At 40.9% G+C, this 120,279-nt stretch overlaps 15 protein-coding genes and 6 non-coding genes across 21 annotated transcripts; 13 read left to right on the top strand and 8 right to left on the bottom strand.

Moving 5' to 3' along the window:
* Nucleotides 1-14,708: 14,708 nt before the first annotated feature.
* LOC130831686 (olfactory receptor 2B2) lies at nucleotides 14,709-15,650 on the top strand. The gene has a single exon (XM_057700035.1). It carries the CDS (start codon nucleotides 14,709-14,711, stop codon nucleotides 15,648-15,650), a length of 942 nt encoding a protein of 313 aa, XP_057556018.1.
* An 18,151-nt stretch (nucleotides 15,651-33,801) lies between these two features.
* On the top strand, nucleotides 33,802-33,872 carry TRNAG-GCC (transfer RNA glycine (anticodon GCC)). Its single transcript has one exon. It is a non-coding gene; the product is annotated as a tRNA-Gly (tRNA).
* A 368-nt stretch (nucleotides 33,873-34,240) lies between these two features.
* On the top strand, nucleotides 34,241-34,312 carry TRNAM-CAU (transfer RNA methionine (anticodon CAU)). The gene has a single exon. It is a non-coding gene; the product is annotated as a tRNA-Met (tRNA).
* An 8,565-nt stretch (nucleotides 34,313-42,877) lies between these two features.
* Nucleotides 42,878-43,258, bottom strand: LOC130831742 (histone H2B type 2-E). Its single transcript, XM_057700097.1, has one exon. It carries the CDS (start codon nucleotides 43,256-43,258, stop codon nucleotides 42,878-42,880), a length of 381 nt encoding a protein of 126 aa, XP_057556080.1.
* A 317-nt stretch (nucleotides 43,259-43,575) lies between these two features.
* LOC130831715 (histone H2A type 1) lies at nucleotides 43,576-44,044 on the top strand. Its single transcript, XM_057700067.1, has one exon. The coding sequence runs from the start codon at nucleotides 43,576-43,578 to the stop codon at nucleotides 43,966-43,968; it is 393 nt and encodes a 130-aa protein (XP_057556050.1). The 3' UTR covers nucleotides 43,969-44,044.
* Nucleotides 44,045-45,027: 983 nt separating this feature from the next.
* Nucleotides 45,028-45,439, top strand: LOC130831712 (histone H3.1). Its single transcript, XM_057700064.1, has one exon. It carries the CDS (start codon nucleotides 45,028-45,030, stop codon nucleotides 45,436-45,438), a length of 411 nt encoding a protein of 136 aa, XP_057556047.1. The 3' UTR covers nucleotide 45,439.
* A 6,426-nt stretch (nucleotides 45,440-51,865) lies between these two features.
* Nucleotides 51,866-78,986, top strand: LOC130831675 (uncharacterized). The gene is made up of 3 exons (XM_057700025.1): nucleotides 51,866-52,151; nucleotides 52,953-53,382; nucleotides 78,659-78,986. The coding sequence occupies exons 1-3, from the start codon at nucleotides 51,866-51,868 to the stop codon at nucleotides 78,984-78,986; spliced, it is 1,044 nt and encodes a 347-aa protein (XP_057556008.1).
* On the top strand, nucleotides 55,807-56,541 carry H1-5 (H1.5 linker histone, cluster member). The gene has a single exon (XM_057700051.1). The coding sequence runs from the start codon at nucleotides 55,861-55,863 to the stop codon at nucleotides 56,539-56,541; it is 681 nt and encodes a 226-aa protein (XP_057556034.1). The 5' UTR covers nucleotides 55,807-55,860.
* On the bottom strand, nucleotides 57,126-57,628 carry LOC130831724 (histone H2A type 1). Its single transcript, XM_057700078.1, has one exon. It carries the CDS (start codon nucleotides 57,516-57,518, stop codon nucleotides 57,126-57,128), a length of 393 nt encoding a protein of 130 aa, XP_057556061.1. The 5' UTR covers nucleotides 57,519-57,628.
* On the top strand, nucleotides 57,811-58,336 carry LOC130831736 (histone H2B type 1-C/E/F/G/I). Its single transcript, XM_057700091.1, has one exon. The coding sequence runs from the start codon at nucleotides 57,836-57,838 to the stop codon at nucleotides 58,214-58,216; it is 381 nt and encodes a 126-aa protein (XP_057556074.1). The 5' UTR covers nucleotides 57,811-57,835; the 3' UTR covers nucleotides 58,217-58,336.
* Nucleotides 65,747-72,722, bottom strand: LOC130831728 (histone H2B type 1-N). The gene is made up of 2 exons (XM_057700084.1): nucleotides 72,253-72,722; nucleotides 65,747-66,398 (listed from the first exon to the last, which is right to left on the bottom strand). The coding sequence occupies exon 1, from the start codon at nucleotides 72,654-72,656 to the stop codon at nucleotides 72,276-72,278; it is 381 nt and encodes a 126-aa protein (XP_057556067.1). The 5' UTR covers nucleotides 72,657-72,722; the 3' UTR covers nucleotides 65,747-66,398; nucleotides 72,253-72,275.
* Nucleotides 72,959-73,368, top strand: LOC130831722 (histone H2A type 1-D). Its single transcript, XM_057700076.1, has one exon. It carries the CDS (start codon nucleotides 72,976-72,978, stop codon nucleotides 73,366-73,368), a length of 393 nt encoding a protein of 130 aa, XP_057556059.1. The 5' UTR covers nucleotides 72,959-72,975.
* A 9,343-nt stretch (nucleotides 78,987-88,329) lies between the features above and the next one.
* LOC130831705 (histone H3.1-like) lies at nucleotides 88,330-93,904 on the bottom strand. Its single transcript, XM_057700055.1, has 2 exons — nucleotides 93,576-93,904; nucleotides 88,330-88,709 (listed from the first exon to the last, which is right to left on the bottom strand). Exons 1-2 carry the CDS (start codon nucleotides 93,902-93,904, stop codon nucleotides 88,382-88,384), a joined length of 657 nt encoding a protein of 218 aa, XP_057556038.1. The 3' UTR covers nucleotides 88,330-88,381.
* Nucleotides 90,522-90,953, bottom strand: LOC130831729 (histone H2B type 1-C/E/F/G/I). Its single transcript, XM_057700085.1, has one exon. It carries the CDS (start codon nucleotides 90,930-90,932, stop codon nucleotides 90,552-90,554), a length of 381 nt encoding a protein of 126 aa, XP_057556068.1. The 5' UTR covers nucleotides 90,933-90,953; the 3' UTR covers nucleotides 90,522-90,551.
* On the top strand, nucleotides 91,242-91,628 carry LOC130831726 (histone H2A type 1-H). The gene has a single exon (XM_057700081.1). The coding sequence runs from the start codon at nucleotides 91,242-91,244 to the stop codon at nucleotides 91,626-91,628; it is 387 nt and encodes a 128-aa protein (XP_057556064.1).
* Nucleotides 93,905-95,574: 1,670 nt separating the features above from the next.
* LOC130831718 (histone H2A type 1) lies at nucleotides 95,575-95,997 on the bottom strand. Its single transcript, XM_057700072.1, has one exon. The coding sequence runs from the start codon at nucleotides 95,995-95,997 to the stop codon at nucleotides 95,605-95,607; it is 393 nt and encodes a 130-aa protein (XP_057556055.1). The 3' UTR covers nucleotides 95,575-95,604.
* A 292-nt stretch (nucleotides 95,998-96,289) lies between these two features.
* On the top strand, nucleotides 96,290-97,490 carry LOC130831730 (histone H2B type 1-C/E/F/G/I-like). Its single transcript, XM_057700086.1, has one exon. It carries the CDS (start codon nucleotides 96,296-96,298, stop codon nucleotides 96,674-96,676), a length of 381 nt encoding a protein of 126 aa, XP_057556069.1. The 5' UTR covers nucleotides 96,290-96,295; the 3' UTR covers nucleotides 96,677-97,490.
* Nucleotides 97,491-103,271: 5,781 nt separating this feature from the next.
* Nucleotides 103,272-103,343, top strand: TRNAQ-UUG (transfer RNA glutamine (anticodon UUG)). Its single transcript has one exon. It is a non-coding gene; the product is annotated as a tRNA-Gln (tRNA).
* A 3,637-nt stretch (nucleotides 103,344-106,980) lies between these two features.
* Nucleotides 106,981-107,052, top strand: TRNAQ-CUG (transfer RNA glutamine (anticodon CUG)). Its single transcript has one exon. It is a non-coding gene; the product is annotated as a tRNA-Gln (tRNA).
* A 5,232-nt stretch (nucleotides 107,053-112,284) lies between these two features.
* TRNAM-CAU (transfer RNA methionine (anticodon CAU)) lies at nucleotides 112,285-112,356 on the bottom strand. The gene has a single exon. It is a non-coding gene; the product is annotated as a tRNA-Met (tRNA).
* A 5,345-nt stretch (nucleotides 112,357-117,701) lies between these two features.
* TRNAV-AAC (transfer RNA valine (anticodon AAC)) lies at nucleotides 117,702-117,774 on the bottom strand. Its single transcript has one exon. It is a non-coding gene; the product is annotated as a tRNA-Val (tRNA).
* Nucleotides 117,775-120,279: the final 2,505 nt, after the last annotated feature.

The following is a 120,279-nucleotide window of genomic DNA, read 5'->3' as shown; positions in this document are numbered from 1 at the left end:
AGCTATGATTAGTTTGTTAAAGGAAAATAGGGTCAAAAAAGATAAACTCATGAGAGTTTCATCAGAGACTTTAAACATAAAAAAGACTAGAATGTACATTCTAGAAATAAAAAGTAAAAAAAAAATTAAAAATTCAGTCTGAGTTTAACAACATAACATAGAAATAGTGACTGGAAGTAGAAAAAAAAAGTAACACCAAGAAAGAAAAAAAGTTGTGAACATAATGACACGCAGGTCATACATAAATGGTTTAAGATGTAAATAAATAGGGTATCAGGAAAAGTGAGAAAGAATGAGGTAGAAACAAAATATGAACAATAATGGCTAAGAATTTTCCAAAACTAATTAAAAACACCATCTAATATATTAAAAAATTTCAGTAAACTCTAAGATAAACTGAAAAATAAGACTATATAAAAGTTTATTCTTAGACATGACACCAAAAGCATGATTCATAAAAGAAAAAATCAATAAATTGGAGTTCATCAAAATGAAAAACATTTGTTTTGTGAGAGACCCTGTTAAGAGCATAGAAGACTAGCTATAGACTAGAAGAAAATATTTGCAAACCATATATCTGACAGAAGACTCATAACTAGGATGTATAAAGAACTCTCAATCAACAATACAAACACAAATAATACAATTAGAAAATGAGGAAAAGACATAATTGACACTTCACTACAAAAGAAATATTGATGCAAACAAGCACATGAAAATGTGTTCAACATCTTTAGCCATTAAGGAAATGCAAACTAAATTACAATGAGATATCACCATACACTTAAAGAGCTAGAATTAAAAATATAGCGATAACACCAAATGCTGACAAGAATGAAGAGAAACTGGACATCTCATATATTGTTGGTACTAATGTAAATAGTACAACCACTCTAGAAAATAGCTTCTTAAGAAATTAAACTTATACTTACCATATGATCCAGCTATCATATCTCTGGACATTTATCCAGAAAAGTGAAACGTATGCTCACACAAAAGTCCAGATATTATGGTTTATAGCAGTTGTATTTGTAACAGCCAAAATGTAGAAATAACCTAAATGTTTTTTGGTAGGTGAATGGTTAATCAAACCATGCTGTGTGTATACCATGAATACTATTTGACAATAAAAAGAATGAATTATTGATACATGCAATAACTTGGATGAATGTCAAGGGAATTAAGCTGAGTGGGAAAAAAAATCTCAAAGATGGCATACTGTATGATTCCATTCATAAAACATACTCAAAATGACAAAATTATAGAGATAGTGAACAGATTAGTGGTTGCCAGGAATCAGAGATGGGGATTTAGGGGGGAAAGAGATGGGTATGATTATAAAGGGATAATATAAGGGATATTTGTGGTGGTGGAACAACTGTGTATCTTGATTGTGGAGATGATTACACAAATGCATAGAACAATACACACATACACAAATGAGTACATGTGACACTGGTGAAATCTGAAAAAGATCTATGAATTGTACCAATGTCGGTTTCCTGTTTTTGACATTGTACTATAGTTACATGAAATGTTCCCATTAGAACATTTGGTACACAGGACCTCTCTTTATTATTATTTTTGCGACCTCCTGTAAATTTATAATTTTTTCAAAATAAAAACTTTTTAAGTAAGTAAGGAAGATCTATATGAACTAATATTGAGTGTTCCAGGTTGTATCATTAAGTGAAAAAAGCAAAATGCAAGGAGTATCTATTATATGTTACCTTTCATGTAAGAAAAAAGGGGATGAGGGAGGAGTGACCCTTTTCTTAAAAACAGTGTTCTACATAGTTCTCACTCTTATAACCATGATACTGTTTCACATATTCAAAATTTGAATAAATAATTAAAAGTCAACCAGAATGGGAGGCACACAAAGAGGTACAAACAGTAAGAAATGAACATACCTATATTATGAATAAGCAACATAATCATGCTAAAGAAGGTAAAGAAGAAAAGAATTAACCTAAATTAACTTTCTGAAAGAGCATTTGGCTACCACGCCCAGAGTAGACAGCTCTAAGGCAAAGACAAAAAGAACTGCACAAATATTGTTCTCTAGTTAATGAAGTTAAATATTATTAGCAGGAGTACGAGTTAGCAATTCTGAACGTGTTTGTATATTAGGACTGATCAGATAAGGAAGTATACTATGGGTCATGAGAGCCAGCTTTCCACTGTCAGAGAAAAAGTACAAATAAGGAAAGGATGGAGGCTAGCACAAACTGTGATATTTTATTGGAATTGGAGACATCAGCACAGACTTGTAGTTATGACACATACAAACATACACACAGATGAATAGATAAAGAAATAAAAATATATTGTGAATGTATATCTGAATATACATATATATATTTCTAAGCTCTGTTAGCTGAGAGAGCCTAGAAGAAATGAGCAGACTTCCCTGGTGGTCCAGTGGTTAAGACTCCACGCTTCCAATGCAGGGGACAGGAATTCCTTTGGGGAAGTTCCGCATGTGGCTGCGCGGCCAAAAAAAAAAAAAGCAGTGCGCACACTTAGTGCCCAGATCTTGATTTTATGTATACATTCTCAAATAAGTGGTGCCACAAAGTAGGGAGTTGCTCAGCAACACTGGAGGCACATTAAAAGAACACAGGAGTCAACCAGAAGGAGTTCCCAAAGTCCAAAGCTGGGACAATTTGAACAGCAATGTAAATAATGATATTAATTAATTATAACACATAGGATAAAACACAAAGTGAATGTGGGGATGTCTTGTAGTACCAAGAAAATTCTTGTAAAGTTACAGGGCATGTTGAATGGATGAGCCAACTCGAAGGAGGTCTCAAAGGCCAAATGTAAGACAATTTCAGCAGCAAAATAACAATAGTATTAGACTATAACCAATTAAAATAAATATTCACAAGTCTATATTGATTAAATAAATGATTGAATAAATGAATAAACAAGCAGAGGAAGAAGTAACAGCTCTTCTTTACAATAGAATTCCAGTTAATAAGTGGAGAGGGACTTCACTGGTGGAGCAGTGGTTAAGAATCTTCCTGCCAATGCAGGGGACGTGGGTTCGAGCCCTGGGCAGGGAAGATCCCGCATGCCATGGAGCAACTAAGCCTGTGTACCACAACTACTGAGGCTGCATGGCACATGCTCTGCAACAAGAGAAGCCACCACAATGAGAAGCCTGCACACCCCAACAAAGGGTAGCCCCCACTCTCCGCAACTAGAGAAAGCCAGTGCACAGCAACAAGACCCAACGCAGCCAAAAAATAAATTAATTAATTAATTTAAAAAAATAAGTGAGAAAGAGTGATGGAACTAGAAAATAGATGCCACAGAAATAATTGTTGCAGGCACGAATCATTGATGAATGCCAAGATAAGTGGCGAAAGTGTGATCAGAAACAGAATCTTTGCATAATCTCAAAATACTCCACCACAAGATGATCACTGATTACAAAAGGAAAATGGTAACATTACAGTGGAGAAATCTGGTAGAAGTTACTTTAACCAAATGATCAAAGTTAACATTGTCGTCATTTTATTACTCTTCATAAGTGTCCAGGTCATGAAAGACCAAGAAAGAATAAGCAACTGCCCCAAGTTAGAGGAGACTAAGGAGATGTGGCAACTAATGTAATGTGGGATCCTGGGTTGATCCTAGAGCGATGAAAGGACTTTAGTAGGACAATTTGCAAAATTCTAATAGTCTCTTATCAATGTTAATTTCTTGTGTTTTTGATAATTGTACTGTGATTATGCAAGATTCAACATTAGGGGAAGATAGTTGAAGGGTATACAGGAATCCTCTGAACTATTTTTACAACTTTGTTGTAAGTCTAAGATTATTTCAAAATAAAAAGCTAAAAACATCAAGAAAATGTATTACTGGGGTTTTTTAATGCAAAGAAAATATATGTGCATATCAATATACATATATCTATTATGAATATTTCTTAAGAAAATTAAGAGTGTAAGACTATATACTAGGTACCCTTTTTTTTTAAGCTCTTTATTGGAATATAATTGCTTTACACACTTGTACCAGCTTTTGAGGTACACCAAAGTGAATCAGCTGTATTTATACACATATCCCCATATCCCCTCCCTCCCACCCTCCCTGTCCTGGCTCTCTAAGGCATCACCCATCATTGAGTTGATCTCCCTTTGTTATACAGCAACTTCCCACTAGCTATCTATTTTACAGTTGGTAGTGTATATATGTCTATGCTACTCTCTCACTTCGTCCCAGCTTCCCCTTCAACCCCAACCCCCCAATCCCGTGTCCTCCAGTCCGTTCTCTGCATCTGCATCCTTATTCGTGCCCTGTCACTGGGTTCATCAGTATATTAGGTACCCTTTTAAAGAAATAATTTCAGGTGCTCTACCTTCCTATTTTCCTCAGTTGGTCATTCCTTCCCCAGAATGATATAGCGAGGTTGAGCATGGCTTGTGGGGTGAGGGTGAAGGGTTGAGGAGGGATGAAAGGTAAGGCTGAGTTCAAGGCTGCAACTCCCTCTAGAGACTGCACTGTACTGGCTGTGCACCAAGTCTGTGGGGAGGGCAGCTTTGTGCCATGAGGGCTGCCAGGGAAAGGCTTTGTGATTACCTTTGGTCAGGCCTGAAAAATCATGCATAGATAGGATTTTGGCCTGGAACCTGACTGCTCAGTCATCAGAGCTGCATTCTTTCTGGAGGCTCCAGGGCAGAACCCGTTTCCTTGCCTTTTCTAGCTTCTAGAAGCCACCTGCATTCCCTGGCTCATGGTTTCACCTTCCATCTTCAAAGCCAGTAGCATAGTAATTTCCAATCTCTTTTTCTGACTCTGACCTTTTTGCCTTCCTCTTACAAGGACCCTGGTGATTATACTGGGCCCGACCGTGTAATCCGGGATGGTCTCCCCATCTCAGGACCCTTACTTAATCACATCTGCAAAGTCCCTTTTACCATGTAAGGTAACATATTCTGAGGATTAGGGTGTTGACACCTTTGGGGGCCGTTATTCTCACTACCACACTTATTACCTTTTTGTCTTTAGTGGAAGACGATATTTAAGGTGAGGGTTTCAGCCATTTTGGCGAGTTACCTGGTTTTCCTGGGACTGTCCCATATATACATGTTATTAAAATTTTGTTTGATTTTCTTCTGTTAATCTGTCTCATGTCAATTTAATTCTTAAAACAGCCAGAAGAGCCTAGAAGGTAGAGGAAAATTTCTTCCTCCCTGACACTATTCAGATTTTATCTGTTCCACTTAATGAATTACTGTTTCTTATAAGATACAAAAGAAAATACAATTTGAATAATTTCGGCACTCATTCTTCTCTTTTCATATTTTATTAGTTTGCCTAAAAGTTTTTCCTGAGTTGTTTTTTAGAAAACAAATTCAAAAATGATAATGAAAGATGTTCTCTGTATATGCAAATCAAGAGTCTGTAATTTCTCACTTGCTTTTTTTGAACACTGTGAAACAATCTTTCAGATTTCACATGAGCTTTACCGACTTTTTGAAAAAATTGTATTCATTTGTGTTCGGATTATCTTTTAATTCTCTGAAAATTCACTCCATTAATTGGAGTCGTTATAATGATTGTGTATCCGTTCTAAGGCTTGAGCAGCTGTATAGTAACTATCCAATCCACACACTTCAGGAGATTGGCATCATCAGACACCCCCACATTCTGGCCCTGTACCTTATGGCATGATGCTGGTAAGTCAGCAGAGCCAGAAATCAGAGTATTCCTAGAAGCCATTCCTATACCAGGAAGGCTAAGAGCAACTAACCTATATATAGAAAACGACTGTGAATTTCATAACTTATCCCTAAAACAACCTTCTCTTAGTCAGATGAGAAAAATTCTTACAGCTACTTCATTACCAATTGACATGAGAATTATGACAGAGGGAAGTTGGAGTGGAAAAGAGAGTGATTTTAAGTAATTATGAATTTTGTTTTGTTTTTTGTTTTTTACAAATTTTGCAAAAATGTGTGTTTATGAGAAAATATTGCTAGGATCATTTCTTCCTAGAGTCTTGGAAGGGGCCCATGCAAGTGAGAGTCTATGAAGATCAAGTGAGAGTCTATGAAGATCAAGCGAGAGTCTATGAAGATGAAGCTCGATCAGTTTCCTGGTAAATCCACCTCTGACATTGCCCATGAAGCGACCAACAAAATCTATGCTCTTAACTACAAACTTAGCTCAAATCTGCATCAAGAATTTTGCTTCCAGGCAAGATAGAATAGCTTTCAGAAGCCTTCAAGAATTAGAAAAGCCACAATAAATACCCAAAAAAAAAAAAAATCATTTGTGTTAATATGAGAGCCCCTGAAACAACAAAAATAAAAATGTTAATATTAAATTAATATTCCACATAGTGAAGAACTGTGAAAAAGTGAGCTAAAGTTGCTTTTTCCCTGAAGTTGCTGTTTCCATATGCAAGAAGCTGGTATCATTAGCTGCTAAAAGGACTATTAGTAGGGAATAGAAAGGAAAAAACCCAGAAATTTGTCATTCTTATACAGCTAAAGTGACAAAAATGAATTGAGGACCTGAAATACAAGGCAATTTTCCCCTAAAGGTATTGACAAGCCTTTAAGTAGGGAGGGAAAATTAAAAACGATGTCAAAACCTCTCAAAAACACAGCTGAATTTTCAACAGTCTTATGGTACTGAGGAGTTAAACTTTAGAGTTTATGACTAACCCACGAACATAATACTCTCTAGGTCCATTGACATTGTTGTAAATAACAGAATTTCATTCTTTTTTATGCTGTTATATATATATGTAATAATATATACATTACTGAGTAATATATTATATATGTTTATATCTGAAGAAAATGAAAATGCTAATTCGAAAAGATACATGCACCCCAGTGTTCATAGCAGCATTATTTACAATAGCCAAGATATGGAAGCAACCTTCATCAACTGATAAATGGATAAAGAAGTGTTCATAAACTGATAAATGGATAAAGAAGATGTGTACTATATATGTGTTTCTTTTGGCAGAATGCAATGAGATGAGGAAATCACTGTGATGACTGTCTTTATTTGGAGCAAGCTTCAACATTCCCTTTTAGTTCTTAGAATACTACCACTCTCTTGTGACTCTAGTACTAAAAGTTCATTTTAAACTTTAGTAGAATTTCAATATGTCCCTACCCCCATTTCCTCCTAGATAAGCCATCATCTCCAGCCTTTAATAACAATTCTCTTACAGAAAACACAGCTGATTTGCTTACCTTGCTTCTGCAGGCTTTGGTTCCTAGCCTGCCTTACTATTACAGACTTTCATTCCAATATTCAATACATTTTCCATATTAAAAAAAGTCAGATAGTCAGAGAATAACATACCAAATAAGCTTCTTCTAGAAGTTCTTTCCAAGCAAAAGAAGAGAGCTATGCTACTTAAATAGATTTCTGAAAAATGAGTCTTAGTGGTAAGAAGGGAGGCATGTGACTCTTCGGTAGCAGTGCCAAAAGGAAAAAAAATGAACAAAAATGGGACTTCCAAATTACATACCCAGTTTCCAAACACATTCTATTTTAACCTCTCTAAGCCTCTGTTTCTACATCTATGTATCTTTGGAGATTATGAATGGTGGTCTCACAGGGGACTTATGAGGACTGAGCGAAACAGTCCTTTCAAAGGACTCAACACTGGTGTCTGGATAATAATAATAAACTCAGTAGATCCTTCCCTAGTTCCAAGACCTGGATAAGTGTGCATTACTTGGTAATTTCTAAATTTAAGGAATTCTGAAACTATTTCAATTTGTATATACTTGGTCTATTCTGCAGAATAAATATTTACCTTTATTCATATTTTCCTTACTCCTTTGTTTACTTTCTTTTTAAACTGTGATTTTTGTTCATTTAAATTACAACCTGTTCAAAACATATAAAAAATTCATAGTTCAATTTGTTCTTTGACCATCCCCAACCTTACTCTTACTCCTGTATTGAGAAGTAACCACTGCCATTAATTTTAAAAACTTTTAAATATACACAGTCTCAATTTGTTTTCTTTTCCAGTTTTTCTTCATGCTCCATCCTCCTCTAGATCTTGCCCTCTGCCCCTTTCCAGATTATTCATGTTATTGTTAACTAGATAATGTTAATTATCTAAGAACCAGTTTTCCTTATTATTCTTTAAAAAAAAAAGAAATTTTCTTATATAATCTCATACACACAATACATAACAAAATCAGATTTAGGTGTCTTAAATTATTGTTTTATAAAAGTAGGACCATGTTATGTGTATATTGTGGCATTTTTGTTTGTCCATTCAGCAAAACCTCAGGAAACTATCTCCAAGGCATGTGTTAGGTGCTATAATTCGTTGTTTCAGATGAATGAATATTTTCAGTTCTGTGAATATATTAATTATTTAGTAAATTTCCTATCAAAGGACCCTATATTTTTCTTCACCTTTGGTCATTAAAACATTTCTATATCAAACATTATTGTCCTTTTGTCCTTGTATACTGTTAGATTCCTTTCCATGGGAATGATTCCTAGGAGTAACAGCACTCGTTGAGATATGTGAAGTTTTTAGAAGCCGCTGCCTTATTTTTCCCAAGAAAACTTGTCACACTTTAAATTTCCACCAATAATCCATGAGTAGCCCTTTTAATTCATTTTCATTAGCAATAAAATTCAACTCTCCTTTTGCTTCCAGTCTGGTGAGTATGAAGAGCTTTATCATCATTATTTTAATATATCTTTCTCTATTTGAGTATTTGGTCATATTTTCTTAAATCTCTTGGTTATTTGGATTCGCTATTCTCTAAATTGTCTGTTCCTATCATTGTTTTCCTAGTGGGCTATTTGTGGGTTTTTTTCCCATGCTTGTTGAAATCATAATCTTTTTTCAGAATTATAAATATAGGTCTTCTAAATCTATTCATCTAGAAAAGAAATTGAAATGAACCTGAATATGATAGCACATAAAAAAATAAAAATATATCTTGGCCGGATTGAGTAGTGTAATATAAAAAAAATTTTAATCTTACAAGACAATCTATATGATTGTGAGTTGAAGAAGAATTTAGTTACTAAGCCTGGAAATTTAAAAAAATCCGTGAAAGAAAAAAATAGATATATTGGTTCTATATTCATTTTTTAAAACTGCTTTATGTGAAATGTATCATCAACCAAGTTAAGCAATTTTCTTAAGATAAATTGAGGTCTATTTTCTGATATACAAATCAAAGGTTTTGTAACATGACCTCAGATGGAATCTCAGAGAATTTACACATGGAATAAAATTTCCTTCCTGAGAGAAATAACTAAGTAGCTTTAGAGAACTCAGTGAGGAGTTTAGAAAAGAAAACTAATCCCAATTCAATAGCAAAAAATCCAAACTGTCTTTGAAAGATATTTAGTCCCTACTATCACTCCTTTTGTCTTACAGAAAGTTGAGGATTCAGTCCCTAGAGAAAGGGTTTGCCGAGCAAAGCAGTGATGAAAGGTGAATATCACTTCATGAAGCTCTCCTCCCTCTGTCTTCCCACTGGGTATGTGGGTAATTGCTATAAACAATGGGGGAAGACTTTTGCAATTCTGTGCTTGAAATTTCTGCCAGAGACCAAAACAAATACCAATATTGATAGAGAAAGCACATCCATTTTGAAAAATTGGAAAACTGAAAATAGCAGTTGATGCCCTAATTCCAAGTGATATGATGCCAGAGCTGCATTCTGATCATCTGTAATACTTCATTCTTATCTTCCAGTTATCTCTGAATGGAGACATCATGACACTACATTTTGAGTGTACATAAAAGAAGTTGAATGAATTTCATCAAATCAGTTACATAACTAAATCACATAAGAAGTTGTCATTGTATCTGTGCCCTTTAAATTAGTCCTATTTTGAATTCAAGTCTCCTTGGACATAAAACTGACCTACTGCCAATGCTGAAGATGGAGGTAAGTAGAATACATTTCAAAAAATTACTGAATGACACTGAAATTTGAGTATTCTAAGCTTGCATTTCATGGACTGTTTATATTTTAAAGCTCAGCAAAGGCCAACCTATCTGTTAGGGAAAATCTGATTTATTTAGCTTCAGCTTCTAAAAACTTTTATATATTATATATTTTATAATTATGTATTTTATATATGATATAATTTATATTTTTATATCATTATATATTATAAGCATATATTATGTATATATACAAATTATATATTACTACAAATATGTTCAAATATATTTTGAATATATTTGTAAAATCTGTGGGAAATAAGAACTTTAGAGCAGATCAGTCTTAGGTTCTAATCTTTAGTCTGTTACTTACTAGCTCCAGGACCTAGGGAAAGTAATTTCTCTAAGCATATAAATTCAGTTTCTGCCTGCAAAATTAAGATTTAATAAACTGGAAAAAAAATTTTGACAAACTTCCTTGTATTGATAAGCCAATCTACAATGTATTAGCTGTGTGAAAGAATGACTCCTATTATTCATCCTTTTACTCCAGCAAGAAAATGGTATCTATGTGGTATTTGGAAGCCTATCTCATAGAGATATAATTTGAGAAAATGTAACAGTAAACTGTTTTTATGCTAAGAGGAAAATATCATGCCATAGTGTAACTGAAGATAGAACTGATATCCAAAGCTATTAATTAACTTGCCCAATTATACAATGATTTACTCACTAATTTGGGACTAATTGTTACCTCTCTTGTTTCAATGCTCTTTCCATGGTGCAGCTTAAAAAGATGCTTCCAGGACTCTGTTGAACTTTATCTTTTTGAATGTTCAAAGTCAGATATGGGATAAGAGAATTCAGTAGAGAGATGATAGATATAAGATTAATGGATCACAGATGAAATTTATTAATATCTCATCAGCAGCTTTCTAAAATTGTCTCCTCCTATCACCTTCCATTAACTTCTGTATTAACACAGTTATGCTCCCTTTCTGATCCCCTTGATATCTCACATAATTTAAATGCTTTCTTCTGCTGCCCTATTGAATGCTACTCAAAATGAGATAAACATTATGTTGAGATTCCAGCAACGTACTTTTACTCAAGAGCAGAGGAATCTTCTCAGTAGCCTTTAAAGTATTAGCCACAATTACAAGCAACTGGGGCAGATGTACACAGGTAATAACTCAGGAGCTTATCTGATATAATTTCAGAGATGCAGATAAGGACTTCTGAGGTTTTTGTTCTTTTGTTTTAGTTGTTAATAAATACATCAATCCTAACACTGGGGATATGGATCAGAATTCAAATTACTTAAAACTGCTAAAATGCAAAATGATTCTACAGCCAGTTAATTGAAACATGTACTTTCAAGAGTGGATAAATATTTGAGGTTACTGTGTTTTTGGAAGATGGGCGAAGGTACAAAAAAAAAAAAAAAAAACCTAAAGCGAGTAAAGCAGAATATAAGAATTCAATGCTTGAATCTCTCATTTCCTGTCCTCATTACTTTCTGGCTCCATCATTTTTATTTCTTTTTATGTTCCAGTGCTTTCTGCTGGAGTGATAAATAGTTTTCCCCTTCCTGTGCCCTCACTGATTACAGAACATGAGAGGATATTACATATGACAGTAAAACAGGAGGGAAGGGGACAGGGCACAACCTTTGGAAGAATGACATAGCCCGAGGACATGACATAAACTGATTAGAACCAGATGGGTCCAAGATGGCAGACAAGCCAACTTCCACTAGACCTTGAGCCTCAGTAACACAACTATAAGGATCAAAAAGTGGGTGGTGGCCCAATTCCTGAAAATTCCCACCCCTTCCTGAAATAGATGGAATACTCCTCCCACTCATTAGCCTATGAAATTACCCACCCGTAGAAAAACTAACAACCGCATACCCTGGTGCCTTTCTCACCTTCTGAGCTGGCCCACACTCTGTCTATGGAGTGTGTTTCTCTCTAAATGAATCCACTTCTTACCTAACATTTTGTCTCTCACTGAATTCTTTCTGTGATGAGACATCAAGAACCTGAGCTTCATTAAGTCCTGAAACCAGGTGTGTGATCTCACTTAGAAGACCTTGGGTTTTGGCCAGGTTCAAGTCCCAGCATGTGGGTTCACGTTCCAATCTGAGATGTAGGGTTTCAACAGGATACATGAACTAATATATTATACTGATGACAAAGGCAGTTTATCACTTTCATAAGTACTGAATCTCAGAGTGAGGGGGAGAATTGATTAAAACAGAATTAACTGATTCCCTCTTCTGTAATCTTTCACAGAGAGGGCTTTCTTGGCTGAGTTCCAGGAAGTAACACCAGATCTAGGGCTGGTCAGGAAAGGCCATTGACCCATGTGAGAGGAGAAAACACATGCAATGTTCCCCATGATGAGATGCCTCCTGAGCAATAATACAAGGTTATTTTCACTCTTCAATATTACAGTTAGAGAGATCTTATATTTTATCCAAACAGGAATACTGAGAATGGAAGCGGCCCTATTACTAACTAAGCACAGCAGGAGTAAACTCAGCAGTCCTGGGTAAAATGGGGAGTTTCATCCACCCCAATTACATGGACTTGAGGGGATCTGTTCAACACTTGTGCAACTCACAGAAATTGTGGAGTATGTGAACTCTCTCTTTACGGATGCCATTTATCCTATTTCACCAGATTCCTCCATTCCTTGGCAACATTTTCTTTTTTGGCCAATAAAATACAAAATGCCCCCACAATCCATACCTTAGAAAAACTCCTTGCAGATTCAGACTTAATTTTAAGAAAATATGAAGAGTTAAAATTTTTGTAAAGATTTGCACCCTAAGGAGGATCAAAGTTTTAAAGTAAAGCAATGCTACTGTGAGAGTAAAATATAGCAAGTAAATTGGTGAGTGAGGATAATTTTCACAAAACTTTAAGGGCCTTCCCTGGTGGTCCAGTGGTTAAGAATCTGCCTTCCAGTGCAGGGGACACAGATTCGATCCCTGGTCAGGGAACTAAGATCCCACATGCCAGGGGGATGCATCACAACTAGAGAAGCCTGTGCACTGCAATGAAGACCCAGCACAGCACCCCTCCACCCCCGCCCCCCAAATGTTGAAACAGTAATGTCTGCTTGGTAAAAATTAGAACAAAAAACAGGTAAATTTATAAATAATTTTGCTTTACTCTCCTACATCCCCGTTTCCCAGGAGTAACACTTTCTTCTGTATTCTTCAAGGTAATTATTTTTAATTTATATATTAATACTTTTATGTATGTACATATATATAAAATATTTTTTAAATTGATAGAATCATGCTATGCAAATGTTCAGTAGGTATCTTTGTTCATTTAAAGATACATTTGAACATCATTTTATATCTGTACTTATGACTGTGTATCTCAAAGTTTTTGTAAAATGAGAGAAAAGCAATTTTTAGGGGACTAATAATCTTAGAGTAAGTAGAACAAAATTAAAATACAAATTGCTAACATTCTAATGAACATGAATAATAATGAAAAATTTATATTCTGATATTGATAAAATAATAAAATAGCTTAGAGTGTCTTATTAAGATTTCTTTGGGATGGGTACATGTTTAGCAGGTGGAGCTGACATATTAATACTTCTAGGAAATATAGGGCTCTGAACAGCTTTTGCCTAAAGCATCTCAGAGTTCCCACATCACTATTATACTTTGACTAACACAACTGTGTTTCTATGCGCCAGGCACTATGCCAGGCAATTTTCACTGAAAAATCCCATTTATCCTTCACAGCAGGTGGTTACTATGATTCTTATTTTGCGAGTTGATGGTTTAGAGGCTAAGGAGGAAAAAGGAAGGTGAGTGTTCAACTGGCAGAGCCATTTTTCACTGGTAACCTTAGAAAATTTATAGTTTTATAAACCATAAGTAATTCCTCTCTGAGCAACCTCAGAGACCTTGAATCACTATAGTTCCTTTCATCCAGGGTCTAGACAAAACAATGTGCATATGCACTTCACATCAAGACAGCTTAGAAAAACATTGTTATCTTCATTTTACAAATGAAGAACTTGAAGATCAGAGGATAAGAAACATTCCCAGGGTAATGTGACTAACTAGGCAAGGTAGCATATGAGCCCAAGCCTGCCAAACTTTCAGTCCCATATTATTAAATAATCCTATGTGAATTCTGAGCTTCTAAAACAAACAAAAAAAACAAACATATATATAGATATATAGATATGTGTGTGTTTGTGTATATATATATACATATATATATATGTCCTTAATTGTGTCTGATAACTTATTAGATAGTCTCTACATGTCTTTTTTTTGGGGGGGGTGAGATTTACACAATTTTAATTGATTCACACAAACAGAGAATCTCATTGGCACTAAGGAGAAATTAGAATGAATTCAAATGGCAGGAACTGTGTCTATATCTACCGAATAGTAGGTACCCAGGTGGAAAGAAGTGAGAACAAAGAATTTACAGAGTAACAAAAGATCAAAATTTAATATTTTATAAAAAATAAATGCTGTGAATGTGAAAACAGATGTTATACTTTAAAATTTTTGAAATTTATTTTGCTAATACACTGTTACAAAAATAGAAACACTTGAAATACTTGGAAGGATAAATGTATATTTTTGTCAACATATTTTCACATTGTTAATAGCATCAGTCTATAAATTTATGCAAATTGTTAGCAAAATGACTATAACTAACTGACAGTAAATAAATGTGTTTGTTAACTTACTGACTTTTTATATTCCAGGGAACCAAGAGTTGAACCATTGAACATGAATAGGATCAATGAGAGTGTCCCCCAAGAGTTCATCCTCTTAGGTTTCTCAGATCGACCATGGCTGGAGCTTCCTCTCTTTGTGGTGTTCCTGGTCTCCTATATCTTGACCATTTTGGGTAATCTGGCAATAATTCTCATGTCACGTCTGGATTCCAAACTCCATACCCCCATGTATTTTTTTCTTACCAATCTCTCACTCTTGGACCTTTGCTACACCACAAGTACAGTTCCACAAATGCTGGTGAACATATGCAGCATCAGGAAGGTGATTAGTTATGGCGGCTGTGTGGCCCAACTTTTCATTTTCCTGGCCTTGGGTTGCACTGAATGTCTCCTCTTGGCCGTCATGTCCTTTGATAGGTTCGTGGCTATTTGTCGGCCTCTCCGTTACTCCATCATCATGCACCAAAGGCTCTGCCTCCAGTTGGCAGCTGCATCCTGGATTAGTGGCTTCAGCAACTCAGGATTGCAGTCCACCTTGACCCTTCAGATGCCACTCTGTGGCCACAAAGAAGTAGATCACTTCTTCTGTGAAGTCCCTGCCCTGCTCAAGTTGTCCTGTGTAGACACAACAGCAAATGAGGCTGAACTATTCTTTATCAGTGTACTATTCCTTCTAATACCCGTGACACTCATTCTTATATCATATGCTTTTATTGTCCAAGCAGTGTTGAGAATCCATTCAGCTGAAGGTCGGCGAAAGGCAATTGGAACATGTGGCTCCCATTTAATAGTGGTGTCACTTTTTTATGGCACTGCTATCTATATGTATCTACAACCACCATCCCCTGCTTCCAAGGACCGGGGAAAGATGGTATCCCTTTTCTATGGAATCATCACTCCCATGTTGAACCCCCTTATATACACGCTTAGAAACAAAGATGTAAAGGGAGCATTTAAGAGGTTGATTGCAAGGATTTTCTTAATCAAGAAATAGGAATACTCAAATGATAGACCTTGTTAAAGACTTGAAGTTTACATATTTTAATAATTTAATTCTCTTCAAGTTGCTTTAGTCTGACTACTTCTAGAAAGAATTATTAATGGTGATCTTCTTCAAATAAAATGTCATTGACAGAAAGCTACACTTATTTCCTACTGCCTAAATACATTCATTGCACAAGTCCTGAGAACTGGTTCATTATGATCCCCTAAAATAGTGTAACCTTAAAATATTTAAAGTCTCCAGCTTTATAGTGCTGGTTTGTATGCTTGGTGAAGAGTCTTAGACTTCTGTGAGACTAGAAAAAAAGCTTAGGAAACAGAATATTTTTATACACATGCAAATATACTTACACACACCACAAATTTTTCCTTAGTTATAGGAGATAGAAGTCCATAAAGCCATCCAAAGCCCCCTCCTCTTAATTATAGTTATAAGATTAACAACACTAACTTAAATGTTAACACTTCCCACATCAACACAATATTTGTGTCCCACAATGATATTTCTTTTTCAATGATCCAGTTTTACCTGGATCTTCTCTTATTTCTATACTTTGTACTTGTTCTAAATTGAGTTTCCTATTCTATTCCATCTACCAAATAAAATTGTAGCTACACTTTAGAGCTGAATCACACTGTTTTAGAAAATTTTTTTCATGATTCCCCTATTGTCTACGTTATCTCTCTCCTTTTAACCCCTAAAGCAATTAGAGTCTAAATCATAAAAATAGCACATTATCGGATGATGTCCATTGCTTGTTTAATGCACTTTTCTTGTACAAGAAGAAAAGCTTATTATGCTAGTTCCCTTGAGGTAGCATAGACTGTAATTTATCCTTCCTCCATATGGCCTTCTGAGCTCATAAAAATACTGAGGAAAATACTTGCACACTGTAAGTTGGTTATTTGGCTGATTTTATGAGTAGTTTCATTGTAATCATTTTAACTGCTTCTTCACTATCCTTCTTTTTCAAATTATTTCTTCTACTAAATATATTATAAAAACAGGAAATACAATAACTAAGAAATACAATTAGCATGTTTCTTGTGAAAACGTACAGTAACAAGGTAGGTTTCTGCCTCAGTGCAATTTTCTAACACAACATGGTGGATCTGAAAACTTTAACATGCATCAGAACCACCTGGAAAGCTTTTAAAATCCAAGGTCACTGGAAGTCACCCACCTGTACACCCAGAGTTTCTAAGGCAGTTGGTCTGGGGGGAGGGCGCTGGGAACTGCATTTCTAGTGAATTCCCAGGGAATGCAGATCAGGGACTTTAAGGACTGCTGTGCTAATGGTTAAAATGAATAAAGATATTTTGCTGATGTTGGGGTTCAGGGTGGGCCACCCCCCAAAACACCACAATGGCATATTGATTATTTTGAATTGAAGTTGCTTGAGAAGCAGCAGATGCAAGAAGGAAACTCTGACCCTCCTCTGTCCTCCTGAAAACAGGAAGTAAATCTCTCATGTGAAAGGTGCACTCCCCACATCTGGAGGTAGAAGGACACCCTGATCACTAGAGATAGGGAATTTGGGCTGAGAAGCCTGTATAAACAAACTGATGATAAAACATACAAATTATTGACTTCAGTTCTAGGAGTCACATTTTAAGAGATGTGAGGGTGGGTCAAAAATTATCCGCACTCCAGTTATATTAAAACTTCTATAAATTCTACAGCCAGAGTGCGGATAATTTTTGACTCACCCTCGTACACTGTAAAATTAAAATGCTTCTACAGAATAATGACTTAGAGAACTGAGGAATAAGAACATCATGCCTCTTGAAGAATTACTGAAGGCACAGACTTGTTTAACATGGAGCAGAAAATGCTTTGTCAAAGTATGATGCAGTATTTCTCTTCATGTATTTGAAGGGCAGTCATACAGAGTACTGTTTGCTCTGTGAAGGATAGAATTTATATTAATGGGTAAAAATAAAGCCTACTTGAATATGAAAAGGATTCACAGGGACTTCCCTAGTGGCGCAGTGGTTAGGAATCCGCCTGCCAATGCGGGGGACGGGTTCGATCCCTGGTCCAGGAAGATCCCACATGCCGAGGAGCAACTACTAAGCACATGCACAGCAACTATTGAGCCTGCGCTCTAGAGCCCATGAACCACAACTACTGAAGCTCATGCAACTAAAGCCCATGCTGCTCAACAAGAGAAGCCACCTGAACGAAGAATAGCCCCCACTCACCGCAACCAGAGCAGCAATGAAGACCCAACACAGCCCAAAATAAAATAAATAAATAATAATTTTAAAAAATAATATGTAAAGCAAGGGTGGGGGTTAGGGGAGTGGTTGAAAAATAGGAAATAAAAGTGCATAGCATTAAAAAAAAAAAGGATTCACAATAAAATTTACAATATACCATGATGAAATAGTTAAACATTTCTGGCCATGTGGGAAAATAGAAATCTATATAAAATACAGATTGAATTGGATAATCTACCTAATGCTTTTCCTCTTTAAACTCTGTAATAGAAATTTTCTGTAGTTAAATCACATTATCATAACCATTTCTGTTAATGACCAAAAGAACAAAAGTAGACACAGAGAAAATGATATAGTCAGGATTTTGGAAAAATGTCATGTACAAATTGAGTTGATTCTTGCAGCTCCTAAGGAAAGAGCTAGGTGGAAGATACTGATTCAATGTATGGGAGTCAATGCTGGGAAAAAAATAGAGAAGCTTGAATGAATAAATATCTCTGGAGATAAGATTTTCAATCCTGGAAGAAAGTTGGACTACATGGCTTGTAAGATCATTTCTAAGCCAGAAAGTCTGTGATTGTGTAAATAATAATATACAGAGAATTTGGTTAGGTGTAAAAAATAACTTTGTGAAGATAAAATTTGTGATATAATGGAATATTTAAAGAATACAGTGAAATTTATTCTCTTACAGTTCTGGAGAATATCCCAAGATAGGGAGAGGTTGAAGAAATGACTGGTGAACAAACTACCTAGTAAATATTCATAAGCAATATCCTAACTTTTAGAAGCTGTGGTATTGTGTACTATTAATTTTAGGAAAATCCACTGGTGTTTTTATATATATTTCAATATGTTTAAGTTGTTTTTCATCAAACTTTTTTGATAATTATCGAAAGATAGTATAAGTATTTCTTTGGGTAAATTTTACATTTATAGGCTTTTGTGTTATTTTTCTCTTCTCTATTTTGGTTTGAAGAGATACACAATTAGCTCAAGTTCTGCTATACCCAACATTTAATGATATATTAAAAGGTAGGACTTTCCTGATGGTGCAGTGGTTAATAATCTGCTTGCCAATACAGGGGACACGGGTTCAAACCCTGATCTGGGAAGATCCCACATGCCACGGAACAAATAAGCCTGTGTGCCACAGCTGCTGAGCCTGTGAGCACAGCTATTGAGCCCACATGCCTGAACTACTGAAGCCCGCGCACCTAGAGCCTGTGCTCTGCAACAAAGAGAAGCCACTGCACTGAGAAGCCCACACACCACAATGAAGAGTAGCCCCCACTCGCCACAACTAGAGAAAGCCCGCATGCAGCAATGAAGACCCAGTGAAGCCAATAAATAAATAAATAAATGTTTTTAAAAAGGTAGAAAATTTTAGAAAAACTTCTTACGTGAGAAAATAAATTTGTTCACTGTATATTCCATTCAATTTAGATAGTGAAAGTGGTTTATTTCCACACCAAATTACTGAGAATCATCACTTGTCAGTAGCAGTGCTTTCCAATGAAGAGGGTTAAGAACATTTTTTGCCCTCAAGGAGCTCACAAATCCAGGAGCTGAAACAGAGACAGCATACAAAGATCAGTAAATGTTTGTCATCTACTGCTGTGTAAAAAACTTCGTGGCATAAAATTCCATCCATTTTATTATCATGGATTCTGTGGGTGAATTTGGACAGGGCCCAGAGGAGATGGTTTGTCTCTGCTCTACAATGTCTGGGACCTCATCTTGGAAGACTCAGACTATGGGGACTAGAATTATATGGAAGTGTCTTCACTTTGTTGACCTAAAACAAAATAGCCAGTTATTTTACCAGCAGAAGGGGTTTATTCTGGAACAGCAAAGAACTGCAAATTGGGAAGTGGAATCTATGGCAAACCACAGGCAAGTCCAGAGAAGAAAGGAGAGGAACGCTCTTCTGTAAAGGAGAAGGGGGAATTGGGAGGGGCTGCTATAAACAAAGAGTCCATTGGAAGAAACTGAGAGTTTGAAGTGTAGGGGCTTTTTATTGGCTTAGTTGTGATAGTCTCTTATTGGCTGGGCTGTTGCCCGGCAAGGAGAAATTCTTTCTTTCTCCTGCTGGGTAGTAAAGTGGTAACCTTCCTGTGGGAGATGCCAAGGTACTTCTTTTCCTCTTGGATCAGCAATTGATGTGGAGCGGTAGGGCTTAGCGTTTCCCCTACTGGCCTCCCAACTCTATTTAAAATGAGGTTTCTGTTTATTAATTTTCACAACTTGTAAGTCTGGCAACTGGGCTGGGAAATTAGAAGGCTAGACTCTGCTGTGAATGTTAACCAGGGCACTGCTAGCAGCCTCTCCACGTGGCTGGCCTAGGCTTCATCACAGAATGGTCTCAGGGTAGTCAGACTTCTTAATGTGGTTGTTCAGAACTCCAAGAATGAGTTCTAACCAACAAGGTGAAAGCTGCATGTCCTTTTAGGACCTAGCCTTGCATGTCACAATGTCACTTGTGTCATCTGTTGGTTAAAGCAGTCATAAACCCATAGACCCCTCTCATCTGTAACCAAAATAGAGCAGCATGAGTTTGGATAAGGAGGAGATGGGAGACTCTGAATGCAAGCTATTTCTTCCTGGCTGCTTCACACTCTCATCATCTTCCCCTCTTTGCCTTAAGTCACCTTAATGGTAACAAGCAGGGATTTGAATGCTCAAAAATAGCTGAAGAAAAAGAAAAGGAATTAAGATAGGACCATGATTTATCCTTCCTTTCACAGACCCTGACATGGCAAATCTAGGTACAATGCCCAAGGCTTTTGCAGTAGGAGATGGGAAACATGCCACATTTCCCAATATAGTACCATGGGGAACTCATTTGAGTTTCACTTAATCAAATGTCAAAATAGGATAATCCAAAAAAAATTGGTTTTATTAAACTCAGCCATTAAATAGCAACAAATGATAGTTCAGAAAGTTTCTTTTGGACCAAAATTCTATGTGATCTATTGCTATGGTTTTACTTTTTTGTTGAGTCCCTGCCTAATTGCAATGGTCACTCAGTGTGGCTTAGATCTTTTGATTACAAAACAGAGTTGTAGCATGGGCATCTTTGCTAATGTGGGCAGTTGGAGGTGTTTAGGTGGCTTTCCTGATCCTATTTTTTAATAGGTCATTTACTTTGTTTTGTTTTTTGCTTCTATTTCTTCTCAGCTTGTAATTAAGATTTATATTCCTATTTATATTTTCATTTTTGATACAAATTAAATTTTTGGTATTTTGTATTTTAATTTTTTGTTATTCAGAAAATCTCCATTCACAGTAAGGTAGGAGATTTGCATAACTGAATGACCTTTTAAAAAAAACATTTGATGGCCAAATTCTGTCTCTAGTTTTTTAAACTATATCTTGTATTCTTTTCTACAAAAAAGTAAAATGTTTTTATAAAAGTGTACAAACTCAATCAGGGTTAAAAAACAAAACAAAACAAAAGAAACAAACAAAAAACCACGATGAGAAGAAAATGGCCAAACAGCAGTGATGTAAGAGAACCCAGCAGTTAAGAATTGCATAGAATAAAAAATACTTGAAAAGAGGCCTGGCAAAATTCATAGTTCATGTGGGGGTAGTAATTATTTTCATTCTTCATTAGAAGGATCTGACATAACTGCTTAGAGAATAAATATAACTACTCCCATTTCCACTGGGACACGGCATGGGAGTTGTGGACAGTTGTCCTGACCTCCTATCTTTTATTTGATTTTAGGAAAGGATGAAGGTTGCCTGCACCCCTTGGTATACATTTAGAACATCTGGAGTGAGAACTAATTCCTCCCAACAAGCTGCTGTGACGGAATAGTTTACAGGCTTTGAGTATGAGTCTAGGCTCCACAAGTTACCATTTTGTATTATTGGGCAATTCATCTAAACCTTGGTGCCTCAGTTTCCTCCTCAGGAAAGAAGAGCTAGCAAATAGGACCTACTTCACAGGATTGTTGTGAAGATCAAACAAGGTAACACATAAAACTTGCTTACAGTCTCCACTAGATTATGATCTACTACCTTGGGAATAGATGAGGGGCCATTTTCATCTTTTCGTACCGTTTATCACACAGTGATAAAATGAATAGCAGGTATGCAATCAATGCCTGATGAATCACTGAAATAATTCATCTCTGGTAGAAATTAGTAACAGCTCAGATTTCCCTCTCACTATTAAATACTAGCGTTGTAAACTGAGTTCACCTGGTTTAAAATAATCTAGTCTCCAGGATCATTAAGTCCATCTGAATATGTTGAATTCTTACTAATATAGTTAAGTTTCAAGATGTAGCTCAACAAGTACGAGCCATCTCAGAACCTTCACAAGTAAGACTATAGATATTTTTCTTGAGGACTGCCGAGTTCCTGGCACTATCCAAAATGCTTTGGGTAATTCAAAAGAATCACAGAGTGCAAGCTGGAGGAAATCATTACAGAAATTTGAGGCTTAGAGGAGCTAACTGATTTGTATATCTAATAGCATAAAAGTAACAAATCTACAGTGAAAGCCAGATTCTGACTCCCAGCCCAGTGTGTTCTGTCGACTGTGGAAATTTCGTATTTAAGCATACAAGAATGGAAGAGAAACATAAGCCTGAATCGACAGACTTATTCAGTGTACAGTACTCTCTGCCTGCTGATAATTCTTAGTAGGGTGGCTTTTTGAAAAGAGCAAAGTAAAGGAAACTCAAGCCCACTGTTTGAAGTCCTTTGCTGGGAGACTGTAGTTGATCCAGTCACAGATCCATGTGAGTGGAAATCCAGGCTTTCGTTGTCCAGCTGGCTCAACAGGCAGTCGCGAGAAGTTCCCTGCTGAATGTGCTGTGAGGAGCTCTACCGCTGTGCACCGCTGCTGCAGGCGGTGCGCAGGCGCCTGCAGAGGGAGCCGCACTGCCATGCTTCTGAGTAAGCTGCCTTCTTTCCCCCTTCCTGAGTGATTCATCCAGGAGCCAGGATCCAAAGCCTCAAAGTCTGACAGTGAATTGTAACTTGGAGATTACATTTGATATCTAAATTTAAATTTTAAGGACGAAAAGAAAAAATTATCTTTTGAAAAGTTAAAGGTGTTGTCAAATGTCAGAAGAGAATACGAAAGAAGACTAGGTCAAACCAAGTCATTACCCAGGAAGTAGCTAAGGCTATAGTATCAATAACCAAACACTGCATAGACACCAGGTGACCTGAGAGGTTTAAAAAGTTAACTCTTGAAGGCCATGAAAGTGTTAATTGGAACTTTAAAAGAGTTGATTTAGTAAGCAGTTTCCTACAACTTTTAATATGTAAGGCAATAATGAATGGAAATAAAATATGTTAGAAAGGGATATTTAACTTGTATTTCTGGCATTAGAACAATGCTGTCTCCTTTATTTAATTTTTAAAGTCTAGTCTTTTTCATTCCAATTCTAAGAGTTTGTGAGAAATGTTTGCATATAGGCATGCATACGAAAACTCTAGAAGGGCAAACAGCTTAATAACTTTAGTAATAGTTATACCTGTGTGGTGAATTTGCAGTCATTTGGGGGGGAGGGAGGTTTATCTTTTTCAAAGATATTTTTCTGTAGCCAGTATGTTACATAATAAAAAATGAAACACAAAGAAAGCAAGAAAAGAAAAGGTGCACACAAAGGGCATGAGTCATATTCTCAAATTATAAAATGTTTTTTAAGAAACAGGAAAACCATTTAACTGCATGAGAAAGAAAATGCAAGCAAGAAAATTCTACTTTTTAAAGTTTTAACTTTGCAAATATATTAAATGTAAAACCCTATGCAGAAGAAGCTGCAGTGATACAATTATCAAAGAGAATGCTGTTGGGGGCTCTCTGGCTCCCACTCACCTCCTACTGACACCAAACACAAACAAAATCCCTACAAACACACTTTCTTATAGGAAAGTTCTTGAATGTCCCTCAGGTTGATTTCACCGCCTCTGTAAATACTTCTGCCCTTGTTCACACGAGGATGTCCCACAATCCTTTGAACTGTCGTAAATAATTGCATTACATTATTAGGCATCACTTCCCAGGTGTCTCTTTTCCCTAAAACTTAAGTTACTTGAAATTTTTCTTCATCATTCATTTGGTCATTCCTCTGAGCCTGGTATAGGGCTTCAGATGCCCTGGATCTCCATAAAGCTGAGTGGTAATAATATATTTTATATTTATAAGGTATAGACATCCCTGTATTCAATTCCTAATTTCCTTTATCTTCAGCTGAGTGACTGGGGACAAGTGGTTTAACCTCTCTGCTCCCTCAACTAAAAACCTGGCACAAGAATCCTGGCCTTGAAGGTTCTTCTACAGGTGCTCAGGGAAGTAAGTACTGGGCATGGAACAGAAGTGATCTCAGCAGATGCTCTGATTTTGTGAATTAACATGCTGTTTTCAAAACCCTTCAATGTACATTACCTGCTAAACAGAAATGTCCATTGGATCAGTTCCCTTCTCTGTTCTCAGTTTCTCCTCCTGTAAGTGAAAGAACTTAGGCCGCATCTCATCCATCCCAGCAAGCCCTCTTTCTGAGAAATCTTTCCTCAGGTGCCACTGAGGTGGGACCAGACATAAGTTCTAAGCGGTGTTACTCTTTTCTCTGACCAGCCTGTAGCCCAATCACCTGCCTTCCCAGGACTTGGGGTCCCCAAACCGCTGATGAGATGCTCCCCCCCCACAGGACTCCCACACCGTTTCCTGATGTAGCTCTGTCCAGCTCCTGCCTCTCGACACCCAACTTCAGAAGAACGTTGGTTTGATGATCGAATGGTCATTCTAGAGAACTTAACGGCCCGCACAGCCGTTGCTGCAACTGTCAGTGCGCGAGTTTTTGCTTCAAGTGACAGGTCAGGGTTTGCTGGGGCCAGGTTGGGGGCGCAAGGGTTCGTTCCACCCTCACTGCGGGACAAGCCTCTGCCTACCGCGCTGGCTCTGGTCCAGACTTAGTTCTGTTCCCGGTCGCGCTGCGACCCATGTGCTGCTAGCAGGTCTCTCCTGGCGCCGCTGATTGGCTGCCCACCTCGCTTGGTTCCCTGACCCTCTCACATCCATCCTTGGGCCATCCTTCCTTGCCTAGCTACCCATGTTCTACTAGGTAACACCCTGCTCACGGAGCCTGGTGGTGTTGACCTCCTCCTCTTTCCCTGTGCTCCTACATCAGATACTTAGGTATATGTTAACCTGTCCCTGCTCTTTATGTTTACTCTGTTGGTTTAATTATTATGGTTTTATAAGAAATCTTATATCAAATCAGCTAAGACCAACTTTTTCCTTTTTGTCAAAATTGTATTTTTCTTTTCTTGGTTCTTCACACTTCCCTAGGAAGATGTTCAAAGAATGCCTCCCTGAAATACCAACGCTGGCATAAGGATTATTTTGAGCTGAAGGCAATTGAAGCAGACAGAAAAACTTTCTCTCCCACTAAGGGCAGGAGGATTCTTAATCACCAGAGACAACTCAAGACTCATCAGCCCAGAGAAGGCATAGAGTCGGATCCCTCCACCATAGTGCCATATAAAAATGTTGTCACCCTAAAGATCTCCTTGTGTGGCCCCTTGCAATAACCCTTTTGAGACATGGCCCCTTACAAGATGAAGGAATGCTGTCTTTTAAGGAGTTGTCTTGGTGCTGGGAGAATGTTGCTCTTTATGGTTCAGCAAGTTTGGCTGATGCGAAATGCAGGTACACAACGCACAGGGAGGGGAGAGAGGAGGCCAAAGGGCAGAAAAAATTTTTTATGTTTAAATTTTTCTTGTTTTGCCATTAGATGTGAATTTTATTTCACATTACTAAGTCCAGATTTTTTTTTTTTTTGATAGCCTAACCCTTCAGACATTTGCAGAGCTTATAGTCAGAGTGTTGTCCCTACTGCTGTCCCTGTACTATTGTCCCTTCAGGTTCAAACTGGTGACACTTGTGCTAAAGCCCATGATATTAAACCTAGACTTTAATATCTGACTTAACTGCTGCTTCAGCCTTCCCCAGAAATCTTATTCAACAAGCTTGGAATTTTCTGGTCAGCATTAATGAGGTAATCTGTCATCAAGTGAGCCCTCTCTGTTCCTTACCCCTCTCTAGAGGAAGAGGAAATCTGCATGATGAAGACCCCTGCTATTCCACCACTCCCCCCCTCCCCCCACCCCACCCCAAGAGGATGTCCTGGCCCAAATAACACTTTCTTTTCTTTCACTAATGACTTCTTTGTCCCACCTTCCTTTCCATAAAAACCTTCCATTTTGTACCTCCTCAGAGAGCTCTTCTAGTTGTTTGATGGGATGCTTCCCTATTCATGAATCACTGTATGAAGCCAATTAGATCCTCAAATTTACTCAGTTGATTTTTTTTTTTTTAAACACTGCAAAGGTCCCCTTCCTCCTGTCATGGTAGTTATTCTATCCTCCTCTCACCCCTCTGTTCCCCCACACCCCACAATAATCTACTTCGATAAAGCCGCTCCTTACTAAGTCTGGATTGGCACTTTATTTGACAGTATATCCTGGATAAAGTCTTTTATCAGATAGGTGAGGGATAAATATTTTCTGCCTGTTTGTGTCTTGTCTTTAAGTTCTCTAAACTGTGCCTTTCACCAAAAAAATTTAATTTTGATATAATGCTGAATTTTTTGCTAACATTTTGTTTAGAATTTTTGCAGCTATAAAGGAGATTGGCCTATAATTTTCCTTTCTCTCTCAATCTGCTTTTGATATCCTTAATGTTTGGGGCACTTCCCCTCTTGTTTCTTTTTAAAAAGAGTTTGTGTAAGGCTGTGTTCTCTCCTATGAGATATGGTTGGAAGGAAAAGGAGACTTGGGTCATGTCACTGTCAGGAAGAAATTTTCCTCTACCCTTCTTGGTTCCTGTGGCTGGTCTAAGAATAAAGTTGACATGAGACATTAAAAGTGTGACAGGGAAGAACAAAATCTGACTCTATGTTTGATCTGTTTCTTTTACTTTAACCTTTGCTCTCCATTGCTATTACTGTAATCACTAAAAGGATTCTGTCTATAGCTATTGGCTATTCCCAGCAGCCTTCCTCAGGGAACCCTGCTCCTCTGCCTAAAGGTTAAACTTGTTGACTTAAAAAAATGCACACCATGAGAGCTGTGAGTTTAGTTTTATTTGGGGCAAAATGAGGGCTGCAGCCCAGGAGACAGCATCCCAGAGAGCTCTGAGAAACTGTTCCAAAGAGGTATGGGGACAATTCGTATAAATGTGATTTTAGTAAAAGGGGAAAACATGCAATCGAGCACATGTTTTTTATAGAAGATTTCTGCTAGTCATGAGGAGCAGTCGTCACCATGAAGGATTTTAGTGTTTTTCTAGACATGAGGGGATACAAGCACTTGGCTCATAAAGTTGGCTCCTGAAAATATCTGACTATCTAAAGACCTGTCCCTGCCAGTTTTTCACAAAGCACAGAGCGTCTCATTTCAGCTCTCCACCCTGAGCACCTTTCCGAGGGGCACTGGTAGTCAGCAGCTGCAGCGGCACAGGACAGTCTTTGGTAGACAGCAGATGCCAGCGGTGAATGCCAAGTGTAGTTGACAAACTAAAGTGCCTTTGCTCAGCTCACAGGGAAACATCTAGGTACTTCAGAGGGGGACTGAAGCAGAGGATATGAAGGAAGGCCTGGCCTGGGAAGGCGCCATGGGGTCCTGCTAGGTTACATCCCTTGTCTGCTGTTTCTTGGAAAATAACCAGTTTGAAACAATTAATATGCCAAAGACATATTTTAGGGTGGCAAATTCTGCTCCCCTACGCCGCCATACCAACCAATACAGGCTGGGCGGGGTCTTATAGATTAGAGCCCACTGTCTTGCACGACCCAGCAAACAATTGTTTACCAAACATTCCCAAACTGCAGACACAGGGGAAGCTCTGAAAACTGAGGAAAATTTACACTTTTGTAAGAGACATTTACATTTATAAGGGAAATCTCTATCTGCAAAGTTATCTCCCTCTCTGTATCAGGAATGGCAAGGTAACCAAATTTCTAGAAACTTATCAATGGAGAAGGCACCGACTTCCATTAAATATGCATAACAACCATACCCTGCTTTGCCTGACAACCTCCCATAACTGGCCTCCCCCCCACAACACCTTTCATTTGTCTTTAGCTGGAGAAGGTATTTGAGGTGGTGCCTTGAGTCATTTCAAAGTTACTCAGTTTTCCTGAGTATTTCCCACGTATGTGAAACCATGCAGCTCAGATTGGGGCTTGAACCCATGGGCCAGGACTCAAACCTGGCCAAAACCCAGATTGGGACTGGAACCTGTGGTCTTTTTTTTTTTGTCAAAGCAATCTTTTAATTTTATTTTTTTATTATTTTTTTGGGGGTACACCAACTTCAATCATCTGTTTTTATACACATATCCCCATATTCCCTCCCTCCCTTGATTCCCTCCCCACCCTCCCCCGAGTCCCCCCCACCCTCCCTGTCCCAGTCCTCTAAGGCATCTTCCAACCTCGAGTCGAACTCCCTTTGTTATACAACAACTTCCCATTGGCTATCAGTTTTACAGTTGGTAGTATATATATGTCTGTGCTACTATCTCGCTTCGTCTCAGCTTCCCCTTCACCCCCCGCCCCCTCCCTAACCTCGAGTTCTCCAGTCCATTCTCTGCACCTGCGTCCTTGTTCTTGTCACTGAGTTCATCAGTACCATTTTTAGATTCCGTATATATGAGTTAGCATACAATATTTGTCTTTCTCTTTCTGACTTACTTCACTCTGTATGACAGACTCTAGGTCTATCCACCTCATTACATATAGCTCCATCTCATCCCTTTTTATAGCTGAGTAATATTCCATTGTATATATATGCCACATCTGCTTTATCCATTCGTTTGTTGATGGGCATTTAGGTTGCTTCCATGTCCTGGCTATTGTAAATAGTGCTGCAATAAACATTATGGTACATGTTTCTTTTGGGATTATGGTTTTCTTTGGGTATATGCCCAGTAGCGTGGTCTTTTAACTGTGACCACACACCTGGTCTCAGGACTTAATGAAGCTCAGGTTCTTGATGGCTCATCAAAGAAAGAATTCAGTGAGAGACAAAGTGGTAGGTAAGAAGTGGATTTATTTAGAGAGAAACACACTCCACAGACAGAATATGGGCCAGCTCAGAACTGAAGAGCAGCACCAGGCTATGAATGTGGTCAGTTTTTATAGGGGTGGGTAATTTTATAGGCTAATGAGTGGGAGGACTATTCCAGTATTTTGGGGAAGGAGTGGGGATTTCAAGGAATTGGGCCATCGCCCACTTTCTGAACTTTATGGTTGGTCTTGGAACTGTCATGGCACCTGTGGGTGTGTCATCTAGCTTACTAGTGTGTTACAGTGAGTACTGAGGCTCAAGGTCTAGTGGAAGTTGACTCCTCCATCATCTTGCACCTATTTGATTCTAATCAGTTTATGTTGTGTTCTGGGGCTATGTCATTCTTTTAAAGGTTGTGCCCTGCCCCCTCCTTCCTGTTTCATACACAGGAGTTATACATATTCTCAAACTTCTCTTTGTTTTTCTCCTGTTAATCTGTTCTTTTTATTACAGAGGTGTCTAAACTAAGAATCTAGAAAGGTAGAGGAATATTTTTCCTCTACTATTGGTGGGACATCAGGGAGCCTGGTATGACTTCGTGGAGTTGTTGCAGAAAACCAGTCCCACGAGAGACCAAACACCACACTCAGAGGGTTGGAGAAATCAGGTTTATTGAGCTGGCGGACCCAGACGAGCTAACTCTCCAAAATTCTGGGGCCCCTTTTCAGGGGAAACTTTTCCTTTTATAAGTTAAGTCATATAGCTATAATTGGCACAGACTGATTGGTTGGTTTAAACAAGGCTCTAGTTGAGTTTGGCACAAACTGATTGGTTATGTAATTACTATAGGTTAGGGCAGTTACAGAGCATGGGAGTTGCTATGGGTTACATGCAAGGCGGGGTGGGGGGGGGGGGTGGGGGGAGGTTTCCAAACAGAAACTTGCATGAGCAGGAGCAGGACATTCCATACTTATCAGAACATCTTAAGGTTACCGTTGATAACTAGGTTATCTTGTTCTTATCGCAGCAGAGCAAGCAGTTTTTACAGAAACAGAGCTAGCATAAAGTTGTAAACTTCAAAATTTCCCCCATCAGAGTAAGAAAGAAAAGAGTGGGAGACAAACTATAGATAGAGGTATGAAGAGGGGTCAGAATATGCCACCCCCAAAGATGCCACTTTAGCATACGTATTATTTTGAGCTGAAGGCAATTGATAATTAACAGGGTAAGCCAATAGGGTGGGGAGTCCAGGGAGAAAGAGAACCAGCCATGGCTTTCTTGACATAAGAAAAGTCGTTTTGGGGCTAAGCTGTTGCCCCAGAATCATACTCCTGCCCCTCTCTTGAATGGAAACCAATTGCTTTTATCTAAGTTTCATGAGGAAGCTGCAAAGAGAGAAAAAGAACTGGTTAAAAACAGCTAGGCCCAAGATAGTGGAAGATTTGACTTCCAGTGGACCTTGAGCCTCATTATAGTTCATCAGAATATATTAGCATGCTAAATAACACACCCACCAGTGCCATGACAGTTGACAGTTGCCATGACAACTGGAAAAGCCCATACAAAGGACTGAAAAGGAAGACTGCATCAGTTTGGAGTCCAAACCACACTCCTGTTCTCAGATAAGTCATGAATATTCCTCCCTCTCTTTCCAGTTCCCTTCCTTTTACCTTGACCTTCCTATAATTATGGTGTCTCCATGTGAATAGGGTAGAGAAATTGATTTGTGAACTAAGTTCCTGCTTCTCCATTCTTTGGCCATTAAATTAAAAGCTTGTTCGGTTCCAGTGTCAGCATCGGTTTCGTTGCTGGCTGTGTGAATCCGAGCAGAAAGAGAACCTCCCTGGCCAAGACGAAGGGTCTCGGCCTGGGTTAGGACTCCAGTATGGGTCCAGGTAACCAGTTAGGTAACAATTTTGTGATCTAAGCATGGCCACAATGCTTGCCCTTGAACAGGTCTCAGTAATTAAGATCTAAAGGGAAGAAAAGAAAGCAGGAACAAAGGGCTGTTATCAGGCAAGAGAAGTAACAATAGCAAAGATAGTAAATCAGTGGTAAAGACTCCCAGTTCTGTTTCCATGGTAATGATTAGCCTGAAGCACTTTCTTGAGCTGTTTTGCAGAATTTAAACCCCTTTCAACCACCAGATCAACTGGAGCCTAAGGGATGTTGACCCTTGTGACTTCAAGCAACTAAAGCTTGGACGCTGCTGACCTTTGCCCCCATTCTATGCTGATTTCTCTGTTCAAGTCCCTTCATGAATATGCATACAGTCTACTTTCCCAATTTTGCTGTTCAGGGAGACACTGTTTTGGGAAGTATCCCTGGTGTTCTCACTGCTGCTGGTAGTAAATCCTTCCTTCTCTTGATCTTTGGCTTGGTTGTGTCTTTTGGCTCGACCCACTGAGAGGTGAACCCAGTTTTTGGCTAACAACAGATGTAGAAAGAAAGCTTGGAGCTTCCCTTTTCTGACTAAAAGCAGAAAATTCTGAGGAATGAGGACTCCCAGAAATCCCCTTCTCTGGGGGAATTTTATGGCCATGAAGAAGATGGAATGTCAGCACCAAGATGAGTCTGCACAAAGATACTTTACTGAAATAACACTTATGGTCTATTAATTTCCCCATGTATTTTCTTCCCAAAATTTACATATCTGAAGCAAGGTCCTGGAGCAACACCCCACGGTGTGCAGCAGACAGTGGGCAGGACACCACAGTAGTTTTCATTCCCAAGGGAAGAGGGAGATTACCAGTTATAGGGGGTACTGACATCACATTGGCTCTTCGGTTGCCAGGGAAACCAGCTGAGGTGCTCTGCCACTCACCACCCCTTTTGATAAACTATCACAGTGGAGACAGTTCTAATCTAAAGATTAGAACAGTCACTAGATGGGGCTGGGGCAAGTACATACCCATTTACTGATTAGGATCTATAGTTAAAGGGGGAAGATCAGTCAGGTGAGTAGGGTGTAGGTGAAGCAGAGGATGCAGTACAGAGCAAGAGAACAGCCACCTTGGGTGGCCTAATCATACCATACAATGTCTGTGTGTGCAGGGGTAAGGCAAGCCTGTAGGGCCTTGGGCATGATTTTAAGGAAGGTAGTTGATTTATACCTAGTTATACATTCGCTCCCATCCACCCCCACCCCTAAACTAAACTGAGCCTCCAAGTGGGGGCTTCATAAAGAAGAAGCTGCAGTTCCTGAAGCAGGAAGGAGTGGGAATGAATGAATGAGAAGCACGAAGAGGGTGGTACTTAATGAAGACCACCTTCCAACTACTGGACTAGGGACTGTTATCCTAGGCCCCAAACCTGAAATCCAATGCAAATGTGTGTATGAGCACAGGCTTCTAAGGAGTTTATCCAGATCTTTCATCAGTTCTTAAAAGGATCTGTGAACCCACATGTTAAGAATCCCCCATCCTAGACTTCGAGGGAAGATGGTCAGAAACAGCATCAAAATGGACATGGTCAAAAACAGAAAATTTGTGCTTCAAAGGAAAATTATATCGCACCCTTTTGTGTCATCTGATTCTGATTCTGAGAGCTATTTTACCATTCTGTAAATTGTAGATAACTGATAGCAGTAGAAAATAATTCCTGTCTATAGACACGCAAATTAATTCTGTCTCCTGGTGGGACATTTTCACCCTTCCCCACCTTCCCCACTAATCCCCAACCGTGCAAAAGCCAGTTTGGGCCTTATTTACCCTTTAATTTCAATATTCCTGATCTATAAATGGCGTCGACTCTTTGAATTCTCCTTTGAACTGGTAATAACACCTCACCAGTTACCTCATTAGTAAGTTAAATAAAATCTTTTCAAAGGGGTTCATTTTCATACTTGTATGAGAGTCACGATTGTATAGTTTGGGGAAAAACTACCCTTTAACTGGACCTTTGTTCTCTATTTGACTGGAAGGAGTTTCTAGTGCCACCTCCATAACCACGGCAACCGAAGCGTAAGGCAAACCCACAGAATTCCTAAATCCCCCACAGCCTCTCCTTTGGGGTGACCAGAGGGGACCAGCACTTGGCTCGTTTCCCTTCCGCTTCTCTCTCGTTCCTCCCCTTCTTCCTCCCCTTGCTCCCCACCCACTTCTTTTCCTCTGCTCGGGTTCTCTTCCTCCTCGATCCTCCCCTCCCTTTTCTTCTTTCCCGCCCCCGTACCTCCCTTTTTCCCTCCTCCTTTACCTTCCACAAGCCGCCGGGAGATGGAGCCCCTCCGCGCGCGCGCGCACACGCGCGCGCACACACACACACACACACACACACCCCTACACACACACACACACACACAACCCCCTACACACACACACACACACACACACACACACACACACACACACACACACACAACCCCCTACACACACACACACACACACACACACACACACACACACACACACACACACACACACACACACACACACACAGTGTCCCCCCGCCGCTCAAGCAAACTGGGGAATTAGGTATCCAAGGCTTGCAGGGACTCTAGAAAGTTCAGAGCCTTGGTGCACTCCCCAGTTAGATACCCAGGGCTCCGCAGCACCGGCGGAAAACAGGCAGAGGCTGGAACCTACAAGGGCGCCCGTGACCCAGGAGCCAAGGCGCTGCCATCGCGGGAGGGGGGCTACCCGCCGCTGAGACGCGCCCGCCACTGGGCTGCCCACACCCGCGCCAGCTTCCGGTGTCGCAGGGGGACGCTTTGAACTTGAAGGGAGGGTTTCCTGACAAGAAGGAATATTGCAAAGTTCTATTCAGTAAGAGCAAAAAACGAAACTTTTTTGTGTGTGTGGGGGGGCAATAGAGATCGTTTGGATGCAGCGATAAAAATAATATGCAAAAGCCATATATAAATTGAGCAGAGCTGTATTGCGTGAGCATTGGTGGTTCAGTGGTAGAATTCTCGCCTGCCACGCGGGAGGCCCGGGTTCGATTCCCGGCCAATGCAAAGAGGCTCTTTTGTTTTGTTTTTCCAAAAACAATCCTTCCAACTTTAAAAATGCTCTGGTTTTAAAGTCAGATATTTCTACATTCAAATTTTGACCTACTCATATATTTTGTGGCCATAGGCCTGGAGTCACTTCTGCTAGGTGAAAGGGTCAGGCTGGCTGGCGATGGGCTGTTTTCCTAAAAGAAACAATTTTCTGCGTTCAGACTATATGGAATCAATATGCTTTGGATTCATTCTTCTGTTCGAAGTATAAATAAAACCAACGAATGGGTTTTGGGGGGAAATAATACTTTTTCCAACCTATAAAATTCCCTTTAAATAAAAGTATTATAAAGGAATTACTTCAGACACTCGTTCGCGCATTCAGCAGAGTGGCGCAGCGGAAGCGTGCTGGGCCCATAACCCAGAGGTCGATGGATCGAAACCATCCTCTGCTAGTCGTCCCCCTTTTGCAAGGGGAGATGTACTGTAGTTTTAGCAACCCAGTTTCCCTTCTTTCTGTACCTAATGAAAACGTGAGTAATTCGGGGGTAAATTTTCAACCCAAGAAAATTTTGAGACGGAAATCATTCACAAATCCAAAAGGCTCTAATATCAGGTACCCGATCCCAGAGAGCAGAGAATTAATATTAACCCATCAGCTGAAAAGTGCCCATCTTTACCTACTGTTGTATTGTAAACGAGAATTTAAATTTAGAGTTAAAAAGAACCATATATAGCTGATTTCAGTTTCAGAGATTTGGTTACAGGGAATTGGGGGTTATTTAAAATAACAATTCTTAACAATCTCTCCCTCCTGCTCTGTTTTCCTCCTTAGTATATTTTATTTATTCATTCAGTATTTTGTCCCCCGTGGTTCCTCTAGTACCTACAACAAGGCCTGTCACATCTTAAGCATTGCTCATTTGATAAATACATTAAAAGCTACAATTTCTATTACACCAAACACCACTATCTTCATTATTCTTCACCTTCTTCTTTTACCTTTTAAAAAATTACAAAAGAGTACAAAAATGACCACACAGAATCGATCTACTATTTAACATTATGGTATATTCACTACAGATTTCTTTTAAATTTAAAGAAAACAACCACAACACATAAAATTGAAGTACTTTTCAGTGGCATCCCCAATCCTAACATCCGCTTTCTTAAGGCAACTCTATCATGAATTTGATATGTACATCTCCCATTCCTTTTTTTTAATGAATAATTTTTATTTGCAAAAAGTCTGAGAAAAACTCATATGAAAGTTCTCATTTAAATAACACAATGCTTACTTTCAAAAGTGTTGACAAAGTATCCACATGAAAGTCTCTCCATTACAATACCATTGACATTAAGTCTATTTCTATATAGTAATCTATAACCAAACATATGAGTATACCTAATGTTCACATAAATGTCTGGAATGGGAGGCCAAAGGGCCATATCTGATTTTCAGTTGGTTCTAAAGTGAAGGCAACATCTTTATCAAACTGGCAATAGAGGTTTTAGAACTCCTGTCTGTAAGGCGAGTGTGGAGAAAGAGTGAGTGAGCCAGGCAATCAGAGAATGAGGAAAATTTACTAAAGGGAAAGGACAAAGAGACTCACCCTTGAGAAGAGCCAGTGCCCTCCCTTTGGGCTGCTTTCTTATAGATGGAGAAAGTTTAGTTTATCAATAGCCAGTAGCTGTGCTTGTAGTCAGCTGATTTATCTTTGGCCTTGGAGAGAATCAGACATGTGCTTGTGGTCATGTAGCCTTGGGGCAGCAGGCGCCGGTGGTCCCAACAGGATGCTTTCTGAGCAATGCAATCAATCACCATGAGCTCCCTTTAACTTGTTAGAGTTCTTTTTAACAGTGAGTCTCCATCTAGGCCCTAACACTATCATTAAAGTTCTTTTATCAACTCTATTTAATTTTTTTCCACGTGAAAGTAAAGAATCACTATATTCAGTTTAGGTGCCGGGCGAGATATTTTATTTTCAATCTTGCTTACATGGATGCCCATGGCAAATAGTTTCCATCCGAGGTGATTCTTAAAACACTGTTCTCAGTAACAAGCTTTCTAATCTCACAGATCACCAGAAGTATATATAATTAATCTAAAGGGGAAAATTTGCCCAGAAGGATGAAACATTATTTACTACTTTCTTCTAGGTTCTATTTAAGGAATAAAATTTCAGTCTGTTCTTGGATATTGTAACCATAGATTGAACATCTTCTCAAAGTGGGAAATTCCTGCTACCTCCAAATCTTCTGCAAGGCATTAATTCTGGTCTCTGTATGAATTTCCTATTGACATGCATAAAAATGAAAAGAGAACAGCTATATTATGATAGTGTCAACAAAAAATTAATCAGTCAATCTAAGAAAGATATAGAAAATTTTATTCAAGCCAAATTGAGGATTATAACCAGGAACAAGCCTCTCAGAAGTCTTTAAGAACTGTCCTGCCCATTGAAGTCAAAATGGGCAGATTTTGAATCTTTTGAATCTTTGAATGATTAGTCTATTTTACAACTCAGAGATAGAATGTAAATTGTAGATAATTAATAAAATGCAAATGATTCCAGGCTATGAGTGCAGACAGGAAGGAGGCGGACAAAAGTAAACTGGTGTGAGTCCCATTTTCTTCTTTTGAATGAAACTATATTTCATACAAAACACAGTTATGTAAGCTTTTTGAGACAGAGCGCTGTGTATCAAGTGATGTATGATTGACAGTTTACACAATTCAGGTCTGCAAGTACGAAGTGGTGGGTTATCATGGCCCCTTACAAGATCAAGAAGGAATGTTATCTTTTACAGAGTTGTCTTGTTGGTGACAGGAGAATGTTGTTCTTTATGGTTTAGCAGGTATTTCTGCCCATGGGAGCAGTTTGGTTGATGCATCACGCAGATACACAAGGCACAGTATGTGGTGTGGGTGGGGGGTGGGGGGAAGAGGAGACCAAAGGGCAGAGAAAATTTTTTATGTTTAAATTTTTCTTGTCTTGCCATAAAATGTGAATTGTATGTAACAATAGTCATTTCAAAAAGAATCAGAAACTGGGCGGGGTGGGGGGGGGAGGGGCGGGGTGTTGGCAGCGGGGCAGGAGGGCCTCAAAGCACACTCTCTTTGCATAGCCCAGCACTCACACAAAGCATTTTGCAAGAATGAAACAAAGTTTGCCCTATTTTCCATTCATTAGCAATAGCTTCAAGTGACCTGCATGAATGAGATTTATTTTTAGAAATACATTATTTCTGCTGGAAGAGACTTCTGAGATCACTTTTAGTTCAGCAAAAGGAACATAGGAAGATGAGGCATTCCAGTGAATTACACAGAAAGTTGTAGCAGTGGCAGCAGGCTGTGTGGTGGGAAAAACAGAAGCCTTCTGTTTCCTCAAAGTGTTATTCTTCAGTTATAGTCTTCACTTCAGAACTTTGGAGGATGACTATAGAGATTTCCAAACCTCAGAATCTCCTAGAGAGGCCTAGAAACCCCTTGTGTAGGGCAATAATTCTCTGGCTGAAAGTTGAGTGTCTATTCAATGAGGTTTGGAGGAAGAAAATGGGACTCAGACCAGTTTACTTTTGTCCGCCTCCTTCCTGTCCACACTCATCACCTGGAATCATTTGCATTTTGTTAATTATCTGCAATTTACATTCTATCTCTGAATTGTAAAATAGACTAATCATTCAAAGGGAAACAAAGATGCACATCTCCATAGATCAGATAATCCTGGAGACTCTGCCTGGTGCCACAGGGCACCACTGAAAGGACTCTCTAGGATCTATCGGCTGAAAAGAAATGCACAACCTAAAGGTTGAGAATTATGTTTTATTCCGCGGACCTGCTGAGGACTCAAGCCCAAGACACAGCCTCTCAGATAGCTTTGAGGGACTGCTTCAAAGACAAAAGGGAGGAACCAGGATATATAGTAGTTCAAACACGCACACACACAAACACACACACACACATACACACACACACATACACACACACACACCAGGTCCTCTCACTCTAATTACCCCTAATTAAAGAAAACCAGATATCACAAGTTAATGAATTTAGTGCTTTTTTTATGTGTGGGAATATGCAAGAGTTGGGGCTCACTGAAATCATTGCTTTCACGTGTACGTTAACTATCTAGGGCCAGCATCCTGGTTTTCTCCATCCTGAATCCCCTTAGGGTGCACAGTGGGTGTGGTGGCAGGGGCTGATGGCTTGATGGCCGCAACATCCTTTGTGTACTAATAAGGCAGGTGACATTTTTCATCCACAGGTCCCATTCATACACTTCCAAGTTTGGTAACTTATTATGACTACTCATACACCTTTTGTTAATAATCCCTTTTCCCCCTTTTACTTCTGCATGCCAAGTTTCCATTCTTGGGCCTGCTTTTATTACTATACTAAACAGTGGAATTCCAGCATCTAGCCTTGAAAACACAGACCGTTTTTAATGCTGGAGAGAGGAACAGATCTTGTAGGGCTTCATAAAATGCCTGTTTCTGATGAAGGATGTTCAAAGACATTGACCTCAGAGATTGTTACTATGACCCATGTTATTATGAAAGTAACATTTAAATTGTAGAAGTCTGTAAGTGATTGTCTTTCTCAAAGCAAATGTGTTGCCCTAGTAATACGCTGCTAGTTGGCAGCTCCTTTTTGCCTCAAGAGCTTTATTTACCTTTGTGATATTTGTTAAGACAATTGGTTCTTCCTACTTCTCCCATATGCATGGAGATAAAGTAAAAAAAATATTAAGTGGAATCAGTGATTCACTAGAGAGCTGACTCAACAGAATTTGAGTCTGTGCCTCATGTAAATAGAGGAAACAAGGGGCTAAAGGAGAGAGGGGGCAGCTGGGTTCAGGGAACGAGGGTGGGCCATTTGCAGAAGGCAGTGGAACCAAGAAGAGAAGAGGTGGAGCTTCAGCTGAGATCCTTGCTGCCTTTACCTTCCTCTTTCATTTTATTCATTGTATGACAGGAGAAATAAGAAAAATCACTTAAAAAAAAAAGAAGAAAAATTTGAAAGGACCAAAGAAAAGTAGGTAGAGGAGAATATAACACAGTAAGACAAATATAATTAGAAAAGAATGAGTTTATTTATTAATTATTCAATCTACAGGAAACAATTCCAAACACATTTCACCACTTTTACGTCTTTGTTGGTAGGGGGCTTAAATTTTTTTATTATTTTTTTAGTTCACTTTTTTATCCATTTACTTAACTTGCAATAAATAAATAAATAAAAAATAAAAGAACGCCTGCTGTATGTGTGACCCTCTGCTCTGTGTAGAGCTGACAAATGAGAAACAGATTGTTTTCAGTTGAGGATTTAGGGGGCTGGGCAAATCTGGGCATTTGATCTGGGTTTTGGTGGTACAGAGAGTATACTGGACAGCTTGTTATAGACACAGAAATCTCTGTTAATGTTCAGAGTTCTCCAGCTGTGAGATTAAGGTTTTCATGAAGCTTTCAGGTATTTTTTGTTTAGTCCGTAGTATTACACATTTTTTATTAGTTGTGATGAAATAAAATTCATATTTAATGGCAAGATGAGAAAATTTTAAACATAAATAATTTTTCTTTGCCTATTTGGGCCTCCTCTGTCCCCTTTAGTGTGTGTTGTACATCTGTATTAACCGGACCTTCCTAGGAGATAGCATTCCTTATTAATCTTATCAAGGTTCACAACTCCTTAGGAGATAACCTTCGTTCACCATCTTGTAAGGGGCCACAATGGTCCATGACCCACCACTTGATTTGTATGCGTAGATCTGGATTTTGTACTGTCAATAATACATCATTTTATGTATAGATCTCAGTCTCAAAAACTTAACTGTACTTTGACCTTTAATGGGTGGAACAGTTCTCAGAACTTTCTGAGAGGCTTTTCCTGGGTTATAAGCCTCACTTTGGCTTGAATAAAATTTTCCATTTCTTTCTTAGATTGACCTATTAATTCTTTGTTGACAATTGCCAATTTTGAAAATTTAGAATATTCTTTATTAAAATGCAAATCCTCTTGAAAAATGGAAAGACCCATTGACCCTGGGCCTGCAGCCCCACAAGGCAACAGTGAAGTGAAATCATATTGCACAGGCTCTGCAGCCTCCAGTTTTCTGCAGTTCCCACTGGTCCCCGTAGTTTCCAAGTGTCAGCTGGTGGTTATCAAGATCCTTGTGCTGTGGTTGTTCGTAGAGTAGTATTAAGACAACAGTGAAATATGCTACTAAAACTGGGAAGGTGAAATACAGCGTCAGAAGTCTTTATGCTTCAAGAAAAATAGCAAAGAGCACCTTGTAGCCAGTCTTGCTTTTATCTGCTAGGCCCCCAGAGTACTTGACTTTTAAACTCTGGTTTAGGGAATATCACAACAGTCTCTTTAGCTGCAGCTAAAGCTTAATGTAAACATTTTATAAAAGACAATTTGGAATAGAAGGTTGGGATCAAATCATGAAAAAATGGCCTTAAATGCTGTTATGGACTGAATCGTGTTCCCTCGAAATTCTTTTACGTCCTAACCCCAACATAACTGTATTTGGAGACTGGGCCTTTAAAGAGGTAATTAAAGTTAAATGAGATCGTAAGGGTAGGGTCCTAAGCCAAAAGCACTGGTATCTTTATAAGAAGAGGAAAAGACTCGAGGGGTGCAGGCGCACAGAAAAAAAGACTACGTGAGGACACAGCAAGACAGCCAGCTGCAAGCTAAGCAGGGAAACCAATCCTGCCAACATCTTAACCTTGAACTTCTACCCTCCAGAACTGTGAGAAAATAAATTTTTGTTGTTTAGAACACCCAGTGTGTGGTATTTTGTTGTGGCAGCTCTAGCGTTTTAATGGGATGTTTGTTTGGACTTAGGCGGTAGAAACTGTCAAAGTAGGACTAAGAGACAGAAACATTTGGAAAGGAAAGAGTCTACCTGCAAAGAGGTCAAGGGTCAGATTTTGAGGAAAACAAACACATGCGCACACACACAAGTATTTAAAATGGTGTGTGGGGGAGCTGCAGAATGACTGAGGTTACCACTGTGCATTGGCCTGTTCATGGTGGAAAAAATTGCAACTTACATGATACTCATTTCATAAGTCCTGACACATCTTCAAACAGCAGCCTAGCAAAAATCAGGGTATCATTGTTTTGTCAGGTGTTTAGATTTACAGAAAACATTCAAGTATGTATTACTTTGAGGACCAGAACTAGGGTGAGCATGACCCTATTATTTTCTATTTATTTTAGGGTGCAGAATATTTTGATTTTTGATTCCTTTTTATTTTATTCCTTTTTATTTCCACAGCTCTGACCAGACCACAAAACAATACCTATCTCCCTCTCTCTCTCATGTGCACAAGTGACTCTTGGAGAAACTAACTTAAATTCAGTGGTTAAAGGGAGACAGAAATGATCACTCTACTTATCCCAACTCACTGTCAGTAAAAAGTTGAAGTTAAGAAGCATCTCAATTAGATCTGGAAAACACAATGGCTTGGATCAGTCCTTCTGTTTTCTTGCCACAAGATGGCAGAAGAGGGCAATACTTATTTCACTCACTGAAGGTCCCTCTGATCTCTTAACAATAGAAGAAAAAAATCTCAGAAAAAGCAAATAATAGAAAGATGGGATGAATATGATGCTGATGAGTTCAGGATGAAATTAGGGGACTGCTCTCCAGCAAGTAGGGTAGCTTGTCGGTGGGCTTTGTCACCAGCTCTCAAAACCTAATGACAGGGGGGCAGGGACTGGAAAAAGAACCTCATTTTAGAGCAGTGAATGATAAACCCATATATTTTACAGGACCCATTGACCTGTTGGCATGACTTCCAGGAGGATTGTTGTCTGTGACAGGGACAAGACTGTTGGTCTGAGATAGGGTCTATACCGACAACTTTAAGGGAAGTGGCAATATGGAAAGACAGGAAATGTTGCAGCCTGGAGTGGCGATGTGGGTGTAGGGAGTTGTTATTTTGCTGTTAATGGGAAAAAAAAGGATTTACAATAGCAGTCATTTACTGGTGAGAGGGGATGACAGGGAAGATGTTAATGCTTCCAACTGCAAAAAAGGATTTAGGCACTTGAAAGATTCAGGGGAAGAGGGGAATTGAAGGGCTTTTGATAATGCCTTGAAAGACTTCATTCTCTAATATTCCTAGCTAGCCCATGCGTTCAGTAAATATGCCCTTCTTTTAAATACTGAGTTCTCTGATTTCCATCGCGGGATTTTAAATTGTGGACTCTAAAATCACTGCCAGAAAACTGCTCCCCCTGCCTAGCGAGTCCTGGCATATCTCCCTTCCAGCACATCCGGATGAAACACTGGAAGAACGCGGCTTTCCCAAGTTGCTGGGTTCCTTGTTCAATATTTTCTCCTTAAGGAGCGTCCCTGACCTTTAATCTTTCCGTTGCACTTTGACATAAATCATTTCAACTGACTCGAAGGTCTTCATAAGGTAGAGGGGGCTAATGTTACAGTACCTATTCGGTAGTGGATGAGAAATAGATTCTGGGAGGTTAATTTCGCCCAGGATCCGACTGCAGAACACAGAGCCGTTAATTTTCAGCTTTATGGCTCTTAGCTCCAGAGCCCGGCGGGTTCCCGCAGGTAAAGTAAGTCACAATTTCACTTTCAAGAGCTCATCAAAATGCACAACCCTGATGGCCGACTATCTGGCCAACTGCAGCCGATGGCGGGCTTTTCAAATAGCGCTGCTGTCCAATCAGAGACGTGGGTGGGGGGGGTTCCTTGCGTTGAAAAAGTGCAAACAAAAGGGAAATTTTGGCTACTGTAGCTGAGGTTAAAACTGAAAATGTTTTTCAAAGGGCGCCAAAGAACCCATACTAAATTTGCGTGACACTGCCTAAATGCTTATCCAAGAATGCTTTTTACCCCGTTTTACGCTCCCAAACCATCCTCTTACTCTCCGAGAGAAACTAGACTACAGGAAAATGCACCAGCTATTTCTCTGAAAGTGTAAGTAAGTGGCTCTGAAAAGAGCCTTTGGGTCATGTGTGGCTGCGGGTCGGCTCACTTGGAGCTGGTGTACTTGGTGACAGCTTTGGTGCCCTCGGACACGGCGTGCTTGGCCAGCTCCCCGGGCAGCAGCAGGCGCACGGCCGTCTGGATCTCCCTGGAGGTGATGGTCGAGCGCTTGTTGTAATGCGCCAGGCGGGACGCCTCGCCCGCAATGCGCTCGAAGATGTCGTTGACGAAGGAGTTCATGATGCCCATGGCCTTGGACGAGATGCCAGTATCCGGGTGGACCTGCTTCAGCACTTTGTACACGTAGATGGAGTAGCTCTCCTTGCGGCTGCGCTTGCGCTTCTTGCCATCCTTCTTCTGGGCCTTGGTCACCGCCTTCTTGGAGCCCTTCTTCGGGGCCGGGGCGGATTTAGCCGGCTCAGGCATGGTGAAGCAAAGATAGAAGATCCCCGAGAAAAAAGGAGAAATACCAACGCCGCTGAGTCCTTTTTATTTACAACTTAAAATGCAAATGAGTTTCAGTAAAGTTCTATGTCTCATTGGCGAATACTAGTGATGACGTTAAAGTCAATATTGTCCAATCACAACACGCATTATTAGGACCTGCATTTGTCTTGTTTGAAATGGGAATGCAACTTTGGCCAATGGAACAGCTTCTTTTTCGCGCGCAGCTGCGGTTATAAATTGTGAGTTTTTCTTCTATCTCTTTAGTTGTCTCCGGTGTAGGTTCTAAATACTGTATCATGTCTGGACGTGGCAAGCAAGGCGGCAAGGCTCGCGCCAAGGCCAAGACCCGCTCCTCGCGGGCCGGGCTCCAGTTCCCCGTGGGCCGAGTGCACCGCCTGCTCCGCAAGGGCAACTACGCCGAGCGGGTCGGGGCCGGGGCGCCGGTGTACCTGGCGGCGGTGCTGGAGTACCTGACGGCCGAGATCCTGGAGCTGGCGGGCAACGCGGCCCGCGACAACAAGAAGACGCGCATCATCCCGCGCCACCTGCAGCTGGCCATCCGCAACGACGAGGAGCTCAACAAGCTGCTGGGCAAAGTCACCATCGCTCAGGGCGGCGTCCTGCCCAACATCCAGGCGGTGCTGCTGCCCAAGAAGACCGAGAGCCACCACAAGGCCAAGGGCAAGTAAGGCCTCAACAGCAACTCCTTCGTAAACCAAAGGCTCTTTTCAGAGCCACCCACAATTTCTGTGGAAGAACTGAGCACTCTATAGAAACCTATTATGAATACCTGGTTACAAGCATGTATCAACTCATCTGATAAGGACTAGTTTACTCGACTGTAAAACCATGAAAGCGCCTGCCTTTTTTGTCCCCAGAAACACATTTCCGTTGATTATTAGTTGCTGCAAAATCTTAAACATTAAAAACCAGTTTTGTTTTGTTTCTGGTTCTTTATCATTAGAACCCGATGGTCCACTAGTTGACTAAAACTGCCCCTACTCAAAACTTCCTTCAGAGCTACCCCTAGTTACAGGAAAACACCTAATCACTGATCAATGTAAACCTATCATTACTCCAGGCCTGCTAAATACATACTTTATCTATTAAAGTAAATAATTTACATATTAACGTCCAATCAGCCATTTGATTGCATCAAATAAATTAATGAAGTCAGATAACCACTTAGTATTTAGTCAAGCACACATCAAGCTCCCCCTTCCCCACACCACTCTGGACAAACTAAAGTTCTGTGTTCAGGGGGCCGGTGTGCCAGTCTATTTTGAAACTATTTTAGGTCTTGAGACAGTCATTAAAAGCAGATGTTTACAATTATGAAATGGAACTACTACTTGGAGAGACTAGCAAATACATTATTTTGCTGTAATTTCCCCCCACATTATCTGAAAAGGGGAAAAGCCTCCGATGAAAAATGCATTTCTTTTAGAACAGTTTTGGCGCTGACTTCCACAAATTCTGGACTAGATTCCTTTTTTACTGGTGAAATCTCACAAACTCGGGACGGGGTACAGCCGTAATTCTTTCCTGCGAAAATAGAAAACAGAAAATTAATAGTATGGAAAGCAAAACCTTTTCAGAGGCGGTAAGAACCAAATGAAGATTTGATTAAAAACCAATCAGGTTACTCCTGCAAAGTTCTGACCAATCAGGATAGGATCGTCAGTATAAAGCCTGATCCTGGCAGCAAGTCTTTCAGTTGCTTTTCTCGCGGCACTACTGTTTAAGATATGGCTCGGACCAAGCAGACCGCTCGCAAGTCCACCGGCGGCAAGGCGCCGCGCAAGCAGCTGGCCACCAAGGCGGCCCGCAAGAGCGCGCCGGCCACGGGCGGCGTGAAGAAGCCGCACCGCTACCGGCCCGGCACGGTGGCTCTGCGCGAGATCCGCCGCTACCAGAAGTCCACGGAGCTGCTGATCCGTAAGCTGCCGTTCCAGCGGCTGGTGCGCGAGATCGCGCAGGACTTCAAGACCGACTTGCGCTTCCAGAGCTCGGCCGTGATGGCGCTGCAGGAGGCGTGCGAGGCCTACCTGGTGGGGCTCTTCGAGGACACCAACCTGTGCGCCATCCACGCCAAGCGTGTTACCATCATGCCCAAGGACATCCAGCTCGCTCGCCGTATTCGTGGGGAGAGGGCGTAAACTGTCCTTCCTGACCTGGTTTGGGCACATTTGTTTCCTCCCAAAGGCTCTTTTAAGAGCCACTTCCGTTCTCACTGAGAGTAGCTGTCATGCTAAGAATGAGTATTTTGGAAATGGATGAGAGTTTTTTTCCAGGAGCTACATAAGTTTTGCCATGCTAAATAGGTATGAAATGCACTCACTAAGGCCACACATGTCGTATTCATTTTGTTAGCTATTTAAAGAGAAACTTGCTGAACAGCAGTTTACAAGGGGAACAATGTCTAGCGATGTCACCTGGACCCTGAATAATGAGGTGTGTAAGACTTCACTAAGAGGTATCAGTCAACAAAAGGATTGCCGACCAAGTAAACTGGAATTCAGAACATCAATATTAGCAACCCACCCCCCAACTTCAGATACGGTCAGGTTGTGGAGTTCTGGTTAATTGTTTTGTGGAGGGGCAGGCACCTTGCATGTTCTAATCAATTGTTGTTTTGAACTGTCTAGGGTCTCAGGAGGGACAGAGTACATCTACCTTAGGCGAGACAATATTGGTGGTTTGCCCGGGATCTAACAGTAGTGGGCAGACCTCTAAATATACTGATATTCAATTTCTTTTATACAACTCCAAAAGGCAAAGAATAAATCTGGCTGAAGCTGTACCTACGGTGTGTTCAAACTAAGCATTGTTCTCATGAAAATTGCATTTCTCACTGTTTAGCAGTAGCACCTGGGTAACCCTACCAGATAAAGCCCTGAACTGTTTACTCTCCTTCACACCCATTCCAAGATTTGATACTGTGAAAGCAACTAGCTGTTTTTGTTATTGCTTGATTGGCTTTTTGGACAGCTTTCAGGAGCCTCCTAATGCAGATGTGCAGGAGGAGCAACCCACAGGCGCCATGCATGCCATCAACATCTGGTGACCTCCCTGAGGTAGAAGCCACAGTGAGCCCATTTGGGACAGTAATACCCCCCACACCACGTGTGGGCTTCCCTGTCTCCTTATCCCTTACATGATATCACTCTCGCAAGTATGAAATACTAGCTCCAGGAGCATGTTCTCCCAACTCTGTGTGAACCTATTTTAAGTCGAATTTTGCCCCTTTTTTCTCACCATACACATATATAGCCAAAGAATGTTTTGGTTGTTCACTGTTGTTTCCCCGGAATAGAAAAAGCCTGACACAGGCAGGTGCTCATTAAATTCTAGCTGAATGAATACATTGCTGATTTTCAACCTTGCAGACAAAAAGATAGCCTCAGGTAGTCACTGAGTGCTTCCTGCCTCCTGTATTACACATTTCATCCCAGATTCTTTTTGAATTCTATGGGTAGTAGATATAATACTGATGACAACAATTATGTAAACATTTATAGTTTTGAAAATATTTTCACATGTCTTTTTGTATGTGAACTTGGTTCTAGCTCCCCGGCTTTGGACAGGCACATATTAATCCTTCACTAGCTCTAGAAAAGTCTGTCTTTTACAAAGGTAGCCAAGTATTGGGAGGACAAAGCCAACAGATCTCAGTTTGGGATTCTTCCAACAAACCCTCAAAGGGAATGAGGAGATCTGGGTAAGCCCCCAATGACTGTAGGAAAATAAAGGAGAAATTGTTTTAAAAAAAGCTGGGTGGAAAAGCCTGTTTTCCTTTAAGTGGAAAAGCAGAAGTTAGGCTGTTCTAACATTTTCCAACTCCTCACTAAGGACATCTGCTGCGATTTGGGAGTCTTTTGAGATCTGAACTTCAGGTCTCAGAAGTGTAGTATGGTTCACTGAGGACATGTTCTGTTTGAAGCTTAAGTTTGATTGCAGAAAAGATGGTTTTAGGAAATGTCCAAAAATTATTTGATAATCTTCCTTTCAAAAGATGGAACCTAGGGAATTCCCTGGTGGTCCAGTGATTAGGGCCCTGAACTTTCACTGTGAAGGGCTCGGGTTCGATCCCTGGTCGGGGAATTAAAATCACACAAGTCGCCCAGTGGTGGGGGGGGTGGAGGGGGTGGAAAGGAACCTAATTCCTCTCCCCTTGAGTGTGAGCTGGATTTAGAGACTGGTGTGGCATAAAGTCAAATTGACAGTGAGCTAGTTTGGAGACTAAGTCATAAAAGGTGCTGTGCTTCCTGCTTGCTCGCTCGCTCTCTCTCTGAGGTCACTTGCTGGGGATGAGGTGGGGGAATCCCAACTACCACGCTGGGAAGATACTCAGGCAGCCCTGTGGAGATGCCTGGAGAAGCTGATGCCTTCTCCAACAGTCAGTGGGCAACTACCAACAGCCATGTGAGTGAGCCAACTTTGACCCCAGTCAAACCTCATGTGACTGCAGCCCCTGTTGACAACTTGACTCTTCACTTATTGGGATATCCTGAACCAGAACCACCCAGCTGAACCACTCTCTGATTCCTGACCTTCAGAAACTGTGTGAGATAATACATTTGTTGTTTTAAGCTACTTTTCTGGTAATTGACCACACAGTAATAAATAACAGATGCAAGAGGAAAAACAAAAACAGTTAGCAGTTATCTGATAGACTCCACTGGTCTAATTCAAAGGAATGAATAAAATATAGTGGGTACCTAATAAGAAATTCTCTTTCTTCTGAGATCAAGAAACAAATAAGTGGCAAAAATAAGAGCTGAACCCAAGGCTCAATCCATACCTGGGTACAACCGTGCCAGGATCTCCAACAGCATTTTCTAGCTTTATTTAAAAACAAAACAAAACAACAACAACAAACACCTACAATAACCACCAAAACCAAAGGTACCAAATCTGAATACTGTTTTAAAACATGACTTGCAAAACACCAGTGTCTTAGTCTGCTTGGGCTGCTATAACAGAATACCATAGACTAGGTGGCTTATAAACAATGGAAATGAATTTCTCACATTTCCGGAGGCTGGGAAGTCCAAGATCAAGGTGCTATCAGAGTCAGTATCTGGTTAAGAGCCTATTTCCTAATTTATAGATGGCTATTTTCTCACTGTGTGGAAGAGACAATGGGGTCTCTTTTGTAGAGGCACTAATCCCATTCATGAGGGCCTTGCACTTATGACTTCAGCACCTCCCAATGACCCAACTCCAAATAACTTCACATTAGAGATTAGGTTTCAACATATGAATTCTGTGGGAACAGAAACATTCAGTGTATAGAAACCAGTCTGCTTTTAAAGATTAGAAGCTTAGGAACTGTGTTCTTAGCCTCTGTCCCTGTTGTAAACCCAAGAAGGCAAGACACCAGGGGACCCCAGCCCCAAGGGACCCACTCCTTCATTTTGATTCTTTTTTCTCAATATCCAACCCTGGAAATGCTAGTAAGTTGTAGTAAATGAAAGGGAATGAGAGTTTCTGGCAACAACTGTTTGATATATTTCAGGCATGATAGTTAGCTAAATCAGGAGACACTTCGAAGGAACTATAAAGACCATGATTGGTCACATGGTATTACAAGATTTTGGAAACAAGGTAGAACATTATGTAAGATAAGGAAGGAGTGTTAGGCCTGAAAATCTGTGTGTATTACAGAATACATTTAGGTTTTGAGAGAGTTTCAGGGAAAAGTAAGGGGTTTCTTAAAAGGTCGTGCAAATCAGGTTTTAAGCCATGACCAGATAAGAATAGGGAAGAGTGAACCTCAAGTAAGAGGGTGTGGGGAATTTCCTGGTTGTCCAGTGGTTAGGACTCAGTGTTTTCACTGCTTTGGCCCTGGTTTTATTCCAAGATCCTACAAGATGTGCAGCATGGCCAAAAATAAATAAGTAAGTAAGTAAATAAATAAATAAATAAAAAGAAGATGTAGTAAGATGATGAGAGGAAGAGGCCAGGAAGGGCAATGGATTCTGCATCTTCAAATCTGTTTAATTGGTCTTGATAACATATGGAGGCGTAGATGCTTATCTGAAATTTAAAGATGAAAGCAGGGATGGTGATTTCTCTGAGTTAGGATCAAGGAAGATGGGAAGCTTTATGCTTCCATGTCTTATATTTAAGATTCCGACTTGGTAAAAGGCCAGTCTACGTGGAGAACACTGTATGGAACGGGAGGAAAGATTTGAGAGGTTAAATTCACGCAGTGGAAAAGACTCCAAATGGCTAGTGGTGTTTTGGATGCGTGTGTGTGTGTGTGTGTGTGTGTGTGTGTGTGTGTGTGTGTGTGTTTTGGGGACAGGAGAAAAGAGAATTAGGAAAAGTACTAATTACTAGTAAGTAAACTAATTTTGAATGAAGAACAATGAAAGAACAATAAAAGAAAAACATTTTTTAATGAAAAATAAAATAAGAAAGTAAAAGATGTAAACATAATCTACCAGCTAATTCCAAAGCTTTAACCAAAACAAAGAAAACAAAAGCAAGTGTAAAGAAAATAAAAGTGTGGCATATCAAATTGAAAATATAACAATATTGAAAAGGATTGAGCCCAACACTTGGAACTAAGAACTTTAAGCATTGTCAACCAAACAAGTGTGAATCAATAAAGCAACCCTCAGAACATTGCAAAGGCAAGTATACCTCATTTATTCATCTGATTGAGGGGGGAAGGAATTCTATGGACTTTAAATCATTGCCAACATTTCTCTTGGAAAAGAATATCTCTCCTAATGTGAGAAACAAGGAACCCCTAAATATTTATCCCAATTATTCAACAAGAATTTATTGGGCAATAGCATTATTATTTTCTGAGAAAGACAAAAAGGAAACATTTTTATAGTGCTTAATTTAAATAAGATAACATTCTCAAACTCACAAATGTTTTATTGAATTATATTTGATTTATAATGTTATGTAGGTTTCGGGTGTACAACAAAGAGACTCAGATATATCTATATATCTACATATAGATATCTGTATCTTTTTTCAGGTTCTTTTCCATTATAGGTTATTAAAAGATTCTCAAACTTTTTAAGCTAAGAAATCTGCAGTTTGTTTCCTCTGTGAAGGTGGGAGAAGAGACTTAAATTATCTGTTTTAACAAAGAGAATCACACCTTTGGGAAACATAGATGTGAATATAAATATTTGCAGGGCAAAGCAATGGCAAGTCAACCAAACCAAATTACAGATCTTTGAGTATGTTACCTTCACCAGTTAACGGATCACTAAGTTTTCTCAGTGTTTCAAGGCTGGTCTTAAAATGACATAGTCAAGAAGAGCCGCTGGTTAATGAGGCAGAAAGCCACCTGGTTTTCCTATAGGATTGCTGAGATTACCCAGCAGATAATGCCTTCAAGGTTAAGCACTCAGATTCCACTGCTAAATAGAAACAGGAAAAAACAAAACAAAAAAACCCCCAAAACCAAAACAAACAGAAAAAACCCCACCAGCCTAGAAGTTCAATAAGAAATGGATAAACTAATAGAAGATGGGCATGTAGTCTTTTGCACATACAGTAATTATAGAGGAAATAATAAAGAACTCATAGACTGATCCCTAGAATAAATTTAGGTATTTTCTCAAGGAGTAAATAATCAACCACACACGTTTCAAGTAGAAACGGTAAACATTACTGAAGCTCAGGAAAACAGAAAAGTAAATGTAGGTTAGAGAAGGCAGTTTCCTGGAGAAACAAAATCTACCTGGCAGACAAGCCAGGGCCCATTCCAACTCAGGTTTTGAAAGGTTTTTTTTCCTGGAATAAAATCGTTCCTGGTTTCTATATTCAGCACTGTATTTGTAAACTAAAGGCACTTTTTTTTGGGTGCCCTTGATTTGTCAGTTCAACAAAGGAGAGAAAGAGGAAGGTGGCAGGGGGTGGGGGTGGGTGGGGAGGTGTAATGCTTGAGAGACAGTTTCACTTGCTCATGGACTCTCCAAAGGAAACGGTGGGTAAAAGCTGACCTTCTTCAAACAACTTCCAGAAGTGTTTCTAAATGAGATGAAGGAAATTGGAAAAAGCCAGTTCAACACCGCCCCCCCCCCCCCCCCCCCCCCCGCCAAATGTGGCAGCGAGTGAGGAAAGGGAAAGGAAGGTGAGAGGATGAGTAAGGAAAACGAGGGAGCATCGACGCTGAGAACGATGAAGTACCCCACCTGGAAGCTATGTATGACCAGGTTTCACAAAAGCTCCCAAATGACTTCAATCACCGCGCTTGAGATAGGCCATTCATTCCAGCAGCCACAAGTCGCTAAGAGATGGCAGAAAACAAAACAAAACAAAAAACAAAACGGACAGCAAGACCTGACCCAGGCAAAGGAATGGTCTCGCTGCGCTAGGCAAGAGCAACACAATGTAGAAACTGGGCTGAGGGATTTTTATTAGGCGCCTTTTTTAACCTGGTAGTTTCAGCACCGCCCTTTCCATTTTGCTGAAAACGTGGGCGGGGCTTCGGGTCTGGAAACTTCCTGAGCCAACAGAGGGCCTGAGCGGTTCCCAACCAGGTCCGACATACTACTATATAAAACACTGTCTGCGACTCGGGTTATTCTTTCTAGCTAAATTGCAGACATGTCTGGTCGCGGCAAGGGCGGGAAGGGTCTGGGCAAGGGAGGCGCTAAGCGCCACCGCAAGGTTCTGCGCGATAACATCCAGGGCATCACCAAGCCCGCCATCCGCCGCCTGGCCCGCCGTGGGGGTGTGAAGCGCATCTCCGGCCTCATCTACGAGGAGACCCGCGGGGTGCTGAAGGTGTTCCTGGAGAATGTGATCCGGGACGCGGTCACTTACACCGAGCACGCCAAGCGCAAGACGGTCACCGCCATGGACGTGGTCTACGCACTGAAGCGTCAAGGACGTACTCTCTACGGCTTTGGCGGCTAGAGTTTTAAAGCGTTGTATTGCTCATTCAAAGGCCCTTCTTAGGGCCACCCACGAAATCTGTTAAAGAGCTGTAAGCTTTGAAGCTATTAAGGTTTTTTGGGAAGCTTAACTGTGGAGCTGGTGGTTTGGGGGAGCAAAAAATTTTGGTTACGGGTTGTCACAACTCCCTGTTTCTTCCCCCCGCCCCCCCTCAGATCTCCGTCACCTACAGTGGCAAATTCTCTGGAGACTCAACTTCGTTGCCAGTTTTTAAAAAGATTTAGTGTAAACCGCGCTCATTTAACCTATGTTGACGGCGCTCGCCACTCCCACGTCAAGGGCAAAGTATGACACAGTATGGCCAGCATACACAAAATACTATCGTGCCTTTGTTACACGAAAAGTTGGCCGACCTTCATTTTAATAAGCTGTTTGGATGTCCTTAAGCACGCTGAAATTTGAGAATACTGGTAGAGAACATGGTGGCTGCATTTCAACGGACTTCAGTGTCTCCATTTGTAAACTAGTTTCCTTTTATGTTATTCAGTAAACTTTTTGTCAAGAACCCAATCATGACATCGTGTACTGTATTTAAAATGGTGCAAGGCACTTTGAGAATCTAGGCAACACTAAGAATTTTCATGCATCCTGCGGGCTTTTAAAATGGCTAACAAAATATTTTCTTTACACATTATCCTGTAAACAAAGTAGAGGCGGGAAAATGCTTCCTTAGAGGAATAAAGCCGGGAACCAACTCTGTGGGCGGGGTTGGGCGGGGTTGGGCGGGGCAGGCGAGGGAGGCATCAGTCTATTGTCCAATCAAGACGCGAGGGTCCCTATATATATTGGGACGCCTGGCTGCGCTCACTTGCGTTAAGTAATTGGCGCTATTTCTTCATGGCTCGCACAAAGCAGACGGCTCGCAAGTCTACCGGCGGCAAGGCGCCGCGCAAGCAGCTGGCCACCAAGGCGGCCCGTAAGAGCGCGCCGGCCACGGGCGGCGTGAAGAAGCCGCACCGCTACCGGCCCGGCACGGTGGCCCTGCGCGAGATCCGCCGCTACCAGAAGTCCACGGAGCTGCTGATCCGCAAGCTGCCGTTCCAGCGGCTGGTGCGCGAGATCGCGCAGGACTTCAAGACCGACCTGCGTTTCCAGAGCTCGGCCGTGATGGCGCTGCAGGAGGCGTGCGAGGCCTACCTGGTGGGGCTCTTCGAGGACACCAACCTGTGCGCCATCCACGCCAAGCGTGTTACCATCATGCCCAAGGACATCCAGCTTGCCCGCCGCATCCGCGGGGAAAGAGCTTAAATCTTAGGAGCGTACCCAATTAACCCTACCCCAAAAGGCTCTTTTCAGAGCCCCTCAGTTGTCACCGAAAAGGAGCTGTTCATTCTGGAGGATGTATGTTAGTTCCCGAGTGATAAATGGCAAGGAAGTTATGATTGAATAGCTATTGTGGGCTCAATTGTTAACGTGTCACATCAGTACTGTGTGTTTGGAGATTAAGCTGCAGGTGGAGGTGACTATTTTGTGCTCCTAGTAAGCCTAGTGAGCGGTTTCCGGGGAGGCACTCTTAAAGGGATACAACCATTAAACCACTGGCTTAGACACGAAGTGACTGGAAGAAAACTGGTCCATAGCTTGAGAAAGTTTAGTGGTTTCTGTGGGTAGTTGTGTAAAGTGACAAAGTTTTTGTTTTGTTTTGTTTTTTTCCCTTTGCCAAGTACCCTAGCTCCTTAACTCCAGAAAATGTGCCTCTTGCCTTCCTGTTGCAGGAAGAGTGGTTGAGGTTGAAGCCTCACAGCTGCCAGTTACTCGCTGAATAATATGCAAAATTACTCATCTCTCTGAGATTCATCTAGAACAGCTGTAAAATGTGGCAAACATTAGTTTGTAGAGCGCGCTTAGATTAGTTCCTGGCACTTAATAGATACTCAATGAATGTTAGCTGTCTTTTACTATGCCCCTCTCCTGTAAAGCATAGACGCCCTCCCCCCAACCCCGTACCCAAATTTCTGAAAGTTTTGTGATTGAAACAGTGGGAAACGCTTGGTTGAAACATTTTCTTGTTAAGATCTTTAGATCTCGATTTGTGTAGTTCTGAAAGAGGCAGGCCTGTAGCAATACACCGTGAAGTTTGTGAGGAGGAATTCAAAACAGCAAAAGAGCCAGGTAGTAAATATTTTAGGTTTTGCAGGCAATGTATAATCTCACATCTTTTAAAAATGCAATTTAAAAACAGAAAAACTCTTAGCTCGAAGGCCGTACAGAAATAGGCCACTGTCTAGATTTGGCCATAGCAGGCTATAGTTTCAATCCCGGAGCTCCTGAAGAGATGAAGTGGGTTGGCCTACAGTTTTTCACAGGAAAGAATTGACTGTTGATTGCATGAGAGATCTTAACCATCACCCCATCCAGGCACAAAATCCTGTCCATCCCCCCCCCCCCCCCGGCCCCCGCAAACACATACACACACACACACCTCCCAATAAATAGCAAACTTCACCATCTATTCCACCTCCTGGTCATTGCCTTAGTTCCCTTGGATGTTAATGTTTTCCTGAATTCTCTTAAATTTCTATAACTTCCAGTCCCTTAATATCCAGTCCACACTTACAGTCAGTAGCCAGTTATTTCACTGAAAGATACAGGTCTGTCATCACTTAAATACACAAAAATATCCACAATGATGACCAAGCAATTGGTTAAATGTTGCTGGAGGTAAGGAGTTTGAGTGAGAGTACTGGGAAAAGCACCTTGAAAGACGGACAAAGTCCCAAGCCATCTAAACACTTTGTACTTTCAAAGGCTACTGGAAGCCCTTGAATAATTTTTAGCAGGTTTCAGAGTTTTTTCTAAAATACACAATCTGGGCTAAGCATTTTTCTTTGTTCTTATTTGAATGGATTCGCTTAGGAATTAAAGAGAGAAAGCATCTCCATCAAAAACAAACCAAGTTTGTTTGCATGCAGGTCATTGGATCGTGTGGCCAAAGCAATTTCTATTCCTCCTGGAAGAAGTCACTTTGGCAACATAACTTTTCCAAACAGCAAAATCCCATTCTCTAAAGACATTGGCACGTGGAAAGTCCTTGAGATGCAGAACCGGTTTTTAAAGTAAGATCTATATGGTTAATTTGGGGCTGTAGGCAACCAGCCGTCCGTCCTGCGCCTGTGTTACTTGCAGCAGTTCGAAACAAACTTTATGGCAAAACCAAGGAATCTAGTGTCTTTCCTCTTGCAAAAATCAAAGGCCGAACTTCTGGACAAAGCCTTTTAAAAAACATTCACTTAATACTTAGTAAAAATTTATTGCAACATGTAACTAACTAGCTCGATGCCTTGCACCCGGTGGACTTATTTGAAAAACTGAAGGGATTTTTAAGAATATCGTTTATTAATTGCACGTGATTCACAAAAACACAAACAAGTATGTGAACCTGGAAGTTGTTTTCCTCCTTTGCAGCCCCAAAGAGTCAAATTCTGTACCATTGTTTTTAGCATTTAATCAAATTTTTGGGACTAACAAACACAATTTGGGAGTCCAACCACGAGCGGCTGCCGCCTGAGGGCTGTGGATCGGGCGCTCCACCAATCACAGGGCAGCACCGGCTTATATAAGCCCTGGGCCCGAGCAAGACAGCATTGCAAAACTTGCTCTTTGGGTTTTGAGTCTCTCTTCCTCTAGCAGTTTCTCGCATCGCCATGTCGGAAACCGCTCCCGCTGAGACGGCTGCCCCGGCGCCGGTGGAGAAGTCCCCTGCCAAGAAGAAAACTACCAAGAAGTCCGCCAGCGGTGGCGCGGCGAAGCGCAAGGCTACCGGGCCCCCAGTGTCTGAGCTGATCACTAAAGCTGTGGCCGCCTCCAAGGAGCGCAATGGCCTTTCCTTGGCTGCGCTCAAGAAGGCGCTGGCAGCTGGCGGCTACGACGTGGAGAAGAACAACAGTCGCATCAAGCTGGGTCTCAAGAGCTTGGTGAGCAAGGGCACTCTGGTGCAGACCAAGGGCACCGGTGCTTCCGGCTCTTTTAAACTCAACAAGAAGGCAGCCACCGGGGAAGCCAAGCCCAAGGCCAAGAAGGCGGGGGCTGCTAAAGCCAAGAAACCCGCAGGGGCCACCCCTAAGAAGCCCAAGAAGGCAGCGGGAGCTAAGAAAGCCGTCAAGAAGACACCCAAGAAGGCGAAGAAGCCTGCGGCTGCTGGCGTCAAAAAGGTGACTAAGAGTCCCAAGAAAGCCAAAGCCGCAGCAAAGCCGAAGAAGGCTGCCAAGAGCCCTGCTAAGCCCAAGGCAGTGAAGCCAAAGGCGGCAAAGCCCAAAGCCGCTAAGCCTAAGGCAGCAAAACCCAAAGCTGCAAAGGCGAAGAAGGCGGCTCCCAAGAAGAAGTAGAAAGTTGGCGCTTAAGAAGCAAACCCCAAAGGCTCTTTTCAGAGCCACCCAGAGATCTCTATAAAAACAGCTGTGCACTGAGTAACGTGAATACCCTATTTTGGCCGCCCTCCCAAGAAAATTTTTACTTTATTTTAAATGTTTTCGGTCTTTCTACTTGGAACTAAAGCGAAAATCACTTAAAAAGCGAGGCAGAAAATTATAAGAAAAATGTTAAATGACTGTTAACCGTTCGTTTTGCTTCCCGGGTGTTTGTTTTAGCTACAGAGAACTTTTTTTCGAGTTAAAAAAGCCCGCCCTATCTTCTAATAGGTCAATAATTGTTTAATGCAAATAAGCTGAAAAGTGATACTTTTGCACCTTGATGCTGCTATATTTACTCTTTTTGATTTCTTCGGACATAACTAGGGAGCCTAGAGACTAAAACCCCAAACCTGGAAAGTGGCTTGTTGCCAAGTTACATTACATCTTTTCCGTGGCAATGACAACGATGTTAAGTGAAATTATTGTCCCAGCTCCTCCACAGAAAAAGTAGGTGGCTCTGAAAAGAGCCTTTGGTTTACGAAGGAGTTGCTGTTGAGGCTTTACTTGCCCTTGGCCTTGTGGTGGCTCTCGGTCTTCTTGGGCAGCAGCACCGCCTGGATGTTGGGCAGGACGCCGCCCTGAGCGATGGTGACTTTGCCCAGCAGCTTGTTGAGCTCCTCGTCGTTGCGGATGGCCAGCTGCAGGTGGCGCGGGATGATGCGCGTCTTCTTGTTGTCGCGGGCCGCGTTGCCTGCCAGCTCCAGGATCTCGGCCGTCAGGTACTCCAGCACCGCCGCCAGGTACACCGGCGCCCCGGCCCCGACCCGCTCGGCGTAGTTGCCCTTGCGGAGCAGGCGGTGCACTCGGCCCACGGGGAACTGGAGCCCGGCCCGCGAGGAGCGGGTCTTGGCCTTGGCGCGAGCTTTGCCGCCCTGCTTGCCACGTCCAGACATAATGCAACACTTAAAGCCTACACAGAGGAAACTAAAGGGAAAGAAGGAAAAGGCATATTTTATAGCTGCAGCTGGGCGCGAAAAAGAAGCTATTCCATTGGGTAAAATAGCAGTATCATTTTAAAAGAGACAAGACAAGGGTAGGTCCTTAAAATGAGCATTCTGATTGGATAAATTCACAATGACGTCATTAGAAGAATTCACCAATCAGACATAGAACTTTACTAAATGTCATTTGCATGTGCATTTGTAAATAAACTGGACTCGCCACACCAACTGCTCATTATCTCTTGAGGATTTTGTAATTCCTCTTCGCCATGCCTGAGCCGGCCAAGTCCGCTCCTGCCCCGAAGAAGGGCTCCAAGAAGGCGGTGACCAAAGCCCAGAAGAAGGACGGCAAGAAGCGCAAGCGCAGCCGCAAGGAGAGCTACTCTGTGTACGTATACAAGGTGCTGAAGCAGGTCCACCCGGATACCGGCATCTCGTCCAAGGCCATGGGCATCATGAACTCCTTCGTCAACGACATCTTCGAGCGCATCGCGGGCGAGGCGTCGCGCCTGGCGCATTACAACAAGCGCTCGACCATCACCTCCAGGGAGATCCAGACGGCCGTGCGCCTGCTGCTGCCCGGGGAGCTGGCCAAGCACGCCGTGTCCGAGGGCACCAAGGCTGTCACCAAGTACACCAGCTCCAAGTGAGCCACTGGCTGCAAAGCAGTTGACCAGGCACCGTCACATCCGAAGGCTCTTTTCAGAGCCATCCACACTTTCCAAAGAGACCTGGCACTTACTTAGCTTGCTGCTTAATTTGTTCAACTATTTAAGATTTGGGGATTGTGGTATTTTAAATAAGATGATTTGATAACAAGCTGTACATGTTACAGCCATCACCCCAAACGAATTTTATTGTGCTTATTTCACTTGCCATCCAGCTCAACTTAACTCTGAGGATCAATGTTTGAGTACGTTAGTGGCTAGCAAATTTCAAATGCTGTTTAGCTGAACGTGTGCTTATTTTACGCTTTTCAGTGGTCCTACACATGCATTCCCTGCCCTGCCCCTTACCGTGCTTTATAAGTATCACCCCCAAAAATGAATTAAGGGAAAAGAAGTAAGTTGTGTCCCCTTTAGACTTTTCATGTAATTTGATCCTGCTGTATATGCTTGTTTTAATGTTTCACCCCCTTGGGAATGGCATTTCTGTTCACTATTTTACAGGGTCAAATTTTTTTAAATTGTGGAAGAGAATTTAGAATGTCAGTTTCTTTTTTGAGTCAGCTCCACATTTCATCTCACTCTTTCCTCTTTACCTTTTTTCCCTTTGTAATAAGGGAGAAATTCTAAGTTAAAAGGCAATCTTTGAGACCTGAAGGAGAGTAGCAAGATGGCATTTTTCTCCCAGGCAGAAGCACAATCTCTTGCTGTTTAGGCCAGTAATTTAGAGCTAATTAGGCATTCTCAAGAAACTGGAAATACAAGTCCCAAGCATTCTGCAGACTATCAAATATTAAGATGGTAAAACCCAACATCTTTATTGTTTTTCTAGATATTCTTCAATCTTTCTCCATTAAAGGACAGAGACCTTAGGGCTCTGGGAATGGAAAGCACAAAACTGGGGCTGAACTTATGAGCCCCAGAGCTAAGGAGAGCTAAGGCAAAACTAGACAAAGCCAGTAACTGCCTTCACTGCAGCCTCAAAAAAGTGGCTAGAAACATGCAGAATATTTATGGAGTTTAATATTAATTTCTTTACTACATCAATTAACATTGAATATGAAATTAGTATTGTTACTGATTCAGTGAAGACGTGACAAATAGTAGACTGAGAAAAGCATAATTATTTCTTGAAATGCACCATATAGCTGTTCTCCATTCTGTATCTGTAAAGTCCCTGTTCCTCTACCATCTAAATCCCATCTTGTCCTGCAAAGCCAATCCTAAATCTAATCTTCCCTAAATCTTCCCTGAGTATTCCAGCTTGCATTGTTTTACCTTCTTGAAGTTTCTCCAGAGTTTTTTCCTTTCTATTTCCGCCTCTCCCACACACACACACACACGGTGCATATATGCAAGCTGGGACCTCCCTGTCTTTCCTGTGTCTTTATATCTTTATCTCCATTACATTTAAGAAGTGTGATTTATTTCTAGAGTCTTCTTTTAGTATTTAGCATTTTGTTTTATAATTCGTTTTTAACCAATATTACCTTTGTCCACTGTTATGACTGGCCTATGGAACCAATTTCTGAAACATTTGCCACTTACTTTAAGAGGCCAAGATTTTGGCTTCTCTGAAACATAGTTTCCCTATCAGTAAACTGTGGATAACAGTGATTCATAGCCACATGACTATTGTGAGGATTGGTGAGACTGCTTTGTAAATGTCTCAGAATTATTATGTACATATGTTTTGTATATATTAAAAAGGAATCTTATCCATCTGTCATTTGAAAGGCTTAGGACATCTTCATTTATGAAACTGAACCTCATAGTTCAGCCCATACAGTGTTTTTTAGTTCATTTTTTCTTTCAAAAAATATTTGTGGAGCACATATTATCTCCCATAAACTCTTCTAGGTGCCAGAAATAGAGCAATGAACTAAACACAAAAGAGGTCATGCACTCAGAGTTTATTTTCTAATGTGGGAACAAACATGCACAGAACAACAACAACCAAAAGAGTATCAGAAGATATTAAATGTTTGGGAGGAAAATAAAGCAGAAAAGGAAGAGAAGGAATGGTTTTGTATCTTCCATTTTACATAACATTACTAAGGAGCCCACAGCCGCAGCTAAGGAGACCACCTGTAACAACTAAGACCCGGCACAGCCAAATAAATACATAAATAAAATAAATATAAATAAATAACTATCATAATCACAGAATGCTCAGCAAGAAGGTGAAATTTTAACAAAGCTGAAGAGATGAGAGATTGAGCCATTGGGGAAGATTCTTCTAGGCAGAAGGAAGCAGGAACAAGTAAAGAGGCCCTGAATGTACATGTGGGGTTAGGGGGAAATACCCGGTGTTAGTCAAGGGACAGGTGGCCAATGTGGCTGGGCATGAGGTGGCAAAGTGGCTGGAAGTGGGAAACATTGCTGGGGAAGGGGGTTTCCAGAATGTGTAGGATCGTATGTGACAGTATAATGGCTTTGGATTTCATTCTTATATGTTTTGAATTCTTAGGAGCTACAGAAAGCTGTGGGTTTTGGGTGATCAGCTGTGACTCATCTTGAGCCCTGATGCTGGACTTCACAAGGGCAACAGGCAAGGTGCTCTGTGTGAAAGTGTCATTTTACTCCTTTGCTGAAACCTCTCAGAGCGGTTAGAGAGGATTCCCAGGCCAAGTCAGGGCATCAGGGACCCCAGGGAAGTACCAGACCCTTCCCTATAGATATAGGAACTCCAGGCATTTTACTCCCAGCAGTTACTTTTTGTTCCAGAATAGTCCTCTTCTCCACAGCCTCCTGAACTGAGCAAATTCCTGTGGAAGAATCAACAGTTCTGAATCTGCTTCCAGTTGTGGATCACCAGGGACCACACAAACAACAGCCACAAATAAGGCTGTCTTTCAAACATCAGAGCCATACCCACCATTTAATACGTGTCCACTTCTGAATCTTAACCTTTCTGCAACTCCTTTAACCTTTTTTGCCCTTGTTTCCACTCTCATCTCAAGCCAAGAGAGCGAAACCTCTCATATTTCTTCTCATGGTACCTTATCCATATAACTAGGTAATAATCAAATGGCCACTCTCACCTGGTGAGTTTTATATTCCTAGTTTCTCACTCCTCTTGTGTCCAGTGGGTCTCAACTTAATCATGCGTCAAACTTGCTGGTAGAACTTTGAAAAAATATATTATTGCTGAGCTTTGCCCATAGAGATTCTGATTTATCAGAGGAGGGGCCCGGGCATCTGGGGTATTTGAGAGTCCTCAGCTAATGCTGATGGCTATGAGGATTGAGAGGCACACTCTGCTGGGCCAGCTGCGGGCAGTAGCCTCTAAAATGGCACCCAGTGACCCCTACCTTCTAATATTGGTGCCCTTCCCACATTGCTTCAGGATTAGAGTCAACAGCATATGACAGAAGGGATAGTATGTCATTTTCAAGATTAGATAAGAGGGTTCCATCTTGATCACTCCCATTCTTTCTTGGATCACTTATTCCAGAGGGAGGAAGCCAGCCCTTGTAGTGAGTAACCTTATAGAGATACTCACATGGTGAGGTACTGAGGCTTCCAGCCAACAGCACTGTAAAAACGTCTTTTCTTGGACTTTAGAAGCTCTGGTCCCAGTCAAGCCTTTAGATGATCTAAGTCCCTGACTGCAGCTTCATGAGAGATCTTAAACCAGACTACCCAGCTAAGCTGCTCCCAGATTCCTGACCCTAAGCAACCCTGTGAGGTAATAAATGTTTGCTGTCTTAAGCTGCTCAATTTTGGAATAATGTGTTACCCGACATATTTAGTTGATAATACACCAACTAAAATCTTAGCAATCCTTTCTTTCAAGGTTGAATCTTGTTATACTCTTTCAAAGAAACTTTCCCAGATTGCCACATTCCAGAATAATATTACTCCCTCCAAATTCCTACCGCAGTTGATATGAAACATAATTTGATGTAATAATAATAAATAATTATATTACATTTTATACATATAATTACATATAAGTAGTGTTATATTAATGCTATAATATATAGTTTATATATTTATATAACATATATAGGTATATGATTGATATAGAAGTATAAAATATAACGAGTACCATTTTGCCATTTACTGGTTTATGATATTGCTCATTTTATTCAGTATTGTTTAAACTTCTGAGTTCCAGTTTTATGATTTTTTTTTCTTTTTGCTATATCAAGGTGCAATCTATACTACTGTTTACTTAATATTTTTTAAAAATATACTCTTTAGGGGAATTCCCGGGCAGTCCAGTGACTAGGACTCTGCACTTTCACTGCTATGGGCCCAGGTTTGCTCACAGGTTAGGGAACTAAGATCCCACAAGCAGGGCTGCTCGGCCAAAAAAAAAGGGAAAGAAAGAAAGGAAAAAAGCTTTATAAAATAAAGTTACATATTTTATTCATTTTAAATTTTTGGCAGCTTCTAGTGGGTCTTAGTTGCGGCATGTGGGATCTTTCATTACGATGCACGGACATTTCTCTAGTTGTGGCACTCGGGCCCAATTGCCCCGTGTCATGCGGGATCCCAGTTCCCCCACCAGGGATGGAACAGGCATCCCCTGCATTGCAGTATGGATTCTTAACCACTGGACCACCAAGAAGTCCCAAAATCAATGTATTTTAGAAGACATCTTTACATCACTACCATAGTGGAAAATTACTACCTCTGACCATAAACAGAATACAACTATAAAACAATATGTAAATATATATATGTAATTCAATTTCAGTTATATGCTTTTTGCTGCCTACTACTTTGAGTCAGAAACTTGTTCTTTGTTAAGAAGTTGAAAAGTCAGGGAAGGAGGCAAAGATTAACAAGCATTATTGAGACCTTAAAGATCTGCCAGCACCAAATTAATGCTTTCCCAGTTACTTAATCAGAAAGATTTAAAGAGAGTAGAAAAGAGAATATTTTCACTCTCTGTTTCAACATTTTAAACACCAAAGTCCACATACTACTTACAATAATTTTTCATGCCCCCAGTGGTACAGATCTGAGAAATACTGGTTTAACTAATGTACTATTTAATTAAGCCATTATTATATGTCTAATGCAGGAAATATAAAGCTATATGACCCAGGGAAGCTCACTTTGTGGTGGAACATTTATTAAATCATACTTGTACATCATCTCATAAAGTCCTTCTAAGAAAACTGGGGCCTTATTATTATCTTCATTTTACAGGTGATCAGAAGAATCACTGTGTTAGTCTGCACCCTGTAGGCCTGCAAGTGCCTTAATTGCCCAGCCTCGAGACCAAAGAAAATGCCTGGAGACAGTGACAGAGACAACAATGGTTTATTGAATAGGGGATCTTACACGTCTGAAGCAAAGTTCTAGAGCAACTCCTCACTCTGTACTAACAGCAGACAGGACATGGCAGCAGTCTTCATGGGGGGGCGGGAGGTGGGGTGGGGTGTGTGTACCAATTATAGGGGAAACTGATGTCAGGTGGGCTCATCAGTTAGCAGGGAAACCAGCAGAGAAGGACATCTCTCACCCTCCCTTTGGCTAACAACCATCAAGGGGACAAATATTTCCCTTTAATAACCCAGCATGCTGGAGATGTTCTGTTCTAAGAATCAGAACAATTTCTGGTTGGAGCAGCGGCAAGCACTTAAGCAGGTACTGATAAGCTCTACCATTAAGAGGAAAGGTCAGTCCTGTGAGTAGGGCGAGGTGAAGCAGGGATTGTTTGAGCAGGGGATGTACAGAGAGCAAGAGAACAGCCATCTTTTGTGGCCTGACCATACACACAGACTCACTGAAGTAGTATCCAAGATAACCAGCTAGCAGGTATTGGGGAGATTTTAGTCTCGAAAGATTTGCCAGGACCTATGCTCCTTCCACCTGTTTAGGCTGCTTTAGGGTAGGTTCTTTATTAATTCAGATTATCAGAATGACCTGCTTTGGTACTCTATTCAGTTTTTCTATTTTCAGCATTTTATTCTCACTCATGTATTTCTCTTGTTTATCTCCTCGTACATCTGGAAGTTCTTGATTTTCTTTGCTCTAATATTTTGTCATTTGGGGGATTATTGAATGTCAGGGTTTACATCAATGGCTCTTCACTCAAGGATCTGCCCTCAAGGAATAAACTGTACGGCACTTACATCTTGCTTTTAGCATATAGGGAAAAAAAAATCACACTAGATATTGGCTGCCATTTATTAAGTGTGTACTATCTTTAGATACTGTGAATTATCTAATTTATTTTTCCAATCTAATGAGGTAAGTGGTAGTAGTACCTTTGGTCTACAGCTAAAGAGAGAGGATTGGGATTGTAACGTTACATCAGCGTACTGGCTGCTTTATTCGTTTGCTACAGCTGCAATAACAAGGTACCTCAGTCTGGGTGACTAAAAAACCAGAAATTTGTTTTCTCACCATTCTGGAGCCTAGAAATCGGGGATCAAGGTGCCCACAGGGTTGGTTCCTTCTGCGGGCTATGCAGGAAGGATGGGTTCTAGGCCTCTCTCCTTAGCTTACCAAAGGCCATCTTCCCCCCTCTATCTTCACATGTGTTCCCTCTGTACTTTGTGTCCAAATTTTCTCTTCTTAAAAGGACACTAGTCATGTTGGAGTAGGGCCCACCCACTCTCCAATAACCTCATTTTAATTTAATTACCTCTTCAAAGGCTCTATCCCTAAACAGTTACATTCTGAGGGGTGGGGGTGGGGGAGGGGCGCAGATAAATATTCTCCCAGTGATAGCTGCCTTTCTTTAAGTAGAACAGCCCATATAAATCTGGGATGTACGACTCCGTTCCCTGGACTAGGCCTAGTTTTGATTCTTTGGAAAGAGGAGGACAAAAGAAATTAATAAGGATAGGTTAATGTTCAAACTTCATTTTTTAGAAAATTACATAGTATCTATTGCAAATAATTAAACAGCATTCAGGGCTCATCCACAGTGATACTTTAGCCTTTCACTTGGGCAAACCTGGATTGCTGACCCTCTGGGAGAAGGAGTATAAAGGGTCTTCCCAGGGGGGCTGCTGCTTCAGGGAGGGGCCTCTTCTTGTCTATTTCATTCTTTCTCTCAAGGCAGAAATGATGGTCAGATGAGAGATAAAACAATAACTCCATGTCTCACATGGAGCAGTTTCAGTGGGCAGGTTTCTCTCTGCTCCTTGGTAGCATGATTTAGCTGCAAACTGGCACACATTTCCAACAAATGAAATACAGGGTGTCTGCAAGCATTATGTGAATATAAGTTGCAATTTTTGAACATTGTCTTTTAGACAGGCAGGTTTTAGTTTGTCTTAATTTCAGTACTATAATCAACAGGCAGACTTTACTGTACATGGTTGTTTCCCAAAGGAAAGGCAAAAAAAAAAAAAGTTATTAATTGTATGATGATGATAGGGTAGAGCTATAGGACCCTTCAAAGAGAATTTGACTAGTATTCTCCAAGAAAAAAAAAAGGCTTTTATCTCCCCTGTTCTTGGGAACAAGAGGGAGAAAAATTTTTTTTTTCCAAGTAAAGAATGACATCTTTTTCACTATTAAAACAAATATGACTCATCTCCATTTGTTTTCAAAGAATTTAGTTTGATGATAACAAAAGACCACAAAATCTACCATTTTTACAATGATGGCCACTACCATGAGGCTTATAAACTGACTGTCATTGATCCTCTAGCTATTTAGACAAAATACTCCTATTCTCTGTGCATCAGTTTGTTCATCTAGAAAAGAGGTGTGGAATGATGGTGACCTTAAAGGACTACTGCAGGCTATCACCTTCCTACATAGGATGGACTGAGGTCCGGGACACTGGAGCAGCAGGACATGGTGCAGGTAAATGGTACATATTCTTCTATATTTCTTAACGCCATCAAATTACAACTGAAAACTTATTGAAAGTCATGGTTTGTGGTTTGTAGAAGTCTACGTTCCATGGTGTGGCCACTGCCAAAATTTAACACTAGGCTTGAAGGAAGCAACAACTACAGTCTGATGTAGCCTAAGCAGATAAGCATCCCACCTTAAGAAGTCAGGATGGTGCTCAGGGATTTCCCTCCACTAAGATTTTGGATCCCGTGAAAATGTATCAGAGGATTGTCAAGAAGGCAGAAGTGGAGAATCCATCATAGATGTCGTTCTGAGTACTCTGATGAGGTTAATTGTGCTGATGGCTTCAGCAGAATCCCTTCTCAAGCAGGAAGTGATGGATGTAGTTCTGGAAAACAAGGCATAAGTAAATTTCAAGGAAAAAAAGATGTGATTGAAGACATGATAGCTTTGATAAAAATATCCTTGATAGTGAGGTAAAGGTGTTTGAATGTTAAGCTCTTCTGTGTAGACACTGCAAAAATGTGAATCCAGAATGAAATGCCCAAACTTCAAGAGATTTGACTCAAATGTGACATATACTTTTTAAGGTATATCCTGTTTCCATTTACTGATAAGGTAGTGCAGTTGATTTTTTTAAATTTATAAACATGATTTCTTGAATCAACGATAGTGTTTAGTCTCTTCCTCTAGTCCTATGACTAGTATTCATTTACATTCATTTTACCATCTGTTGGGAAAATTAATAAAATAGTCTTGTTCAGGCCTCAGAGGCAGAAGCAGGCCTCTGACTGACCTGTGACCCTGCCTGGACTGCGTGCCTGCTCACACACCTAACAATTGCTGCTAGCAAGTGAAATGGCACTTATGATAAGAAAGGGAGTGGGTCTTGGAATTTCTTGAGCCCTGGGGACCTGGCCAGTCCCCCACGGTCTGGAACATCTTGTGACTCACATGATGAAACCAACACATTGTTAAAGTGCAACCAGAGCTGCCTTTTTGTACGCAAACTGATGATGTCAGTTTGCGGTCTGGAATTATAAGCACAAGCTCCCAGAACTCCAATCTGAAGTCTCACCCATGGAGTGGATGCACTGCCTGGGACCCTTCCCAAGTAGGGCTCCAGACTGCTGTCACTTGGGACTTTCCAGCGCTGCTTGGATCTGGATGTAGGTGCTTCCCCCAACTTGGTGATATGTAAACCTCTGTCTTTACTATTCTTTCTTAATAGTTATACTATTCTTTTCTTAATTAGTAAACTGTAATCTTTGTTAATTCAATAAACTCTCTCTGAATTCTTGTTAAACTGAGTGTAGAGTGGTTATTTTGCCAGCAAATCCTACAAACCTTGAAACTGAAAGTGAGGCTTTTGGCAAAACACTATTTCACTTCTTTGGCCATGAACAAGTAATCCACCAGGGCAACTGATGTGCTAAGTTGAGTATCATTAGCAAGAACTTGAGTTATTTCATGAAGTATCTATTGCTGGACCAGAGGGTATGACTGCAGTAACTTATATCAATTTTACACAACTGCATTTTAAAGATTTTAAGGATTGGAAGTCCTAAAGTAATTTATGGGTTGACATTAAAAAGAAAAATTAACAAATACATTACTTCTATGTCCAATAATAGTAGACTAGACAATTCAGATAAACCCTGATGCTTACAACAACTAGAAAACAACTGATTGAACGGTCAGGCAGCTAGCAAGACAATGAAGAATTGCAGAGCCAAGAATCAGAAAAAGAAGAAAGCCCAGGCTATTAGGCAGCTAGAAAATGGGAAAAGAAGAAAATCTCCATATACTACTATGGAATGATCTTCAGGATATATATTTTAAAGGAGGAAAAAAAAACCCCAAGGTAGAGAAAATTATGTATAAGATGTTACTGTTTATCTAACAGAGGGGCACTAAAAATACACAAATGTATGCTATAATTAACAAACAAATAATGGGAAATTAAATCACAACATTCAAAATTGTTACCTATAAGGTGAGAGAGGCTTCGGGATAAAGGAGAAAGACCTCTTTGAATATACTTTGATTTGACCTGGGAACTATGTAAAACTATTTCATGTAAGGATAAAGTTAAATTTTAAAATGCGAAAGCCCTCAAAATAACAGCAAAATGAAGCACGTGGATCTGCGTATTCAGATGGTAGCATAAGTACACAGGAAGGAATATTCCAAATAATTTGCAAAACAGTAATTCAAACATTCCTAGCGTCACACAGTTACTAACGCAGCAGTTCTCAAAGTTTTCAACCCATGCACTTTTTAAAAGTACTGAGGATCCAAAGAATTTGTGTTTCTCTAGGTTATTACTATTGATATTTACCCTATTAGAAATTAAAACTGAAAGAATATTTTGTTAATTCATTAAAAAATTATACTAATAAACCCTTTTTAACATATTTTATGAAGATAGCTATATTTTTCAAAATAAAAAATTTAGTAAGAAGGTTGGCATTGTTCTATATTTTGCAAATATCTTTTAAATAAGTTTCAGGATAATTATGAAAATAATTTTAGCCTCACAGACTCATCAGAAGGATCTCAGGGACCCCCAGGGGTCCCCAGACCACATTTTGAGAATTACCGCCTCTAGGACCAATAGAAAGGTAACATTTCATTTATTTATTTAGTAACCATATTGTTGGTGGTAGTGTTGGGGATGGCTGTGGCAGAAGCTGATACACAGGGTATTTTGAGAATGCCTTGGGAATTACAGTTTGGGTTGATTTCCAATAATGGCAATCATTAAAATGCAATTTGCTCTCCTGAAACATCAGCTAGTTTCTCAGGGAGCTCTTTTTTGAGACTTGATCCTATAGCATTGTAAGAGGTGGAGTTGCCCCTAATATAAGTACAACAGAACCTTAAGAATGCAAGGTCAGTCACTTTCTGGGGAAGAAGATGCTCATCTCAATGACATACTGCACAAAGACTTGGGTAAAGATGAATGGTGAGACACACCATGTAAACTTCTTATTCAGCTCATCACAGTATTTGTTCCAATTGCTTATTATCATGGATTCAATGGCTTTTTATATGCTGAATCTATTTCAGTGAACAACTACAATTGTTCTGTTTGTTTACTTTTAATTCTCAAGTCAGCACCACTTACACAGTGGGAATTCTTTCAGGTTTCCTTGCCTCTCTCATCTTAACTCTATTGTTACTCCAGACATGGGAGATCATCTTTGCTTTCAGTCAGCATGATGTTCTAGACCCATCAGGATGTCCCTTGTCTCAAAACTTGCAATCAGTTCCTCTTCAAGGGCTTTAGTTTCCTGAATAGAGGTGGAAATCTCCATACCAGGGTTTATGTTAGACTGTTTTGTGTTATGCACCTGGCTGCCTCAGAGGACTTTGAGAACATTGTGATGATAAACTAAAAACCCTGTTTTTAAAGGCTAAGTGCCTATTACTCTTTTCACTGAAAGTCTTTTATCTTGTTCCCAAATAAATTATTTTTCAATCAAACACTTTTCCTCTTGAGCTGATAGCTTCACTCTTCTCTGCCATGGAAAACATCACCTTGCCAAGTTTAATTTGCTAGATTTTGGGCTGCCTATCTAAACAATGTGTTTAAAAAACAGTATTATTAAAAATGTTATAAAGCATACAATGGACTTTTATCCAGGTGTGAATTCTTAAGATACTCATAACACATTAGTAATTTTAACACTTCACCTTGAGCTTTTGGAAGAATTAATATAGTCCACAGCTCATAAACATGAGGATGCTCTTACTACGTTTCCTTTTTGCAATGTATAGTTCCAAATGACTCTCCCAGCCATCGGCATCTGTACACCAGTTATTTTAAAAGAAAAGGAAATTTTAATTTTTCCAACACTTTCTACTTTCTGATTATTCTATTAATTCATTAAATATAATAAAAATATAATAGAAATTATAATATATATGTATGCATGCATAAAGTGTATCCTGGCTAATGGAATGATATAGCTACAAATTTCAAAGGATTGGCTCTATACTCTCTATCTCAGTGCTGTACCGTGAACCTAAAATAATCAGAAACTAGACAGTCAATGCTGGTATATTTTTTTGTCATCCTCTTTGAGTAAGTGTTGGAAAAATTAAAATATAACATCTTAGTATATGTGCATATAAAAAAACATTTTATGTGTATATTATATGTATATGCATAAATATATGTACATATACATACACTCACACACTCATATTATGGTATAATAATTTTAATTGCAGGCAGCATTGAACTTCAATTTCTTAATATTTTTGGTCATATACAGCTATTTGGCCAAATACAAAAACATTAAAACATACAGAATACCTTAACATTCTAATTTCTTTTTAAGATAGTTTAAAATGTTGGGAGAAAAAAGTAAATTAAAACAAAGCTACAATCAACGCAATCAAATTAATATCAAGAATTATTTTTTAAAAGTCCAGTGCTGCATTTATACAATGTCACCTCCTAAATGTGAGTGGGATATTTTTATACAGTTCTATATTCTCAAAACAATGTTCCACAAGAACCAACTAGTAAAAGACGCTGATATATTGAGTGTAACTTTAGTTTTTTTTTTATATTGGACATGAGCAAGGACTTTAAAAAGTTTTCATTATTGAACATTATAATTTTTTGTATGAATTGGCCATGCCTACAATCTCAATTTTATAGTCTGTATTATTTCATAAAGCAGACATGATAAGGCATTTTAAAAGAATTAAAACATATTAAAAATTCTTAATTTATTAATGGATACTTTTCCCATTTTCTTCATTCTAAGCACATGAGGAAATCCTCTGGGAAATATTTTGTTTCTATGTTTTATTATAACCTACATTAATATTATTCTTTTTAATATGCCTAATATTAAAAAGTCAGAAATTTTAAATTATAAATCGCCTAGAAAAATAATATCATACAGTTTCCAAAGATGTAGGTCATACCTATTAATTTTGAATGTGAGGCCTTAAGCAAAGATTCAAAGTAGTTTCCCCATAGAAAGACTTTAGATAGCTAGTCACTCATTTATGCCTTGGCATGTTGCAAATTTAAACATATTAGGCCACCTATATATTTTCATATGCAGTATGAACAAATGGTAGTTTTTGCATCAAGTGGTCACTTGGTAGAATAACATACTTTTTTGGAAAGCGTTTCCATGCTGATTACCGGTAAAGATCAAAATAGTTTTAAACATGCCATTCCTAAAGGCCTAAAATGAAGTGATAGATTTTGGCTTCCTGAATTGAGGATAGGGGAAGAGCCCGTCTCTATTTTTAAAAAGCTTATTCCAATTAATAGAGAAACAGTAAATGCAGGTGACATGCAGAAAGAAAACGTGCAGGATTCTGACAGGAAAGGCAGGGAGTAGGACCTAATCCCTCCCATAGAGAGGAATTACACTCAGAAAATTAGGGAGTGGAGAAGATGGCAGAGATCCTCGCACAAAGCCAAGAGGCTCAGAATTCTCCCAATGAGAATAGGCTCACGAGGGACAACCGTTGGTAAACTTTAAACTGGGCGCGCAGCGTCCGGATTGGCCGTCGATAAAACTTGGCATCTGGTTCATGTGTACGATAATTTGGATTCTCACTTGCGTTTGTTTTTCTTCTGCGTTTCTAACTTAATTATTTGGCAAATCCAAACCCAGGGAAAGGGGAGGAGAACCAGCACCGCTCCCCAAAGAAAACATAAGTGAATAAAACGATTAGTACCGTTCTTACTGTGTGCCAAGCGACTCATTAGCTAAGTACGTACACGTTAACATTAAGGATGGAGCGCTCAAGCCACTGTTAACGAAACTGTTGCCAGGCTTAAACTTAAGGCGAGCGGATTTTGCTTCGAGACAAAGGGTATTTTGTTTACCACGCTTGTCTGATAATGAACTTGATCCTTCTTAACACAAACACAAAAGATCTCGAGCGTTGCTGCAGCACCACCTACATTGTTGCGGAAATAATTTTTAACAGAATCAAAATAAGGAAACGAGAACAGATGACCATATACAAGCCAAACAGAGAAGCCTCAGAAGAAACCACCCCTGCTGACAGCAAATCTTGGGACTTTTAGCTTCCAGAACTGTGAGAAAATAAATTTGTATTGTTTAAAAACAAAAAAAAAGGCGGGACTTATACTTTGAAGCAAATAAGAAACACCTGCTGTATAAAGTGAGTGCCAGTTCTCTTCAGAAGACTGAGTGGCTCTGAAAAGAGCCTTTGGGGTGTGGACCGAGTCTTACCGATCGCTCCGCTGCAGGCCAGCTCACTTGGAGCTGGTGTACTTGGTGACAGCCTTGGTGCCCTCGGACACGGCATGCTTGGCGAGCTCCCCCGGAAGCAGCAGGCGCACGGCCGTCTGGATCTCCCTGGAGGTGATGGTCGAGCGCTTGTTGTAATGCGCCAGACGAGATGCCTCGCCCGCAATGCGCTCGAAGATATCGTTGACGAACGAGTTCATGATGCCCATGGCCTTGGACGAGATGCCGGTGTCCGGGTGGACCTGCTTCAGCACTTTGTACACGTACACGGAGTAGCTCTCTTTACGGCTGCGCTTGCGCTTCTTGCCATCTTTCTTCTGGGCCTTAGTCACCGCCTTCTTGGAGCCCTTCTTCGGGGCCGGAGCGGACTTGGAAGGTTCAGGCATGGTCGGGAGTTGTTCGAAAACAATAGAAAGAATGAGAATGAAGCGGTAAGGAGTCCCCCGCGATCACAGCTTCTTAAACAAAGAAGGAAGTGAGTAAAGCGGAGCATCTGATTGGTGGTGAATCCTGGAAACGTCACGTAATAGTTTTGTCCAATCAAAATAAGCGTATTTCAAAACCACGATTTCATTGGGTTAAGTGAAATTGTGTTTTTAGCCAGTGGTACGCCTTCATTTTCGCGCCCAGTAAAGAGTATAAATAGCGTAGCTCTCGTTATAGTTGCTCAGACTTTAGCCATATTGGTGCGTGTTAATTTTTGGTATGTCTGGACGTGGCAAGCAAGGAGGCAAGGCTCGCGCCAAAGCCAAGACCCGCTCCTCGCGGGCTGGTCTCCAGTTCCCCGTGGGCCGAGTGCATCGTCTTCTCCGCAAGGGCAACTATTCCGAGCGGGTCGGGGCCGGCGCGCCGGTGTACCTGGCGGCGGTGCTGGAGTACCTGACGGCCGAGATCCTGGAGCTGGCGGGCAACGCGGCCCGCGACAACAAGAAGACGCGCATCATCCCGCGCCACCTGCAGCTGGCCATCCGCAACGACGAGGAGCTCAACAAGCTGCTAGGTAAAGTTACCATCGCTCAGGGCGGCGTCCTGCCCAACATCCAGGCGGTGCTGCTGCCCAAGAAGACCGAGAGCCACCACAAGGCCAAGGGCAAGTAAGAAGTCTTGTATCCATTGCAACTCACACCTTTCCAAACCAAAAGGCTCTTTTCAGAGCCACCCACCTTATCAACAAAAAGAGTTGTTCTTTTAAAGTCTGTTTGTTTTGAAAAGTAAAATGCTGTTGAGTATTAATCTTAAAAGGTGACTTTTTATATGTTCTATCTCAAGATTGTGGCCAGAGGGCTGTTAAGGTCACCAACAATAATTTGGAGGTTGCCAAGGACCTGTTTTTAAGGTATTTTCAAGTCTGACCGAGAACTCTTGACATTCAGAAACAATTAAGATGAGAATGTTTAAAATGTTTTCTTTTCAGAAAAATCCTCTAACAAAATTTAGCTAAGTCATTTACATAAGCCTAGGTTATTTCCTCCACTTAATTGCTTTCCAAAAAGCAAAACACTTCCTTAGATAATTTAGGTTAAACCTATGAGCAAAATTAACATCCCTGTGATTCCTCATATAGGTCAAATGCCCATCTGAGACAAAAACTTGGCAGCATACGACTTTGGCTTACCCTCACTTCTAATTGAGTTGATTTTTACTGGTCACCACTCACCCTCCTAAATGGGAAAAGAGTAGTAATCCAGGTACGTTGTTTGTTTCAAATAGCTTCTGGCAGAGAAAAAAATTCATGATGGACTGTTTACATCAATTGATGGTGAAGTAAAGGCAGTATGGAACTAGATTAGGAAGAGGATGGTGCCTTAAAAACAAATAGGAAAGATGGACACTGTAAATCACACTTGTCAGGCAAGTAAATCGCCATATCAGGTTTTTATAGTCCGAATACTGTCAATGATTTTTTGCTGCCTCTTTCCCCCGCCATCGTCGCTCTCACCTCAGATCACCAAGTCACCCTAGCTAGAGAGCCTTCAGTTCCTCTCCACATTAGCACATGTATAGTTTTCCTTATGAATAATGTATTTCTATGGCATCCCTAGCCCATTGGGATAAATTTTCTCAGTCTCCCGAAATATATTTTATATATGCGCACCCAGGCCCCCTGCAGTGCAAGTGAAGAGTCCTAACGACTGGACCGCCAGGAAATTCCCAGTATTTCCTATATTTAAATCTCAACTGCAATCACATGTAAATAATATTCCTGGGAGTAAAAGTGACCACAGCAATCAGAAACAGGAAGTAAATGTTACCTTTTTTCCCTTTTCTTTTTAACTTATGATTATTTGATGTTGGAAGACCCGAATCCTGGTTTCAGTGAGTCTAATTATTCAATTTTTCCCTCTTAAAAAGTCATCTTCATTACTTGAGTTTGTAAGTTTTAAACAACATGTCTCAGAACTTAGCACTGTAACAGTGTTAAGTAAATGACACAGGCCTAGGAGTTCTTTCAGTTTTTCATAGTAGAAGATGCTGTAGTTATTGATGATCATGCAATTACTAACACTTGCTTCACTGCATCATTTCTATTCTCCACAAGAACCACTACATTGTTAAAATAATGGCTTTATAATTATTGGTATGATTTTGATTAATAAAATCAATGAACCTATAATCAAATAGTTGGTAAATGAATACATATTTTTGTTTTAAATAAAATAGAATATTCAAGTGTGATGTCATAGCTTATAATTCCACGTTAATTGAGTTTTTTAAATTAATGGACTGTTAACCCAATTTCATTGGATAAAGCACTGTGTTCTTTACTATCTACATAATCAGAAAAAAAGTAAAACATATTTAATAATGGAGATAACAGAACTTTCCAAAAATCTTGCCAAAATAATTTAGATATTTCTAATTTCAATTAGATCCTGAAGAACTTTTTAGGACTCCACAGTTTATACTGTAAAGTTCTTCTCATAAGACGTACAGCGGCTTCCTTGGTGGTGCAGTGGTTAAGAATCCACTTGCCAACGCAGGGCACATGGGTTCAAGCCCTAGTCCAGGAAGATCCCACATGCAGCCGAGCAACTTGTGCCCTTGCGCCACAACTACCGAGCCTGTGCTCTAGAGCCCAAGAGCCACAGCTACTGAAGCCCATGGGCCTAGAGCCCGTGCTCCGCAACAAGAGAAGCCACGGCAATAAGAAGCCCACGCACCACAATGAAGAGTAGCCCCCGCTCTCTGCAACTACAGAAAGCCCGTGCACAGCAACAAACCACACCCAATAAGTAAAAAATAATAAAAAAAGATTTTCAAAAAAGGGTACAGTTCAATGTTTTTGTGGCAGAAGATTTATGAAAGTATTATTTAAACTTTATTATTAGAATTGGTCTTCCCATTAATTTCCCTCTCTGTAGACTCTGGATAACTATGAAAGCACGCCTAACAGTATCTTCCCATGTTAGATTTGTTGTGTATTGTCTGGGAGCAAGGATTTTTCTCTACCCTTCTGATAGGGACAGAGTAAAGGGACAAAGTAGGTGGTTAGATAGTTAATCCCACTAGGGGATTGTAAGTAGAAAAAATATGGGAGACACCTGTAAGTTAATGATTACTCAAGAAAGCAGGTTTACTTAACCCCAAAACCAAGCAGGCTTGCTTAGCAACAAAACCATGGGACAGAAGCACAAGACATGCCCCGAAACAATAAAACAATGGTGGCATGAGACCCACATCCTGCCCAGTGAACTCAGTAAGTTCATGATCCCTAGGACATGCTCTCTGCACACATAAGAAAAGAAGAATTTATGGAAAGGTGCTCATTGTACAGAGACCTCAAATAATTTTTTCTGTCCTGGCTTGACCACATAGGGACAAAAACACTCCCCTGCCCAACCTAGAGGAGGAACTGATGATGGAAGCATGACATCTACTCAAGAAAGACAAGGTCTTTTCCTTCTCCCCACTTTTCCTTTTATTATAAAACTGTAGCCCACTAATTCCTCAGGGTGCCGCACCCTCTCTCCCGCCCATTTGTAAGCCTCACAAGTGTCCTATTCTAATAAATCACTTATCTATCACCTTGCCGCTTGCTGGATTCTTTCGGTGTGAGACATAAAGAACCGGGCTCCTCAGAGCCCCCCGAAAACACACCTATCCGTTTCACTTCTTAAGGTTCTTTTGGCTAATCTAATAATCAAATTGACATGCTAGATTAACAGGAGAAAATCAAATTTAATTTCATACATACGGAAACCCCACATACATGAGAATTTCAAAAACAGAAAGGCACAATCAGGTATATATGCCATCCTGAGCTAAGGAATGGCTTAGTGGCTTCCAAGCACGAGAGGATAATTCACATAAACAATAAGAGGGAAAGCAAATATTGGGTAACTAGTTTGTCTGCCATGCAGCTGAGTCACTCAGATAATTTTTTTTTTCTGGTAATAATTCTCATTCTGGGAAAGACCCCAATTTAAATTCTTCTAGGTAGTTAAGGGAGAGGCAGAAGTTTATCTTGAGATTACAGGATCTCAATTGCCTTTACCTCAAAATAATCAATGTGCAAACGTGGCCCATTTTGGGGAGCTCATTCTGAACTCCTTCAGTGTCTTATCCATTAGTGTACAAATTCCCTTAGAATGGAGAATGGGTTTTGTTCACATTTGCATATTCCTAGACCCTAGTTCAATGACAAGCCTGTAAAATAGTCAATAAATTGTGTTAATTTTATAATAATAAAAATCCTTATAAAGTAAGTGATATAAAGGCAAAAAAAAAAGTTGAAAGTTAAATAAAGATGAGATCACATGGAGGAAAATGTAGGGATTTTTAAATGAATAACTTCAAAGTAGCTAAACTGGAGGAAGAAGCCTAAAGATCAGAGGGGTCCAATGAGCAAAGACCAGTTGTAAAGAGTTACACTACACTGCCCTTTCACTTCATGATATTAACTTATCTGGAAAAAACCTGATCTGGATGACCTTATTTACTGTACTTCCTACTTCTTTCTCTAGTCCATCAACAGTCTCCTATTTAAATAAATGCTACTGATGTTAATGAATATTAATTACCTGGTGGAATAATGAAGAGATTGAGTGATTTGGGCGACCAGGAATTTGGAAGAAGGCAGGGACTCTGGACAAGGGGCAAACACTAAGGACAGAGAATTAAGGAGCCCTCAACAATACACATTTCTGAGGCTCCCAAAAATGCCTTTCCCCAAGGTTGTTTTTTGTGGTTTTTATAAATTCCTTCTCTTCCAGACGTTTTTCTATGCTTACTATTTCAGTTGTTTATATGAAATATTAGTTTCACTCGTTCTGTGGCTGAGACCCTCCTGTAATAAAAAAACGATTAAAGAGAGAAAAACAAAGTTTAATACCGTGTACATCTCATGTATACATGGAATACACAGAAGGGGACTGAATAAAACTCCCAGAAGTGGCCTGAACCACCACTTTAAATATCATCTTCAGCTAAAAACAAAAGATGTTCGGGTGGGGGTGGGGGTGGGGCTGTTGTAGGCGTTGACCAGGAAAAGCACAGTTAACAAGGTGAGGCCAATTTAAGTCCTGCACCTTCTCCATTGGTAAGTTTCTTGTGAGTTATCTTGGAGGTACCCTTACAAATGGAGATTTCTCATATAAATGTAAACTTCCCGTAAACAGCGGTAAATTCTACTCTGTTTTAAGAGCTTCTCCTGTCTGCTTTTTCTCAAAAACAATCCCCTCAAAATAATCCTTATGCTAAAGAAGGATGTTTGGGAATGGCATATTCTGCTACCCTTCATTAGAAATGTCAGTATAGTATACCCAAGTATCGTGAAGAAGTAAATTTTTATTAAATGGAAAAAAATGATTTATTAAAAAAAAATGGCTGCTAGGGGAGTCGGCTAAAACTATATTGAAGAGAATTCATAAGAATAACAAGGAGACAATAAAAAATATATTTTCTGTTTAAATAAGGGAAATTTGTTAAAATGTAATCAGTACAAAGAGATCCCAAAATGCCATTTACAGCATTGCAAACATTTTCCTTGAAAGAATACGTGCTTTTATCTTTTCGCTAAAATATTGATATCAAATTGGCTACCAGCAGAGATCGCTGTGTGATGGGATAACGAATTTTTACTTTATTGCTTGCCCTTTTCTGTATTTTCCACAACATTTATGTTTTGCCTTCGCATTCAAAAGCAATTGTTAAAGCCTTAAAACATGGTAATAAAATAGTTACCACAGCGTGAAACACAGTACAAAGGAAACGAGGCCTCTTTTTTTTTTTTTTTCTTTTTGGTCAAATTCCCCTCCCCCTCCCCCGGGGCGGGACTTCCCGCCGTCTTTCTTCAGGTTCTCAGTTCGGTCCGCCAACGGACATTTTAAAGGTCTGTATCCTCGTGGGCTGCGAGTCGGGCTTCGTTGAGTCTTCAGCCTTTGTTGAGTCTTCAGGCTTTGAGCATGTCTGGTCGCGGCAAAGGCGGGAAGGGTCTGGGCAAGGGAGGCGCCAAGCGTCACCGCAAGGTTCTGCGCGATAACATCCAGGGCATCACCAAGCCCGCCATCCGCCGCCTGGCCCGGCGTGGGGGTGTCAAGCGCATCTCCGGCCTCATCTACGAGGAGACCCGCGGGGTGCTGAAGGTGTTCCTGGAGAACGTGATCCGGGACGCGGTCACCTACACCGAGCACGCCAAGCGCAAGACGGTCACCGCCATGGACGTGGTCTACGCACTCAAACGCCAGGGACGTACTCTCTACGGTTTCGGCGGCTGAGTGTTCGTGCTCTTTGTTCAGTCAAATGAAAGGTCCTTTTCAGGGCCACCACCCTTTCATCTGAGGAGCTGTGATGCTGGTTTGGTTTTGAGTTTTCTTTCTCTTAACATTCTTTACACCCTTAACTTTTGGCTTTATTCTTTTTCACTCTTGGCTGTTTAGAAGCACAGCTTACACCCTTGACTGTGAAAAGTTACTTTGCTTGAACACAAAGCTTAGAAGGTCATAGGTTGGGAGCAAACGGATCACCCAAATACACGTGACTTAAGATTTTTACCATAGTGGCATTTTTATTTGCAAATGGAGCGCAAGCGAATGTTTAGAAAGGGATGGAAAGGGAGAAACAACCTGGCACCTCATTAATTTGTAGCATATTTGGTACACATGAGGCCTTAGGATTCGATCGCAATGACTTAATAGCTCCATGTGCCCTCTACTCGAACCCGTGGCTGTTAAACAGGCTTTGACACTGACGTATGGAAGGCTGGTAAAGCACAGGCTCACTGCAATATGACACAGAACAGTTGGTGAGGGTGGAATGATTAGAAGGCATTTCAACTGAAGTATAAGAAAAGCAAAGTTGTATTACAAAAACGTTCTCTACGATGCAAAAATATAAGGCAGCCTCTAAGATAGGAGAACAAATAAAAAGAGATCCTTGGTACAGTGGGAAAGGAATTAGATTAGGAAATCCAGACCTAACCTTAAAGGCGGTATCTTCCTACGTCTTAGAAGCTATGGAAAGAAACCCAAAGCCAAAGGTGAAACTTTGACTCGTGCGGAGACACAGACTAAAGAGCAATTGTGCACATGTACAAAAAATGAGAAAACAATGACCAGATTTACATATTTTATAGCTTAAGTTAAAAATTCCCTTGCCTCACCAATAGTTAATCTTTGTAAGGTCGAATATTAAATACTCATCTAGCCAGTTTCCCAACTCAGGAATGTTTCCTCAATGACTCTAGCCTCATCTCTTTGAAATACAATCAAGGAAGATAACAGCAATCTCTGTTCTGGAAAGAAAGGCCTAACTTCATTATCACAAGATTCCAAATTGCTAAGCCTACATAATGCTTGAATGGGTTGTGCGCATTTAGCTCTATATAAGAGATTTCTCTCCTTGCTTTGCAAACCCTTTGGCAAATTGCCTGTGATGTACTTCACATTCTGGTTTAATGCTTATGCAATTGTAAAACTTTTCTGTTTCTATTCCCTTTGTGGAGAGCTTTCCTGAATTGGAAGATTTTGCTTTTAATCATTATTTGTGCAACATTTTCTGAGGGTCTATTACTATTTGTGGTTTTTCACTGAATAGGTGAATAATTTTGACAAAATCTCTCAGTTCTTTAAGAAAGAAAAAAGAAAACAAAAAACCAAAACCAACAGCCAAAAAACAAAACAAAACAAAACAAAAAAACCCCCTAAGTATTCTGTGCATAATTTAAATGCTATCTTATACCCAATATTTTAGTAGTTGGCTTTAGAAATCTTATTACATTCATAGCCTGATTTCTTTTTGGTATTACTTTTTCTAAATCCAGACCCCCAAATTTTGAATAATGAAGCCATTAACGTATTACCTATTTATACCTAAATTATTTTTTAGTTGTGACCAGTAGTTTGTTCTCTTATTTATATTTGTAATTAAGCATATACAGTTGTGAGGATCGTTCTGTTATATATTGAGCAATATTTGAAAAAAGAGGGCAAATCAAAAAAGGAAACTATACATCCCTAAGTTAACCAGATAAAATGTTACTGATATAAATGTTTAACAGTTATACTTTTTAAGTTGGGTAGACCATACTTATATGCATATAAAAGACACAAAATTGCCAACAGATTTTGTTCCTAGATATAAATACCCTCTCATTTGGTGGCAGTAATAGCAAATACTTTATGGTGTGTATCAAAGGGCACTTGGAGGTATGTCAATGTCCTCACTATTCATAATATCATAACTAAATTGGGGATTCTATGTTACTCAATACTGATAATATTAATATAATACATTGACCAGATGTATTCTCCCTTGTCATCAACAGATAGTTGCTGCTTTTCTGTACAGTTATCTCTAAATGCCCCTGCTACAAAATACAGATCTGAAATTGAGTTTTCCAGAAGAAACATCAAAAGAACTTTAATAAACAACTGTACTTGATACTGTCAGGCTCTACCACGGTCTGATTTAAGATTTTTCAAGCCATATTAGAGGTAGGCTTGCTTAACCCAAGATCAACAAAGCAAGAATTAATCACTTTCTTTCTTTCCCTTTCTTTCTTTCTTTCTTTCTTTCTTTCTTTCTTTCTTTCTTTCTTTCTTTCTTTCTTTCTTTCTTTCTCTCTTCCTTTCTTTCTTTCTCTCTCTTTCTTTCTTTCTTTCTCTTTCTTTCTTTCTCTTTCTTTCTTTCTTTCTTTCTTTCTTTCTTTCTTTCTTTCTTTCTTTCTTTCTTTCTTTCTTTCTTTCTTTCTTTCTTTCTCTCTCTCTTTCTCTCTTTCTTTCTTTCCTGCACAGTATGCAGGGATTTTAGATCCCCCACCAGGGATCAAACCCTTGCCCCCTGCAGTGCAAGTGCAGAGTCCTAACCACTGGACAACCAAGAAATTCCCAAGAATTAATCACTTTGGACTGAATAAACTGATTTGATTGTGGCTAAAAGTCCTTTACTAAAGCCTTCTATACTTTCAGTTGCTATCTTATTCAAACTGATTCCTCAAATTTCAGAAAAATATTCCATTAAAAGAACTTTTGATAAGCTGTCAGGAATACTTAACAATGACTTTTGAAAGTATAAAATATAGATTGATTGGCCCTGTCTACAAAACAATACAAAAGAGTGATTGGATTTGATACAAAATCCTTTTTCATAGGAATGTGGTTATTAACACAGGTTTAGAACTAACCACTCACTCCTCAAACAAGTAAGCCTTCATCTCTTTTCACAACTATGTCGTATTGATAAAAACAGACCAAGTTGAACAAAAGATAAAATTTTAAATACTCTACTATAAAATACCTATCTAAGGGTCTGATCATATTTGAACAAATTGTTGATCTTGGCTTCCTAAACATTATGAAATATATATTTCTTATACTATTTGCAAAGATTTAATTCTGCTACAGAGAGACAAATGTGATGGATGAAATTCATGAGATGCATTAAGTACTGTATAGATAAGTTACAAAGTAGAGCATATATGTGTTAAGCATATAGAGAAAGGACCAAGAGATATGCACAATTCTTGAGGCACTAGTTATACCTGATACACCTGGACACTAAATATGCCTGAGATACATTAGGCACTAAATATTCCTGATACACTAAATATTTGGGAGATGGGGTATCCATTCTGGCCCCTGTCATCCTTAGCCTAAGATATGCAAATAAAACCCATGGCTATTTGGCAGGCAAATTTGTGAGCAACAGCTGTGGCTAGAGATAATAGTCTCTCTTCTATAGACTAGATGCCTGTTACTGGGCCAGGGTCCATCTGTGGATCTTCTTGCCCAAACCTAGACTCTGGGCTTCATAACCAAACTATCAGTAGGGAAGGTTGATGCAGCAGAAAGACATCTGAATATTGTGTAACCCATGATTCAGCTACTGCGTCCCATGTCCTTGTAACCTTATTTTAAGTCTTAACTTACCCCATGTCTTTCCCTTTGTCTCAGGCTGTGTGTTTAAATCAATTTAAAAATTCATGCATCTCCAGCATTTTAATTTGATTTGAGTCTTTTTATGCCATGGGAGAGCTTGCCTGGTAGTGTGTCTGGGGACTACCAGGGCATCAGGATACATTCCCACAGGACAGTGGGGAGTCAAACATGGAAGCAGGAAAAATATTAAGGAGACTGAAGCCAGTAACCTAGGGGAGAGAAGATGGTCCTCAAGCCAGGGTGGCAGCACTGATTTCAGGTGGCCTTGGCCTGCAGCGTCTTGAAGCAGGGTTTCCGTTCCCAATCTTTGATTGAGGTCAGGTCGTGGTGGTGAGAGCACTGAAACCTAGCCACTAGACCAGTAGTCAGTGACAAGGCCCTGGCCCTATGGTTTTGCAGAAAAGAATTCCCACAAAGACAGAAAGTAGTGAAACAAGTAAAACATTTATTAGGAAAAAAAAGTAGAATACGTGTCAGTATGTCCACACATGGGTGAACTTAGAGAGAGTCTGGCCCTCGTGGCAGTTTGAATCACATACATGCGGCATTTCTTCAGTGTTTCCTTTGACTAATCATTTTGATTTGCCTGTTTCAGAGTCCATATTTGGTGTATCTCAGGATTTTCCCATGTGTGCATGTGCGTCTCTTGGCCAAGATGGGTTCCACCAAAGAGGCCTATGGGTAGGTTTGGCCACTTGGCATCATTCCCCTTTTAATCTCCAAGGAGTCTTTCTGCACATGTGTAGTCAGGAGAGGTCTCCTGAATTTGAGAATGAGGAATATGTAGTCTCTTATCTTCTATCTGGGCAGGGCCCAGCCTCCTCTCCCAACTATCCTGCTATTCCTGTCTCAGAGTATTGGTCCACAGGGAATGACTCAGACTGTTTGCCCTGGGGAGTGCGTCTGTCTCCTGCCTCAGCATGGTGATACTGAGAATTGATGTTTCCATATGTATTTTGAAGGCAAAATCAAGAGGATTTCTAGAAGAATAGAATGGACAAGAATGAAATCATTAACAACAAAATGGGGGAGTTTTAATAAAAGATTAGGAGGGGGGAATACCAAAGGATTCTATTTTGGACATGTTAACTTTAAGATGTCAAACATCCATGTGAAGAAAGAAATTAGGGAATTGGGGCGAATTCCCTAGCAGTCCAGGGGTTTGGACTAGGCGCTTTCACGGCTGAGGCCTGGGTTTAATCCCTAGCCAGGGAACTAACATACTGCAAGCTGCTAGACCAAAAAATAAACAAACAAACAAACAAGAAAAAGAAAAAGAAATTGGGTATATGTCTGTCTGGAGTTTAGGAGAGAAGCCTGGGTTAGTAATATAAAATTGGAAGTCACTGATGTACAGATGGTATTGAAAATCTGAGCTTGGTGAGATCTGCAAGTGAATGAGTATAGGAGAGAGAAGTAGTAAAAACTTAGACCTTTATCCCCCAACATTAAGTGTCTGGGGAGAAGAGATGAACTAGCAATAGATACAAAGCCTCTGATAAGATAGAACCAAGTGAAGAAAGTATATCAAAGAGAAATTGTAGGGTCAATTATGTCAGTGTTTCTAATAGATGAAATAAAGACTAATAATTGGCCATTGGATGTAGGAAAACGATTTTGTATTAGTTTATTTTCTGTCTTTCCCTAGTAAAAAGAGAACTTTATTTTTCCCTTGGTATATCACCAAGTGCCATGTACAACGTCTGAAGCATAGCAGTCATTCACTAATATTAATATATAAATGAATTAGTTAACTAACATTCTTGATGCTATCAACTAAGAGCTTTCCTGACGGTCCCACAGTATACTCACTAGGGTAGGGTCCTGAACAGTGAAACTGTGTTAAATAATATGTGCTGGGCTTCCCTGGTGGCCCAGTTGTTAAGAATCCACCTGCCAATGCAGGGGACAGGGTTTTGAGCCCTGCTCTGGGAAGATCCCACATGCCATGGAGTTACTAAGCCCGTGCCCCACAACTACTGAGCCTTCACTCTAGAGCCTGCAAGCCCACCCTCTGTAACTACTGAAGCCTGTGCACCTCGAACCCATGCTCTGCTGCAAGAGAAGCCACCTCAGTAAGAAGCCTGCGCACTGAAATGAAGAGTAGCCCCGGCTCTCAGCAACTACAGAAAGCTTGTGCACGGCAACAAGGACCCAATGCAGCCAATAAATAAACATTAAATAAATAAATAAAAAATACATGCTAATTCTCAGGGCATTTAGTCACAGTACTTTTTTCTATTTGTTAAGGTTTTAGAGTAAAGACTATGGTTTCTTTTTAAAGGTGGTTTTCCAGTACAGCTGGAAAGGCAAGCTAAGCAGTTGTCCTAGGTTTTGATGTCTCAATTCTATAACCACAGAACCTAGCAGATGTTTATAGCAAGATCTTTTCATACAACAAACTTTAATCCATTAGCCACAGATAAAATAAACCCATGAATTTTGAACTAAATCCTCTCTTGGGAGAAAGGTAAGTACTTGAATTTCTGGACAGAACCTCTCAGTGCAACAAAGAATGATTGATCCTTTGTCCCTTAATTTGGGTCTGTGCTTTGGGGCTGAGCGTTCCACAGCCTTTGAGTGTGCTCTCTTAAAGTTGAAACTGATGAAAAGATGGTATTAAAACACTGAGATTTTCCCTTAGATTTGAAAAGGTCTGTGGGACAGGTAGAAATGGGAGGTGCTAATTAGGTGTATTTAAGGTGATCGAATCCCCAGATTCTGATTAACTAGTCTAGGGAAACACTAGTTATTAATACTTAAACAAACAAGTTTTCCATAGTAATTCTTATGTGCTTTCATAGAACAGACAGATCGCCTGTTCACGTGATGTCTGGGTTTCTTTTTTGGCAGTTAAATTCTATGGCTCTCCAGAAAAATGAGATGAGGTTGATAGAGAGTGAGAACATGCAATAAGACAAAAATCACAGCAAACCTATCCAGTTATGCTGTGACCATCCTCCAAAGGCTAAGGAAGGCCCCTCCTGCCCTTTTATTTACCACCCAGAATGTGAGTACAAATAAACTAGTATGACATTATAGGAATAATCAAGATAATATCTCCATCTGCAAAAAATGGTTTCAAAAAACATACTGACTTTAGAGTATTTCCCATGGCTCTATAACAGACTAGACAATCTCAACTGGAAGGTAGTTGTGATGCAATTAGGGATAAGGCATAAATGATTAAAAACTGCTTCACTTTGCACTTACTATGTGTCAGGCGCTGCTACTTAAGCACTTTTCATTTATCAGTTCATTAATCCTCAAAACAACCCTTTGAGTGAGGTACTATTATCATTACCACATAATTGTATAAATGGAGAAACTAAGGCCCAGAAAAGATACGTAACTTAACACGTTCTCACCACAAGAGAATGGTGGTATAGGTTTAATCCCAAGCCATTTGCTTCTAATGCTTATGCTTAAACATTTCACCATCTCACATCCCTTTGGTAGTAAAGTCACAAAACAGGACATTTACATCTCTTAAAATATTTATTTTTATTTTACATCCTAAACAGATTTTTTTATGTCCAAAGTATATGTGAGTCTGCTTAGTGGTGTCAAATTGGACAATTTTGCCCAAGTTGAAAATAAGTGCATTTTTCATTAACATGCTTACATTAGTGCCAAAAAAGAAGAAGAAAAATATGTCTAAATAAAACATGTGCACTCCATACATGGACCAGAAATTCTGTACTTTTGCTTTATCTGAATCCATTACTATAACTGTCCCTCCCCAGTTCTTATTACCAATGACATTCATCATTTCACCAAATACGTATATTGACACGAGTGCCAAATATAAGCCTCGCCTTTAAAAAACAAAAACAAAACCCTTTACTCACTTGATTCTATGAGTGTACTAACTTAAGTTTAAACTGTTCTCCTTATCCTTTGTGGTAAAAAAGTGATCCAGACCAGCAATAGGCTATTGACTATTCCTCCAGGCACATAGAACTTCCCTATGAGCTTGATTTGACAAGATAGAGTTATTACATTTAGAGGGGCAGAGATGTCACTAGCAATAGACCTTAAAGACATTGTTTTTCCATGAAACACTCCCAGTTTTGGATCTGAAGACACTTTTTCCAAAGTAACAATGCCAGACTCCAGATTGTGACTTCTTGCCAGTGGTACACCATATTAACCAAGATAAAAAGTTACCCCACTCTTAATAGGTGGTTAAATTATAAAAGTTACTTTTTAAAAAAAGTTACATTGGGGCTTCCTAGGTGGCGCAGTGGTTAAGAATCCGCCTGCCAATGCAGAGGTCATGGGTTCGATCACAGCTCCAGGAAGATCCCACATGCCGCGGAGCAACTAAGCCCGTGTGCCAAAATAAAAAAAAAAAAAAAAAAAAAAAAAAGTTACATTGTATTGAACGTAGACATCAAGGATTTTCCCCACTACCTCCTTTGCTACCACTACCTCCTTTGCTACCGAAACTCAAGTCCGTGTGCCTAACGCACAGTGAGGCCAAACAATACCCAAACATTGGAGTTTGGAACAGAGAAAGGTTTATTATTACAGGGCCATGCAAGGAGATGAGCAGATCCTTTGTTTTTGAGGTCAGATCATGGTTAGGTAATGATGTTCCTGTAAACCTCCACCAAACAAATGTTACTCTCTGTTCTGACAAAAAAGGGCAGGGTCCCAAGGCACAACTCTCACCCTCTGAGGTCCAGGACTGGCAAAGAGAAAGTTATCCCTGAGCCGCGAGTGTCTGGGGGTGGGGGGGGGGGTGGGAGGGGTGAGGAGGACAGTTACCCCACCCCGCACCATTCATCCAGCACCCAGTCTGGGTCCTCCAGCCAGTGCCCAGGCCTGGCTGAAGAAGCAGATCTCAGTTGGTGGCTCCCTCAGGGCCAGGTCCCCAAACCCTGCCCAGCTGTCATCGCTGAGGGAGCCAGGCTCCCAGGACCCAAATGGCCCTCAGGCTCCTCAGGCCACCAAACAGTGGGGGCCAGGTCCCCCAGACTGTGTCTTATGCAAACTACCATCTCATTAGGTCGCAGAGTCAGGGATGGGGGAGTGGTTCACCAACGCCTCAGGGCCTGGGCGGTCTAGGCGAGGGCTCTTGAGCCCTGCAGGGCACATCCCCAGCCTGTTCCCTGGGTCCCCCCAGCTCATCCGCCAGCCCGAGGCCGGGTGAGCTGGATGGCCCCCGGGGAAGAAGCCTGGGATCTGCCTCTTACTCTCCACTTGAGGACCACCACTCTGCCGACTTTTGGCTCAAAACCCCTCTAATGGTCGCTCATTGGACAGTTGCTTGCTTGCGGTCGGGGCCTGTGGCAGCGCGGACCAGTGGCTGAGCAGGACCTCTAAAGCCTAAGGGTCCTGCGTAAATAGTCTCTCAGTAACCCTTACCTGGTAACGGGGTGCGGGGTAACGGCGAACGGCAATGGCTGAGTGGTAAGGGCTGCGCACTGCAGCGTTTTGTTACACTTTAGCAAATTACGCAACTAAATTAAGACTCCATAACAATTTAGCGTGAATGTATCCTTAGGTAACGGAGTGACTGGGCAGCGACCCCTGCTGTACATGGGAAGAGTTGGGCACACACGCGCCCCAGAGCAGGCACAGCAGTGTCGCAAACCCAAGTACAACACTAACTTTCTTCCCTTCAACACCTCCTAGTGAAAAAACTAGAATCACAGCTCCTTACCAGATAAAGTGGGAAGCCCTGAAAAGGGCCTTTATGCTAGGAGGACAAAGACAAAACTAAACACTCAACCGCCAAAACCGTATAAGGTACGTCCCTGACGCTTAAGCGCGTAGACCACGTCCATGGCGGTGACCGTCTTGCGCTTGGCGTGCTCGGTGTAGGTGACCGCGTCCCGGATCACGTTCTCCAGGAACACCTTCAGCACCCCGCGGGTCTCCTCGTAGATGAGGCCGGAGATGCGCTTGACACCCCCACGCCGGGCCAGGCGGCGGATGGCGGGCTTGGTGATGCCCTGGATGTTATCGCGCAGAACCTTGCGATGACGCTTGGCGCCTCCCTTGCCCAGACCCTTCCCGCCTTTGCCGCGACCAGACATGGTCAAAGCCTGAAGACTCAACAAAGCCTGAAGACTCAACAAAGCCTGACTCGCAACCCGCGAGGATACAGACCTTTAAAATGTCCGTTGGCGGACCGAACTGAGAACCTGAAGAAATGAGGGCAGCGGTCCCGCCCTAAGGGGGGAGGGGAATTTGATAAAAACAACAACAACAACAACAAAAAGCCGCCTTCTTGGTTCCTTTGTAATGTTTCACGCTGTGGTAACTATTTTGTTACCATGTTTTAAGGCTTTAATGGTTGCTTTTGAATGCGAACCCAAAATAATGTGGTAGAAAATACAAAAAAGGGCAAGCAACAAATAATCCGTTATTCTACCACACACTGCTGGTAGCTAATTTGGTATTTTAGTGAATAGATAAAAGCACATATTCTTTCAAAGAAAATGTATGCAATGCTGCATATGGCCTTTTAAAACCTCTTTACACTGGTATACTTAAATCAACTTTCCTTGAGTTTTTAATAACAAGTTATTGAAGTCATTATTATTCCTTCTCATGAATTCCCCATAGCACAGTTTTAAATAATTCCCTAGCAATTCCTTAATCAGCCAGATTTTTTAAATAACTCTCTTCTCCACTGATGAAATACCACCTTTATCATACTTGGAACTATGACTAAAATTCTATTCTGTTGTATATATTATGGTTTCCAAAATCTATGTTCCATTCAGAATTAATTCGGGGATAGATGCTTTTTTTTTTGTCTTTGGTTGATCAGCTGGTCACCCAGCAAGATTTATGGATTTATTTCCCTGTGATAAAGTACCATCTTTAATGTAATTTATGTAATATACTGGGAACAAGTCCTTTCTATTGCGTTTCCATTAAAATGTTTTAAACATTGTAACTTATTTCAAGCAAAAAAGAAAACGCCTTTGGGTTTCTCAGAGGCACCAGAGTCTCTGCCAACATAGAAAAGATATATTATTTCAAAGAGAACTGAAGAGGTGAAGGAAAAGAAAGTTTTAAATATCCAACTCTTTTCAAACTGCTCATGTTTCCATGACTAAAAGAGATCTAATCCCTTTAACAATGCTTACCATTTTACAGTCGCATATGGGAGAGGTGGAGCAGGGTGAGGTAAATAGCAAGGAGAGGGAACTAGGTGAGAAACTAGAAAACGATCCAACTAAATTTTGCTGTCTCGTGACTCTTAGGTCATCAAGTCCTGTCAGCACTCTCTCTTAAAATTACCTTAGCTTCCAACTATAAAGGTTGAGATTTTAATAATGCATGAAGTTGTGGGCGTGTTGCAGTTTAGGGAGCAAGCACTTAAGACATACTGCCTGTGAATTCTGCCGCCTTATCAACTAATATCTACGACTTCTGGACCCTCCTCTTAATTCCTTATTTCAATTTCATAGGTAATGAGTAGCTAAGTAGCTTATTGGATGGGACCCAGAAGCTAGATAGCTTATTTGGATTGGATCCAGGAGCTAGGTAGCTTATCTGGATTGCATCCAGGGGTAAAGATTCAAGATAAACCCCAGGAGTTATTGCTACGCTCTGGGTACTTGCAGTGCAGAGTTATGTTCAAATACTTGTATAAACGAAATGGCGGAGGTGCTACTTGCATTATTAGGCCTTCATTAAGCACGTTAAACTTACCTTTGATACTGAAAGGCAACTGTAACAAACATGCAAAATAACATGAAAAACAAGTCGCCCCCAAAACGCAGTAAATTTAAACCTAAAGCTATGCTTATACATTCAAGAAAGCATGAAGTATTCTAAGAAAGCTAACAGTGGACAAGCTCTTCCTTGGAAAATGTAGGTGGCTCTGAAAAGAGCCTTTGGGTGTGAAGAAGTCTCAGCAATCACTCTGCAGCCAGTGACTCACTTGGAGCTGGTGTACTTGGTGACAGCCTTGGTGCCCTCGGACACGGCGTGCTTGGCCAACTCCCCGGGCAGCAGCAGACGCACGGCCGTCTGGATCTCCCTGGAGGTGATGGTCGAGCGCTTGTTGTAATGCGCCAGGCGCGACGCCTCGCCCGCGATGCGCTCGAAGATGTCGTTAACGAACGAGTTCATGATGCCCATGGCCTTGGACGAGATGCCGGTATCCGGGTGGACCTGCTTCAGCACTTTGTACACGTACACAGAGTAGCTCTCCTTGCGGCTGCGCTTGCGCTTCTTGCCGTCCTTCTTCTGGGCCTTGGTCACCGCCTTCTTGGAGCCCTTTTTCGGAGCAGGAGCGGACTTGGCAGGTTCAGGCATGGTGAACAACTACGGTCAAAAAACCACAATCCAACAGAAAGCTATAAGGCACCTCTTTAACTACAAAACTTTATGCAAATGAGGTGTGGTAAAGGCTTCTGGTGATTGGTGAGTCTTCTACGATGACGTCATATCTCAGTTTTGCCCAATCAAGGTAGGCATCCTGTATAATCGCTTTCCCATTGGTCTAAACGAAAGAAAAATCCTAGTCAATCGTACAACTTCGTTTTCGCGCCCAGTAGGGGCTATAAAAGGTCCGTTCCTGTGGTTCCGCTTGTTATTCTTAACAGCGGCCGTTGATCTCGAACCATGTCTGGACGTGGCAAGCAAGGGGGCAAAGCTCGCGCCAAGGCCAAGACCCGCTCTTCGCGGGCCGGGCTCCAGTTCCCCGTGGGCCGAGTGCACCGCCTGCTCCGCAAGGGCAACTACGCCGAGCGGGTCGGGGCCGGCGCGCCGGTGTACCTGGCGGCGGTGCTGGAGTACCTGACGGCCGAGATCCTGGAGCTGGCAGGCAACGCGGCCCGCGACAACAAGAAGACGCGCATCATCCCGCGCCACCTGCAGCTGGCCATCCGCAACGACGAGGAGCTCAACAAGCTGCTGGGCAAAGTCACCATCGCTCAGGGCGGCGTCCTGCCCAACATCCAGGCGGTGCTGCTGCCCAAGAAGACTGAAAGCCACCACAAGGCCAAGTAAGGACCGAGTCTGCAAACAACTGAACAAAAGGCTCTTTTCAGAGCCACTTTTATCATCACAGAAAAGATAACACACTTGTAATTATGTAGCCTGTTCTGTTAAATGTTGTGTGTGATAGTACTGACATTTCAAAGTTAGGCTTCCATTCCTAAGGTTTCCTCTCCTAGTACTTTTTTCAGAATTGGTGTTTAGGTGCTATTGTCAGCAAAAGGTCACATGCTAAGGTGAAGTCGTTGAATTTACACGGTTATTGGCGCATACTTACCAAGTTCTAGTAGAAGTTAGGTAAGTGGCACAAGTGAGTTTTTATCAAGCTATAAGCCTTCGTATGTTCATTATTCTGTCAGCATAGTATAGTCTTACTTCTAGGCTTTAGGAAAGGTTTGGAATATTTATGCCACTTGCCAGTTTTGGCATCTCTTGAGATGCAAGCACAAAGAATTTCTTATTAAATTCTAAAGCACTTGTCAAATAACACATTTAGGTACCATACATTAAGGAAACAATGTTAATGAAACAGTGGCTGTCCTAAAGAAAATCTAACGGAGAAACAAAAGTAAAGAACAATGTAACAAGATAAGCACAGCATAAGGGGAGCGTATAGGAGTAAGATCTATGGAAGGGAACACTTGATCTGAGATTTAAAAGAAATTGGGAAATAGAGAAAAGTGTAGCGATTCCAACAGAAAATGAGCATCACCAACACAAAACTCATGGCTTGTGGTATGTGCAGGCAAATGACAAAAACTTTGATACTGGCAAATAAGGCAGGTCGCAAGAAAGGAACGAGGGATCTCAAGGCCACTCCTTTGGTGGGTTTTAAATGCTTTATATATACTAATGACTTCCAAGTCTTCATGTCCATTCCAGACTTATCTCAAGTGCAGACATGCACATTCATCTACTGACATTCTTGTAAATCTCCAAGAAATTCAAAATGTACATCCCAGACTTATCATCACTACTTTTCCAGTACTTGGCATCACCATCTGCCCATTAGCACGAACCAAAGTGGTCTGGTGTCTGAGTATTCATTTTTGTGAGCCATTATTATAGCAATTAAGTTCCTTGTATGGGATGATGAAAGTATGTTGAAATTCCAGGAAAGTTTAGAAGTATAACTGCCGGAGTTCAGCACATGGAGAGTTTAGAGACATGGAATATTTGTGTCCACATAACTAAGACTGCTTATTTCCCCTGAATAAATCTTAATGGGAACTGAATGATTACTTGGAGAAGCATATGGACTGCATATATCCAGGAAAGGATGTCCTACCCAGCCAGCAGAAAGGGCAATCTCTATCGTGGACCCCTCTTGACTTAATATCTCAGTTTCCCAAGCCAGAAGGCCCTGCCTACACACTCAAGAAAACCAAATTAGAAATTGGCCTTAGATCTGCCTAGGGCAGTGGGATGTTGGGGATCGGGGTGGGGGTCGGGGGAGACGGGGGTTATGGGTGACTGCTTCCCGCCAAATATCTTTTCCAGAGGAAGGCTGATTCCTGGGGGGGGGGGGGGGGGGGGGGGGGGACATTCAATACTTTTTGCTTACAGTGGTGATGGAGATAGAAAGCATAAAATCATTGTAATTTGGTAAAACATTAGCATCACTCTAAATTCCATGTGGAAATCATAGGTCCTACATTTTACAAGCCCATTCACAGAAAAGTGATTAGCATGATCATATCTGTTACTCTAGTGGTAGCAGTCGCAAACCTTTTCTAAGAGACTAGCATTATAAGAAAGGCCTAACCACTAAGTTGAGAGAGATAACACAAACAATTAGCAAGGAAACAGTCCTCTTTCAATGTGCATGTGGGCGGCTCTGAAAAGAGCCTTTGGGGTTGGATGGGAGACCTTCAGACTTAAGCCCTCTCCCCGCGGATGCGGCGGGCAAGCTGGATGTCCTTGGGCATGATGGTGACACGCTTGGCGTGGATGGCGCACAGGTTGGTGTCCTCGAAAAGCCCTACCAGATAGGCCTCGCACGCCTCTTGCAGCGCCATCACGGCCGAGCTCTGGAAACGCAAGTCGGTCTTGAAGTCCTGCGCGATCTCGCGCACCAGCCGCTGGAACGGCAGCTTGCGGATCAGCAGCTCCGTGGACTTCTGGTAGCGGCGGATCTCGCGCAGGGCCACCGTGCCGGGCCGGTAGCGGTGCGGCTTCTTCACGCCGCCCGTGGCCGGCGCGCTCTTGCGGGCCGCCTTGGTGGCCAGCTGCTTGCGCGGCGCTTTGCCGCCGGTAGATTTGCGAGCGGTCTGCTTCGTGCGAGCCATGGCTGGAAAGTTCAGCTAGCTTATGAAGCGCAGCCTAGCCACCTATTTATAGAGACAGTCAGAAGCTGATTGGACAAAAGCAGACCAGGACTATCCAACCGGTAGCCAGATTGGCTAGGACTCGAAATTTTTATTTGTTGTTCCCCAAATCCTCTGATAGTCTCAGTTATCCGTGACCTCAATTTTTTTTTCATTTTGCCTGTAAAATTGTTTGCTCTATAACAGCAATTTCCTGTAGAAATAAATACATGCTACATAGGAAATAAACTTTTCTAGCAACATACCTAGAACAAAATAAGAACAGGAGAAATTATTAATAGCATTTGTTTAACCCAATATATCTAAAATATTCAACATGTAATCAATATAATCGTTAGATATTTCACATTATTATTTTATTTTGCACTAACTTTGAATTCCAGGGTGTATATTACGTGTCCACCACTTTCTTGTTCAGACTAGCCACATGTCCAGTGATCAGTGGCCACAATTGGTTAATAGTTACCGTGAAGCTCTATACAATCACCTCTCAACCTTCCTTCAAACAAAAATTTTAAGAACTTTTTCTTTCAGTAAGAACAATCTGATTTGCAAGTGAGGAATTCAAGGACTAATAACTTCATAGGGAAACACATCCTTATGTCAACTTCTTTTCATTGTCAGTTAATGTAAAACAACTCCATTGTAGTATAATTTATTTTTCTATCTTAGAAGTGTAATTCCTTTGTTTTTAAAGAATCTAATTCCCCACCAGTAACCTATGTTTTCCAGAAGCTACACACCCCTTGAGTTTGCATCTACATCCAATAGTTCCTTAGCAACTGGCAGAAGCTTAGGATAGGCTCCTTGCCAGGCATCTGATACATCTGATCCTCCCCCTCCTCCCAGGGCCTAGAAGTTACCAAGGCAAGCTATTTTTTTTAAGGGAAAAATGATCTAAATCCATCTGCACATCAAGATCTTTAACACAATAAAAAGACCAAAAAACGGCATTTAAAAAGTTGAATTTAGCACTTATATCCTGAAACAAATGATCATCACCTTATACAGACACGTCAATTTGTGTGGATGGGTGCAAGGGAGCTTGGAAAATACTTGAGAACACAATAATAAACCAATAAGTATAATTACCAGGCACTTCAGCTCTTTTCCAATAAAAAGCTTGACTACCTAAAATTCCTTAATCAGCAATGTAAACTGTAATGTACACTGATGTGAAATTAGGTCCTTCTCAGTAATCTCCTGGCTCCAAAAATGGCCTTTGGCCTAAGATACAGGTTTGGTTTCATCCCTGAATACTCAGGATGTCTTTAATTACTAGAACCCAGAAAGCAAGTCTTAAAACTGCCACAAAAAGGCACACAGACCTTCCACCAGAACTTTGTGCTTTCCAGAGGCTCATGATGGGTAGAGGTGAGAGTGACAATAAGAATGACTCAACCTACATAACTCCTCCAATCCGCCAATGCTGAGAAATCAAAGTTTAAACTATTTCACACATTTTAACACGGAGTGGAAATCGGTTCCTAATACAAGTTTAAGGGTTGGTATAATTCATCTATAATGGTTCTAAGCATTATCTAGAATGTAAGAAGTTTTAAAACCTAGTGTCCAGTTCTTCCTAGAAAATTGTAGGTGGCTCTGAAAAGAGCCTTTGGTTTCATCGAGAGGTCTGAGTTTCTGCAAACTAATCCAAAATTCTATTTGCCCTTGGCCTTGTGGTGGCTCTCGGTCTTCTTGGGCAGCAGCACCGCCTGGATGTTGGGCAGGACGCCGCCCTGAGCGATGGTGACTTTGCCCAGCAGCTTGTTGAGCTCCTCGTCGTTGCGGATGGCCAGCTGCAGGTGGCGCGGGATGATGCGCGTCTTCTTGTTGTCGCGGGCCGCGTTGCCTGCCAGCTCCAGGATCTCGGCCGTCAGGTACTCCAGCACCGCCGCCAGGTACACCGGCGCGCCGGCCCCGACCCGCTCGGCGTAGTTGCCCTTGCGGAGCAGGCGGTGCACTCGGCCCACGGGGAACTGGAGCCCGGCCCGCGAAGAGCGGGTCTTGGCCTTGGCGCGAGCTTTGCCCCCTTGCTTGCCACGTCCAGACATGGTTCGAGATCAACGGCCGCTGTTAAGAATGAGAAGCGGCAACACAGAAACCGACCTTTTATAGTCCCTACTGGGCGCGAAAACGAAGCTGTACGATTGGCTAAGGTTTTACTTTCAAAGTGATCATTTCAATGGAAACGCAACTTGATTGGGCAAAACTGAGGTATGACATCACCTAAGAATAACCACCAATCGCCAGAAATTTCTACCTTACCTCATTTGCATAAACCCTTGTCATTAAAAAGATGCCTTTTGGCTTCCTGTTCCGTTTGTTTCATTTTGATCACAGGTCTTCACAATGCCTGAGCCGGCCAAGTCCGCTCCCGTCTCCAAGAAAGGCTCCAAGAAGGCGGTGACCAAGGCCCAGAAAAAGGACGGCAAGAAGCGCAAGCGCAGCCGCAAGGAGAGCTACTCTGTGTACGTGTACAAAGTGCTGAAGCAGGTCCACCCGGATACCGGCATCTCGTCCAAGGCCATGGGCATCATGAACTCGTTCGTTAACGACATCTTCGAGCGCATCGCGGGCGAGGCATCTCGTCTGGCGCATTACAACAAGCGCTCGACCATCACCTCCAGGGAGATCCAGACGGCCGTGCGTCTGCTGCTGCCCGGGGAGCTGGCCAAGCACGCCGTGTCCGAGGGCACCAAGGCTGTCACCAAGTATACCAGCTCCAAGTAAATATTTATATGCATTGTCAAATCCAGAGATTCTTTTCAGAGCCACTTAATACTTCTCAAGGAAGAGTTGGGGCTCCTTGCCTATCATTTCGGGGGGGGGGCGTGTCTGCTGGATTGGGGTGATTGAAGAAGTGACGTTTAACTAAAATTTGGTGTTAACCTGGCAAATGTTCTGACAAGGAATTTTGCCTTTTCGTAACCTAATCCTTCTCATATTTCGACTTGGATAGCGACAATACCTGAAAACCTCGAGGGCAACAATTACAACGCCAGGGAAATCTAAAAAGTGACTGGAGTGGTTTCCTAACATGTTTCTCCCTTTAGATACTAGATTAACTACTTAGGAACCCCCAGATTCAAATGTTTGCAGTTTTGCACATTCTATAAATGCGCCTGGAAGCGTTGTGAATGGAGGCCATTTTTACGTGTGCAGAAACTCCGAACCCATTCACTGCATTGCCCTTTTCCTCGTATCACTTTGTAGCGGACCACAATGTCGGAACTTAGGAACAAGTCTATACTACCTGATCTGAACAGCTTCTAACTCCTTGAAAGAAAAGATAGATATCCCTGAAAAGAGCTTTTACGAGCGAGAACAATACAACATACAATGTAATCAGCCGTCAAAACCATAGAGGGTGTCTCCCTGGAGCTCGAGAGAACAAAGTCCACAGCGGTGACCTTACGCTTGGCACGCTGGGTGTAGATTATGGCGTCATGGTCACGTTTTCTAATGACCTTCAACACCCCGCAGGTCTCTGTGAATGAGACCAGAGATGCATTTGACTCCACTGCTGCCGTCCAGGCGCCTGATGGTGAGTTTGGTGATACCCTGGATGTTGGCACACAGGACCTTACGGTGGCTCTTAGCACCAACATTAACCCTAGTCACTCCCCTCCTTGCCACGGCCTTGCCGTGTTGAGAGTACAGATAAATCGAAACTCGAAAGACAAAAGTGGAAAAAAAGTGTACTTAAGGGGGAGGAGGAAAAAAAGGACTAGACTTTCATTTGAATTCTTCGGACCAAATTGAAAACTAGAGAAGTTAGGGCGGGAAAGACTCGCGGTTGTCGTTTCCCCCCCTTCCTTGTTCCAAGCAAATGCGGGAGAGGAGGTACCGGCTACTCCCGAAGTAAGTAGCTGAGTTCATCTTGGATAAGGTGAGGCCTAGCTGTGGTGCCCTTGGAGGGAAGAAAAGGTGCTGTAGACTGAGAGATGTATTTTAGACACGAAAAAGAGATTAACCAGTGAACAGTGGAATGTGCTGGTGGCCTAGGGGCAGGGATGGGTGGAGGCTTTTTAAAAATGTGTCCCATTTATGCACTTTGAATCCTGAATCGTATGTACACATTGTCCATAAATAAACAAAACACACGTAAAATAATAAATGCTTCAGTAGAGATGTCCATGGAAAGCCCAAGGAGCACAGAAAAAGTAATATTACCAATGGGTGGGGGGATGTACATAACAGCATTCTGGGCAGATGAAATAAGAAAGTATCACATTCAAGGCATTGAAAATGATTGGTGGGACTAAAGTCTACAGCAGTGGACAGAAGGGAGCAGCCCAAAGGGCTGAGCAAGCAGTCTGAATGCTACACCAAGGGCTTCATTCTGTATCGTGAGCAGCCTTCTCAAAGCAAAGGCAGGACTTCAGTATAAAACCACTAGGTATGAACTATGAAGAGTTTATCAAATAAGATTCTGAAATATTCATGATTCTAGATGCCAATTTAGCATTATATGGTTATTTAAATGAAGCAGACTCTCATTGGTTTAACCTAGCAGTCACAGGAGTTTCTTGGTTCCTCTGAGCATGATGGAGAAAAAGAAAGTACCATCGATCCGTTTTGAAACTAGCATTCCTTTCTTTAACCAGTTAAAAAGAGATGTCAAACACAACATTGTTACCTTTGCAGCCAAGGGATCAGAATTGCAAACTGCATAGACCTACATCTTAAGAATATGCAACAATGTCTAATGTTTGGACTTAGGAGATCTCTTACAAATTAAATGAGACTCCCCCATTTTTATTAACTGAGAACAGCCAACTCGGTGGTAGTTGAATACTGGCACAGAATTCTATTTTTTTTAATAAGTTTATTTTATTGGCTGTGTTGGGTCTTTTTTGCTGTGTGTGGGCTTTCTCTTAGTTGCAGTGAGTGGGGGCTACTCTTCGTTGTGGTGCACGGCCTCCTCATTGCCGTGGCTTCTCTTGTTGCGGAGCACTGGCTCTAGGCGTGTGGGCTTCAGTAGTTGCAGCACATGGGCTCAATAGTTGTGGCTCACAGGCTCTAAAGCTCAGGCTCAATGGTTGTGGCTCACTGGCTTAGTTGCTTCCTGGAGCAGGGCTCGAACCCGTGTTCCCTGCATTGGCAGGCAGATTCTTAACCACTGTGGCATCTAGGAAGCCCCAGAATTCCATATTGAACAGCAGAAAGAGAAGCTGACAACACGTTAGATCACATTCTTTTGACTACTTTCATGAAGGAGGATTGTAACTAATTTCAGGGGAGAGGAACATCTTGGTTTTCTGGGAATCATTAATTACAGACTTTCATTTTTAAGTCTAGGTTCTGAAATTTAAGTAGTTAATATTATAAGAAAGAGCAGGCCTGAGTTCATATTTTACATGAAAAAATGGAAAAAGACTGAAGACGATTTTATCCTTCAAAAGGGCTTTATCTTCCACCATCCAGGAAGTCCTCTCTGATGTACAGATTGGCTTATTGTCAATCATAAGGGTATCCTGTGGCTTTTGTTATTTTCACATGTTTAGCAGGTACATTCCTCACCTTTGTTCATGCAAGATTTTTCATAAATTGGTTTTCTATAACCTCATATTCTTCTATGAGAACCTACTATGTAGTCTGTCTCAGCAGGTTTATAAGATGGGAGATATAACAAAGATGTGGTCATCCATCGAGCTTAAGGAGGGCCGCAAACTTGATTTTTACCCTAGCCTGTCTTCCTGTGCAGTGTTTCCTTGAGCCTTAGTTGTTATAAACTGCAAAAAGTAATGAAATGCTTCAAGCAGGGACTTTATTAGAATTCTTGCAACTGAGGAATATATTCACGACAACAAAACTCGCAAGAGATAGTCATCAAACTAGAATTCACTATATTCATTGTAATGAGAAGTATGCCTGGCCTGACTGATCGATTTATTGGTCATAAATTGTGTTAGTGAGTCAAGAAAGTAAATGAAGTAGCCTGATTCCTAAGGAATATTTCCATACATCTTTAACAGCAGAGTAACTTCTCACTCTTCATTCTTGGTACAAATTGTATCTGAAACAGTCACATTTGCAATCCAGCATTAATTAATTGTCTCCCTGGAGGGTTTTGAGGTAGAGCTCATCAACAATCCTCACATCTCACTTTTCCTTTGCTCAGATTCTAGCATTCTATCTCACCTCCCATGCACATATCTGTCATTAAATTGTTGGAATTTCACTTTGATATCATTTTACATTTGACTGCATGATTTCTTAATATCTAAGGAGCATTAGAGATTTGGAAGTGCTTTCAAAGAACCTCATCCATTTATTCCTGCTCCTATTACAACCAGGTTCTGTTTCTGTACCCTTTCTTCAGCTTCTGGGAAAGAACCCCATGGAAGGCTTATCAAACTGAACTCCCAGACGAGAGCCCCAAAAGAAGCACTTACATATTGGAGACGTTGTCACACCAAGGGCTCTCAAATGTGTTGATTTAGAATTTCAATATCTGTGTGGACGAAAAAGACTACAGACTTAGAATTTTAAAACAATATTTTGTCATTTATAAAACTGTGCTGCAGAAAGAAAGGAAGAGGGGCAAGAAGGAGACCTGCAAGCTTAACCAAGCAGATGAGTCCAACCTCTCGTTCAGTGATCCCAGATCTTCCTGTCCCTCTCCATGTGATGAAGGTAGGAGTTAGAACTCAGATACCAAGACCATGGTACCTTGGCAACACAACACAAAACAAAATACCAGAAAATGGGTGATCTGAGGTCACCAAGGGGTGACTTCACTACCACAAAGAGGCAAATGCCATTTCGGTCACTGTGCAATCACAGACAAGTCAGTGAAACTCATTGTACCAGTTTCCTTATCTGCAAAACAGGGGTGAAAAATCAGCCCAATTTCATCAAAAAGTTGTTTGGATCAAATAAGACAATATATGTATCAGGGAAATAATTAAGCGTCATGCAATAAGGGAAGAGAATTATATAGAAAGTATTGCAAAATTGCAGTTATAAATCAGTCGTCTCATGGTAGAGCCAATAATTTTACGTGACCCAATTAGCCAGAAAAGGGAAATTATTTCATCATCAAGTAAGCATCTATGATTATAGAATAAGCACTATGCTAGTATGAAGGCTACACAGTGAAAAAAAGCCTGTGAAAGTTCCTACTCTTGTGGCACTTTGAGGGGAAGGGTAAGCTAGGCAATAAAAAATAAATTAATAAAATTCTTAATATATCAGCTCCTTAATAAGTGATCTGGATAAAAATAAATCAGGGAAGGGGATAGGAAGTTGGGGATTGCAATTTTAAGGAGGGTATGCAGACAAGGCCTTGTGGAGGAGTCATTGGCATAAACTGCTGAGTCACTACCTGGCAGGATCTGTTACAGGCAAAAGGAACAAGTACCCAAGTCAGGTCTCTGCTTGCGTGTTCTGGAAACTGCAAGAGGCTTTTATACTAGGAGCAAAGGGAGCCATGGGGTGAGAAGTTTTGAGCTCGTGTCTTTTTCTCTTAGTCCAACTTAGTTTCTGCATAGAACCTTGACAACCTGCAGGTTTTCTAAATAGCTGCTGAAAAAAATGCCCTGCAAAGCAAGAGAAGGTGGCCCTACCTCTGCTAGGATCTAGATCCAGGAAAGCAAACAATTTATTGTAAAACTGTTCCTAAAGAGGTGTCAACTACAATTGGCACTCGCCATTGGCACTTGCCATCTTCCTCTACAAGAATTAAATCATATGCTTCTGCAGCTGCTGATTTTCAACACTGGAGTTCAGGGTGGAGAACTGAAATGAGGCACTCTGTTCTCTGGGAAAAACTGGCAGAACAGATCTTCCTATTGTTAGATATTTTCAGGAGCTGATTTTATGAGCCCAATTCTTGTATCCCCTCATATCTAGAAAAACACTAAAATCCTTCATGGTGACAACTGCTCCTTGTGAATAGCCGAAACCTGAAAAAAAAAAAAAAAAGTGCTCCATTGCGTGTACGCCCCTTTCACCAAAATTGCATATATCCTGACCTTCCCCCCCTACATCTTTGGAGCAGTTTCTCAGAGCTATCTGAAATGCTGTCTCCCAGGCTGCAGTCCTCATTTTGCCCCAAATAAAACTTAACTCACAACTCTCACGTTGTGCATTTTTTTAAGTCAACAGAGGTGAATTCTAACAAAGGAGTCTTATTCTCAGTCATACCCCAGCACCAAGTGGAGAGCCTGGAATGTACACTGAGTGAATGACACCCCAACAAATGACTTTTTACAGCTTAATATAATAACAGTACATAGCACTTAGATGGTGTCTTTAGAGGAGTTTTCTTATCTCTAATCATCTACTTAATGTTTTTTACTTTTCACATTTCATCCCATTTTCACAAGACCCCATGCAAGCCCAACAATTTTGTAAAAATCATAACTTTTGAAAATATATGTCAAACTCTTAAATAGGCCCATAAGAAGACATTGACATTCACTAAAGCATTACTTATATTGGCAAAAAAATTGGAGACAGTCCTATTGGGCAAAACTAAGAGAGTAGGTCAGGAAAATTCCTGTTTCTAAAGTTGTTCAGATTACTGTTACTGCAGAATGAGCAGCCCAAATTGGTGGCACAAAGTGTTTTATTATGTTCATGGATTCTGTGGTCAAGAATCAGGTCAGAGTACAGCAGGAATGGCTGTCTGCTCTAAGATGTCAGGGGCCCCAGGTGGAGGATCACAGACTTGTGATTTTTGGGACCGCTGCTGAGTGCTGGAATCATCTGGAAGCCTCTTCACTCACATGTCTGGCAATTGACACAACCTGTGGGTTGGGACTGTCTGCCAGAGCACTTTTACATGGTCTGGCCTCCTACCTGTGTGGTGGCCGGGAATGGTCAGACTTCTCATATATTCCAAAAGTGAGTTTCCCAGTTAACCAAAAGCTGTGACTTCCCATCTCAGAATAAAAGTCAAAATCCTAACAAGGTCCCATAGAGCATTGCTAGTTGTATATGAGGAGATGGTTAAGTGGGAGGGTTTAAAGGTGGAAGCAGGGATTTCACCCACAGGAAATGTCCTTGAAAACCTAGAAGAAAATGTCGTTTTACAAAAGTTGTGCAGTCCTAAGGATAATTCTCGGTATAGGACTGTCCTGAGCGTCGCTGGACTTCCAGTATCTCTGGCCATGACCTGTAAACGCCAGATGTGTCCCCAAGCCATTGAGACAACCAAAACACTCACGCATTTTCAAAATGCCCCTCCAGGGGGCGGCACGGTTTTGTTGGGGGGTGAAAAAAAAACCCAAGTTGTTTAAAATTTAGTGGTTGGGTTCTAGTGCCTCAAAGATGAATATTTGTCACAAGAGATAGCTTTTCAAATATCTTTTTTGTGGGCCCCATGGTGTAATGGTTAGCACTCTGGACTTTGAATCCAGCGATCCGAGTTCAAATCTCGGTGGGACCTCGCTGACTTTTCATTTTTCCCTTACAGCTCTGCAGTCTCTTCCCTTAAACCCAGCGTTTCCTCCTGTAATCCAACCCACCACACGTCCGTCATAATGACCAATAGTATCACTGTCAGTCTTCGGAAATCGGAGGCCCGCGGCTGCCGGAGCGAAGCTGTGTGCAGAAACCAGCATCGCAAGCTGCAACCGCCAGTCGTGTAACCTGCCCAGGACCGGGGGCGGAGGGACCGTCTCTCCGCCGCTCCCCCGGCTTTGGCTTTATTCCTAGAAAGGAATCTGTGTGCGCGAGGAAAACGACTTTCTGTTTTTAAAACAATGGCCACGTTAACCTTAAAACTGGAAAAGGAAGTCTAAACTGAGACGTGATGAATATCTGATTAGAAGCCGCTCTCCCTCGCGGCTTCGCTCTTCTCTGAGCGCTCTCAGAGGGTGGCCTCCGAGCCCACACAGGCACAGCACGATGGATTAGCAGGCCGGGGCCTTAACCACGTTCAGGCCACCTCGTCTCGTCATAGCGGCAAATTCCTTAGATTCTTTCTTAGACTTACGTTAGTAGTACCTCCGCACTTCGCTGAAGCTGATCTGTGTGGTACTGGTCTTCAAACTGCAGGTAACAACCCATGAGTGAGCAGCCCTTGCTGTCACCTTTGAGAGTCCTAATACAGGACAAGTTCTTTCCACTTTGCTTGGGGCCACTTTCCAAATGTTAAGGATTGCTGCCCTAATCTGCCTATGTCTCCAAACCTTATTTGTTACCGTTACTGTCACACACATACCTCCACGTTAGCTTCTAGTCACAAGCCACTATAAAAGTATTTCTGTGCTTCCATTTGTTTTCCCTCTCCACATTTTCTACCAGCAGAACTTGTTTGCCCTCATGTTATGAGGTCTGAATTCATTCCTCAAATATTAACTTAGACCTTTCAGCCCTTCTTACCCAGGTCTTCACTGGCTCCCTTTCTCTAGGTTTACATGCCCCTTCTGTGTTTCCTCAGCACCCAAATGTCCCCTTCTCCTGCCACCTCACATTTTAAGTGCTTGTTTAATAAGTCCTCCCTCCTGCTCTAGACAGCAAGGTCTCCTAGGGGAGAGACCAGTACTGTGACCTTGTTCACCTTTCGGTTCTCAGTCCCACAGTCCCTGGCTCCTGTTAGGAGTTCAAAAATACTTGCTAATGCAGGCAGTTCCCTGGGTCCTAGTGGTTAGGATTCCGGGCTTTCCCTGCTTGGGGAACTGAGATCCTACAAGATGCACAGCCAAAAAACCAAAACAAACAAAAAACAAGTTGCTGAGTGCACACAGTTTTCACCTAATCTGGTTTGATCATCCCAGAACCCAGGATAGTTCAAGTCCATGTTTAGTTCCAAAACTTTCTGCTCCACTTCTTCCTAGATTTCTTCTCACTTTTTTCCTTCAATGATCCCAAGTCTACAGTCATTCTAAGAGCAAGTCTTTGCTGAAGACTAGAGCAGAAACCTCCCTGAAGGTGAATGTCAACCATGACTCTGTCCTAATGAGGTCACAAGCAGTAGCTAAAGTTGAGGGAGGGGGTATGTAATTGGAGCACCGAATTTTGCACTTTTGAATGAGAATTTGAAAAGAAAGTCTCCTTTGACTACGTTCTTGCCCTGTCATCCTGAAGTCCGTATGTGCCTAATTTTGGTTACCTATTGCTTGTAGGGATGCCAGTGCCTGCCATGGGCCTAGCCTCTGGAAAGAACATTAATTACACATGTATCATTCAGTTGAAGATTTTTGAGCACTGCACAGAAAGCGAGGATTTAAGCTGAAGGTGCTCTTTTTCCCTTTCTGAGGGTGCAGGAAGGAGACCTTAGCCTCAGAACGTTGCACTTTATTCACCCCCTACTCTCATCACGGTTTGCCTGAGGGCGGTAGTCCGGGAGAGCTGTAGGATGTGGCCTTGGAGAAGCATAGATTTCTCTGCTAGACGGGGAGCCGCTGCTGCACAAGTCACAGACACCTTCGTGCACGTGGTGCACTTGTGTTAACATATTGGGAACTGTGCAGGGTCAAGGTCATTGGGACTATTCCTCCCTGTGAAGTTGGAAAATGTAAATGAACTGGTGTATTGGTCGCCGACTGGTTATGCCGAGGAAAAAGAAATCTATCGGGCTTTCCCCGCACACGTTTAAAAGCATCTCCTTTGTAAGGACATCTTTCTTGCATCCGCCAGGTTTTGACAATTTAGAAGCTCCAGTGGAGGATTTTTACCCTCTCTCCTGAGGGTTTCCTACCCACTCTATGCACGCAATGAACCGTCGTTGGCCATTCTCCACCTCTTCTAGGCTGAGGAAAACTCTCAACCCAGCTTTGCAGAAAAGAACCAATTTAAAGACTTTTCCAGTAAGAGCCGCCCTGAAAAAAAAAAAAATCCTGCTGCAAGGGAATCCTGCAAGAAGCCTGGTATTTACAGGAATAGTTACAGGGTTGTGGAGTTTTTTGTTGGTTTGTTTGGGGTATTTGATGGAGTTTTGTTCGGACGGGGTTGGGGCGGGTGCGCTTTTTCATCTGTGTCCACAAGAGGGCGCGCCGTCCTCGAGGCTCGCCACCAGCGCATCTTCGCTTAAAATCTGAAATCCTGGTAGGCAGCCCCAGCTTGCAAGTCGAGAAATTCAGTTTCAACTAGGCCAGTCTCATCCGACAGGCGTCGAATTCTGGGAAACTATTTGGAGCAAAACTGGACTCCCCTATACCACTAAAGAATTTGCTAGGCACTCACTCCTGAACTTGTGCTGGGTATCATCGCGCTCTGAGCCAGCGAAAAGCCAAGCCGAGGACTTTGTGAAGATACTGCATTAGGATGCGACTCAGAACATTTACCAAGACCCATCACAGAAACTTATTTGTTTTGTGAGTTTTCACAAAGTGTGGGCGCCTATGTTTGTGCGAGAAATAGATGCGGCAGGCGGGGCGGGGAATCGTCTTTGTGTCCATTTGGGAGTCTCCTCTGAGCATATTTTCCGTTGGTGAAAGGGGAGCAGGAGGACCGTGGGGCTGGACTCGGTCCTAGGAAGTCTCGAGAGAGCTTTTCCTTTCCGCTTCCCCCCACCGCCCCCCAACTCCGAGTTGTGCTCGCAGGGCTGCAGGAATCTTCCTCCAGCCGCGTCTTCCAAGCATGTTTATTTCAGTTTTCCTTAAACTCCACGTCTCCTCTGCGACGTTGGTAAATCTTTTCATAAAGCGTCCACAAAAGAGGCAGATACCACCCTAGAAAAAGATGATTTCTCTTGCATGCGATAGGATCTGATAAAGTAGTTTGAAAGACACCAGGTCTCTGTCTCAGGTTCTTCACCGGTAAAATGTCGATAACAGTTCCCATCTCACAGGGTGATTGTGAGCCTTGGGTGAACAGTATATACAAAACACTTGTCACAAAACCGAGCACTCCGTGGGAATGGCTGGGTGGAGGAAAAGATTCCTAACATTTGAAAGTCAATGTTTTCCATTAGATTCTGGCTAAAAGATGGGTGCAGGCATGTGACAAGTAAGCGTCCACGACTTAATCCTAGTGGAGGAAAAGCCAAATGTGCTTATACCTTTTAGATAACCAGATCAAGGGATTTAGGGAGGAAGAACTATATCATGAAAGAATTTAGCAATAAGTGGCAGACAGCAGGCCCCATGGTGTAATGGTTAGCACTCTGGACTCTGAATCCAGCGATCCGAGTTCAAATCTCGGTGGGACCTGAGAAACTCTTGTTTTATCTGGTTCCCCATCTTCTCTCTGCAAATTTCTAACAATCCTGCTATTTCTACAGAAGCCTTCCCATTACAGCCCCTAGAAATTTTCATCCGCAGACGCATGAGCTAACCGGGGGAAGAAGTCCCGTCCCTTTCACTATGTTCAACTACTGTTATACTTTTCATATACTAAATACTTCTCAAAAATACTTTGAGATACTTTTAATTGATCACATGCTACTAGTAAACTTGAAAACAACTTAAACTGGGGGGGGGGGCATATTCTTAAAATATAAAGACATTGGAAATACTAAATATCATATCTCATTTTTAATATATTTTTCTGTTTCAGAGTAGTATAATAATGTCACAGCATTTAAGCATAAAAAATGCAATATATGGGAATAAAATTCCATGGCAGCTATAGAATAGAAATGACTTTGAAAGAGAAAAAGAATTCATGAACATTTAGCGACTGTTAAGTAAAAGGGTACCAAGTATATTTTTAAAGGATGCTAGGGTATATCAAATTGCTCTTAGGTTCCAATGGAAAAGAAATCAGTGATGGATTGGACTCTTTTAATGTTCAAATTTTACCATATGCTGGCAATTACATTCTTTAGAATGATTTAAATTTATGAAGAAACACTTTAGAAGACCACTGGAAAGCAGTGTGTGAGAACATCAAAATATTATGGCAATTCATAAAGACTAAGGAATTAAGATAGCTGGAAGACACTGTCCTAGGTTAAAACAATGAAGTGGTAGACCAAAGCAGTCCCTTCACTATCATCTTATTCTCAGACCCATTTATTTCTAATTTTCAGGTGGATTTTTTTCTGTTGCGACTTTCCCATTTGTATACTTTTGATTTAAGATAGCTTATTATGATTTTGTAGGATTTCATCAAAACATATTTTTATTAAGATTTTGTTGCTCAAACATTTCTTATGTAATAGTTTCCAAGTAAATTTTTTCCTTCTGAGTTCTCTTAATTGTAACTACATGTTTTATTATTTTATATTTTGTATTTAAGTCACTAATGTATCTAGAACTTGATTTGTTACTGGTTGAGAGTAAATGTTCATTTTTGTTTTCTCCAATAGGCAAAGTTAGTTATAGCATCACAATTTATTTTAAAATCATCTTTGCTTACCTACTGAATTGAAATATCAACTTTGCCATTTAATAATTTGTACATATCCTTATATCCATTTTAAAATTTATTTATTTCCCTCTATGTATATACTTATGACAATGCTAGGATCCTCTGATTAGATTTTAATGTAATACTTTTTACTTCCCTGAGGCTATTTGACACTTTCAAGTGCAGGGAAATAAAAAGATAAAGAGGGGGAGGTTGGAAATTTAAATAATGTTTCATTTTGTAATTTCAAGCTTCCGGTAAAGAACTGAGAACAAATTGAGATGGGCATACATAGGGGTCAGTTAACCTGGAGCAAAGAAATCCCAGGAGTTGGGTTTCAGCCCTTTGGATCTCTATCTAGTTATCTTACTCGTAGTAAAGATGTTGGTGTCATTAAACACAGTCCTTTCTTTGGTGAACCCTGCAGGTTTTGAAGAGATCCAGAAAATAACAATCATAGGTCATCAAAGGGTTTCAACATTTCTGTGAGATAATTGGGATGTGATAAAGTTCATAGTTTACACAAGTAAAGCCAAGGGTCCAATCTCTGAGGGACATCTTTTGATTTTTACGATCCACACCTCAAGGACAGTCTGTGACTCGTATTTTTTCCTCTCTTCCACTATTCCCTGTTCCTTCTCTATTCCTCCCACCAGCTCTGTTTGGGTTTTGTTTGTTTTCTTTATTTTCTTTCTTTCCTACTTGCAAAGTATTGTAACTGCTCTTTTTGAGATAAATTGAAGGACTGCATTTAAGGTTTGGAACTGCCAGAAGCACTTTAATAACATCAGGCTTGTTTGTAACTGGTTGCAGCAAAAGACCTACAGATTGAATGGCAGTTTCAAATCCTGAAATCACACTGAGGCTTTTATATCATATGTGTGAATCAAAGAATTTATGTGGAGAAAAGTCAGAAAGTTTATTCTAAGCTGGATTCATCTGAAGTGGAGGCTCAGGAATGAAACACCTGGAGAATGGTGAGAAAATTCAGCACAAATCCTTGCTTACTGCAGGTGAGCTCTCAAAATGCTCCATTCATTTCCACAAAATTTCACTGACTCCTTCAAAGTATAGGGCACTGCACCGGAAGATGGGGCCTCTACAACTAACAGCTAAACATATACAATTAAGTACAAAGCAAACAAACAAACAGATGTGGATCTTTTTCTCCAGACCACTGGCCAAGAATGCAGTGAACTGGGTTATTTTTCTCCAAAACTAATTGTCTCCACCATGCCAACAGTTTCCCATTTCCCCCTCTTTTTGTTGGCTTCGCAGCCACTTCTGTTTTAATCATGGTCAAATATGTGTCTTTAGAAAGCAGGTAGGCTTGGGATCAATGAAGAAGGAGAAGAAATTTGGGAACAAACAGGACAGACTTGGGACAAAGGGGAAACTGAGCCATCCAGGATTCTGGTGAAGATCAAAAGAGGGTAAATTATAGGTCATGTTCCCAGCAAGTGTTTCTCATATTCAACTCTCATCCTGACCTAGGCACTGTGCTGGGGGACTCTGAGGAGAACAGGGCCTCAGGATTGCACTGGGGAGCTGTGCTAGAGGGCAGGAGGGAGATATTATTAAACAAGCAATTAAAATACATGATGGTATGACGAGGGCTGTTTGGATGCTAAGGAAACATACATTGGAGCAGCTAAGCCGAGATAAAGGAAGCCAGAGAAGCCTCAGTAAGAAGCCCTGTAAAGCCTACGCTGGGATCTGAGGAACGAGAAGAGAATCAAGGCCGGTGAGGTGAGAGCATATACAGGAAGACTAAAGACTGTCACCCCGGCTCATGACTGAAAGACAAGTGTCAAGACCGAGGAGGGAGGTTCTGGGCAGCAGCGTCGAAGTGTTAAGGGCTCCTCAAGGCGCGCCCTCCTCATTTACCTGCCTGCGCTCGATGTTCCATGGTAAGCAAGAGTCCTCCCTTTTCTCCATTAATTAAATATCTATCATTGATCTGGACTCATGGAATCCTTTTTCCCAATTACACTGGTACTCAGATTAGCCATATTTAGCTCAGTAGAGCCCTTTCGTGCTGGCTTCTGAGGTCTTGAAGATACCACTGTCATCTGAGCACATTCTTACCTTCTGACATAACCAGGCGTTGTTCCAGGCTTGACTCCCATCTACCCCGCGCCAGCCCCGAAGTCAGCCATTTCTCACAGATGCCCTGGTTTCTTTCAGTGAGGGCTAGTACTGGAGCCCCTCCTGGGGACTTGTTCTAGTTACTTCTATGTCTGCTTCTTGGTCCTTGTAATGGAAAGGCCTGGGAAATGTATGTACATGTATATACACTTGTGCGTACATACACACGCATATGCATATATGTGTGCATATACATGGCCTAAATACATACATACACATACTTAAAAAATCATGAGCTCACACTGCTACCTCCAACTCCAGTCCAGCTCTGCAGGATTCTTTCTGGCATCTCCTCATTCCATATCTGTAAATGCCCCTTCTTCCACACTGAGACCTGTAGCTCCAACAATATCAGTGTATTTACTCGCTTTCTAAACACCCACTGTCTAAAGAATTGCTTTGCTGGCCGCTACTGAAAAATATCTACTAAAAAGTGTTGAAGATTTATTTGCATTTCTCCCCCACGTGACCAAGAGTAAAGGTACACTGTCAACGGCCGTGTTCACAAATGACGTTCTTTACCCTTCCACGTAGTTATGATAATAGAATAGAACTGAGTTCATTTGTTTTCAGTTTTGGATTTTTTTCCCTTCCACTTCCTATCCTTGTTGATTTAATATCAATATTTTGAAAATGTAGAGGATTCACATGCTTTCAACAGGTAAATGTGTACAAAAAGGGGTACTCAGAGAAATGTTCTCCACATATCCCTTATGCTCTATTTACTATTACTACCTTTTTAGATAACCAGCTTCACTGTTCACTGGTTTATCTTTGCAGTTTTCTTTTCAAAGGGGAAAAACATGTATGTTTTCCTAACTCCACCCCACCCCCAAAAAGATAGCATACTATTATTCTGATCTGCACCTTCTCCCCCCTCCCCCCCACTTAACAATATCTCCTGGAAATCACTCCATATCTTTTTTGTAGCTGCATAGCATTTCTCCTCTGAGTCCATATGTCACAGTTTATTCAACCAATCTCCTACGCCTGGACACTTAGTTAGTTAAAAAGCTTTTAGGGGGGTAAGCAAGCAAAATAAATTGAAGATGGTTGGTCTTGCCAAATAAGAATATATTCACCAGCAAAGTAAAGGAACAAAACAGGTCCACCTCATGCAAATTTTTATTAATGTTTTTTCTTTTGATATTTTGCTGTGAATTCTCATTGTTTAAAAGAGCTTACAGTTTCTTGTGTTATATAGGCACTCATTTAAAAGTATTTTAATTAGAAATTTTCTTTTAATATCTTTTGCAAATACATCAGTAAAACTATTTTTCTTCTGAGTTTGTCCATGGAATTCTGACGCACAAAATTTACAAAAATGTTTAAAAGTGTATTCTAATGATTTTTACCATTTCACATGTAACTTCTTTGCTTCTTGATTTTCTCATAAGAGTCCCATGAATCTAGTTTATGTAAGTATGAATGGTGAGAGGGTATAAAAGGTGTTTTTCCAATTATTGTAACATAAATTGCTTCAGAGAAGAATATCACAGCACGTTACTATTAACTTGAACTTAATAAATCGTGCATAGGAAAGAACAAAAGAGTGAAAGGAGCCTGAAACTGGCACTCACGTAAAAGGCAATATAGGTTTACAGTAACCAATGGTCTCAGGCAAAAGTAAGTAACATTTTTTCTTTGAGTGTAAGAAAATGTGCAAGAAAATAAAAAAATTATATTCCACCTCAGTGTATATTCTCTGGAAGATAGAAGGTTAATTTGTTGGAAAGAAACATGAGATTTGTCACCTCCTCTTCCTCTATTCTAAAGGTAAGATTTGCCTCTATCTTGAAATTAGTGAAAAGGAAATTGTGCAACCATTTGGGGAGAAAGAAGGAAAGTATTAAACACATCCCCAGACAAATTTTATGAACTCAAACACACTTTCTCAGAGGCCATCTTTTCGAGATTCTGGAATGTAATTACGACAAAACTTCTAGCAGAGGATGGTTTCGATCCATCGACCTCTGGGTTATGGGCCCAGCACGCTCCCGCTGCGCCACTCTGCTCCGAATTCACAGGCTTTTGTCCTCTTCCTTCCGTATGAGAGAGCACCTACTTTGCCAGAATATATATTTTGCTTTTCTTCCCTCTCTTCATGGTCTCTCTAAGATTAATCCCCCCAAGAATCAAATAACCGCAGTAGCCCCCTCCAAATTGCGCTTTTCCAATCTGTCAAATGTTCGTCCAGCTCCGACATCTTTCCTTCAGGAGCTGCTCTGCGTTCCAAGGAGGAACTCCCAAGCAAGTCGAACAAAGCCCTCGGAAGTCCTTCCTTACGGATAACCCGAGAAGACATGAATTCAGACTTGAGAAGGAAGGATATTAACCAGCCTGCTCCGTTTCCCGTCCTCAAGACAATGTGCTTGAGGAAACTAGAAGCAGCAATTCCATGTATCGACTAACTAAATGCCATTTTCAGCTTCCCGGGTACTTGGTTTACCCTCTCAGGCCTCTGCCCTTGGCTTCGTGAAAAGGGGCTTCCCATCCCTTTGAGGTCACGTCTGTGGACAGTTTTCTCTCGCCCTCAGCGAATGCTGGCTCTCTCAGACCAGAGAGACCTCTGACCCCTTTCATCCTGTGTTCCGTATGCCAAGTCCCTTTCCCAACTTTCCTCTTGCTCTTTTCACCAACTTCCTTCTGTCTCTTCAGGGGTTTCTCTGTCTTCATTAAATACTTGTTTTTCCAGTCCCAGGACAGGAAAGGGGGTTGGTGGTTATTACTACTATAGGGGAGGAATAATTTTCCCTCTACCCTCATAAATTCTTGGCCAGGAACCCTGAAACAAAAGGCATATCAGCAAAAGAAAAACAAACAGAAATGTATTAACATGTATACCTCATGTATAGGTGGGAAACATCCAGAGGTAAAAAAAGTAGCTCCCAGAGGTGGCTTAGAAATCAGACTTAAACATCATCTTCAGCTAAAGACAAAAGAAAGAAAAGGGTAGGGGTGGCCAGATATGAGGAGGTGACCAGAAAATCACGGTAAACAAGAGTAAGATTTGTTACACAGATTTAAGTCAGGGTCTTCTCCATTGAAAGGGGCCTAACGTTGTCTCCAGGGATTAATCTTTGTCTTTCCTACTAGAGAGGGGAGGGGAGACAGCTTTGTAAATTTATGTCCTGCTATTCGGAAGATAGGAGGGGAAAGATTCTTTACAGGGCTTTCTCACTTAAGCCTTTGGTTGCTGCTTTTTTCTATGCATTGAGAGTAAGATCCTCATCCCTTCAGTGAATTTTCTGAGTCAAGACACCAAGATGAGATCAGTTAAGGGCCAACCTCTCTGCACCATGGACTGGAAACCCCAGGAGAGAATCTGAATGAAAACACTTCATGGGTGATTCCCAGTTGGCAGAATGTGGGCTGGGATCCCAGCAGCCAGGTGTGAAGCTGTGCAGAGGAGCCCTATTAAGTTTTCGTCACCTTAAGCATCCAGAAGCTGCATTACAACCAGGATACTGGTTCAGGTTTTGTTGCCTGATTTACCTGTTATTTGGGCTAACTAAACCTAGGGATGGGGCATTGTTATAAACAGAATTGTGTCCCCCAAAACTATATGCTGAAGCCCTAACCCCCAACTTGACTGTATTTAGAAATAGGCCCTCTAAAGAGGTAATGAAGATTAAATGAGGTCAGAAGGGTGGGACCCTAATCCAATAGGAGTGGTGTCATATAGGAGGAGGGAAAGACACCAGGAATGTGCACCCACAGAGAAAAGGCCACAGGGGGACACAGCGAGAAGGTGGCCATCTGCAGGTCAAGGAGAGAGGCCTCAAGAGAAACCAAACCTGAGACAACTTGATCTTGAACTTCCAACCTCCAGAACTATAAGAAAATAGATTTCTATTGGTTAAGCCACCCAGCCTGTGGTATTTTGTTACGGTGGCCCCAGCAAACTAATGCAGACATTTTATTGTGTGTATGGGTTTGATTTTCAGTCAACCTTAAAAGCCCCCCATGGTGTTCAAGCAGAGTGGCCAGGTGGTCTTCATATGAGAACACAGTGTTCACACAATCTCTTTAAAATATCAGTTTCTAGATGTACAGCTTCCAGTTTTACTCTTTCTCATATTTTACCTGAAGGTGGAAACACCTGCCACGTGTATCTCAGGTTCTTCTTTTTCACTTTCCCTTGTAACATTCACCTTTTCCAACTTTTTTTTAAATTAATTTTTATTGGACTATAGTTGCTTTACAATGTTGTATTAGTTTCCACTGTACAGCAAAATGAATCAGCCATATGTATACCTATATGCCCTCTTCTTTGGATTTCCTTCCCATTTAGGTCACCACAGTGCATTAAGCAGTGTTCCCTGTGCTCTACAGTATGTTCTCATCAGCCATCTATTTTATACATAGTATCAGTACTGTATATGTATCAATCCCAGTCTTCCAGTTCCTCCCACTCCCTCTTCCCCCTTGGTATCATACATTTGTTCTCTACATCTGTGTCTCTATTTCTGCTTTGCAAATAAGATCGTCTATACTATTTTTCTAGATTCCACATGTATGCATTAATATACAATATTTGTTTTTCTCTGTCTAACTTACTTCACCCTGTACAACACTCTCTAGGTCCATCTACATCTCTACAAATGACCCAATTTTGTTCCTTTTTGTGTCTGAGTAATAGTCCATTGTATATATGTACCATGTTTCCTTTATCCATTCATTCCTCTGTTGATGGACATTTAGGTTGCTTCCATGTCCTGACTATTGTAAATAGTACTGCTATGAATGTTGGGGTGCATGTGTTCTTCAACTTTTCAAAAGGAAACACCTCTAATCCTTTCAGAATGGTAATATAGTTAATTGCCCTGGAGTGTAAAAATCCTCTGGAATAGATTAAGATCCAGCAGAAATATTGTCTGAAAATCCCCTTTAAATCAATACACTGCACTCAGTCCCAGTTGCTTATTGTACATAAATTCTCAGGATATAAAACTTCCTTATTTCCTTCTAACAGAGCTGTTGTATCACTGAGTACAGAAGTTACATACATTGTCAATAATAGAGTATTGTATGTCCTTGAAAATTTATTTGAAGTCATAGAAGCAACATTATTATTAATTTTTGCCAAGATTTTTTTGGATACCATAAATCTGTATTGCTTTGAGGGAAGTATCTGTTCCAGTCTTCTCTCCTTGACTTGTATGTGGCAATCTTCTTTCTGTGTCTACACATTGTCTTCCCTCTGTGTCTGTATCCAAATTTCCTGTTCTTATAAGGACACCAGTCATATGGAATTCGGGCCCACCCTAATGACCTCACTTTAACTTAATCACCTCTATAATGACTATATTCAAGTATAGTCACATTCTGATACATTTGGGGGTTAGGATTTCAACAAATGAATTTGGCAGGGGACACAATTCTGCCTGTAACAAATGCATACATACTAAGGATTCGCTATTATTATATTATGCCCCTCTTTATTCCTGATAATTTTCCTCGCTCTGAAGTCTCCATTGTTTGAAATTAACATAACCTAATATAGTTACTCAAGTTTTCTTTTGAGTAGTGTTAGCATGATTTATCTTTTAATCTGTGTCTTTATATCTAAAGTTTGTTTCTCAGTGTATGGTTGAGTCATTTTTTAATCCACTCTGACAATTTCTGACTTTTTTAAAAATTGAGATGTAATTGACATATAACTATATTTATTTCAGGTGTATGATGTAGTGATTTGATAGATGTATTTATTGTGAAATGACCACCACAATAAATTTAGTTGACATCCATCCCCGCATCCAGATAGCAAACAGATGTGGAAAGGCGATATTCACGGCATTCCTATCTGTACTGAGGATGTTTGAACCAAGTGAACGTTATCTGCTTTAAAACGTGAAGAATTTAAGAAACACTATAAACACAGTAAACGGTGAGAGTAGTCTCTGAAATGGTAATGAAGCTAAGTTACTCATTCAAAAATAAATAATTAAAGGAAAAATTATAAACACACAATACGCGGAACTGGCGGGAGGAAGAAAACTGGTCTTCTGGAGTCCACACAGCGCAGAAGCGCCGCTTGACGCCTCTCGGGAAACACCTGGCAAAAGGCTACCAGCCTCCCAATTGGCGTCTAAGACTGGCCATGGATGAGAGGTCTAGTGTGACTTGGGAGTCTTGGGGAAAATCATCGAATCCAACGAAAATCAGATCTTTCTACCAAATGTCTTTCTCCAGAAATGGAATTTCTTTCTGCAGAAAATGGATCTGCCAGTAGCGACCTGAACCTGTGAATCCAGGATGCATGCATATCTCAGCAGGTCAGACCAATACCACTCGTGCTGGTTCCAGCACTTTGGGGGGCAGCCTTGATTAGCGCAAGGATGTCCTAAGAAACATGGAAGAAACGCTCTCACTGTAGCACCTCCTCCGTGGATTTTCTGGGCTAAATCCACAGAAGTGAAAGAACTAAAGTTCTTCCTTCAAGTCTATTAGTTCAGTTTTGATTTTCGGTGAGGACGCGTGCCTCTTTTTTTCTTTAGGCGCGGGTACAAAGCGGAAAAGGACATCTTTCCTATTTCCCCAAAACAACAAAAGAATGAGCTCAGGCACTCTCTTTCTCAAGCTTTTCCCGTGTAAGGGAGGTTTTGTTGTTGCTTTTTTGTTTTGTTGTTTTAAGTAACTTTCAACCATTTAGATGGTTTCTCGAGTTTATTGAAGACATGGGTGCGTTGAGATTGGTGTCTTACGGAAGTTGGAAATAGGAAGACTGAGGGAATAGTCTTCTTTACTGCAGTGAAACGTTAAGGGATGATGCTGGTTTCGCAGGATCTTAAATTGTATAAATGAAAAGTAATTATTTTTAAGTTACTGATTAGTTGATAAGAGCATCCTGAGATAATACCTCTATTGGTATTTAACACCCACATTGGTAGTTAATTAAAAACAAAACAAAACAAAACAAACAAACAAAAACTCCAGACAGTTTCTGTGTAAGCGTAGGTCCACATGTCCAAATAATGTTACAACTTAACCATTGTAGTAGAAAATCCTCTCTGCGGGTCAGCAGAGAATAAAGTCTCCAGTTCCCTGCCCAGCTCAAAGCAGAATTCTGTTCCTCCTTAGAAATCCTTGAGAAAACTCTGCAGAAAACCCACAGGTCGGGCTCTCGGGATTCCAAGGAAGCCAGTGTCACTCGTGTTTTGTGTTGCAGGCGGGGTTCTTTGCTGAGGGCGCTTCCTTAAGAGTTCTAACAGCCTGAGGACTCGGAACTAAAGAGAGAGAGGTCTCCTGGGGCTAAAGAAGCGGAGGAGGTTGGAATGGAGAACGAAGCAAGAAGGTTCCTGTGTTTGAAGATAAAGATTCCATGTGGTCAAACGGCGACTCAGAGGCAAAAACCTTCTGTTTCTGCCCGGTTTCGAACCGGGGACCTTTCGCGTGTTAGGCGAACGTGATAACCACTACACTACGGAAACACACATGCAACTTCCTCTGCGCTAGCTTTTTGTCAAGGTGAACGAAAGTTTGTCTACAATCCAGGGATATTTACCAGAATACCCAGCAACCTACTCATAATAGTCGAGAATATAGAAACGTTCCAAGTGCTCATTTGCAGCTGCATGGATACGTTAGCATGAAAAACTAATGCAACAAGAAAGAACAGACCACAGCTTATAGGAATGAACCTCACAGACCTGCTGACCAAAAGAAACCACACACAAAAGAGGATGTACTCTATGACTCCAACTGTTTGCATTACAAAGAAGGCAAGACTTCTTTCCATCTTTAGGAGTCAGAAGAATGGTTTCCTCTGGGGAGAGTGTGTAGTTACTGGAAAAGGTCTGGAGATGTACTTGATATGCCTGCTGGTTACCCAGAAATGGTCAGTTTGTGTAGAATCATCAAGAGAACATTTTTATATTGGAGGGGAGTATTTATTGGAGGAACTTGGGGTATTGCCAAGTGTGGGGACTGGCTAAGCAAGTTCTAAATCCATAGGGCAAGCACGCAGATAAGACTGGCAAACAGGAAGGGCAGGCTGGAAACAATATAAAAAACATCACTGAAACCAAAATTTGGCTCTTTGAAAAGTGCAACAAAGTTGATAAATGTTTAGTTACATTTACAAAGAGAAACAAAGAGAAGATACGCAAATTACTAAAATTAGAAATGCAAGTGCCGACATTACTACAGACTTTACAGAAATAAAATATTACAAGAGGATACTGTGAAAAAATGTATGACAGCATATTGGATAACCTAAATGAAATGGACAAATTCCTATAAACACACAATTTACCAAAACTGAAACATGAAGAGAAATTTTAATAGACCTATGACTATTAAGTATATTGAAACAGTAATCAAAAACATCACAACAAAGAAAAGCCCAACCCACATGGTTTCATTGGTGAATTCTATCAAACATTTAAAGAAGAATTAACACCAATCCCTCTCAAACTCTTCCAAATGAGGACAGCACTCCCCTAATATCAAAGCCATTAGAAGAAAAGAAAACTGCAAACCAATATTCCTGATGCACATAGATGCAAAAATCCTCAACAAAATATTAGAAGGAAACTTTATCTTCATGATCAAAGCCATTTATGAAAAAGTTAGCATCTTCAGTGGTAAAAAAAAAAATGTAAGCTTTTTCTCTCATATTTGGAATAAGACATAGGTGTCCACTTTCACTACTTCTATTCAGCATTGTACTATTGTTTTTAACCAGGGCAAGTAGACAAGAAAAAGAAATAAAAGGGATCTAAATTAGATAGGAAGCAGTAAAATGTTCTCTGTTCACAGAATACATAATCTCATATGTAGAAAATCCTGAAGATTAAACACATACACACACACATGTGCACACACATTAGAACTATTAAATGAATTAAGCAAAATTGAAGGATATAAAATCAACATACAAAACTCAGTTGCATTTCTATACACTAACAATGAACAATCCAAAACAGAAATTAAGACAAGTACAATTGTATCAACAAGAATGAAACACTTAGGAGTGAACTTAAGGTGGAGGAAGCTGTGTACACTGAAAACTACAAAACTTTGCTGAAAGATATTAAAGAAAATATCAATGAATGGAAAGACATCTGTGTTCATGAATTGTAAGACTGATATAGTTATGATGTCAATAATACCCAAAGTGATCTACAGATTCAATGCAATCCCTATCAAAATCCCAACATTTTTTCTAGAAATAGAAAAATCCACCCTAAAATTCACATGGGTTCTCATGGGACATCCAAATAGCCACAACTATCTTGAAAAAGAAGAGTAAAGTTGGGGCCCTCTCACTTCCTGATCGCACAACTTACTTTAAAGCTACAGTTACCAAACCAGTGTGGTACTGGCATATAGCCAGATACATAGACCAATGAAATAGAATAGAGACCCCACAGATAAATTCTTGCATATATGATCAATTGGTTTTTGACAAGAGTCCCAAGACAATTCAATGAAGAAAGGTCAGTCTTTTCAACTAACGGTGTTGGGAAAACTGGATATTCACATGCAAAAGAATGAAGTTGGACACTTACCTTGCACCACACACAAAAATTAACTCAAAACAAATCGAAGGGCTAAATATAAGAGCTTAAAACCATAAAACTGTTAAAATAAACCAATAAGGGAAATCTTCATGACATTAGATTTGACAGTGATTTCTTGGATATGACACCAAAAGCACAAGCAACAGAAGAAAAAAATAGTTAAATTGGACCTCATCAAAATTAAAGACTTTCGTTCATCAAAAGTCACCATCAAAAGAGTTAAGAGATAACCCATAGGATGGGAGAAAATATCTGTGAAGCACATATCTGATAAAAGATTAATATCCAGAATATATAAAGAACTCCTACAAGTCAACAACAACCCCCCCCAAAAAAATACACACCATTTTAAAAATAGAAAAAGGACTTGAATAGACATTTCTCAAAAAAAGATATACAAATAGCTAATAA

The sequence above is a fragment of the Hippopotamus amphibius genome, chromosome 11 (assembly GCF_030028045.1).
Source record: "Hippopotamus amphibius kiboko isolate mHipAmp2 chromosome 11, mHipAmp2.hap2, whole genome shotgun sequence".
NCBI classification, from domain to species: Eukaryota; Metazoa; Chordata; class Mammalia; order Artiodactyla; family Hippopotamidae; genus Hippopotamus; species Hippopotamus amphibius.
Note: the sequence above shows the minus strand (reverse complement) of the source record. Positions and strands in the feature narration are given on the sequence as shown.

Coding starts and splice junctions, on each gene's coding strand:
- LOC130831722 (XM_057700076.1), top strand. CDS start 72,976: ATGTCTGGACGTGGCAAGCAAGGAGGCAAGGCTCGCGCCAAAGCCAAG.
- LOC130831736 (XM_057700091.1), top strand. CDS start 57,836: ATGCCTGAGCCGGCCAAGTCCGCTCCTGCCCCGAAGAAGGGCTCCAAG.
- LOC130831712 (XM_057700064.1), top strand. CDS start 45,028: ATGGCTCGGACCAAGCAGACCGCTCGCAAGTCCACCGGCGGCAAGGCG.
- LOC130831675 (XM_057700025.1), top strand. CDS start 51,866: ATGTCTGGTCGCGGCAAGGGCGGGAAGGGTCTGGGCAAGGGAGGCGCT. Junction 52,152..52,952: donor CGCACTGAAGCGTCAAGGAC/GTACTCTCTACG, acceptor GGGGCAGGCGAG/GGAGGCATCAGTCTATTGTC. Junction 53,383..78,658: donor CTCTTCGAGGACACCAACCT/GTGCGCCATCCA, acceptor GCCTTTGTTGAG/TCTTCAGGCTTTGAGCATGT.
- LOC130831728 (XM_057700084.1), bottom strand. CDS start 72,656: ATGCCTGAACCTTCCAAGTCCGCTCCGGCCCCGAAGAAGGGCTCCAAG.
- LOC130831742 (XM_057700097.1), bottom strand. CDS start 43,258: ATGCCTGAGCCGGCTAAATCCGCCCCGGCCCCGAAGAAGGGCTCCAAG.
- LOC130831730 (XM_057700086.1), top strand. CDS start 96,296: ATGCCTGAGCCGGCCAAGTCCGCTCCCGTCTCCAAGAAAGGCTCCAAG.
- LOC130831715 (XM_057700067.1), top strand. CDS start 43,576: ATGTCTGGACGTGGCAAGCAAGGCGGCAAGGCTCGCGCCAAGGCCAAG.
- LOC130831705 (XM_057700055.1), bottom strand. CDS start 93,904: ATGGCTCGCACGAAGCAGACCGCTCGCAAATCTACCGGCGGCAAAGCG. Junction 88,710..93,575: donor CTTTTCGAGGACACCAACCT/GTGCGCCATCCA, acceptor GGCTTTGTTGAG/TCTTCAGGCTTTGACCATGT.
- LOC130831718 (XM_057700072.1), bottom strand. CDS start 95,997: ATGTCTGGACGTGGCAAGCAAGGGGGCAAAGCTCGCGCCAAGGCCAAG.
- LOC130831726 (XM_057700081.1), top strand. CDS start 91,242: ATGTCTGGACGTGGCAAGCAAGGGGGCAAAGCTCGCGCCAAGGCCAAG.
- LOC130831729 (XM_057700085.1), bottom strand. CDS start 90,932: ATGCCTGAACCTGCCAAGTCCGCTCCTGCTCCGAAAAAGGGCTCCAAG.
- LOC130831686 (XM_057700035.1), top strand. CDS start 14,709: ATGAATAGGATCAATGAGAGTGTCCCCCAAGAGTTCATCCTCTTAGGT.
- H1-5 (XM_057700051.1), top strand. CDS start 55,861: ATGTCGGAAACCGCTCCCGCTGAGACGGCTGCCCCGGCGCCGGTGGAG.
- LOC130831724 (XM_057700078.1), bottom strand. CDS start 57,518: ATGTCTGGACGTGGCAAGCAGGGCGGCAAAGCTCGCGCCAAGGCCAAG.